General features: G+C 37.7%; 2 protein-coding genes and 1 pseudogene across 2 annotated transcripts in view; 2 read left to right on the top strand and 1 right to left on the bottom strand.

The window, feature by feature from the left end:
• RGS4 (regulator of G protein signaling 4) overlaps positions 1-5886 on the top strand; it is a 6951-nt gene extending 1065 nt beyond the window's left edge. The window contains exons 2-5 of the mRNA XM_059935248.1: positions 2027-2131; positions 2441-2502; positions 3040-3206; positions 3624-5886. Coding sequence (XP_059791231.1) covers positions 2027-2131; positions 2441-2502; positions 3040-3206; positions 3624-3863 — 574 coding nt within the window. The 3' untranslated portion in view covers positions 3864-5886. The remainder of the gene's footprint in view (positions 1-2026; positions 2132-2440; positions 2503-3039; positions 3207-3623) is intronic.
• Positions 5887-49825: 43939 nt separating this feature from the next.
• Positions 49826-102082, bottom strand: RGS5 (regulator of G protein signaling 5). The gene is made up of 5 exons (XM_059935260.1): positions 101950-102082; positions 72867-72977; positions 66929-66990; positions 58921-59087; positions 49826-54944 (listed from the first exon to the last, which is right to left on the bottom strand). Exons 1-5 carry the CDS (start codon positions 101991-101993, stop codon positions 54783-54785), a joined length of 546 nt encoding a protein of 181 aa, XP_059791243.1. The 5' UTR covers positions 101994-102082; the 3' UTR covers positions 49826-54782.
• On the top strand, positions 94635-95165 carry LOC132347281 (biorientation of chromosomes in cell division protein 1-like; annotated as a pseudogene).
• Positions 102083-144179: the final 42097 nt, after the last annotated feature.

A 144179-nucleotide genomic window follows, 5' to 3' on the forward strand; every position in this document is an offset into this window, starting at 1 on the left:
TCAATTCAGAATTATCTCAGAAAGCACAGTCTTTTGTGTAATCCTAAGGAGTTTACCTCCTGTTCTTCAGGAGTATGAAAAAATAATCTGGTTTTTTTTTTTTTTCATTCTTTCATGGTTACTTTAAAATGAATCAGGAGGGTCTGGCAGAGAGTACTTAGGAAAACAGTGGCCCTGACCTCCACCATTAATTTCCTGAACTGAATGGAGCAAATCGATCCAAGCTTCAGTTAACTCATCTATAAAATTAATCATACAAAAAACAGGAGTGTCAGGAGAAGGTTATGCTCTGGTAAATATTTTAGGAGACAGGTGAGTAATTGCTCTAGAGCTTTGCCTTCCAGGAGCTAAGAGGCTAACCTGGGGAGGTAAACTCTATATCAGCAGGGTCAACTGCTCTTCCCTTTCCTCACTGATGAACTGTGAATCATCTTGTCCAGCACCTTCATTCTCACACTGGTGCCTGAGGCTCCAGAGGGAATGTGAAATGCTCAAGGTCACGTAGGTGGTGGGTGGCAGGGAGCAGATTGAATCCAGGTTTCTTACTTCAGAGGTCAGTGGAGTCATTTTGGTTTTTATTTCTATGGTTGTATTGTGTTATTAGGACAAGTGTAATGTACTTGCTAAGAGTACTTCCAAGTCTTCATGAAAAGATTCTGCATTGGTCAATAACTGTCAGATCTCAGCTGGACCTGGCATATGGAAACATGAGATGATTTCTATTTTGACCCAATCACAATATACTTACATTATAACCTTAGAATCACTGCAGGCTTCATGATTAGATCTTGCTATCATTAAGGAAGATTTTGTATCTCGTGACCACTTGGGGAAACAGAGGAGGGAGAACAGTCTTGCGAGGGAAAGAAGATACTGTTTTAGGGGCAGCACAAGAACATAATGGATTTTAAACTTTCTGGAGAAATGCACATAGATAAGGCATTATTATATCAGTAGCCATCCTAAAATGTCCTTTTATCCTTGTGGCTTCATTTTCCTCCCTCTAAACAGGAACAAATAACTAGTCATTCATTTAGTCTTTCGTTTCCTTCAAAACAGCATTTCTCTGTTAAAACTATGTCTCAGCTTTCATAAGAAAAGAGATCCAAGCAAAAGAATAAATAACAAAAAGTGAGGAGGTTGAGCTAAAAGCTTATTAAAAGGTCCTCCTTTCTGAGTAAGTCACATGCCCTGCCGTACCCTAGCTACCTATTAAACAGCGACCATAAGCTGGAAGCTCTGCTCCAATTAAACAATCACGAGCTTCAGTGATGACTCTTGCTTGCTTCTCCTTATTATTGTTTTTAAGCCTCAAATATCCTTTATAGTGTAAATATCCTTATAGTGTAGATGTTAAAAAGGAAAGTAGTAGCAATAGCAGGAAAGCTTGCTTTCTTTAGAAGCAAACCTGCGGGAGCTCAGGTTTCAGCCTGAACACTTGTGTTTACCCCGTCATTTTCCACTCCTCTCTGCTGGAGCTGCACACCCCCATAACGTGACTTGCTCACCACATCCAGGCTGGAATTGAACAGACCTTCACTTCCTCAGGTTCTTCTACATCGCTCTGCTAGCAATGAGGCAGATGGAAGTAGCAACTACCCTCCAGAAGGTGGCGCACAACAAGCAAGTGCTATATTTCACGGTTCACTGCTTGCTCTCCAATACCTAAAACTTAACTCAGAGAATAGTCAAGTTTTGAATGTGTTTCTGCTGAAGATACCTAAGTGTTCCTTTGGTCAAAATGACAGGTTTACAGAAGAGGCTCCTCAGGTAGACTGAAGGGTCAGAATTCCAGTTCCTGGTGAAGGAGGCTGTGCTCCAGGTTTTGCAGTAAGTCATAGGCAGAAGCAGAAGTGGAATCTCGTTTTCCTGAGAGTTCATGCCGGCTTCAACTCCTATATCCTAAATAAACTACCCCTGCCCTTTACTAGTGATGAGCCCTTTGAACTGTACCATTAGGGTATCTTCTAAAGAGAGCTGAGTATCATTATTCTTTCTTTTTTTTTTTTTTCCCTCTTCTGTGCAGTGCAAAAGATATGAAACATCGGCTCGGTTTCCTGCTGCAGAAGTCTGATTCCTGTGAACATAATTCTTCTCACAGCAAGAGGGACAAAGTGGTGATTTGTCAGAGGTAAGAGAAAAGGCCTTGGCGAAGAGCCACTGCGTATTAACTATCTGATGACAGAGATGTTCTGTAAGGAGAAAAGGAAGTTATGTCCCTAGTTAACCTAGATTTGGATCACGATGGCCTCCATTTCCATGGAGATCATGCTTGCATTTGAAATTTCCATACATCTAGTGGAAAGACGGCCCTATTCAACGACAGGTCTCAGCGTAATGATGGAAAATAAAATCTCTGGGTTTTATTCAGGATCTTAAATGTTTTGCCCCCATTTTGTATCCTAGCATTCAGGTTATTCTTTCTCTGTAATGTCTCTAGGGTGAGCCAAGAGGAAGTCAAAAAATGGGCTGAATCACTGGAAAACCTGATTAGTCATGAATGTAAGTATGACAGCTTCTCCCCCAACCTCCACTCCCTGGGATGAAGATAAAGCACACTGGATAGACAAGCTATCTCATATTATGCCTGATCTCATAGGAATTACAGAAAGCCTTGGATTTCTTCTGCATTTCAGACTCAAGAAAATCAGTCTGCTTAAAATCTTACCATATCCTAGAGCTTTGTGATATACAATAGAAAGCTCATACACAATCCGTGTGGAAAACCATCTCTTTCACCACACAGAGAAAGGGCAGAGGAAAACCCCCAAATATTGAGATTTCTTGCAGAATCGACCTCAGTTTCTCTTTCCCAAACTCACTTTGACAATTGAGGGCAGCATAGGCATTTCAGAAACATAACACTTTCTTGAAATAGACTTCAAACATCTGACCTCCAGTGACCTCCCAAAAGGAGGAAATAGGGCACTGTTTGAACAGATGCCTTGTTCCCTCAAGCACCCCAGCTTTATCTGCAATACAGTGCCCACCAGGGCAGTCACTGTGATGACAACTGTGGCTCTTTCTCCTCTGTCACAGGTGGACTGACAGCTTTCAAAGCTTTCTTGAAGTCTGAATACAGTGAGGAGAACATTGACTTCTGGATCAGCTGTGAAGAATACAAGAAAATCAAATCACCCTCTAAACTAAGTCCCAAGGCCAAAAAGATCTATAATGAATTCATCTCAGTCCAGGCAACCAAAGAGGTAGGTCTGCAGGGCAGAGAACTGTCTGCATCCTAGTGAAATTTTCTAGACATTCAATGGCATGGATCCTTAGACGATGTGAGTTAAAGGTACAACAGTGAAGCAGATTATTACAATCTTGACAACCCCAAATAAATAAGTTCAGGAAAAAGCTCTTTCATCCAGATGACTCAGATGATCTCCCGTCACGAATTTTTTTGGAGGAATATCCCAAGTTTGTGAGAAATCATTGAAGTTATTGCCCTACCCACCCTGAAGCAGATGAACATTTTATGTTCTCTCACATGTGCCAGGGAGGAGCCAAATGTCCTTTTTTTCACTTCTGGGGTATAGAGAGTGCACACTTAGTACAAAGCATACAGCCTCCCATCCTTATGGGGTAAAATGTCTAATGAAGCCTTGGACTCTGCCCCTTAGGTAAACCTGGACTCTTGCACCAGGGAGGAGACAAGTCGTAACATGCTGGAGCCTACGATAACCTGCTTTGATGAGGCTCAGAAGAAGATTTACAACCTGATGGAAAAGGATTCATATCGCCGCTTCCTCAAGTCCCGATTCTATCTTGATTTGGCCAACCTTTCCAGCTGTGGGTCAGAGAAGCAGAAAGGAGCCAAGAGTTCTACAGACTGTCCTTCCCTGGTGCCCCAGTGTGCCTAATTCTTGCTCAGTGGTGGAGGCTGAAATGCCAAGACTCTATGCCTGGAAAACCTGAGGCCAAATATTGATCTGTATTAAGCATCAGTGCTTTCTTCACATTGTAGCCTAGTGTTGATGCTGCTGGCTATGTGTGAGTCACTCCCGTACAAAAACTAGATTTTGTTTTGGTGTTTCGGTGTTCATCAGGGCAGGACCTCATTCCAGTCCAATTTTCCCAAATTTCTTTTAGGGTGCCATGTGAGCAAGTATCCAAATAATGGCCTTGTGGGTCTGGATTTTCTCTCCTGCCAACAGTGTGACCTCAGGTTGGTTGGTTGGTGGTTGGGACACTTCATGTGACATCCACAGGCACATGTGTTCTGTTAACCAGCACTTTCTCCAAACTCGAGATGTTTAGATGAGGTTGATCTATTTTATGTACATATGTGTGTGCACGTGTGTGTGTCTGTGTGTGTGTGTATATATATATACATGTATATATGTACACACACACATTCTGTATATATGTATGTATATATACATACATATATATTTTTGCAAGAATGGCAGGAAAGACCCTAGGTGCTCATAACTAGAGTGTGTGTACATACATGCGTGTTCTGATCCCCAGTCTTTCACTCTGCAACTGAACAGGGCAAACTAAACCAGCTGCCCTGCAGGCTAAGAAAGGAATGCTAACCTGTGGAAAGTTGATTCTGTAAAACTCCATGAGTCTTGCTGGAAAAACATCCCAGGGATTTCATGATTAGTTTAACCACCGACAGCCTCCAAGTTGGACAGTATTCTAAGGAGCAAACATAAAGCACCTTATGCCTGCCTGACACAGGGCTGTCTTTAGCTGGTTATCACTAGTGGCACTTTTGAGTCCCCAAGCTGCTGGTCTCCCCTTCCTTGCTTGGGTGCTTGGTGCATAATAGTGGCAGCCGGATTGGTATGGAGTTGGAGATGAGGTGCTTGAACAGAATGAAGAAACTTAGGTAGGGCCTCGCCAGCTCTACCTACTATAAGATGCTGGCTGAGTAAGGACACAGGATTTAAAGGTTAATATTCTTATCCCCTACTCTTTTTTCCTCTCTTGATTAAGGTGCTCTTCTCATTTTGTTTTTCCCTGAGAACTTTAACCATCAGATTAGGCTCCTTAGTTCACTGTGGTTGTTTGTTTCCCCATAATGGCTCTAGGCTATTTGCCTATTCCCTATAAACCAGCATCAGGGGAGAGATTATATTTTATAAGGGGGGAACATCCTTTCACAAACTGAAAAGCCCTCATAAGTTTCTCTTTTGAAGGTAGAATCTGGTCCATTCCATCCCAGACATCAGGACTAACAGAGACTGAAGGCATTTCTTTCTAGGCTCTGAGATGAAATGAGAGAGAAAAGGAAAAAAAAAAAAAGGAAAAAGGGATGCCAATTTTTAGAACTACTGTTTAGAACTTTTCTCGAGGCACATGAAATACTTGAAAATGTCTCCTTTATGTTATTTATGATGTTTTGTACAATGTTTTTATTACTGTATCGTTTTATAAATGGAGGTGCAGGATATCACCTGAATTATTAATGAATGGCCAGGAAGTAATTTTCTTCTCATTCTTTTAAAACTACTGCCTTTGAAGTGCACACACATGCATACCTGAACACTGAAAGGATTTTTCCAGTATAGATTACATGCATGGGCACCTTTGTGGCTTTTAAGCCAATAGACTTGGCTGCAAAATGAAGACACCGGAGTGTGTGTATACAAAGCTCATTGTACTAAATGTATAGGTTTCCTCAATTGTACCCTTTTTGTCTCTCTGGCAGTCTTGCTTTCAATGTTCCCAGAGTTCCTCATCAGCGCCCCTTTCTGTTATATGCAGTTCCACACTTTGTCTCTAGTTAACTCCAGGATCCAAACATGGTAACTCTATTGGTCTTGCCCTATTAGAACTGTCATGACTTTCAGATTGTATCTGTACTCACAGACTGCTGTCTCACCAATAGGTCTGGAAAGTCATTCTGAATGAGAAGTAAATTATTTTATGTAATACTTTTCTCAAGTGTGTTTTTCCATTGTATTTCCCCCTTATTTCGTCACTATTTGGCATGCTGAGCTTACCTGCTTGTGGTCCACGGACAGAATACTCCTTCCATATGCATGCCTATTTTTATCATCATGTGCTTTAAAGGCCTCAGAGCAGATGCTTCCAGTGAAACACACGCATCTTAATAATAAGGGTCAATAAATGCTTCATAAAAAACTATCTGCTTGTAAACACATTAATCATCCACAGAGACATGTTATGAGAGATAGCAGGGTGTGGAGTGATTATAGAAAATGACTCAGACCCATTTTTTATCTCTCCCATGCCAGCTCTGGGAAAGAAAGCAGAAAAAGAATATTGTATATTCTTTGGTTCCTGCCACTGCTCTGCCTGCCTTTAGTCACAGAACCAAGGCAGTCTTTGGAGACTTTGCTGAGCAGATTTGGTGGGTTACTTGCAGGTCCTTAGTAAGTTTTCAAGGGATAGGGTTCACTTTCCAGAGCAGCGCTTCTTCTACTTCCAATTCCCTGCCTGACTGAGAGAAGATGGGAGCAATAGGAGACTGAGGAGGAGGAAGGGAGATACAGATGGCTGAGAGATAGATCCCTGCCAAAACTTCTCAGAATCCTTTCTCCTTTTACAAATTCTTTCCCCTAGAAAAGATGTCATAGAACATTCACATTCACAGTCATGGGTACTATGTCTATTATGTCATGAGATGCCCACTTCTGTCATGTTTACAACGTGTTAGGAACAGAGTGTCTTAAACTATTTTGAGGAACAGATCCTCTTAAGGATCTGATGAAAACTATGGACCATTTCCTGAGAAAAATACACAAAGAAATCCAAATTCTTCATAAATATTTAAAAGAAACTCTTACAACTCCACTTCAAAATGCACAAAACTATCATCTCTCTCACACACTAGGTGTGTCAGACTCTCACAGAGAGTGTGCTGTTGCAGCTCATACAACTCAACTTCAAAAAAAAAACAACCCGGTTAAATAATGGGCAGAGGATCTGAACAGACATTTTTCCAAAGAAGACATACAGATGGCCAACAGACCCATGAAAAGATGCTCAACATCACTCATGATCATGGAGATGCAAATCAAAACCATGAGATATCACCTCTCACATGTCAAAATGGATATTAACAAAAAGGTAACAAATAACAAGTGTTAGTGAAGATGTGGAGAAAAGGGAACCCTCGTACACTGTTGGTGGGAATGCAAATTGGTGCAGCCAAAATGGAAAACAGTATGGAGGTTCCTCAAAGAATTAAAAATAGAACTACCATAGAATCCAGCAATTCCATTTCCAGGTATTTTTCTAAAGAAAAAAACCCCATTAATTAAAAACATATGTATGAACCCCTATGTTCATTGTAGCATTATTAACAATAGCCAAATATGGAAGCAACCAAAGTGCCCATTAATAAATGGATGGATAAAGAAGATGTGGTATATAAATATACAATGGAATATTACTCAGCCATAAAAAAGAATGAAATCTTGGCATTTACAACAACATGGATGGACCTAGAGGGTACTACGTTAAGTGAAATACATCAGACAGAAAAATACAATTTCATTTATATGTAAAATCTAAAAAACAAAACAAATGAACAAACATAACAAAACAGAAATAGAGCCATAGGTGCAGAGAACAAACAGGTGGTTGTCAGAGGAGAGGTTTGTGAGGAAATGAGTGAAATAGATGAGGGAAATTAAGATGTACCTACTTCCAGTTACACAATAAATGAGTAATGAGTCAGTCATGGGGATGAAATGTACAGTGTGAGGAATATAGTCTAGAATAATGTAATATTTTTGTATGGTGACAAAGGTGGTCAAAAGGTACAAACTTTCCTTTATAAGATAAATAAGTACCAGAGACATAATGTACAACATGATTAATATAAGGAACACTGCTGTATGTTACATACAAAAGTTGGTGAGAGTAAATCCTGGTTCTCATCACTAGAAAAAAATTTTTTTTCTTTTATTTTGTATCTATATAAGATGATCGATATTCACTAAACTTATTGTGGTAATCATTTCATGATGTATGTAAGTTAATCCTTATGCTGTACACCTTAAACTTAAAACAGCGCTGTATGTCATTTATATCTCAATAAAACTGGAAGAAAAAAGTACATGATCATATATGTATATGTATGTAAGTATCGGTAATTTCCATTGTTCACTTAAAAAATATCATGAACATTTTCCCAAGGGTATAGCTATCTACCAATTATTTTTAATATAGCTTAATTACATTCCATAGTTTGAATGTACCATATTTGATTCAAGAAGTTTTTACTGACTTGTAATTGATAAAAATACATTTTTAACAATTAACTTATATTAACAATATATGTTATCAATAGTAGACATCCTTGTACTCTATCTTTATGTATTGGTATTTTCTGGGATGGATTCCCAGAAGAAGGATAGGATCACTGAGATAAAGAGTAAGTACATTTTAGGTGCTAAAAATTCACATTCTTATGAACAGTATAAAAGAATGTCAATTACCCCATATCCTTACTAGCTTTAGATAAGTCCTTTCAGGTTTACCAATCTGATGGGGTAAAGATGACATCTTAATGTTTTCACTTGTGTTATCCTGACCAGTCATGAAGTTGAGCATATTTATAAATTTTCACTGGCCATATCTCCATTTTGCCTACTGTTCATATCCTTTCCAAATTGTTTCTTTTTTCTTTTTATTAATATGCTAAAGCACTTTATATGAAAATTATATTAGTTTTCTGTCTACCATATTTTTGAAAATTTCTTTTGCTTCTGTTTATGGTGTCTTTTGCACATGAGAATGTTTTACTTTTTATAAAACAATCTGTCAATCTTTGTTTTATGGATAAAAGTTTATTACCAAAATTACAAAGACCAATTCATCAGGGTATTTTACTAATATTCTTCTGTTTTATCCTAATATTTTAAAATTCGATTGTTTTTAGTTTTATGTATGTTAATATATTTGGAATTTTTTTAAAAAATTATTGAAGTATAGCTGATTTACAACGTTGTGTTAGTTTCAGGTGTACAGCAAAGTGAATCAGTTATACATACACTATATCCACTCTTTTTAGATTTATATTTCCTATATAGGCCATTAAAGAGGCCTCTAAACTACGTGATGACCAACTAAATTGTTCATCATCAAAACCTGTTGTTGTAATATGTATTGCTTTGCTTCTCTGATGCCTAGATGTTACGTAAAAATATGCCATGAGAAAAGAAAATACTGGGTTTTGTCCTTTTTGTAATATAGAAAAGAGGAAAATTTGAGAGAGATGACTCAGGAAGGGTTCACCTAGAAAAAGAGTCCAGTGTTTTAGAGTTTGTATGCAAAGTGATAATAAGAGAGCTGGGGCCAGGGACTTCTTAGTCACATCAGTGGAGGTAAACAATGCCTGGAGAAAGAACTGGGTTTCCAAAAGAAACCTAAAATTTAATAGTAGCATCTTACATTATGCCATGCTTATTAATTTCCAAGTCTATGCTGAGTGTTTCACATGATCTCATTTAACCCTTAGAACAAAACTCTGAAGTAGATGTGCTTAGTATCTTCCCATTGCAGATGGGGAAGATGTGATATAGGAAAGTCCAGAAATTTACCCATGATCATATACCAAAGAAGTGGTAGACTTCACACTGTTTGCAGATGACATGATACTATACATAGAGAATCCTAAAGATGCCACCATAAAACTACTAGAGCTAATCAATGAATTTGGTAGAGTTGCAGGATACAAAATTAATGCACAGAAATCTCTTGCATTCCTATAAACTAATGATGAAAAATCTGAAAGAGAAATTAAAGAAACACTCCCATTTACCGTTGCAACAAAAAGAATAAAACACCTAGGAATAAACCTACCTAGGGAGAGAAAAGACCTTTATGCAGAAAACTATAAGACACTGATGAAAGAAATTAAAGATGATACCAACAGATGGAGAGATATTGCATGTTCTTGGATTGGAAGAATCAAGATTGTGCAAATGACTATACTACCCAAAGCAATCTACAGATTCAATGTAATCCCTATCAAATTACCAATGACATTTTTCACAGAACTAGAACAAAAAATCTTAAAATTTGTATGGAGACACAAAAGACCCTGAATAGCCAAAGCAGTCTTGAGGGAAAAAATTGGAGCTGGAGGAATCAGACTCCCTGACTTCAGACTATACTACAAAGCTACAGTAATCAAGACAATATGGTACTGGCACAATAACAGAAATATAGATCAATGGAACAGGATAGAAAGCCCAGAGATAAACCCACACACCTATGGTCAATGACATGACGCACCTTAATCTATGACAAAGGAGGCAAGGATATACAATGGAGAAAAGACAGTTTCTTCAATAAGTGGTGCTGGGAAAACTGGACTGCTACATCTAAAAGAATGAAATTAGAACACTCCCTAACACCATACACAAAACTAAACTCAAAATGGATTAGAGACCTAAATATAAGTCTGGACACTGTAAAACTCTTAGAGGAAAACATAGGAAGTACATTCTTTGACATAAATCACAGCAAGATCTTTTTTGATCCACCTCCTAGAGTAATGGAAATAAAAACAAAAATAAACAAATGGGACCTAATGAAACTTCAAAGCTTTTGCACAGCAAAGGAAACCATAAAAAAGACAACCCTCAGAATGGGAGAAAATATTTGCAAATGAATCAACGGACAAAGGATTAATTTCCAAAATATATAAACAGCTCATGCAGCTCAATATTAAAAAAACAAACAACCCAATCCAAAAAATGGGCAGAAGACCTAAATAAACATTTATCCAAAGAAGACATACAGATGGCCAAGAAGCACATGAAAAGCTCCTCAACATCACTAATTATTAGAGAAATGCAAATCAAAACTAAAATGAGGTATCACCTCACACCATTCAGAATGGGCATCATCAGAAAATCTACAAACAACAAATGCTGGAGAGGGTGTGGAGAAAAGGGAACCCTCTTACACTGTTGGTGGGAATGTAAATTGATACAGCCACTATGGAGAACAGTATGGAGGTTCCTTAAGAAACTAAAAATAAAATTACCATATGACCCAGCAATCCCACTACTGGGCATACACCCAGAGAAAACCATAATTCAAAAAGCCACATGCACCTCAATGTTCATTGCAGCACTATTTACAATAGCCAGGTCATGGAAGCAACCTAAATGCCCATCAGCAGATGAATGGATAAAGAAGATTTGGTACATATATACAATGGAATATTACTCAGCCATATAAATGAATGAAATTGGGTCATTTGTAGAGGCATGGATGAATCTAGAGAGTGTCGTACAGAAGGAAGTAAGTCAGAAAGAGAAAAACAAATATTTTATATTAATGCATACATGTGGAACCTAGAAAAATGGTACAGACGAACTGGTTTTCAGGACAGAAATTGAGACACAGAAGTAGAGAACAAACGTATGGACACCAAGCAGGGAAAGCGGTGGGTGGGGTGGTGGTGGGATGAATTGGGAGATTGGTATTGACATATATACACTAATATGTATAAGATGGATAACTAATAAGAACCTGCTGTATATAAAAATAAATAAAATTAAATTTAAAAATTTTTTTTAAAAAGTGGTAGACTTCAGTCAAACCCAGAAATCTGTTTAAGTCCACACGTTTAATTAGTCTAGTCAAGAAGAAAGAGAAAAGAGGGAAGATAAGGAAGGAGGAATCAAAACAAGCAAGGGAAGAACAACAGGAAGAAATATAAATGGAGAGAAGAGGTAAAAAGATTAAAAGAGTGGAGAAAGGAAAGGAAGGAGAGAAGGGAAAGATGGGAAAGAAATGTGAAAGAAATGAATATGAAAGATATAGTAGAAGAAAAGGAAATAAAGATACACATTGTGAAGGACAAAATGCCAGACACTCACCAGTCCTCATATTTGGTTTTCTACCCTCACCCTACAACATTGTGCTGCTACTGGGTTGTCTTATACCCTGCCTGAGCTGGGGCAGGTGGAATATCTCTCTGGGACTAGTAAAAAGTGAGTTTGGGAAGCAAGCGATAAATACTAGCTGAGGTTCCTCATTAAGAATCATTTCTCCATTTCCTTTTATTTCTTTCTCTAAATTTGCCAGATCCTAAACCATTCTCCAGAGCAAGTCTTTGTTTGTTTTTTAAATACCTGAAGGAAGAAGAAAAGAGGATACAAGAACAGCTCGACTCTCCTTTGGTTTCAGCTCACCTCTGCTTTGGGGTGACATTGCACAGGAAATCCCAATCATTCAGCCCCTGTTGGAGTCACACACAGCCAGGACCCCAAATAGAAACAGGCATTTGACACGAGGTCCTGGTCACGTTGCTCCTGCACCCCACCCCCACCCCCAAAAAGATCTTGTTGTGAGGGAAGCAAGTGATGACCACAGAATCTGAGTTAAAGGGAACCAACCCTCACATGAGTCTGATCAAGGCAACAGCCCGTGCAAATCAGCAGAGTTAGACTGTGGGAATTAGTGAGCTGTGAACTCTTGAGAGTGACCTTCCAGGGTCGACTTTGGGGGCATTGCTTCTAAAGAAAGTAAAATAAGAGTCTTGTTGATTTATAAAAGTACTAGTTGTAAAATTCCCAGATTATTCCACCAATCCATCTGGCCTTTCTGTAGCTGTCTTCTCCTAGGACAGCATAAGCCTGAGATATCTTTTCAGTAGCAACAACAAATCCTGCTCGTTTTTTTCTCTCACCACCATGCCTGTAAGCTCTGCTTTCCTCCTCCTCTTCTCATTTCTTCTCTGTAGGACATGTTATTTTTGCTACCTTTGCCTTGTTGCTAATAATTACATACCTCTGAGGTGTTAGAAAGGCCACCTGTGAGAGCAGTTTGCAAATTCCAGATCAATTTCTCTTCCAATTCCTCTATTGGAGATGGCCTTACCTTACATGGAGTCCCTTAAACTAGAAACTGCAGAATCATCCCTCTGCAATTCTTTCTCACTCACTCCACACACCCAGTAGTTACCCAGCTCTGCAGAATTCCTCTGGGTGAGGTCTCTCAAAGCCCATTCCTCCATCTCCACTGGCATGGCCATAGCAGGCCCTCGTCACCTGTGGCCTGGTTTATTGCGTTGGCCTTACTCTTAGTCCCTCTACCTCTAGTCTGATACCCTCTACTTCACTCCAAATAACTGCCAGTCTGCTTTAAAATGCACATTTGCTCTCTCACTCTCCTGCTTAAAATTTACAAAGCTCCCAATTCTAGGCTAGTACTCAAGATTCTTTATAGTTTTGAATTCTTTCTTTCTGGGCTCATCCCTTACAACTCCTCCTTTGATCCAGCTATAGCGATTCATAATTCCTAATGTGGCACGTTGCTAACTGCCTCTGTTATCATCCAAGTCAGTCTTCCATCCCTGTCCTTTATCTAGCTAAACTCCAACTCTTTATTTTTAAACTCAGCTCAATACCTACCCACATTGAGAAGTCTTCTCTTAATTTCTGGAATGATTCAAATGTTCCCTTCATATTCTTTCATGTTTTTATTATTACTAGCACATTGTCCTGTAACCACTGATTTATAAGTGTGTCTTCCAAACTATACTGCTTGTTCCTCGAGGTTGCCAACCATGTCTTGTTTGCTTTTATAACTCCTGCACCAAGTAAGGAGCCTAATACATAGAAGGTGACTATTTGTTGACTGAGTGATTGACTTCTGTTTTACATACTCCTGGATCCATCCAGCTCTTCCTATTTCTTGAGTGCTTACTGTGTACTAAGTACTTACATGACCTAATACTCTCAGAGACTACTGTACTCTTGCCATTTTCCTCTTGGAGAATGCAAGGCTATTTCTCCCAGGCTTGTGCTGGGGGCTGGGAGTGAAATAACCAGAGTAAGGAAGAGTTGGTTGGAGCCACTTTACAGAGAAAAGAAGATTTAAAAAAAGAGGTTACAAGAGTGCAAGCAATGTGTTCCTATACCTATTTTATACATACAATTAAAGCTTACATATACTTTATGTAATTTTATATATAATTTAAATCGGTGTGCTCCTTTATATGCACAACTTTCTCATTTATATCAATGGCATAAAATAGCTAACATTTATTGTTTACTTTCTGCTAATACCTCTCTATGTGTATTAATTTATTTAATGCATGTAACAACCTTATCATGAAGAGGCACTAAAATTTATCACCTTCCTTTTATAGATGATAAACGAAGTCACAGAAAGGCAGGTACCTCGCCCAAGATCGTGCAGCTCAGAGGCAGAGGAGCCAGGAGTTGGCCCCAGGGCCTGGGGTCCAGAACCCATGCTCTCTGCTACACTGTCTCTCACATAATCCTGGAGCTCTGTCTACCTGGTGATCACTCAAAAAAAACTAGCTTAATTGACCACTCTGCCCTCAAAAAATGTTCCTTTGAAAGTTTCTTCTGCTAATCTTGTATCACACTCATTTCTTGGTATGCCCCTGTTTCTGTTTGTCTCCCCTGTTTCTTGTAAAAAATTTTAACAGCTTGCTTCTGACTGTGTCTTCTAACACTCTACCCGATGTTTCCTTCAAACCCTTCTCCCATGACCTATACAAGATATTCCTGTCCTTGGAGTGACAGTCAAGACTGCTAAAACCAAACTAAATCTAGACCAGTGCTGTCCTGGCATGCCCAACATAACCAGCTCACTCAGCTACCTCCTTAATTTCTACATCTCCGTTGACATTTGGACTCAGTCTGTGGAATAATTATAGACTGAATAATTATAGACATCCCCCCCTGCCGGTGGGGCAGTCTCCACACCTGCCTCTGATTCTATTCCCTGATTGATGGCTTTTCAGCACACTGATAATTGAGAAATAAGTTGAGCATTCTGTGACCTCAGCACTAAAAATAAATGCTCAAAATAGGCTCTCAGCATTATTAATTTCTTAGGATGAAATCTTACAGAAAGTTTGAGTCAGATGAATAACCTTAAGTATAAACAGAAAGACCAATGCAAAGCAAAGGGAATAATTAAAGTAAATGGGGAAATAAAGGTAAATGTTTAAGTCCATATTTTAGAAGTAATAATAATTTTCACTTACTCAGGGCTGATGTTTAACTTGGCACTGGAATTTGTGTTTTACATATGTTATCCCCTTCAATTCTTCCAGTATTTCCACTTTGCAGATTAATAAAGCTTTTCAGAATTGAGTGAGGTTGAGTCATTTGCCCGAGATCTCATGATCAATCAACAACAGAATTGAGATTAAAGTAAGGTCAGTTTGAATCCAGAGCTCTTCCAGTCTTAATAAGTCCTAATGATTGTTGCCCCAAATTATATAGCTTTTAATAATTGCTTCAAAACCTCTTTCATAAAGGGATACCAGTATTTTGGGGTGACTTATGTGAACTTTTACTTGGTCCTAGATAACTGATCTGGGACAAAAGAAAATTCTTGACAGAAGCAGAAATTAGGGAAGCTTTACATAAATGACAGATTTCCAGGCTCAACTCCAAAGATTTGGTGTTCTAAGGATGTATACCATAAAAAAAAAAAAAATCTACATTTAACAATCTCTCTAAATAGTCAGTTTGGAAACCATTGACCTAGGGTACTCAGCCTAGAATCAGGAATCTGAGATTATACAATCCATTCATATAATAAGTTCCTACCACTCTCTGTATCTTAGTTTCCACATTGGCAAAATGAACTTAATAATACATTATGGAGAACAGTATGGAGGTTCCTTAAAAAACTAAAAATAGAGTTATTATATGATCTTGCAATCCCACTCCTGGTCATATACCCAGACAAAACTATAATTCAGAAAGATATGTGTGGGAATTCCCTGGCTGTCCAGTGGTTAGGGCTCCGAGCTTCCATTGCAGGGGGCACGGGTTCAATCCCTGGTGGGGAACTAGGATTCCACATGGCACAGGGCACGGCCTAAATAAATAAATAAATAATAAAAAATTTAAAAAGGAAAAGATACCTGCACTCCAATGTTCATAGCAGCACTATTTACAATAGCCAAGACATGGAAGCAACCAAAATGTTCATCCACAGATGAATGGATAAAGAAGATGTGGTATACACATACAATGGAATATTACTCAGCCATAAAAAAGAATGAAATAATGTCATTTTCAGCAACATGGATGGACCTAGAGATTATCATATTAAGTGAAGTCAGACAGAGAAAGACAAATATCATATGGTATCACTTATATGTAGAATCTTAAAAACTGATACAAATGAACTTATTTATAAAACAGAAACAGACTCACAGACATAGAAAACAAATGTATGGTTACCAAAGGGGATAGAAGGGGCAGGGGAGAGATAAATTAGGAGTTCGGGATTAACATATATACACTACTGTATATAAAATAAACAACAATGACCTAATGTATATCACAGGGAACTATACTCAATATCTTGTAATAACCTATAATGGAAAATAATCTGGAAAAGCATATATTATGTATCTATCACCTATCTATCTATATTTTAATAAGTGGTGGTGTTACAACTGGCTACTTATTCTGCAATTCATATTACAGTCAAAATGAAAACACCAGGGTTTAACAATATTCTCCAAAAAAAATCAGTTTCAATACTTGGTGATACTTCTCTGAATTCACACTTTCACTTTGTTTATTGGCTTTTAAGATTTCTTTTTGTATGCCAACCTTCTGATGCATTTTGTAGGATTTATTTTCTATGTTATTCAGCACTTGTTATTGTTCCTATGGAATATTTGTTTAGTATATCCAGTCCACCATAGGAGAATACACCCATGGCTTTTTAGGCGGGCTCATGGTCTTAAGAGCATGTGATGCAACAACAGTTAAAGAAACTGACATAAAGCAGTGTTTTTGCAGCAAAGAGCACTCATGCAGGAGGAAATGTAGAGGGTTTTCTTTATTAAATGTTCGTGTAATTTATCTACTAGGACAAAGATTAAGATAAAGATGGCTATAGAATTTGAGTTAATCAACACCAGGTGAATATGCTCAGCATATCAATGAGTAAAGCTATAAATATATGTTAAGAATATAGAAATGAGTCTTTTATATGAATAAAGATTAGTAAATGTTACTTATTATAGTGAAAGTGTTGAAAAACTACTCTAAAATTTTAAATCCAGAAAGACCCAGATGTAGAAAGAGATAACAAACTGGAAGAAAACTCATTGTCTTCTTGTTATCCTGTTCCCCCTTCTCAACCTGGTTACACCCTCTTTCATCTTCCTTTTTCAAATTCCTAAATTCCTATCTGTATTTTCTAAGCCAAGTGAGGTCTCACTCTTCAAGGAAAATATTAATGACCCCCATGTTCTCAGTGATTCACTTCTTTATGCACAACATGCACAGTTTCAATAAAAGTCAATTTTATGTTGCCTTGTCAGTCTTTGATGTTTTCCTAAATTCTTGTTCATTTTCTCTAAAACAAACAAACAAAACAAAACAAAAATGAGTAAGGCTTTTGAAAGCATATCCCACATGAAGATTTCTTCTGTATATCCCAGAGCTCTAGAACAGTGGTAGGCATATAGACTAGTGCTCAGAAATGCTTTGGTGATATTTATAGTGACATTTATTCACAAATAGATAACTTTAAAATATGACGTTAATTAAGGTGTATTTCATGCAAGCACCAGAACACATCTGAGACATATTCCCTGCACTGCAGGACTCCTTAAACTCTTGGAGCTCAGTTATAGTCTTCTCTGGAAAACCTAAACACAGGATCAGAGTAGGTGTTCAATAAATGTTTGCTTGCCAAACAAAGGGAAATTGAATGCAAAAAAAAACCACAAAAATAACAAAAGAGATAGAGAGAGAGAAAGAAAAAAAGATATAAAGAAAAAGAAAGAGAGAAAGAAAGAAAGAAAGAGAAAGAAAGAAAGAAAGGAAGGTCAATTGATTTAATCCCTTATAGATTTGTGAAAATAGAATTTCAGAGAAAAAAGGCAAATTAGGGAATAAGAAAGCTAATATTAAAAAAGAGGAAATATAAGGAGGGTATGTTTAAGTCAGAAACATTATGTGCTTCTTAATCATTTGGTACTCAAATGAACATTCTGATTGCCCTAATGGTTAAATGAACATTAAAGGTGTTCATTAAGAGATGTTGTCACATATCCTGCTTACTGGAAAAGGTGAATTGGTCATCTGAATTTCACTTTCACAGATCACTAGAAAAAAAGTTGTTCCAATAGTTCCAATCAAGCAGATGCTCCTTTGTGTACAAGATTCTCTCTTGAATTTAGTTAGTCTTTACCTGAATTAACTTATTCCAGGAACTGGACTATTCCAAATAATCTTAAGGCACATTGGGCAGTTATATTGATTATTTTAGGTGACAGATTGTTCTTTAATCAGTTCTTTTTCTCACTGAGGTCTGCTGACTTCAAAGTGGGGAAAAACACACTCAGGAACATTGTCTTTATCAGCGAAAAAACCTACGGAATTCATTCTGATTGTTTTTCACCATCCATCAGCAGGTGGCAATGATGAAGCCAGTATTGTTACCTTAAAAACCTAGGTATATCTATTACTCAAGATGGTTCTCTTTAAGACATTGAGACATTAAAATGAAGATTTCCTCCCTATCCATCAGTGTTCAAAATGAAATGAGAGCCAGAGAAACAAAATGAAGAGAGAAAGGGAGCTTATTACCTTTACAAGCTGAAATTGTAACTATAATAAATCCCTTTTATTGTTTATAGTTCATCAGTTTTAATTTGGAATGGAATGGGGCAAGTGATGGAATAAAGATAAGCAGAACTTGTTTAATCTCCAATGAGTCATGTGTATGAAAAATCTTTGCTACCTGGGTCATTTAGTCATGGCCAAATTATCATCCATTCTTGTTAGAAACATTTCTTCACTTCTTTAAATAGGCACAGAAAGTCCTTTGAAATTCATATCCACAAATTAAAGTGGAGACAATGTTATAGAGGCCCAAGGTGGATATTTATATCCTTGTCCTCAGAATATAAAGACCCCCTTACCTGCAGCCTGAGAAAACAGGAAGAAAAGATAATAGATAACACAATCCATACTTTCCAGAGACTAGTCACAATTTATTAAGAAAAAGATTAGAGGGGTTTCCCTGGTGGCTCAGTGGTTAAGAATCCGCTTGCCAATGCAGGGGACACGGGTTTGAGCCCTGGTCCGAGAAGACCCCACATGCCGCAGAGCACCTAAGCCCATGTGCTACAAATACTGAGGCTGTGCTCTAGAGCCTGCGAGACACAACTACTGAGCCCGTGTGCCACAACTACTGAAGCCCACGTGCCTAGAGCCTGTGCTCCACAACAAGAGAAGCCACTGCAATGAGTAGCCTGTGCCCTGCAACAAAGAGTAGCCCCCACTTGCTGCAACTGGAGAAAGACCACACGCAGCAAAGAACACCCAATGCAAGCATAAATAAATAAATTTTTAAAAAAACAAAGATTAGAGATGGGCAGGGAAAATAGTTTTAAGGTATTTTTCAAAAATAGCCATCTATAATGGAATCAAAGAAGGCAAGCTGGAACTCAGTGGGATTCCCTGAGAACTAAAATATTTATTGGCCATGGAACCCTTGAAAAGTATCGGGTTATATACTTACATAAGGTGCTATTGATAAGCCTATAAGGAATGGATACAGTACTGGATGACCTCAAGTAAAGATGCAATGGAGTCTAAGTATAAAATCCCGTGTTATTTCTGGACTAGACAATAACAACATTCAAAGCACAATGAATTTATAGGTAGTCATAGGTAATCTTTCACTATGATTAAAAAATTGTCCCCCCCCAAAAAAATCAGGCAACTCCTGATTTGATGCAACTCTGATGCAAGTTGGAACATGATGCTATGTCTTAATATTGAGATCTTTGGGTAACTTGCTGATGGAAAATATTGACAATAAGAGAATAAGAATTTATCAAGGCCATTCAGTTGTGAGAAGACTGTTAATGATCAATTGTCCTTCCTCTATTCCACGTGTTCCTAATGGGGCTATCAGTCATAATAACATGGCCGCTTCTCCCCTCCATGCAATTGGACACATGAAATAAACAGGGTTAATCAGGCTCTGTCACTTGAAATTTGAACACGAAAATGTCCATGAGTTCCTGCTTCTAAGATCTGTGAATCTTCCCTGGTGCTGAACTTTTCAAAGCTTGATTATTCAGCTCTTCTTTCGATTCTGTAAACCATATAGCACTTTTGATACATTCTCTTTGAGTCTCCTTAAGTTTGCCAAAGGTGTTTTCTAATCTTTAAAACCAAAGGCCACTACTGGTGATAATATTGTCACTGGCAGAAATGTGTTCTGGCAGGTGGAAATCTTATATAAAATTTGCAGACTCTCTTTGTTTAGATTTTTGTATGTGTACTTCAAGCAAACTCTGATTACCAATTTAATTTCCTTGTTTCTTGAACCAGGGAGGCAGTTCTCCAGAATGTTTAGAATGCTCATTTATTTCTACATCAGTTAACTTTTTCTGCATAACAAACCACTTCAATATTTGAAACTCAATGACTTAAAACAACAATTACAGGCATACCTTGCTCTATTGTTCTTTACTGCGTTTCACAGATATTGCATTTTTTACAGACTGGAGGTTTGTAGCAACCCTGCGTCAAGCAAGTCTATCAGAGCCATTTTTCCAACAACTTTTGCTCACTTCATTTTGGTAATTCTCTGTGTCACATTTTAGTAATTCTCACAATATTTCAAACTTTTTCATTATTAATATATTTGTTATGGTGATTTGTGATCAGTGATCTTTAATGTTACTACTACAACTTTCTGAAGGCTGAGATGATGTTATTATATGATGATGATGCTATTAATAGATGATGCTATTAGCTATTATAATAGCTAAACGGTTATTAGCCTTTTTAGCAATGACAAAATTTTAAATTAAGGTGTATACATCTTTTGCACACTTGGTAGACTACAGGGTAGTGTAAACATAAATTTTATAATGCACTGGGAAACCAAAAATTTGTGTGACTCCCTTTATCATAATATTTGCTTTACTGCAGTGGTCTGGAAAGAAACCCACAATACCTCCGTGGTCTGCCTGTACTTATTCTAACCTGGGTGTCTGTGGAAGTGCTGAGGGTCCTCTAGTCTAAACCAGGCACTGTTAGACTTGTCCTTAGTTTGCGTGTTGTGTCCAGGCCTTCTCCACATACTTTCCTCCTATCCTTCTTGACCAGTAGGCAATCCACATGATGTTCTACTCATGGAGATGGCAGAAGTGCAAAATGGCAAGACCCACTTTATAAATATATTTCAAGTCCTTCCTAACATCTTATCCACTAACATCACATTGGCCAAAAAGTCACATGGCCAAAGCCATGTCAGGAAGCCATGCTGGGAACTATACTTTGCCCATGTAGAAGAGAGAAGGAAATGAATATTTGTTGTGAAACAATCTAAGTTATCACGTTAAACCTTTTATTCATATTTTAATATGTCTTCCACACATAAAATATGCTCACTCCATCGTAAGACCCTTAAAAGTCTTATGCAATTCTAGCCGCAAGTTTGAAGTTCAGAATCTCTTGATCTACTTCATGTTCAGATAAGGTTCATCTTATTCCATAGGTCTATAAATTTACAAGAAGATCTGCCCTCCACACACATCAATATAAAATGGTATACAGACATAACTATAATAAATACTCCTATTTGGAAAGAGAAAGAATAAAAGGCCACAGTAGTCACTGGTCAGGAGAAATTCTGAAATCATGCTGAGCAAATATGGCCACGTCCCTCTCCACTGAGGGTAGAAAAGGTCATTTATTAGATACGACATCATTGTCTTCCACAGCTCTTAGGACCAGCCTCTGAGAGTTTTTCCCTTTTCCATCATACTCCTTGGCTATTTCTAAAGAAGGTGTCAGTAAATCTATTACCCTCTTTGTCACTGAGCAAATTTCTCTGCCTGCTTTCCACCTGTAGAAAGTTGGGAACATGGAGGTCTTTTTACATATTAAAGAGTATCAACATGTTTATCATCTAAGTTAGCAGCACTTTTACCAATACAACTCTATTAAAACTTTATGGCTTTGGCGCTGAGGGACTGGTTGCGACGAAGGGGAGGGGCAGAGGCTGCCTGGGGATGTTGGCTGTGAAGAGGGGGATGTGGCCGAGAACCGTCCGCAGGCGTCTGCGTTAAACGATAAGTGAATTTCAGATGCCTGGGAAGTCCAAGATCAAGGTGTCAGCAGATTTGGCATCTGGACTGATTTTGAAACTGTATGAAGAGCCGCCAGATTCTGTCATCACTTGGACAGTGCCTTATAAACAGTTCTCAACTGGCCAAAAAAGAGCTGCTTGTTTTATGGATGGCAGTTGTAAGCAGGACTTCTCAAACTTTCATGTTTATATGAATAACCCCAATCACCAAGGGATCTTGTTAAAATGCAAATTCTGATTTGATGGTGGAGTAGAAGGACGTGCTCTCACTCCTTCTTGTGAGAAAACCAGAATCACAACTAACTGCTGGACAATCATCGACAGGAAGACACTGGAACTCACCAAAAAAGATACCCCACATCCAAAGACAAAGGAGAAGCCAAAATGAGATGGTAGAAGGGGGGCAATCACAATAAAATCAAATCCCATAACTGCTGGGTGGGTGACCCACAAACTGGAGAACATTTATACCACAGAAGTCCACCCATGGAGTGAAGTTTCTGAGCCCTATGTCAGGCTTCCCAAGCTGGGGGTCCGGCAATGGGAGGAGGAATTCCTAGAGAATCAGACTTTGAAGGTTAGCAGGATTTGATTGCGGGACTTCGACAGGACCAGGGGAAACAGAGACTCCACTCTTGGAGGGCACACACGAAGTAGTGTGCACATCGGGACCCAGGGGAAGGAGCAGTGACCCCATAGGAGACTGAACCAGACCTACCTGCTAGTGTTGGAGGGTCTCCTGCAGAGGCAGGGGGTGACTGTGTCTCACCGTGAGGACAAGGACACTGGCAGCAGAAGTTCTGGGAAGTACTCCTTGGCATGAGCCCTACCACAGTCCAACATTAGCACCACCAAAGAGCCCAGGTAGGCTCCAGTGTTGGGTTGCCTCAGGCCAAACAACCAACAGGGAGGGAACCCAGCCCCACCTATCAGCAGACAAGTGGATTAAAGTTTTACTAAGCTCTGCTCACCAGAGCAACAGTGAGCTCTCCCCACCACCAGTCCCTCCCATCAGGAAACTTGCACAAGCCTCTTAGATAGCCTCATCCACCAGAGGGCAGACAGCAGAAGCAAGAAGAACTACAATCCTGCAGCCTGTGGAACAAAAACCACATTTACAGAAAGATAGACAAGATGAAAAGGCAGAGGGCTATGTACCAGATGAAGAAACAAGGTAAAACCCCAGAAAAACAACTAAATGAAGTGGAGATAGGCAACCTTCCAGAAGAAGAATTCAGAATAATGATAGGGAAGATGATCCAGGACCTCGGAAAAACAATGGAGACAAAGATTGAGAAGATGCAAGAAATGTTTAACAGAGATCTAGAAGAATTCAAGAACAAACAAACAAAGATGAACAATACAATAACTGAACTGAAAAATACACCAGAAGGAATCAATAGCAGAATAACTGAGGCAGAAGAACGGCTAAGTGACCTGGAAGACAGAATGGTGGAATTCACTGCTGCAGAACAGAATAAAGAAAAAAGAATGAAAAGAAATGAAGAAAGCCTAAGAGACCTCTGGAACAACATTAAACGCAACAACATTCGCATTATAGGGGTCCCTGAAGGAGAAGAGAGAGAGAAAGGACCCGAGAAAATATTTGCAGAGATTATAGTCAAAAAATTCCCTAACGTGGGAAAGGAAATAGCCACCCAAATCCAGGAAGCACAGAGAGTCCCATACAGGATAAACCCAAGGAGAAACACGCCGAGACACATCATAATCAAATTGGCAAAAATTAAAGACAAAGAAAAATTATTGAAAGCAGCAAGGGAAAAACGACAAATAACATACAAGGGAACTCCCATAATGTTAACAGCTGATTTCTCATCAGAAACTCTACAAGCCAGAAGGGAGTGGCACGATATACTTAAAGTGATGAAACGAAAGAACCTACAACCAAGATTACTCTACCCGGCAAGGATCTCATTCAGATTCAGTGGAGAAATCAAAAGCTTTACAGACAAGCAAAAGCTAAGAGAATTCAGCATCACCAAACCAACTCTACAATAAATGCTAAAGGAACTTCTCTAAGTGGGAAACACAAGAGAACAAAAGGACCTACAAAACCAAACCCAAAACAATTAAGAAAATGGTAATAGGAACATACATGTTATAATTACCTTAAACGTGAATGGATTAAATGCTCCAACCAAAAGACACAGGCTTGCTGAATAGATACAAAAACAAGACCCATATATATGCTGTCTACAAGAGACCCACTCCAGACCTAGGGACATACAGACAGAAAGTGAGGGGATAGAAAAAGATATTCCTTGCAAATGGAAATCAAAAGAAAGCTGGAGTAGCAATACTCATATCAGATAAAATAGACTTTAAAATAATGTTACAAGAGACAAGGAAGGACACTACATAATGATCAAGGGATCAATCCAAGAAGAAGATATAACAATTATAAATATATATGCACCGAACATAGGAGCACCTCAATACATAAGGCAACTGTTAACAGCTCTAAAAGAGGAAATCGACAGTAACACAATAACAGTGGGGGACTTTAATACCTCACTTACACAAATGGACAGATCATCCAAACAGAAAATTAATAAGGAAACACAAGCCTTAAATGACACAATAGACCAGATAGATTTAATTGATATTTATAAGACATTCCATCCAAAAACAGCAGATTACACTTTCTTCTCAAGTACGCATGGAACATTCTCAAGGATAGATCAAATCTTGGGTCACAAATCCAGCCTCAGTAAATTTAAGAAAATTGAAATCATATCAAGCATCTCTTCTGACCACAACGATATGAGATTAGAAATCAATTACAGGGAAAAAACATAAAAAACAGAACCACATGGAGGCTAAACAATATGTTACTAAATAACCAAGAGATCACTGAAGAAATCAAAGAGGAAATCAAAAAATACCTAGAGAAAAATGACAATGAAAACGCAATGATCCAAAACCTATGGTATGCAGCAAAAGCAGTTTTAAAAGGGAAGTTTATAGCTATACAAGCCTACCTCAAGAAACAAGAAAAATCTCAAATAAACAATCTAACCTTACACCTAAAGGAACTAGAGAAAGAAGAACAAACAAAACCCAAAGTTAGCAGAAGGAAAGAAATCATAAAGATCAGAGCAGAAATAAACGAAATTGAAACAAAGAAAACAATAGAAAAAATCAATAAAACTAAAAGCTGGTTCTTTGGGATGATAAACAAAATTGATAAACCATTAGCCAGACTCATCAAGAAAAAGAGGGATATGACTCAAATCAATAAAATTAGAAACGAAAAAGGAGAAGTTACAACAGAAATACACCACAGAAATACAAAGCATCCTAAGAGGCTACTACAAGCAACTCTATGCCAATAAAATGGGCAACCTGGAAGAAATGGACACATTCTTAGAAAAGTATAACTTTCCAAGACTGAACCAGGAAGAAATAGAAAATATGAACAGACAAATCACAAGTAATGAAATTGAAGCTGTGATTAAAAATATTCCAGCAAACAAAAGTCCCAGACCAGGTGGCTTCACAGGTGAATTCTATCTAACATTTAGAGAAGAGCTAACACCCATCCTTCTCAAAGTCTCCCAAAAAATTGCAGAGGAAGGAACACTACCAAACTCATTCTATGAGGCCACCATCACCCTGATACCAAAACCAGACAAAGATACTACGAAAAAAGAAAATTACAGACCAATATCACTGATGAATACAGATGCAAAAATCCTCAACAGAATACTAGCAAACAGAGTCCAACAACACATTGAAAGGATCATGCACCATGATTAAGTGGGATTTACTGTAAGGATGCAAGGATTATTCAATATATGCAAATAAATCAATGTGATACAACATATTAACAAATAGAAGAAGAAAAACCATATGGTCATCTCAATAGGTGCAGAAAATGCTTTTGACAAAATTCAACACCCATTTATGATAAAAACTCTCCAGAAAGTGGGCGTAAAGGGAACCTACCTCAACATAATAAAAGCCGTATACAGCAAACCCACAGCAAACATCATTCTCAATGGTGAAAAACGGAAAGCATTTCCTCTAAGATCAGAAACAAGACAAGGATGACCACTCTCACCACTATTATTCAACATAGTTTTGGAAGTCCTAGCCATGGCAATCAGAGAAGAAAAAGAAATAAAAGCAATAAAAATTGGAAAGAAGAAGTAAAACTGTCACTGTTTGCAGATGACATGACACCATACACAGAGAATCCTAAAGATGCCACCATAAAACTAGTAGAGCTAATCAATGAATTTGATAGAGTAGCAGGATACAAAATTAATGCACAGAAATCTCTTGCATTCCTATACACTAATGATGAAAAACCTGAAAGAGAAATTAAGGAAACACTCCCATTTACCATTGAAACAAAAAGAATAAAATACCTAGGAATAAACCTACCTAGGGAGACAAAAGACCTGTATGCAGGAAACTATAAGACACCGATGAAAAAAATTAAAGATGATACCAACAGATGGAAAGATATACCATATTCCTGGACTGGAAGAATCAATATTTTGAAAATGACTATACTACCCAAAGCAATCTACAGATTCAATGCAATCCCTGTCAAATTACCAATGGCATTTTTTACGGAACTAGAACAAAAAGTCTTAAAATCTGTGTGGAGACACAAAAGACCCTGAATAGCCAAAGCAGTCTTGAGGGAAAAAAATGGAGCTGGAGGAATCAGACTCCCTGACTTCAGACTATACTACAAAGCTACAGTAATCAAGACAATATGGTACTGGCACAATAACAGAAATATAGATCAATGGAACAGGATAGAAAGCCCAGAGATAAACCCACACACCTATGGTCAATGACATGATGCACCTTAATCTATGACAAAGGAGGCAAGGGTACACAATGGAGAAAAGACAGTCTCTTCAATAAGTGGTGCTGGGAAAACTGGACAGCTACATGTAAAAGAATGAAATTAGAACACTCCCTAACACCATACACAAAACTAAACTCAAAATGGATTAGAGACCTAAATGTAAGTCTGGACACTATAAAACTCTTAGAGGAAAACATAGGAAGAACACTCTTTGGCATAAATCACAGCAAGATCTTTTTTGATCCACCTCCTAGAGTAATGGAAATAAAAACAAAAATAAACAAATGGGACCAAATGAAACTTCAAAGCTTTTGCACAGCAAAGGAAACTATAAACAAGATGAAAAGACAACCCTCAGAATGGGAGAAAATATTTGCAAACGAATCAATGGACAAAGGATTAATCTCCAAATTATAAAAACAGCCCATGAAGCTCAATATTAAAAAAACAAACAACCCAATCCAAAAATGGGCAGAAGACCTAAATAGACTTTTCTCCAAAGAAGACATACAGATGGCCAAGAAGCACATGAAAAGCTGCTCAACATCAGTAATTATTAGAGAAACGCAAATCAAAACTAAAATGAGGTATCACCTCACACCATTCAGAATGGGCATCTTCAGAAAATCTACAAACAACAAATGCTGGAGAGGGTGTGGAGAAAAGGGAACCCTCTTACACTGTTGGTGGGGATGTAAATTGATATAGCCACTATGGAGAACAGTATGGAGGTTCCTTAAAAAACTAAAAATAGAATTACCATATGACCCAGCAATCCCACTACTGGGCATATACCCAGAGAAAACCATAATTCAAAAAGACACATGCACCCCAATGTTCATTGCAGCACTATTTACAATAGCCAGGTCATGGAAGCAACCTAAATCCCCATTGACAGATAGATGGATAAAGAAGATTTGGTAATATATATAATGGAATATTACTCAGCTATAAAAAGGGAAGACATTGGGTCATTTGTAGAGACGTGGTTGGATGTAGAGGCTGTCATACAGAGTGAAGTAAGTCAGAAAGAGAAAAACAAATATCGTATATTAATTCATATATGTTGACCCTAGAAAAATGGTACAGATGAACCGGTTTGTACGGCAGAAATTGAGACACAGATGCAGAAAACAAACGTATGGACACCAAGGGGGGAAAGCAGCAGGGGGTGTGGGTGGGGGTGTGATGAATTGGGAGATTGGGATTGACATGTATATGTGATGTGTATAAAATGGATGACTAATAAGAACCTGCTGTATAAAATAAATAAATAAAATAAAATTCAAAAATTCAAAAAAAAAAAACAAAAAACAAAAAAATTATGGCTTTTCTATGTATTTGTTTCCAGAAAACTCCATGCTGCCAAAAGTATATCCACTACTACTTTTTAGATATGCCCCATCGTTAGGCCAAATTACTGCTACTTTAGGCACATCAGACTGCTGTAGTACCATGTCATTAAGCTTTCTATCACCCATTTTCTTCAATGATGGAATCTTAATTTCTAGATTTTTAGGGGCAATAATAAAAATCCACAAGTATATATCTACCGCAGTGCATGCCACACAGTACATGCTCCATAAATATTACTTAGCAGTCCATTCTTATTTCATATGGTTTTTAAGTCCATATCTTCAATTTGCTTTAATGTTAACAGGCATGCCCCAAGTAAAAAATTGCTTACAGTCTAGTCATCCAAAGAGAATCAATAAAAATGAAAATTTTATATCTGCAGAGCTGAGAACTAGGCCACTATTACAGAAGTGCACCAAGATGTCACCTTTACAAGAGGAACGTTCCAAACTACCTTTCTCATACTTTACAACACTACTAAAAGTCAGGAAGACATTTATGGAGGAGTTTCATAAGTTTACATTTTTGTACGCTCTCTGGTTTTACATTTAGAGAATAGCATCATTATCTGCCATTTAACTCTAAAGTATTCAACCCTGAACAAAACAATGATTGCCAATTTGTGCAACTGAAAAGAGGATAAACTCCAGAAAGAAGGCACAAGGGTCTCTCATTAGAGACTCATTAATGACTCGAATCAAACCACTTTCTGAGCCTCTGTTTCTTCATCAATTCAGTGGGCATAATGGTACCTACCTTACAGTGTTTTTGCAAAGATTGAATAAGGTTATGCACTAACACATGCCTAACATAGGATGCATAACTGTCAGCAACAGTTCTCATCCCCTTGCAACTTACCTTCCAGTCTTGATAGCTTGGAAAGCTAAAGAACTACATTTCTCAATTCCCTTTGCAGTAAAGTTTCTGAATGTGATTTGGGCTCCACCAGTGAGATGGATTTATATGAGTCTTTGATACAGAATGGAGTTACATAGAGAGACAGGATATAGAGCTGTCACGTTGCTGGCAAAGATCATGGTAGTGGTGGTAAAATTCTGGATCTAGGACCCCTGGTATGACTTTCCTGATTCAGCAGCTTTCTGTTCATAGCAAAGGTAGTCTTGCCTTGACTCTAGAAGCCATGACAACTAATTTCACGCTTCTGCAGTTCCTTGAAAATGGGAGAGGTAGCTGCTGCTCCTTGGCAGACCAGTTCTTTGGTGTGGGATTGGTAGTCATTTTTGGAAGCTCAACTCAAGTTTGTTTCTTCAGCTCTGCCAATGATTCTGTAAACTATTTGTGACCGTTTGCAAGTCCATTTTTGCTTAAACCAGTTACAGTGGATTTTGTTTCTACATTTTGGAACCCTGATAAACATACTGCACATAATAATGTTAGTTATATCTGAAGATATGTTCTCACGGAAAGCATCCTTTTAGGGAATAAAGTTTGGTATAATGGAAAAATCGTGGATTTAGGAGACATTGTATACTCAAATCCAGGTGACTTATGAGTCATGGAATAGCCAACAAATGATTTTATTTGTCTGAAATTCAGGCTACTCATCTGTAAAATGTTTCTAATAATGTCAATACAAAAGGTTTTCCATTATTCAAGATATATTATTAACCATTTATTAAATATCAACTGTTTTATACACTTTATTTGAACAAGATAAGCTAATGCCTTCTCTTATAGTTGTTTAGGCTCTAGTGGAAAGATAGATACAATTTAAAAACTTAGCAAATAAAAATATATAATAAGTGGAAATAAGTGCTTAGAGAAGAAAAATAAGTCAGAGAAGAGTTTGGCGTATGACGGGGGAAGACCAGGTGGACCTTGTTTTATAGAGTGTGATCAGGGAAGACTTCTTTGAGCTAAGGCCTGAAGGATGTGAGGAAGAGAGAATAAGGTTATCTGAAGTAAGAGTGTTCTGGCAGAGAGAAACATGCTTTGCACATTTAAGGACCAGCTAGAAGGCCAATCTGACTGGAGTGTAATGAATGATGGGAAGAATGGTCGGCAATGAAGTAGAGGCAATTGTTGGCTACCAGATTGGTAGCAGGGGGCCAGTTCCCAGGCCATTGAAAGGCTTTTATTTTACTGGTACTGAAAATCAGATATAATATGTACATCCCCTGGCCTGGCACATTAGAGTTCCTTTTGCTTTCCTCCACAAAGTAGGTTAGTTAAATCTCTGTGATGTAAGGTCACCCTAGTAGGGCTTCCAGGTTTGATGGCAGGATTTTTTTTTCTTTCTCTGTATTCTTCTCCTCTCTCTCAGAAACTATTAAAAAATTACTCGTCTTCATAGACTACCAATCCTTTGTTGTTAGAACAGACCATACTTTAATAAATGGATGAATATGAGTTCATTTAAAGAGAAAGAAAAGTAGAAGAAATCAACTTGCAAAAAATTAAAAGAAGAAGTTGATGTCATGCTCTGGGCTTACAACAAGCGTGCTGACACTTTATAAAAGAAGAGCCTTGACGAATATTTGTAGCATGAGAGAAAAGTGATTTAAATCAGCCTCTCAGCTAAAATCAACAAACTTCTCTGAACTGCATCTCTGACACAGAGCAGACCCAGCTGTCTCCTTGCCTTCCCTCTCCTGCTGGACCTCTCTGTGAAACCATTCTGTAGCCCATGCTGTTCCTTCTGTCTGGACTGAACAAAGCCTTTTTATCTGACAAAGCCTTTACCTTTTATTTTTTAAATTATTATGATCTAGCTTCAGTTCCTCCTTCTCTGTGAAGCCTCCTCTGATTCCCCAGGGAAGAGTTGATTACTCCTTCTATCTGTGCTCATAGCATTTCCTTCGTATCTTTATTTAAACACTTAATAGTTCTTCCTGTCTCTCACATGAGGCTGTGAGCTCCTCGTGGCATGTTTATGTCTCATTCTTATGTATTTCCCTGTCATTTAGTCCAGTGCTTGACAAATATGTTTGTTGACAGATGGAAGGAAGGAAGGAAGGAAGGAAGGAAGGAAGGAAAGAAGGAAGGAAAGAAAGACAGAAAATTATATTTTTGTTGCATGCTTCTCCAACATTTTTGAAAGAGGCAGAATATATAAAACTTTAATACAACACAAAATGCTCAGAAAACTATAAACATAAGTGGGCATTTTGATGATGATGAAATGTTGGAGACAGAAAATTCTAAACAGGAATCATATTTTTATAAGAAGTAATATTTATTTTGGAAAATCTTAACATTTTTAATTCACTCCACCTGACCTTATGCTAAATTCCCTAAGATGGAAATGAACAGCAGATCTGCATGTTTTCTTTATGATAAGCAGGAATTTTTTACTTATTCAAATAAAACATTGATTTGAGGGATCTGATTTGCCTATTGAGAAATTGAGTCCTGGTTTATCTAATCATTTGATATACTGGCAAAGGTAATAGAAACAATTTCCACTGAAGTACAGTTTTCTTTTTTCAAGTTTGTTTTGTCTGTTCTGAGCTTTATTTCAACTAAACTGAACCAAAGATCTGAAGAGAGCCAGAACATTGCTAATAATAACAGAGCTCACATTTATATAGACTTCTTTCTGGAAGATTAGTAGATCAGATAGTATTATCCTGGCATTTTTTTGAAAAGAGGAACTTGGTTCAGAAAGGTTACTTTATTTGTCTAAATTATATAGAATGATTCTATTCTAGAACACTGCAGTTATGCATTTGTAGAGCATTACTATGCACCTAAAATTTTCATTGACTTTTTAAAATTTTCCATTGACTTTTAACTGTTAGTTTCATAGTAATACATCCCTCATTTTAAACATACTATTTTTAGCAACGCATTTTATTGATCTCTAGATATTAGGTACGGTTTAAGCTGGCAAGAGGGGAACTCTGGTGACAGTCTTTAAGAAAAAAGACTGCATAAGAGTGAAGGAAAAGGTAGGTACAGTCAGGGAGCCCAACTTTTTGAAAATGGAAATGACTCAAAAGAGATGGGAAGTTCTAAAAATGAGTGCTAACAATGTGAAAGTTTAACAATATCAGACACATGACAGAGTTTTCTAAGAAAGAATGACTAAATTCTAAAAAGTTTCATATGACTAAAATCTAAAAGGTTCCGTATGGTGGCATTTGTCATGGCAAATTCAACATAATTTAAGTAGCTTAAACCCTGTGTAATATCTAGAATTCAATAAGATGTCACTATAAAACTAACAGCTCTACTTTTTCCAGCCCCTTCTGGCTTGCTGATACACATAGCCGAGTGTGAATGTTGGTCAACCATTTTCTATAGCCTCATCCTTTACAAATTGCTAAATGGAAGGATACAATTTTTCCATTTAGGATACTTATGACTCCCACTAATGTAATTAATGGGCTATGAGATTTTTGTGGAGAACTAACCTGTTATTTGAACCAAGAGACGTAAAGGCAGAGGAGAAATTGGCAGAGAGGTGTCATTCAGTGAGCAACAGGGATAGTAATTTCTCATTTTGCCTCGGTAGCAATCCCACTGCAGAGAAAAATGCTATCCGGAAGCTAAGAAAGAGTTGGTGGTGATAAATCCCTAAGTGATAAGATGAGCTGGAATGACTTTAAGCAGTTATTATGTGCCTACAGAAGTGCTAAGCACTTTGGCAAGTATGATATGGTTTAACTATTGCTGTCCTAATGAGGTTATTATTATTTTCTCCACTTTATAGAAATTCAAACTGAGGTTCAGAAAGACTAAATAACTTGCCTGAGGTCACAGGAAAGGGGGCAACCCTGGGCATAGCCAGATATGTAGTGCATACTTGAGGAGAGATCATTAGATATACTCCAAAGGAAAAGTTGGTATGATTTGATAACCCCAAATTTTTTCATGGAAGATGACTCAAAAGAGAAAGGAAGCAAATGAAAGATAGCAGTGTAGAAGTTTAATACCATAAGGCATATGAGAGGGTTCTCTAGGAAAGAATGACTGAACAGTAAGAGGTTCCATGGTGAATTCAATAAGATTCAGGAGATGAACCTCAGTTTTATATACAATAAATTCTGAGAAGACTGGTCAATGACCTCAGAGAGTTCAAGTCAAAACAAGGTAACTCACATTAATAGAATTAACATGAGGTTTACATTTATAAATTGAATGCCTACTAACGTTTACAATGCTTATTAGAATAAGGCATTTATGCTTGTCTGATTGGCACATTCTCCTCTCAAAGACAAGAAAAATAAAAATATCATGAAACCCAAATAGCAGCTCAAATCTTCTGTTACCCTCACCTCCACTTTTCTGTGTATTCTAAGGGGCTTATAGTTTATAGTCAGTTCTGTCTCATAATTTATTCTTTCAATAGTTAATTACATACTACTTTTGCAGCATTCTCTGGTACACCCCAGCCAGAAAGGAACACAGTCTCTTGTTCCTGAATTCTACAAAATCAAAGTGAAACAAAAACATAAATAAGCCTAAAGGACATAAATGTGTATTTGAGATTTTCTGAAGACGAGGCAGATGGGGTTTTCAATTCAAGAATACATAAATCTTAAAATTCTATGTTAGGTATCCCTGTACTGAAAAGTCCTATGGCCACTCAGCTAAACTACCCAATAATCTCTCTGCTCTACTGTCCTCTCTTCCCTGACTTCCCCAGTAATCAAATTTTAGTTCTTTGTTTTTGTTAATGCTAATCTTTATTAATTTTTAATTACACAGATTATACACTAATATGTTCATCCTTAAAAACCACAACACAGAACATTAGCAATAAAAATACCCACACCCCAAATCATTTTCTGTTTCTTTTTTAAAAATGTGCATACTTTTTTCTTCTTTGCCAGTGAGTTTTATCCTTTCATAGGTCTTCATATTACTAATTAACATCCTTTCATTTCAGCTTGAAGAGCTCCCTTTAACTTGTCTTGTAGGACCAGACTAGTGGTGATGAAGACAAAAGTCTTCAACATTTGTTCGTCTGGAGAACTCTATTTCTCCTTCAATTCTTTTTCTTTTTTTTTTTTTTTAACATCTTCATTGGAGTATAATTGCTTTACAATGGTGTGTTAGGTGTGTTAGTTTGTGCTCTATAACAAAGTGAATCAGCTATACATATACATATATCCCCATATCTCCTCCCTCTTGTCTCTCCCTCCCACCCTCCCTATCCCACCCCTCTAGGTGGTCACAAAGCACCAAGCTGATCTTCCTGTGCTATGTGGCTGTTTCCCACTAGCTATCTATTTTACATGTGGTAGTGTATATATGTACATGCCACTCTCTCACTTTGTCCCGGCTTACCCTTCCCCCTCCCTGTGTCCTCAAGTACATTCTCTATGTCTGCATCTTTATTCCTGTCCTACCACTAGGTTCTTCAGAACCTTTTTTTTTTCTTAGATTCCAGATATATGTGTTAGCATATGGTATTTGTTTTTCTCTTTCTGACTTACTTCACTCTGTATGACAGACTCTAGGTCCATCCACCTCACTACAAACAACTCAATTTCATTCCTTTTTATGGCTGAGTAATATTCCATTGTATATATGTGCCACATCTTCTTTATCCATTCATCTGTGGATGGATGGACAACTTTACCAGGTAGAGTATTCTTGGTTGGCAGTTTTGGTTTTTTTTTTTCTTTCAATACTTTGAATATATCTTTCCACACCCTTCTGACTTGCAAGATTTCTGCTGAAAAATCTGCCAGGTGTCTTATGAGGGTTCCCTTGTAAGTAACAAGTTGCTTTTTTCTTGCTGTTTTTAAGATTCTCTCTTTGTCTTGAGCTTTTGACAGTTTAATTATAATGTGTCTCTGTGTGGGTCTCTTTAAATTCATCTTGTTTGGTACTTTTTGGATTCCTGGACCTGGATGTCTGTTTCTTTCCCCAAGTTAGGGAAGTTTTCAGCCATTATGTTACTTAGTAAGCTTTCTGCCCCTTTATCTCTCTTTTCTCCTTCTGGGATCTCTATAATGTGTATATTGATCCATTTGATAATGTCCCATAATTCCTTGAAGCGATCTTCACTCTTTTTTTTCATTCTTTTCTCTTTTTGTTTCTCTGACCGAATGAATCCCCCTGCCCTGTCATGGAATTCACTGATGCATTCTTCTGATTCTTCTAGTCTGCTGTTAAAGCCCTCCTATTGAATTTTTCAGTTCAGTTATTGTATTCTTCAGCTCTGTGATTTTTGTTTGCTACTTTAAAAATATTTTCTATCTCTTTGTATATGCATTGTTCTCCTGACCTCAGTGAGCATATTTATGACTATTATTTTGAATTCTGTATTGGATAAATCAGTTATCTCCATGTTATTAAGATCCGTTTCTGAAAATTTATCTTGTTCTTTTGTTTGGAACACATTCCTCTGTTTCTTCATTTTCCTTGACTCTCAGTGTTGGTTTCTGAGCAATAAGTAAAAAGCCACCTCTCCCAGACTTGACAGACTGGTCTTGTTTAGGAGATGAAACTTGGCAATCAGCCTGGCCCAAGCTCCTGGTTGCCTCTCAAAACTTAGAGATTGTCCAAGCCATTGTCCTTCTTCTTAGTGGCTCCCAGTGGTTGAAGGTGGCTGTGACCTGTCAGTATCACAAAAGGGAGGATCATAGTCAGCACCTAGATGTAGGCCAATTAGAAGCCAGGTTTTCAGGCAGCAGCTGGGAAAGTATGCAGTTAAACCCCTTCCATGAAAACACTGGGAGATGAATGTTTTTGCCTGCTCTCTCTGTTATCAGTAGTATAGCCACAGGGAGTGCTCTTGTAGAGAAAAGAGATGTAAAAGATGAGTCTAAGGTTTTGGTGTAAGTAGGGGGTAAGTAGTGATATCACTCATTAAAATGGGAACACTTAAGGAGGGTGGGTTTGAGAACAAAATGTCTGACTATGATTTTGGTTTTATTTATTTTAAGACATCAGTTTTGTATATGTAAAAACAACATCTCCAATCTGTAGAAGAAAGTTGATTATTGAATAATTACTTGGGGGACAATCAAGACATATGGCAAAAAATAAAGTCTATCTTGGAGCTTATGCCAGGATAAAATCCAAATGAATCAGAGTTTTAAGCAAAAAGAATGAAATCATAAAAGCATGAGAAGAAATGATTGGGCAATTAGATCATAATTTTAAGTTAGAAAAAATTCTTTCTAAATATGACAGATTTTATTTTTAAATTCCCAACACTGCCAAAATCTCTGCTTTAGCAGATGCATTCAACTTGTCTTCTTAGCCTCCATTCCATGCATGTACAGCATAGGAATCAATCACTGACACGGGAAAAATTACATTCAAAATTTTAGGCTCATTTTGCTGAAGTCTTTTTCCCTCTTCAGTGATATTGGTCCCCTCAGGTCCTTGCTACCTCGAATTTTTATCCCTCAGCTCAGTGATAATGGCTGAAAGCTCTAGCCTGCAACTCTGTTTTCAGGATTTAGGCTTCATGCCAGAAATCAGCAAATTCTATGCTGGGCAGTGGGGGTGGGGAATTGGGGGGTGGGGGAGACAGAAGCACTTTTAAAATTCTATGAGGGTAGAAAAGCAAATTCTATGCAAGGATTGGGGGGAGGTAGGACTTACCTCAACACATTTTCCTTCACTCCAAATTTTACCCTTCAATTTCTGACTATTTTGGGTGCTCTTTGATGATTTCATACAACTATTTTTATTCCCCCCACATTTTATAATTATTTTCAGAACGAAGGTTAGTATAATACAAGATACTCTGCCATGAATGGCCCGTCTCTAAGGAATTAATTAATCAAACAAACAACAAAAAAGTAAAGATGTAGATAATTTAGATAGCACACTTTAAACATTTGAACACTTATGAACTTAGAATATTAAAACCAAAACTTAGAGAATACATATTCTTTTTAAGCCATCTTGGAAAATTGCAAAAATGTACTGTGTGCTAAGATATAAAATGAATCCTAACAGATTTCAATGAATTATTTTTATGAAGACTACAACCGTGGAGAGTAACTTCTGGACTCTCTTGACCAGGGAGCCCAAACAGTGACCCCAGGCAGCCTGGGAGCTCAGTTCATGGAACTTCCAGGCCATGTAACTTAGTCTACAGCCCTGCTCAATAACTGGATAGTCACAAGCAAAAGAATGAACCTGGACTTCTATTTTACAACACTCACAAAAAATTAACTCAAAATGAATTAAAATCTTAAATGTAAGACCTGAAACCATAAAACTCTTAGAAGAAAACAGGGGAAAATCTCCTTGGCAATGGTCTTGGCAATAATTTTTTTGGATATGATACCAAATGCACAAGCAACAAAAGCAAAATAAAGAAAAACATCAAACTAAAATGTTTCTACACAGTAAAGGAAATCATCAACAAAATGAAAAGGCAACTTTTTCTTCTAATAAAGGGTTAATATACATATTAAAATATCATCAAACTCAATAATACACAAGGAAATGTAAATTAAAACCACAAGTAGCATTTCCTACCCTAAAGATTAACCAAGCGTTAGCAATGACTGTCAAGAAGAAAAAGAATACATATATTGCTTATGGGAGTATAAACTGGGACAACCACTTCGGAAAATAATTTTGCATAATTTATTAAATTTTAACATTCACATAACCAAGCCACTGGTTATACACTTCCAGGTCCAAACTTAGGCAAGTTGCCGTGCATGTGCACCAAGATGTGTAAACGAATATTACTCTAGCATTATTCATAGCAGCAAAATAAGTAAATGCACAGATAGATAAGAGAAAAAACTCAAATGTTTAAATTCAAATGGGTAAACAAATTACAGTACTTTCCATGTAATGTAATATATAGCAATGAAAATCAATAAACTAATGCTACATGCATCAGCATAATCTCTAAAGTAACATTTGAGCAATGGCAAAGCAAAACACATATTATTCCATTTATATAAATTTCAGTAACGGATAAAACTAAACAATATTTCATTTATGGATGCATAAGTGATAAACTTGTAAAGAAAAGCAAAAGAGTAAGTCAAAATTTAGAGTTATGATTGTTTTCTTTGGGACTTATTTCTGTTCAAATTATTATGTTCTTTCAGATCAATTTCCAGTTTTGAGAAAATTTTCTGTAAGTTTAACTTAGTATGTAATGGGGTTATGTTATAAACTAAATAAGGTTTATCTGTGACCCCCTCCTTCATGAGAAACAACCTATTAGCATTCTTGATTCTTCCAACTTTACTGTGTTTCCTATTATTTCCTGTTCTAAAGTTCATTTTACTTACTTCCATCTACTTTCATTAGTTTTGCTATGCTTTTCTACTTCTTTCCTTTTAAGATATCTGCTTAGACCACTGTTTTTTGTTTTTTGTTTTTCAGAAACTCATTCTTCCATTCTAATATAAGCATCTTAAGAGGTCAATTATTCTATAAGCACAGACTTGGCTACATTCCACAAATTTTATATGTCATAATTTTGTAATTATTCATTTAAAAATTCTTTCTAATTTTCACTTGACTCCTTTTTTGACATGTGGGTTACTTAGAAGTGAATTCTTTAACTTCCCAACAACTGGGAATTTCCCAGTTATCATTACTGACTGCTAAATTAATTCCTTATAACTATATGATTTTAAGATTTTGAAGTTTTGAGACTTGATTTATGTCCCAGCATATATTCAATTTTACTAAATGTTCCATGGGCACTTTAAAATATATATATATGCAGCAGTTTGGAGGCATAGCTCCTATATGTGATGATTAATCCAAGTTTGTTAAATAAATATTCATGGCAAATAAGCATATGAAAAGATGTGTTAAGTCCAACTTAAAACAAGGAAATTTTCTAAACTGCAGTTAAGAGAAGTAGAATCAAAACAGAATGCAGTGATTTTGCTAGGTGGAAGAAAGAGAAACTAGAGTTTGAGATGTCTACAGAGGCTAGAATCTGCAGGTCAAGGTGCTCAAGAGGTGAGACTTGCACAAGGAAGGAGCTCAAGAAATCTGTAAAGGAGTCTTCTTGATTTCTAGTCAAATTTGAAGTCGGTCTTATACAAGGAGACACTGTACAAGACTGATAGAGGAAAGCCACTGGGGAGCTATGGTTTGAACAGCTATTGCAGAGATCACACAGTGCTGGGGTTGCTAGAGTTCTGACCACTTTAAGAAAATCCTAGCAGGACGTGTGAGATACATAGGCAAGACCACAGAAGGGCCACACTTTAGGAATGTGCCTAATCCAGCTCAAAAGGGACACTATTTCTTAGGTCCTAACAAAGTGTTAAACAAGCCTCAACAAAAGAAAGTCAACCTGCCAGCAAATTAGCTGCCTGCCAGTAAAATCCCAACACTTTTGAAAAGAAGACAACATAATTCAGAGAATCAAAAATGTAGTATTCACAATGATAAGCAAACACCTAGGATACAAGTTAATGATAAAAAGGAAAAAAAAAGATAAAGCAATACCACTTGTCCATTTACAGTTTTGCTTGATTAAATAGATTTTTGTATGTTGTGTTCTTTTTTTCTATACCTTAGCAAATGGTTTGCATAGTCTATTTTGTTCCAAGAGTTATCGTGCACTGTTGTTACTTAATTTCTAAGTATGTAAGACTATGTTGGTAAGGTTTTCGTAATTTATTTCCAATTTCATTTGTTTCATGATAAAAGCATAATGTATCAATATATTTCTTTCTGTTGAATATGTATATGTGTGTGTATTCAAAAAAAGATACTTTATGTACAGGAGAACAAAGATAAGGTTGACTATTGTTTTCTTATAAGAAGTTAAGTAACCAAAAGTCAATGCAAAAAATAATTACAACCTAGAGTTCTCTTTCAAGAGAAAATACCTATCGAAAATAAAGGTTTAATAGCCATTCTGACCGGTGGCTATTATAACCTTTATTTTTGATAGGTATTTTCTCTTGAAAGAGAACTCTACGTTGTAATTTTTTTTGCATTGACTTTTGGTTACTTAACTTCGTATAAGAAAACAACAGTCAACCTTATCTTTGTTCTCCTACACACACACACACACACACACACACACACTCACAGAAAGTTTAAAAAAAGACATTTTAAAACAAAAGCTGACAGACTTATTATTAGCAAATACTACAAGAAATGTAAAAGGAGTCCCTTGGATAACTCTTCTAAATAAAGGAATAAAGAGCACCAAAAATGATAAATATGTGAGCAAATATAAAAGTGACAGGAGAAAATAGAAAACAAAATGCAAACCCTAATCATAAGAAAGCTGGAGTGGATATGATACAAAGTATATTTCAAGACAAAGAATATTAGTAGCTATAAAGAGGGACATTTCATAATGATAAAAAGGTCAAGTTTTCAAGAAACATAACAATCCTAAATATGTGTACAGCTAATAATAAAGATTCAAATCATGAAGTGAACAATAACAGACCCAAAGGTAGACAAATATAGTTTAATACTCATCACTCAGTGATTAGAATAAGTAGAAAAAAAGTCTGTAAAGGTATAGAAAGTTTGGACAATATTATCAATTAAAAATTTCTTCTCAGAAAAATATATTGTCAATGAAATAAAAGTGCAAGCTATACCCCAGGAGAAAATATTTGAAATAAATATAACTGACAAATGACTTACATATAGAATATATAAAGAACTCCTACATTTCAATAATAAAAAACGAACAACTCAATAAAAACAAGCAAAAGATGGACAGACATGGTGCCAAGGAATATATGCAAATGGCTAATAATTACATGAAAAAAGTGCTCATCATTATTAGTCATCAGCTAAATACATAAAATCACAATACATCCATTAGAATGGCTAAAATTTAAAAATAATGATACTAAATATTGCTGAGAATTTGGAGGAATGGATTCTCTCATACATTGCTGATGCACATCTTAGAACATTTTAGTGAAAGTAAGGACTATTATGGGGTTAGATTTTTGCTTTTAACTACTGTGCAAGAGAACCTGGGAAAAGAAAATGATGAGCTCAGGGTTTTGAATTCCTAGCTAAATATTCATAGGCAAGATCTAAAAATTATGACTTCCCTGAAAGAGACCGTTACCTCCTATAGTCACAGGGCCTAAAATTCTGAACATCAAACCTAATCTAACACTGCAGCTGGTTGAATTACAATGCAAATTGAATTTTCAACTTCACAAGTCTTTGTTGTTAAAGCTAAGGCACTTATTGGGAAGGAATGGGATTCTGAGAATTGGGGTTGGGACATGCGCAGATCCTGATGAAGCCACAGATGCTCAAAATTTCCCTGAACCTTCTTGCTAGTAGAAACCGCCCTTCCACCCCTGCTTGAAGAATTTGGTCTCTCTCACTTAAAGAAACTGTAATTAATTATTACCTTTTAAAAGCCCATTAAAAGTGGCAAAAACCATTGTAAAGCAATTATACTTCAATAAAGATGTTAAAAAAAAAAAAAGTGGCAAAAAAAGATGTTTTTAAACCTTCCTTTGGTGGTGACCTAGTGTCAAGACCTAAAAAGCCCAAAAGGAATATTTTTAATTGAAGTAGAGTTGACGTATAATATTATATTACAGGTGTACAATACAGTGATTCATAATTTTTAAAAGGAATACTCCTTCTATAGTTATTATAAAATATTTGCTATATTCCCCATGGTGTACAATATATCCTTGTAGCTTATTTTATGCCTAATAGCGTGTATCTCTTAATTCTCTATCCCTATATTGCCCTTCCTCCTTCCCCTCTTCCCACTGGTAACAACTAGTTTCTTCTCTATATCTGTGAGTCTGCTTCTTTTTTGTTATATTCACTAGTTGGTTGTATTTTTTAGTATCCATCAACAGATGAATGGGTAAAGAAGATGTGGTATATATATATGTATATATGAATGCTAACAACTATTTCGTATTTATTTCTTGAGGTTATTATGATAATGGACAGAAAGCTGTCTAGCAAATAATTATTTTATTATTATTAATATTAATAGTTTTGAAAGGAAGTGCTAAGCAAAAGGAGTTCATCTTACTTTGTAAGGGGTGTGGTCGTAATACCTCCATTAATAATTGGCCCTCAAGCTGAGTCTTTTAAAAATGGCTCAGTTGGGTAAAGATGGGGAAAGGTCACGCAGGTAAAGAGATGACATAGCACTAGGAGTGAAGAGGATGGATGTGGTTGTCTGCAGTGTAGCACCCGTTTGATTACCTCATTCAGGTAGGAGATAAAAGATACCGACCGTGTGGTGTGAATATACGATCAAATTCACCCACTGTGCTCTACTATACAAAGGTGGAGGCTCCTTCTTCTAGGATTCTACATTCATGAGCTATATCATGTCACTTGTCACCTCCTTTGGGAACTCTGTTTATGCATATATTCCCCCAACTAGATCCCAGGCCCTTTGGAGGGCAGAGGCTGGGTTTAATTCACATTTTTTTTTTTTTCTGAGTGTACAACTCAGACCCATTTCCTGAGTTTTGAGTGGGGTCCAGGGAGGGGCGGGCTCTGCAGCGGACTCAGGCTGCAGTACAAATGGCTCCATCACTTGGGCCTTTTATGATCCAACCATAGACGCCCTGATAAAGAGTCACAGCACACACACGCAAGCTCTTGGAGCAATTCTATGCTGTGTTCCGCAGAGAACTACTTTTCCTTTTGATTTAGCTGCAAGCTTGCTTCTAGGACCTGGTAGAGACTGAATGTTTGGCCATGGGCCTTCAAGTGGCCATGTGAGCTGGCAGTTTGTATTCCTAACTAGCATATTACCTGGCACATAGGATTCAATAAATAAGTGTATATTAAACAACTGTAGTGAGTGCTATAATCGAGGTCAGAACAATGTTAATGTGCAGAGAAGCAGGGAGCCACTGACTCTGCTGAGAATGCTGCCAAAGGCTTCATAAACAGGAATGTCCGTAAGGATTTGACCAGGATTTTTGTGTTTATGCTACTAGATCACCATTTTCAAAGAGAAAGTTTCTTAGACAGTATGTGACTTGTTTCAGTGATCCCTCAGGATCTAGAAAATTTAACTGTTTGCCCTTCGAAGTTTAGGAATGAATGTTTCTACAGCTGCTGATTTATTAACATTACTAAGGTTATACAAACCTGGTCTGTCTGGGCTGAATTACAGCTTATCTGGACTAAATATATTTTCTAACCCCAAAACCAGAATGCATAGTCTGACAAGTATACTTTTGGGAAAAACAGAATAAGATATTTGAAATGGCAACTGTCTTGGAAAATCTCTGTAATCTCTGGTTGCTATTAGTATAGCCTGTTACTTCCTCACACCTAAAGAATATGTGAACTACTCAGGGACCCATAGGTGATGGTCTGTGGTTGATAAAGAGAACTGGAGGTGAGTAGAATTCAGTGGGATTCTACAGAAGTGCGGGGCATCCACAAAAAGTGGACGTGGTAGGAGGAGGAAATGGAAGATGCACTCTGCACTTAGAATTAGATGCCTCTGAAGAAGTCACACAGAAAATCCAGGCTTTCTTCAGGATAAAACAACCTGGTTTGTAGTTAAAAGGAGGGAAAAGAAAACTAAAGAGGGAAGGAAAAGGAAAACACCAAGCTCAGTACTGATAGATACCATGTATTCCAACGTGTCACCTTTCTAGCTGTGTAGCCACGAGCTCATCACTGACTCCCTTTGAGTGTTAGTTCCTCATAGAAAAAAATGGAATAAAAGTTCTGGTATCATAAAATCATGTGTGTATCCACCAAGAATATAAGCAAATTAAATTTGGAGTAAGAAGGAAGCTGTATTATATTGTATTTTTTTAATATTTTTATTGAAATATAGTTGATTTACAACGTTGTGTTAAGTTTCAGGTGCACAGCAGAGTGATTTAGTTATATTCTTTTCCATTACAGGTTATTGCAAAAAACTGAGTAGAGTTCCCTGTGCTATACAGTAGGTCCTGTTGGTTATCTATTTTGTATATAGTAGCATGTATGTGTTAATCTCAACCTCCTAACGTATCCCTCCCCCACCCCTTTCCCCTTTGGTAACCATAAATTTGTTTTCTATGTCTGTGGATCTATTTCTGTTTTGTAAATAAGTTCATTTGTACCTTTTTTTTTTTTTTTAGGTTCCACAAATAAGCGATATTATATGATATTTGTCTTTGTCTGTCTGGCTTACTTCACTTAGTATGATAACCTCTAAGTCCATCCTTGTTGCTGCAAAAGGCATTATTTCACTTTTTTATGGCTGAGTAATATTCCACAGTGTATATATGTCTCTCCATTGCATTGCTCCCTTCTTCCAGCCAGTTCCTAACTGTGAGCTGAATATATAAGTCTCAGGGAGTTACTTCTGCTGCCCAAGATGGTAGAAGGAAGATCTAGCCTACTACTCAGATTTTGTGATTCTAAACCACGTATATTGGGCCAACAGGAGAGAAATGATGGTTGTAACTAGAAAAGCCATTTTTTCATCTCTAAAGCCTAATATTATCTACACATTATTTTCTGGAGTCTGCACTTACAGTTCAAAAAGACATTGATTTAGTTTTTACCAAAATATGCCACCTGTATCTTTAAAACCTCTTGGAAATCTGTTGGCTGTCTTGAGGAGCTAAGATCTGAATAAATACTTTCATTTGGATTTCAAATGCCTTTATCTTCATGATGCAGACACTCAAGAGGTGGACGATAAGTAAAATGGAAGGTCCCTCACACAAGCTAAAAATATACATTCTTTTGCCTCTTCTACCTATTCTTATTCATTCTAGAAGGACTAGGCTGGGAAATTTTGTCAAGATAAGAAACATGCAATCCCCAAATACCACTAAACATTTTTAGAGGAATAAAGTGTACTTTTAAAGGGGTAAGATTAGCCACCTATTCCTGCTTACCTCCTAAAGTGAAACAGACATGCTATTAGAATGAAAAGTCACAATAGCGACCCACTGTAAAAAATCAATAATTATATCTTTTCTCTATTTTTTTAATGGTTAGCAAGATGTCTGGAATTGTGCAGGGATAAAGAACATGAGAGATGTCTGACCTACTTATACAGAAAATGAGCAAAGCCAAAGAGCCAAGGAAATTCAATGCACAGCTACTTTGAAGGAGATGAGTTAGTGGCTACCTGCCTGGAGGTGTCTGAGATGACTGAGGTCCCTCAAGCCTCCTGATTGGTGCCAGACTCCCCTCCTCTCAGGAATGGTATTTATCACATTGGACAACAAAAGTGGTGGGTTGTGGGAAGGATATTTTTTCCTGAGGGCGTAGTTAAAAGCCACAATAATTTCCTTTCATGGCCTGTCCTAGGAACTTGGGAAGAAAGGGGTATCTGGAATTTTTCATGTCCAGACTTCTTCAGAAGTTAAAATACCAGACCTTTGCTTTTCTAACACTTGTCAAAGAAGTGAATTCCTTAACTGTTCCACATAATTATCCTATCCAATGGGCAGGGACATGTCTTTAGTGAAAACATATCAGAGGAGAGGAATGTCACCCACGTTAGTTAGGTGGAGTCTGATGGGTGTAAAAGAAGTCCCCCAGGGAAGATGATATCTCTGCTCTAATTTTTTAAAAATGTGTAGGTGTTAGCTAGGTGATAAAGAGGGAATGTAGTGAAAAGAACTGCCTCATGCAAGGCCCACAGCGTGAGGAAGCATGGCACATTGGAGTTCTGCAAGATGTCACCTAAGACTGGCTGGTTTAGAGAATTTTGCATATAAGGATTCAGGGTGCTATTCTCTAGGACAGTGGCAAACCAAATTTTAGAGTTAAAACAAATTTTTAAGAGTAAGAGTAATTTTGAGGTCATCCATATGAGAGTAGATGTAATATCACTGCATATTAATTTAAAATATTTGAAATGACAAGCTAATAAAAATTCAGGAATGTTTTTAAGTGAATTTGTATTTGCTTTTAAAACTTGAATATTTAAAATAGTACATGGATATGGAGGTGTTATTCAATCAATGGGTAGTGAACAGTGCATATGTGTCTTTACAGCTCTACAAGACTCCCTTTGTACCCTGGGACTGGAACCTATCAAGACCATGGAAAGTCATCGAAAGGTTTTAAAGAGAGGAATAGCATGATCAGATAAGTCATGAGAGAAGTAACATGATCAGATAAACACTCTAAGCTGTTGAAGATTTTGTGTTACTCCTCCTAGGCGAATTTACGTTTAAGAAAGAACAATGATAGACAATGCTTAACAAAAGTTGAAAGTTGAAAATGGTAGTTTGAAATTGGTAGTTAAGGAATTTAGCATGAGAACTTTTCAAGTTCTTCAAATCCCAGTAAAGAGTAAAACAATACCTAATAGTTGCTAGAATAATATATAGGATAAAAGACTGTTCTATGTCCATAAATCTTACTATTCAGTGCTGTCAGGGAATGAGGCCATATATAACATATATGGATGATCAGTTTTCCAAAAATAAGGTTACAATAGACAGACCTCTATTTCCCTCAATCAATGCTATTGTCCCCTCAGTCAAAACACCCTTTCCCTCTGGCTGTCTTCAGGAAAGTCTTAAGAATTAAGCAATGTGTATCATCCTCCTAGATTTAGTCACATTAAAGTATGAATAGCTAATAACTTTCTAACAGGATATTTTACCTTTAAAGGCGTAGTTTGTTAAACATGAAGGATATCTAATTGGGAAAATTATTAGAAGGATAGTGGACAGGAGTACACTTTTGAGAAGCACAGTTTTTCTTGGCCATCCCTACCCTACCATTTCTATAGTATCTTACAATTCTTTGATATCAACTTTCAGAACACCTATTATTACAGATATGTGAATAAGGTATAACTCGAATATTGTTCCAAAGAAAAAATACCACAGAATGGGAATCGGATCATTGGTCAGAAGCATGCTGTTATCCAGACATATAACTTTGGACAAATCATTTCGGCTCAATGGGTCCCAATTTCCTTATCTTTGAAATGAAGACAGGGAAGAATAATTTCTAAGGATGGCAGAGTGGGTTTTTGTGTGTGACTGTGTCGCTGGACTGATCAGGGCAGTTCGGCTGATCTGACTGGCCAGGCAAGTGGGTGCCTCCTTTGCTCCCACGGCCTCAGGTGTTTTCAACCCCCATCCCCCCTAGATGCTGGTATCTCAGCTGAAGAGAACCTTTGCAGAGAGAGGAGGACTGGACTTTCATCCTAGGCATATGAGAACATTTGTAATGTCTATTCCAGCTCTGACATTTTCTGAATCTGGATTTTTCTTATCACCTGGAAACCGTGCCCCATAGACATAACAGAAGCCGACGGATAACAGGAATTCTGTAGCTCGTCTTGCAGAACAGCAGATAGGGGAACAGCTTGTTACTACCCCTCTGCTTGTAAACTACTTTTCCTGATTAAGCTCACTTTAGGTTAATTTTTCCTTCTTTCTCCACCCACCCCTTTAATTGTATACCTTCCCAGCTTCCCATAACTTCAGGAACTAGGAGTCAGCTCTTGTCCAGTGTGAGCCAGTTAAGGCTGGTTGGGACCACCGATCCTAAAACTGGGCGTGCACAGTTGTCTAAGGAATGGCATTTTGACATCAGAGGGCTGGAAAACTCCAGCCTCAGATCATGCTAAGTGCCTCCATCTTGAACATGCAGACACATGTAAACAAGATGCACCTGTGCAGAACACCAATTACCTCACCTTTTCTCTACATCCAGCCAACTTTCCCCATGTCTAAGACCACCCTGCTTATCCCATAAATATCCCAACCCCCTCACTTTCAGGGAGATAGATCTGAGACTTGTTCTCCCATTTCATCGCTTGGCTGCTTTGAGAATAAACTGTTTCTCTGCCACAAACCTTGGCATGTCAGCATTTGGCTTGCTAAGTGCCAGGCGAACAGAACTGATTCTGTAACAATCCCTGTTCTTGTTGTGAGTAGAAATGTTAGTGAAACTCAAGTAGACATATTATGGCTTTCACTGATAAATTAAAAAGTAGTCAAAATAAATATTCAGTTAAAAGAAATACAGGAATATCCATCTCCATTCATCCGTATTCACTAATGACCCTGGGCTCCAATTCCTACTTATATATCTGTGATGTTCTGTAAGGATTCTACTTAGAAGCCAAGAGGCTTTGGGCTTTTAGTGGCACAATCTGAGGCAAGGCATCTATTTCTCACGGGTCACAGACAGGTCCTTCTAGCGGCAGACAAGGCACCACTTCTTCAAAACATAACTAAGACTTCCAAAGTCACCTGTGGGAGAGCATACCCACCCCTGCCTGTCTGTAACACACTCTGCATCTTCCCAAGGTGGGAGTACTTTGGAAATGTGACCTTATTAACTAAGAGACCCGGCGGCCTGGCCATGAGGCTGGCTCCCAAGGATTGAGTGAAGACTGCCTCCTCATAAGCTTGGCTTTCTAATACAATTTCCATCCACATTTCAAATTGTTTTTAATGAGTTTAAACATTGAGAAGGTAGAAATTGACTAAAAAGTGGAAAAGCATGGAATTTGGACCAGGAATTTGCTAGATGAAACTAATTTAAATGTAGAATGCACTGAGGCATTGGGAAGCCATCTGAAGAGTTAAGGTATTTGGAAAGTGGTTTGTGAACAAAATAATTTTCAAGATACAGCTGATTTAGAAAATGTAAAATTAGCAAAAGACACTTTGTAGATTGGAGAGCTTGGAGAAGACGGCTTACATCACTAACAGATGATAGCATGGACTCCCACTAGGGCAGGGGTGGATTTAGCCTGTTTTAATCAAATTAGAACCAGTAATCTTAATGTTTGAGGGATCACGTGTGGTTCCTTTGGTTGAGTGGATCAACAGGAGTCTGAGAGGAAATCTGACCTGTAAGCTTTATTCTGCCACTGATTCACATAATGACCTCGAGACATCACTTCTTCTCTGTGGGGGAGATAAAAGTGTTAGTGATCTTTGACTAATAATGCTTCTTGGTGGAAACTCTCAGAAAATCATCCAAGATAATTCAAATAAAGAGGAGAATAGAATAGATGGTACTGAAATGATTCATAGTGATTGCATCTACATTAAATATACCTAGGCTTCATGGGAACTGTGAATGAGAAGTTAGAAACTGTCACAGGCCAAGCAGACATTCTCTAATCTCTCAATTCCTCTCTCCCATTCTCCCTTCACATGGAATCTCATCATTGGTTCTCTCTGTAAACTGATTCTATTTATGTGTCTTTCTGTATACAAACTTTCCCTTTCATCCAATCCCAACCCCACTAGTTGTATAATCTGAGTCCATTACCTAAACTATCTGAGCACCAAATCTAAGGTCATAGAATTGAGTTGCTTGCAGTGGCACATGGATTTCAGATCTTTCACCAGTGCAGGAAGAGAAAGGAATAACTATACTCACTGAATATTGCAGGATCCAAATGATATAATGTGCTAGTCAATGTTAACAGTGAATACCTGCATCAATAAGTTGTTGCCATCTGAATCCAAGGGAAAGTAGTGAACAGAGTGTATGAATATTGGGTACTTTGTATCTCCCTTTCTGAGTTTAGCATGTCAGGCTGTATTACAGTTGATGTTTATTAAGAGAGGGATCCTCCCAATTGATCAAGGGCTCACCTGGTATAAGGAGTGAAGTGAACAACAAGCCTACCTTAAGACAGAGTTTCATATCAAGAATATTCAGGAGTCAAGAAGGACTCATATAAGGTTATTATATAGATATATATTTAATATAATATATGTGATTGTGGATACAGATACATATTTGGTGCTTTATCAAGAAGTATGAGTTACATAGTACACAACATATTGGTTACAAAATTAGAAGATAAACACATTGTTTCTAAATGAAAAACTTATGGGATAAATGCTGACAAATGGATTTCCAAAACTTTCATTTCTACACTTTTCTCTGGGCTGGTCTCCTGAAGATGAGTTGCGAGTTGCAGCATTCTTAAAAAATTTAGTCCCCCCAAATTCTAATAACATCTGACATGAAAAGAACTTTTGGCAAAAATTATCCAGATTACTTCTCTCCATTGGAAAATTTTCCAGCATTTCCCATTGTTTTGTCATGCCTTAGTTTATACATTTTCCTAGATAGGGAGTTAAATGCTTTTAATTGTATTCATTATTAGATAACAGTGGTTAGACTCAACTATTTAAAATGTATCCTCACACAGGGAGAGAAAAGAAATGGAGATATAGGTGTGAGACAGAAAGGAAAATTGTCTCAGGTGAAAAAACAAGAGGCTTATCAAACTGGATATAAATGTTGGTTTTGTAGCTTCTCTACTAGAAATGATTATTATTAAACTGTGAGGTGAGGATAATATTCCAAAGTTCGGTTGTCTGTCTTTTTCCCTTTACTCTCTGCTATGAGTTTCCATTCAAAGCTACAAATGTCTCTGTTGGAAATCCTGATCTTTTCAGTTCCAGTATGCTGGGGAAAGCCTTTCTTTGGATATCTATTGCTCTGGTCTGCCATATAACCTATTTGAATGAAAATATGTTTAGCACAAGGAGTAGTTGCTAAATTGCTAAAGAGCCTTATCCAAGGCAAGAATTGAACACACTCTTATAGAAAGGAGAGCCTGGAAAACCCATACACTGAGATGTATCAAGACATCGTGTCCAGAACCTACAGAGAGTTGCCTGACCCTTGGGTTTGGACATTTGGATGTTAGAAACTGGGTTCTCCATGATCTGCTCTCTGGCACATGCAAGCCCACTGGGGAAAGAAAATCTTCCATGTTTCTTCTTTTATCTAATCAAGAATCCCTAGGATATTAAAATGGATTTTCACATCAATCTGCATTGTTAGTCAAGAAAAGCGTTCCTGCAAATCTTGGTGGTGACAGCAAAAACTATTTGATTTTCAATCAAGTGGACCTGCTTTTAAATGTCTCCTAGTGAATGGACTCACTTTGTAGGTCTGGGCACTTACTTCGTTACCACTTCCCATCTCTCCTTTCCCCCCTTTCTTTTCTCATGACCCTATTTCTCTCAAACTTGTTAAATTACCAGGAAACAAGGAAAATGGCCTGCTAGAGGGAATGATTTCAGGGATAAAAATGATTCCTCTGAAATATGATAGCCTTTGAAATGATTCTCAAATTATCAAATTTGTGATGGGACAGATAGCTTGACAAAGCCCTGGCAGGGAATGTTTATTAGTTTACCAATTGATTTACTAATGGTCAAGTTTTTATTGAAACTTCTGGATATCTATTATTCTTTGGGAAATAATAACAAGTCCACCCTGTTGGAAGGGAGTGTATACAGAGAGCACATCAACCAAGCATAATCCATGGCTTTGTAGAGAACAAAAGTAAAAACAATTTCTTTAACAACTTCTTCTCTTTATGCACTAAAAACTGAAATCTGCTTAAAGCATAATTTATACCATAGAGAATTAGAGTACATAGGTGGTATGGGGAGTGGGGCAAAAAATGTTTTCATAAATTTGATTCTATTGATTTGAAAGCAAAGTTACTGAAACATCTCAGTTCTGCATTTCAGAAGGTGTCTATCTAAGAGAAAGAAAATGTGTGTGTGTGTGCATGTGTGCATGTGTGTGTAGGGGGTTGTTCACATGAACAAGCATTGCTTTAGCAGATGAACATGGAACACGGCCTCCTAATTTACTCTGAGAGTTGATAGTCTGTCTCTCTCTTCTGGTCAAGTTTAGATCCTAATCAGACACCAACCACAAACTATATCAAACCCAGGCAGAAAAACAGGTTATGGTGGTTACCTGACCTACCTACCTAATCTTAGGTTTCTCTCAAGGATGAGAAGCATATACTCCTATTCCCATTGACCACCTCTCTACATCCCAGATCCACTTATGACTGTTACATTTTCACAAGGGAGGAAAATACCAGCACCACAGGGCTCGCTCTTGCATTGAGTTTCATACTTTCCCAGGCAATTTACTCAAGGGAGAGTGGGGAGGAAGGGGAGGAGGCAAGGGGAGTGATAAACAGATGTTACACATTTTTTTTTCCTGGAAAGATCATCCCAGTTTTCCTAATTTCCCAAAATTTAAAAGAATGTTTATTTTGTTTGTGTTACTATAGCAACTTCTAGTAGCTCAGTTTTTTTCCTAAGTTTAAAAACACCAAAGATTTCAAAGAATTTTCTAGGGCAATTTTTATACATTTGCTTTTTCATTTGGGGCTGTGATATTTGTATTCCTTTTAATTTTATTATTTAGAAGAGAGTATGTGTGTGTGTGTGTGTGTGTGTGTGTGTGTGTGTACTGCTTTAAATTTAAAATCATATTTACATATATATTACATGTCACTGGTTGACTGCAAGGCATTCATGCTTCTTGTAGCCTTTACAGCGTTGCCCTCCTGGTGCTTTTCCTGCCCTCTGTCTCCTGGGTTCAGCTTATGAAAAGGTGAAGGTCCTTCTTATCCTTCACTGACAAGTCTACCCACTTACATAGGATGTGCAGTCAATTTGTGAATACAGTCAGTCCGAGTCTTTGTCACATCAACCATCTTGGTGAACTCTGTAATCTCTAGTTAATTCTCTGGGTATTTTCAAACATTTTGTTGTTTCAACTAATATGAATAAAATATTTGAAATATTAATGACATCAAAATTTTTCTTAAAAATGTTTTGGCATTCAAGAAAAAAATAACTCACCTAGATTCTTCAGGTCTTAAATTTTCTAGCTGCATTAGCAAGTAAAGCATTGGTGATTTTATACTGATTTGGGGCAGCACAGACAGATGCTGAGGATGGTTGTGCTGGGAATTCTTGTTGTGAGTTGCTTGTCACTCCTACACGAATAGACATGGTGAGAACTTCTTTTTCATGCTCACAATGTTGATCTGGCCTAGCTGTCGACTGCTTGATGACGGAGTTTCTTTGAAGTGAGCAATACTGACAAATATGAATGAACTCATACCAGACTAGCAAGAGTTGGCAGTAAAGACCCAGTCACTCCGACCCATTTTCAGAGTTTGAAATGGCAAGTATTCAGGAAGGGCACATTAGCCTTTGAAATACCAAAAAAAAAAAAGGAAAACCCAACAAATACAGTCAGTGTTTACTCAAAGAATACAGTCATATAGTTGCTTCACTTTCAATATTCTTAGGAATTAGCTGAATAAATGGACTACAAACATGTGAAACTAGGAATGTGTGAAAGAAAAAAAGAAACAAAAGGAGTAAATACAAGACTAAACAATGTAGTCTTCTACTTAAACATTTCAGATTTTTATTAATCCTTTAAAAATTACTTGCTTAGTTAACTCAGTGTCCTCACCTTGGTTATACTCATACATAGTTTGACTCTCTTTATTACTAGATTAAGTAAATCATTGCTTAATCAAATCTACTAAAGATAAGAAAAAAATTCTAGCGAGACTTATAATAATGAAATACAGAATTAAAAGTTTAAACCTACTAAAAAAATACCATGGCTTATCAATTGGCTGTTTGTAAGGCATGTTAGGGGTATAAATGTGCATTTTGACTATAAATACAATTCATTAATGCAGCGAGCAAAATAGGGAGGGAAGTGAGGGGTTGCTAAAAGATCAGATTATTTTGCAAAATGCAGGGTACTTTAAAATTCTATCTCACTTAGAACGTCTCTGCATTTAGTCAAATTAAGTTTTCCAAAGATAATTTGGTGTTTTAAAGATAATCGTCACTTACTAAACAAACTGATGGCATCATAGGACAACTAATCATTTTAGGCTTGACAAGGTTTTTCCATCTTAGTGTACAGCCCTCTTGATATTGAGGTGGGAGACCACTGCAATGAGTAGCAACTGTTTTATATGATTGGAGTCAGAAATTTTGGAATTTTATACTCACATGAATTTTAACTAATTTGAAAATTGAAACTTTGTGCCTATATACTAGAGGCATAGATACATTTATAAAGTAGTCCCTTGTCAATCTCAGGTCATTGATTTAATACAGAATTTGATAACTTTATGCATGGGAAGGGATGAGGGAAGTATAGGGAAAGAAGCTATATGGGTGGTGTTCAGATCGATTTTATATAAACACAGCATATTTATGTATCTATATCTCTTGTTTATAATCTCTAGCTAACACAAAGATGCTCTCAGAAGAAGATCAGTATTTTTTAACAATGTATTTGCTTAAAAAATCCAATAGTGGCTGCCTCATAAAATTCTTAGCAACTTTTACTAACCAAGTTCAGAAATAATGAGAGGGGTGACCCCCTCATGGATCAGAATTTTTTAAAAAATGAGATCAATTAGTCTCAGTTGAAACTGGTCTTTCCACATCCACATTCTTTTTCATACCAATTTAGGGGGAGATCCATTACCTAAACCAAATGGACCTACATTCAATGATATCATATTCTTGTCTTATATTTCCTTTGATAGATTTTTTTCTGTCGTTCTGATTGAGTTTCACAACAACATACAAGAGTAGAGCTTAATTAAGAATGGGGGCAGGAAGAGGAAATTGGAAAAGGAAGGCATTTGGGCAATAGATAAACATCCAAAACAATGTGGGCAAAGGAGGAAGCAACACTCCCTGGGGTTTTCTGTTTGAGAGTCTTTGAGCAAGCTGCTATAGGAAAATATGTGGGTTGCTGGAAAGTGCAGGGTTATTGTGGAGGAAATAACTCTCAGGATGATTCTCACAGACCAACTGCATTGCTACTTGATGAACTCCTGATAAAACCCAGAGCGCACAAAGCGAGGCAGTGAATCCTTTTCCATCAGGGCATGGATTCTTTTCTGGGCCACATCAAAGCTGCTTGGGGAAGGTTCCTCCAGGTTCTTCACTGTGATGTCCTTTGTGAAGTGATCAATATTCACCTGTGAGACAGGAAACAGGGTCACTGAGTCAGCCAGGTTGTGGGATTTCAGGAGGGATTGGGAGAGAAGTGGAATTTCTCACCAGTATAACACATGAGGGGAAGAGAGTCATAGAAAGTGAGAAATATCATTTCTATTTTATACGCAGTGGGGTAAGGCAACTGGTGCTTCAACAAATGCGTGACTCAGATTAAGATCAACCAGTTTTAGACACCCACTGTTAGAAACAAGCAGCCAACACATGCAGACCTCATATAATCCTCACAATAACCCTAAGAATGAGTCTTTCCTTTTGTAGGGGAAAGATAGATAGATAGATGATAGATAGATAGATAGAGAGAGAGAGAGAGAGAGAGACTTCTTCAAGATCACAGAACTAATAAATGTATTTGAATGCAGAGACTCTGAATTTGAATCCAAGTATCCTGATGCCTAATCCCACAATCCTCCTACCACAGCATTTGGTTTCACACCTAGTGGGGAGAATGAAGAGAGAGAAGGAACTTCTGACCAGGGATCCAAGACCTTTTGCATGGTTCTCGAAGAATAAAGAAACTTGGTCTTTTCCTGAAACTAAGTGGGAAACAATGGTTCTAGCACAACAATAATAACAATAGCAGCTAATACTTACTGAGTGTGGAGAACTTAACTCTTACAGGCACTGTGCTATGAATCTTGAATCTTACAACTTGAATCTTACAACTCCAGGAGGTAATACTGACACCTACATTTTACACCTGAGGAGCAGAAATGTTAAGTGACTTGCGCAAGACCATAAGTGCTAGAGAGAAGACTCAAAAGCCCAGCAATGTTGCTTTTACCCAGTAGACTGCAGTGTTGGAAGGCATTATGGCGTATTTGTCCTGAATGCAGGGCTACTACGTCGAGCCACTCCCAGGGACACCATTCATGTTAGGGTCCGTGTAAATGGTCCCCTGGAGTTGTACAGTGTACAGCCTGCCTGGGCTTGTCTGAGTATGATTTGAGAGAAATCACTGTACATCACGTTGTATGTTTCAATGACTCTTAAGGTGTCTGCATGTAAAAGAGAAAGAAACAAATCAACCAATAATTCTGAATTGGAACATGAGAAAATGTTTTAGGTCTCTCCTGGGCTGCTAGAAGTTCTTGATACTGAGAAAAGCTATTTGGGCTCAGAGAATTATGAAGCAGCTTTAGGTCAGAGTCAGGGGCAAAGACAGGATTGGGGAGTACCAGGCCAGAACAGACAGGAGTGACTGTGACTGAAGGTCCAGGATGAAGTGAGTTGAGGCTATGACATGTTTTCCACAGGTGAGAGGGGCCTGTGTGCTTTATGCAGGAATGGCGGAAGACTACACAGGCAGCACTGGAAACAGTCTCAGAGGTGAGGTAGTCTGACTCCTGCCTTCACGGCTGAAGACTCCGAGACCCAGAGAGGTCGTTACATGCCCACAAACAGCTAGTGAGGGACAGAGGTGAGGCTATCACGTCTATTTCTCTATTCTCAGTCTGTTATTCTTCCCGCCACACGAAAGCAATGTTTCTTCCTTCTTTTAAATATATACTGAACTAAGTGGGCAGCCTTACTCAAATAGTTGAATTTCTAAAAATTATTAAATTATCTCCTAATCCTATTTTTTAAAGAAGTGATGTATTTAAAACTCTCTAACACATTGTACACACCAGCAAAAACAGCTATTTATCTTATTATTTTTATGTGCATGGGCTCCTCTAATGAATCATTTTGATATACACTCATCTGTTTACTAGAGAGCCAAGAAAATATTTTTCGTTAATTTAAAATATGGACAGTTGACAATTTGCAATATATGAGTTTTCTACTTATTGAACTACACAGGGTCACTTCTCTTTTTTTAATCTTAGTTCCAATTTTTTTACAACTGTATCTCTCCTTCAGTTCCTTATCTTAAAGAACTGAGGTGAATATTCAGAGAAAGAACATTTAGATTACTATTTGCCTGGGTAAATTTGTTTTATAGGTCAATCTGCTGGTCATCAAAATGAAATATTAAATTTTGGGGTCAAAATACAAGATTTGGAAAATTTTTAAAATAACAGCTACAATTTATTAAACATCCTCTAGGTACACATACGTATATGTGAGATGATTACAGTTAAGGGAACTGAGAATTAGAGAGCTTTAGTGAGAAACTTGCCCAAAGTTACACATTGAGAAAGGTCTGGGTTGGGACATCTGCACCCATTCATCTCACAAATATCACTGAATGCTTATTACGTGTCAGAGCAGGATTCACATTCTCTCTGATGCCCAGCTCAGAGACTGGAGGCCAAGGCTATTTTAATTTGAGCTCACGGGTCCTCATAATGAGGGCCACCATTTGTGTGTTCTAGTAACTCAGCCAGGGTTTTGTTTATTTTGAAACTTCATTTTTAATGTTTCATATTTTCATGATAACCACCAATGTTCTAATAAGGAACCTCGAGAACAATGTTTTCCTGGAGCTCAAAGCAATAGTCCATATGGATCTCCACGATGTGCAGATATTGCAACAAATCCTAGACTTCTGTAAAGAGGAATGATGTTGGTGGGAAGATAGGCTGGAAATGGGAGATCAGTTGAAGTCAGGAAATGGGTGTCAAATTTAATACTAATCTCCTTGGTAACATCACAAATAGAGATTCCATGTGGATAGAAGAATAATGTCCCAGCACAAAAGGCATCAGAAGTAGGGGAAGCTAACATATATGCATCGGGTGGGAGCCTGAGGGGTAGAAGAGGAGATCTGGATAGGATTCCACAGCAAGACTAAGCCCAGTTCCATCTTAGGACTCTCACTTTCTCCACCTGGACCCATGGTGCTCTATATTCTCATGTCCTAGACCTCCACCTCCTGTGTCATGGAGGGAGCTCATCTGTTAGTATTAGGTATATAATTTGTCCATCCATTCAAACATATTTATCTTTCAAAAAGGATCAGTGATGAGTAATGCATTACCAAAGGAATAAATATCAAATGGTGGGACCTCAAGAGTCTAGAGCACCTGTGAGAGAAAAAGGATATTGGGGATTTTCCCCTCTCAAATAATCTTAAGTTAATTACTGCCTACCTAGAGGGTTTGCTCAGATCACCCCTGTGATTGACCCCAAATCTTGATGAAAAGTTTGATTTCCAGATTGGATTATGGGGTGCAATGTGAAATTAGTGACCTGACCAAAACATGATGAACAGGTCTTGCTGAGGCCATCCTGAATTCCACAGAAAGCTTTTTCAATTCAGTTTCATAAACAGCAAAGGGCAGATAAACTACCCCAAATCCTCTTTGAAATCAACACACATCTTGTCTTTAGCAGTCAGTTAACGGTATATTGTCTTCTGACATCTCTAGCACTATTATCTTGTAATCATTTGATTTTTGTAAGTAGAAACCATGTTTCCCCTGACTAGAGTGTAAATGGAAAAGACCTGGGGGAAACAACGGGATGGGGGAGAATAGAAGGGAAAAGAGAGAGTTTTCATAAAAAAAGAAAGGGAAGGGAGGAGAAGGGGAAGAGGAATAGAGAAGAAATTAAGTGGTAGAAACATTTAGTAAGCATTAATTAGTTCAAATGCTGAGATATATATTTTCACGTCTGCTCTTTAATTTCATCCTCACAACAATCCTGCAAAAATAGTCTTCATTACCCTCATTTTCCCAAAGAAAGAAGTTAAGTTCAGACAGACTCAATAATTTATCTAAGATCATACAACTAGTATCATTCTGACTTGGGATTACATCCTACTGAAAAGAGACCCATGATTGCTTAGAAAGTGGCCTAAACAGAGTTCAAGTTCATACCTGCTCTACTGTATTGCTCTGCCTTTGCACTCAGTAGGTGCTTATGAAAGGTGGCCCACTCTCAAATAGGAATAGCCTGTAGCTGCAAAGTGTACTGCAGTTGGAAATCCTTCCTGGGAAGTTGTTGAGCTGACCCCCACTGACCACACCCACCCACCTTCCCATCAGGACCAACCTCTTTAGGAGCCTCTGCTTGGATGAATTCTTCATAAATTTTCTTTGCCTTCTCAGCCATCTTGACAGGGGACTTGATCTTCTTGTAATCCTCACAGGCCATCCAGAACTCAAGGTTTTCCTCACTAAATTCAGACTTCAGGAAACTTTTGAAACTGGCAAGTCCGTCTAACAAGGAAAAAGGTTATTCGAGGAAATGTATTCACCCTATCTATCTATCATCTATCTATCTATCTAACACTATATCCCACGTTGTAGCCTAGGTTTATTTACTATATATTCCTGTCATTTATGCCATAACCTTACAAAAGTTAACTCATTTGCTCCTCATTACACATCTATTTTACAAATGAAGTCAGAGAGATCAAGTAACTTGCCCTTAGTTAACCATCTGGTAAGTGGCAGAGCTGGGATTCAAATCCAGACAGTCTATATTTAGGTGATGAAGGTTTACCTGTATACAACATCGAGGGACACTGTGAACACTAATGCCATTCTGGATACTTATCAATTACCAAAAAGAAAAAAATACATTTAAAACTTGATTTGGTAGTGTAAGTAACATTAATGTTGATTCTCGTGTATGAACTACTTACAGTCTTTTTTTTTTCTACAGATGATTTTTGAGCAAATATCATGTTCTGGGAATTATGGTAAGTAAAATAGACATGGTTCCGGCCCTAATGAAGTTTATAGATCCTGGGGGAGGTAAAAGAGAAAATGAAGAAACACACACAAGTAAATGTACACAACAAAAGATAACCATACGAAAGATAGTAAGAGTAACAAAAGGGGTCCTAACCTCGTTTTAGGTTTAGGGAAAGCCTCCATGAGAAAGTGACATTCCATTTGAGACCTGAAGGAGGAGTGGGAAGGGGCCCGATGAAGTCACCACTTGAAGAGTAGTTACTATGCCCATCAATTATACATCAGTCTATAAACATATTAAATTCAGTACAATTATTATAACTACTGTGATTCTGTTTTCAGTGCACTGTTGCTCATATAGAATATATTTCAGCTTATAATTTAAGTATATATACATCTATATATGAATATCTATCTATCTATCTATCTATCTATCTATCTATCTATCTATTAGAGATTCTTGGGCCTGATCCTTTTGTTTTCTTTTTCTTTCCTACCCCTCCAGCTCTAACCTCCAAAGTGGTAGATAAGTAGAAGGCAAGGTCTGGATTTAGGAAGACACTGGAGAGGAACAAAGGAAAAATCACTCTATATCGTCAATATTTTCTTCCTTTTAAAGCCGACTCTCTCTCTTTCTCTCTCTCTCTCTCTCTCTCTCTCTCTCTATATATATATATATATATATATACATATATATACATATATATGTATATATATATGCTTTTTTTAAACCCAAATTCTAACAAATGCATATGTACTGAGAGAGAATCCATGTCCATTTACTATGTAGGGAAAGTAGATTTCTAAAGGAAGGAGAGAAAATTCTAGTTTTCCACAGACTGTATCACAATTACAGGCATACCTGGCATGTCATCTGCCTCTCAGGACAGAAGGTTGGACTGACTGTAACCAGTACATCAGGGTCCACTTTTCTAACTTGTTCCCCATCAGGAGACACTTCTGCAATTCATTAGTTTTACTTGCAGACATATTCATGTACTGAATTCATTTCCTTTGTCCTAATTTCTATCTATTTCCCTTCCCCTTGAGTATTTCTCCCTACTCCTTTTTATGGACTCTAAATTTTCATTCATTAGTCATTGCTTAATACATCGATTTCATACAATATGCACAAAATGTGATGATTAAGCCTGAAATATATGGTTGTTTTTTTTCAATTTTCCTTCTGTGCATTTTTATTGTCTTCATACCCCTCACAGTTCCCTGAAACTGCATTCAGTTCTAAAGAAACAGAATGGCTAAGTCATAATTAATTGGATTAGGGTCACCAGTGATTCTGAATACAAACAAGACACTTTGCATTTTAATCCCCTCTCCCTGTACTTAACCTAAAAACATTTTTTATTGATCAACACCTAAAAATACATTGGGAAGTGATGGTAGGTATGATAAACAGTTTTCTCTAGAAACCCAGCTAGAAGAATTACTTTGAAACCACTTGATAATGTTTACCTGGATAACGTCAGATGTATTTTCCCTCTTTCCCTGCCCGTATTTCCCACCATATTTCCGGCACTATTTGTTATCATTTAGTGGCACGGGAGTCAATGGTACATGCTGAAAGAAGAAATAACCTCCGAATTCTCTCTCTATCATTCTTAAAGTTTTCATTGTTTCTTAAACAAAAGGTGTCAGGTAGTCTTTGTTGAAATGAGAAAATTCCCAGGCACTTTCTAGCTACCGGGAAATGATGATAGGAATGAAGTCTTATGAGTGCCCACACAATCAGGTGTAAGATTGTAGACAAAGCAATAACTTCACAGAATAAGTCTGGCCAATTTATTCTCATTAGCCCCATGTCCCCACAACATGGTGATTCAGGCACTCTGAATCACCCTCTCCACATCTTTGAAAAAGGTAGAGATAAAATTCTAGTCCTCAGAAACATTTATGACCTGAGGATACATTCCAGGATTCCATAGCAATGTTAACATTTACCATATATTTACCAAGTCGTCCTATCCAGAAAATGCACTTGGAAAATAACTTTCCAGTGTATTGAGTCCATTTCCTGGGTACTGGTTTCATCATTCTCTTGAATCCCATGATGTTATCTCAAGGCTTTTTGTCAATGTACGCACTCTCAATCAAGACTCATAAAGTGGATTTATTATTTATTTATTGGTCTGGGAGATGTTTAAAGCTATTCTTTCTCTCATCTGGATTTTGAGGATTCTCTAGAGGGTCTCTTCCTCGGACCCTCTAACACCACTCCCCAGATGATTTCTCCTCCTTAACCTCTGGTTTTCTACTGGTCCATTCCTCAGAGACCCTGAGGAATTCCCATTACCCCTGAGGAAGTCCTCTTGAGTCAGAGTCAAATCTACTCTAGACCAAAGTCTCTATTCTGCGAGGAACACACATGTCTTCTTTGTCTCACACTATTCCCCTGCCCACTCCACACCCCAGTAGAGCCCTCAGTACACAGCCCTGAAAAATCCCTACATTATTCCTTGCTGAGCCCTCACAGAGCCTCAAAATACCATTCCACACACATCTTCGGGCATCCTTTTCCTAAGAAGTAGATGAAACCCACCTGATCTTCTGGTCTGGTGGGAACACTCTGGGTTGTGACCCACATTATAATCCCAGAGCTGGCCCTAATGAGTGATGTCACTTTTGACATCCCTGTAAAATAAAATAACAACCCTGCCAAAGAATAAAATGAAACCACCTATAAAACCACTTTAAAAATAAAAAGAGTATAAGACAAATCCAAATCCAACTGGTATAAAGGAAAAAAATACTGAAAAGTAGATTAGCACAAATCTCTTCTCCTAGAGGAAAATAGTGAAACATTACTGATAGTTGATAAATATCATTACATAGTTTATTTTCAAAGCGTGGACTCTAGAGTTCAGATTGCCTGGAGGTTGATCCTTACACACCACACTACTACAGTAACTTGGGCAAGTAATCTAACCTCTCCAAGCCTCAGTTGCCACATCTGGTAAGTGGGGTACTAATGGAAACTACCTGACAGGGTTGTTATAAGGGTTAAATAATTCATGGAAAGCTCTTACATGATGTTGAATATAATGATAGCTCAATAAATGCTGACTTTCATCATTATTATTCATGCCCAATTTAAAAGTAATCTTTATCACCATTCAAAACCCAACTCAAATGTTGCCTCATACACAAGGTAGACTTTACCCAGTACCTTCAACTTGCTGTTGAGGATTTTTATCATCATAAGAGGAGAGATCACTTTCTCATTTTTTGTTGGGATTATTTGCTTCTATGGCTATCTTTCCCAGGAGGCTGTTGATGATTTGAGTTCAAGGTTTGAGTTTCATTTATCTTTGCCCTTCTTTTGAAAGCATCCCACCTCCTAGTCTAAATCTGTGGGCCTAACATTTAATAGAGGTTCAAACTGAATAAAATAAGACCCACTGAGACAAAAGTTTCCTCCCAAGTCTCAAAACTGAAGAACACAAACATTAAGGAAAAATAAAATGACTGATTTTGCTATTGCTGTAGTATTTTATTTCATGGGCAAGTTACCTAAGCTCTCTAGGTCTCAGTTCCCTTTTCTGAAAAAATACGGATTGTTTTTGTACGTAAGTCCTAAAATTATTGAAATCGTTAGATAAACTAATAAATGCAAAGTGCATAGGACAGTGCCTGGCACATGGTGAATAATAAATGTAAGCTATTGCTTTTATTATTATAATTGTTGCTTTAAAGGGAATTGTGGCTACCAGTGAGTAAGATGATGATAAATATTAGCCAGAAAAGAGAAGGGAGAAAATTGGAAACAAAAGAAGAGAAGCAGAAGGAGAATGCAAAGACGGAAACAAAAGGAGGAGCCAGGCTATTCCATTCCCCATGCAAGAGTCCAAATCTCAAGAGGGTCTCAAGGAAATGTTCTGACATTTTGAACCTCCTGGGGCAAAAAGATTCACATAAAAACTTTGCTACTACTGGGTTGTGTTTCATTCTTCATCTGCTCTTAAAGACAGTCATGTGGAAGAGTTTAATGTCACTGTCTTATTTAAACTCCCACGTGCAGTCTGTTTTTGTGTTTAAAAAGCAATACACCAGTTATGTGCCCCATGGACCTTCAAAAAGAAAACAGATGGTGCCATATATAAAACTGAAGACAAAAACGTAAGAAATTGTTGTTCTTTCAGAACAGAGTCAAATACACTGGGCTATTAAAAATTATTTTTAATAGGTTATTAGGTAATGCCTAATAGGTTTTAATAGGTTTAATAGGTTATTACCTTGTAATAACCTGTAACAGAATATAATCTAAAAAATGAATCATTCTGTACACAATGCAGTATTGTAACTCAACTATATTTCAATAAAAAAAAGATTTTTAAAAACTGAGGAAAGAAAGAGGAATCTTGTGGAAGAGAAAAGACTGAGTAGCAGCTTAACCGTCCTTTTTTTAGAGGTTTGGTACCAATTGATTTCATTTCCACTCAAGAAAATTTAAGAAAAATGTGGATTTAAGAAATGCTTGGGGAACTCAATCAATATCTTACATTAGCACAAGAGAATGCCAAATGTTCCTCATAAATCAGCAAATATGCCGTTCCTTGAGGTTAAATGATTTAATTTATCAAATCAAACATGCAAGAAGGGATTGTGAAGTTTTAAATACGCATTTTTCAAATGTATCTTTCTTCATTACCTATTCTGCATCAATCACAGCTAATGTCAGAACTATCAGAGTTCTGGTTATAGACCGTTAGTTTTTGCAGATTCAAATAAGAATATCTCATAAGAACTGAGTTGCCAGAGTTTGGCTTAAAAGTTACTCACGCTGCACGAAAGCTGGTGTTTGGGGAAATAGGTCAAAAATTGTTTCTTTAGGTTGATGGTGTTGGGGTAGAATTACTTGGGCAAGCCTGTCATTCCACTAATCCTCTTCTAGAAATAGCTGGACAGAGAGCAGCAGAGACAAAGTGGCAAGAGACAGACACAGCAAGAGGGAGAGTCGTCGAAGCAGAGATAGAGGGAAAAACGGAAAGAGAGGAAGAGACAGAGACACAGAACAGAGAAACAGAGGCAGAGGGAGGGAGAAGCTGTCTTATTCGCTCATGGCATCACCTCCCATAGGGCATGGCACTCTTTTGCTTCTGTGAGATCTCTGTATCCATACCTGAAACCCTCTTTTTCATTCATCCTAGTTTGAATGGATAGATATCTTCTCAAGGAAAGAATTTTGGCTAGAACAGTTATCAAATGCTTTTCCATTTATTGCTTGGGGAAATCGCCCAAGTCTTAAAAGTGTTAATTACTTAAGAGGGTAATGATGCGGAACTTAAGAACACACATATATATACACAGACATATACTATATATATAACATATATAGTATATATAATTTTAAAATATATCTAATTAAATAAAACATTGTGAATTTTATATATATTTACACACACATGCATATACATATTTCCCGTCTAAGAAGCAGAAAATATTACTGTGAGGCTCTCAGGCCTCAAGCTCACATCATGAAAATCATCTATTTGCAAGCTGAAAAACTTCAGTCCCTCAACAAATGCTAAGGTGTTAACACTAACTGCCTCTGGCTTAACTTATTCCAATAGTTCTCTGTCTCCTGAAAGACTGAAATATCTGAACATGTGGCCCTAAGGATTAGTATGACTGAAAAGGATTTTATATGGCCACATAAATATATATCATTCTCTTTAATGGTTTTAAAAACATGGAAATGGTTCTGCTAATTCTCAGGTTTGTTGACAGTAGCAATAAATACCTGTACCCAGGGTACTTAGAATTCATAATATATAATATGTCATCTGTCAGGTTGCTACTGGCCCTAAAACCACTGTGTAACACAATAAACAAGTCAATTGATAAACATAAATATTTTTCCCCTAGTTGTCTTCATGGAATTTCTGTGTCCTAGAAGGATAATGAAGTCATTCATTAACCCAGTTATTCAATAAGCATTCGTGGAACACTTTATATGTGTCAGGACTGGGTACTCTGTTTAACACAAGAAATAAAAAGAAAATAAAAAATGGATAATATTGAGAAAGTTCCAAATCAGAGGCTTTGGTGTTCTGCCTCCAAATATAAGATATTGATTCTGTCACAGGTAAGCGGAAGATTACCTCACCAAAAACAAGAAATAAAAAAATGCTTGTATACAATTCAACATACATTCTTTGCTATCTACCCTGTGTCTATTAATCTTGATGGTCCTGTGGGAAATATTTTTTAAATCCTTATTTTTGCAAAGCATTTAAAACAAAGTTTCATATTCCATCTTGTGGTGAAAATGGAAAAATATGGGTTAGATATCTTACATTGAATCCTATTTTTAGAGTGAACGATTCAACAAATATTTGTTTTCCTATTACTGTGCACTTCCTGTTGTGAAATTATCCAGAAGAAAAAGACTAAATCCTGGCTGTCAATGAGTTTATAATCTGTCATAGGAGGGAGACGGCTATGATCAGAGTACAATGTAGCAAGTAACAGCGGCATAAAAATGTGCAGACAAATTGCACTGGAACCTCAGAGGGAGGATACATCATTCTGGACAGTCAAGGAAGACTAGGCATTTAGTATTTCGATTCACTTTTATAGGAGAGGAGAATTTCAGCAGATAGAGATATGAATACAAAGTATTCCAGCCAAAGGGAATACATGCAGAAATCCTATATGGAGGGGAGAACAGTTAAATTTGACTGCAGACCAGCCATATCATCATTATTATGGAGAATCCTAAACAGTGGAAATTTGAACTTGATACTTTAGGCCTGGGAATCAGTAAGGATTTTGTATTGGGGAAAGGCAAATGGTGCTCAGGTATATTGGTATTAGCTTGGAGAGGAGTTCTTGCTGGCACTTTTTTCATGTCTTGAATGGAGATATAAAAGGCCTGCTGCCAGAAGAGGAAACTGTGGTTAGGGGAGGGTAACAGCCCATGGCAGGTTGCAAAAGCAATTAATAGCAATTTGAACTGGGACATACACCCAGTCCATTCCCATAGTCCAGTGATATGTACCCTGCTACACCGAATCCACGGCAAGCCATTATGAGGCCAAGCTGGAAGAGGCAGTATCTCTATGTTACTGATGAAAATTTTAAGAACTACACAGATCAAGCCACTAGCTCCGCTCACACAAGTAAGCAGGACAGATGGGAATACAACCTGCACTCAGGGGTCCTCAGGACACCTTATTTTCACACTCTCCCGCCATGAGCTAGATAACTACACTCCCCTGGCATTCTTCCAAAATTGAAGAAACGTCAAAACTGGGGAAGAAGGACATGGGCAGCATAAAACTTTTTTTTTTTTTTTTGCCTCTGTCCTTCCCCTGACCTTTATAAAGATAATTCAGACTTACAGTTGTTCTGCAAGAGCTTGTCCAGGGAATCACGCCACTGCAGGGCCTTGTCCAACGAGGGTCTGAATCAAGTATTAAGAAAGAGAAAGGAGACAGCCATAAGAAAGGAGTTAATCACATACACCAACAATGACTTGGATTTGCTTTTCTTTGAAATGTTACAGTTGATGACCCATTCTCAGGACAAGGAAATTAGAGCTGTTTTATTCTGAACAAGTGGGTAGGATGAGCTGGGTTTGCTTGCCTACATCTATCTTGCATATTTTCATCTCTTGTTGAACAACTGGGTCAGGCCTCTCCCTTTTCAGAAGCAGAGTCTATTTGTCATGAAGCCATGTCTTGATATTCTTGTGTATCCCATAACAGTGTCTCCAATTATGGTCTTTTTTTCCAAAAGTAACTGAATAAAATCCAGTTGTCCCGTTATAGGGCTTGAACTCATGTTCCCTGCTTCACTAGTGCTGCACTTTAAACACCCACTTAATCCGCAAAGGGCGTCAGATTCCACATCCACAGCCCTTCGCCACCTTATTGGGGTTGACGGAAGATGCAAGGTGTGAAGTTGCCTCGTGTTGGGAATGTGATTCACAGGAAGTCTACGTTTTAAAAACTCTGGGTGCATTTTCCTGCCAAATTAGAACAGGATAATTTTTTTGTTTTTTTAAAGATTTACTCTTTCTGAGAAGAGAAGTGGTTAGACACCGTGAAAAGGAACGTTGTACACAAATGCTCAGGATGCTGAAGGTAATAGTCAACACATAATTCCCCCTTAGGCTGTTTTTATTTTAACGTTTATATATGCAGAAACCCTGCAGCTCTTTCGTTTTAACTACCAATTTTTCCTTTCACAGCAGAATTGTGTCAAGGAGGGCTGGTATTGTCTGGGAAAAATGGCTGACAGGGCTCTCCCGGGGTTCCCCCCTCGGCCCCCGCTCTCACTCTTGTGTTACAATGTGAGTTCTTCATTGTCAAATGAAAACAGACTGACAAGGCATTTATTAGAACATTAAGGCCAATGAAGGTGTTTTTCCTAAATTGGAATTTCCTTAGCTCTTAACTTGTTGATCAACTGTTCAGACAACCCAGGAAAATTCCTGCTTCTGGCTTTTAAAAAATAATATCTTAGGGCTTTAATTCTTTAGGTTATCAGTGAGATTGATAAGACAATCGCTGATTCTCCTTTTCGTTTTGCTCTCCAGGCTCAGAGTCAGTCTCACTTTATCTATGTAAGGAGTGCAGGATGGCAGTAGATTTTTTGGCTAAAATGCTGTGACTAATTCCTTCCATTCTCTATTCCTCACTGTGGAGCACGTGCAGATTTTGAGTCGTAATTATACGACTTTCCATAAAGTTTTACGCTTTTACGATTTGAAGGTTAAAACATGCCAAAACTGAGAGTAACAAACCTGGTGGAATAATCTTAAGTGGTTTCATTTTCCTGGCTAGAAACATAGGTATCATAGATCAAAAACTCAACACTAATTCCTTGGAAATTTATTTTTAATGAGTGAACTACCTTCTCTCCTCCCGTTTTCTTCTGGTTAGTGTAAAGGAACACAGGGAGGAGAAATGACCTGAGGAAGGAATTACAAGCATGCGCATATATTTTTCTGCCTCATTTTATTTCTAACAAGAAAAGGAGCTATTTTCTAGAGGTCAATAACTCCTTTTGGCTCTTCTATATTACTTCACGCTGAGAATTTTTCCTATGTCTATATTATTTTGTACCAACATTTTTAGCACAGTCTTATAAACCTTAATTTCTTCACTGCAGTGGGTTCAACTTTGTACATATGACACCCGCCAAGTCTTTATTGTTGACAGAAACAACAAGACATTAAATAATTGAACAAAAGAAACAGAGCAAAGGGAAGGCTGAATCGCCTTCTGGTTTTGTAAATACCCCTCGTAAAATGAAATCACCTTCCTGCCCTCCATTTCCTCTGGCTAGTACGGAGGGGCACAGGAAGAAGAAATGGCAAGAGCAGGTGCACCGAACTTAAGCCTGTTACCAGATCCAAGCTGTCCCAAATGGTCTTGTTAGAACAGGACTAATGGTCACAATCAGCAGCGCCTCACAGCCAAGATTAAATTCCTGAAAAGGATATGTGCAGAACCCGCTTGGGGGTAATATTAGTCCAAATTGTTTCAAGGACACAGTCAAGCAGAACACATCCTCCACACCTCGAAGCCCAGTGTTCTGATTCCCAGCCTAGGAGGTGCCACAAGTTCATCCTGTCCTGATTCTCAGAATCTGCCATTAAGTCTGACTTCTTTGAAACGAGATAGATGCAGATCTAAGTGACCAATAAGTATTCCGGTTTGCAAGGTCGTAGCTGACCACAGGGAGTGGGCATGGAGTTTCTGTGTGTGGGTGTGGAGGGAAAGAGGAACCCAGTTCCAATGAAAGGCAAAATAAACATTTATAGAGATGATTAACTGTTTCATAATGGCCAGTGTAAATGCCACTTGGCCCAGGAAATGATGATCTCAGCTGGAAGTGTTCTCTCCCTCTTTACTGTACTCTTACCACATTTATTTCTTGAATCTCCTACAAAGCACTCACTGCCTGGAGGTATAGTTTGTCAGCCATGGAGAACTTTTCCCATTCTACCCTGTCCGACAGTGCGTTCCCTGCAGTATTAATCTACCCAGCAATGTGCATGTCAGATTAATGTGTAAATTAATAATGGTTCAGTTTGCTCAGAGTTAGTCTGGTTGATGAAAGTCACAAATAACCCAACACTTAGAGTACAGAATTTTTAGCCCCATGAACCATGACTACAGTTATAAGCAACTCTGGCATTTACTAGCTCTAACCTTCGGAGACTATTTTAACCTCTCTAAGCACCGGTGGTTTTCTTTTTTGTTTTCTTCCTTTTTAAAAATATCTACACAGTCCCTGGCACATATTTAAACACCCCTGATAATGTTTTAACGTGCTCTCGCCCTTGACAAGGAAAGTGAAATCCAAGTTATTTTTTGGCACTTAAGTGCCTGTTCAGTTCTCCCTTCCTTCCTGCAACGCGTCTGTTCATGTCCAGTCTCAAGTTCATGGACATTTATTGAGCCCTCCCCCCAGGGCCAACAGTGACTTGGGCACCATGGATGGGGATGCAGATAAATACACCTGCCACTTTTTGATGTCTATCCACTGGCCAAACATTGTGCATCCATCTTTAATCCGCACAGTAAGGCTTACTCTGCAGTTTACCAGGCCGGAGTTTATGTAGGACAACAGTTTGTAATGGTTCTCCCCCGTGCACAGGCTAGGGACTGTTTATGTGTGGAGGTCATTCTAGAGTTATAAAGTGGCAAAACAACAGCAACAACAAAAGGTAGTTAAAATTAGTGACATCAACAGAGAGTAAATGAACATCTAGAATATAAAATAAACTATAAAAATATCTACACCAGCTCTTGAGTATTTTGCAATTGATTATATTATGAGCCATGATAATAATTACTGTAAACTAAATTTACATGGTCTTGTAACATGTTTATTTTTCATTATGAGGACCTACAGCAGAGCCTTAGGGAATGCTCACATATAGAGGGTGGACAAAAGTGGGAGCCCTTAGAGAGAGAGAAGGCCGCGGGAGAATTCAAAATTAGAAGTTAAGGTGGAGAGTTTTAAGGTTGGCAACTGGTGAGAAGAGTCAAATGCTGTCCACGAGTCAGGAGTTAGCCCTTGGTGATGATGGTTTCAGTTAGGTAGTAAGGTTTAGACCCGACAAAAGGAGTTAAAGAAGAAATTGAAAGCAGTGACTTTCCATTTCTAGAGTTTTCCAGTGTAAGCAAGAGGAAGAGATATGAGTAGAAGGGGTGAGGGGATGGGAGGGTGTTTTTCAGAGTGGAATATGGTACTTGTTTGTTCTAGTGGAAGAGGGTCCAGAGGGAAAAAGAGCAGTTAAGAATACTAAAATGGTAACAGAAGCTGGCCTTGGGTGGTAGGGATATAGGAAACTTTTTTCTGTTTTTTGAAACGGTTCAATTTATTTCTAATAAGAATAAAAATATATTTAAAAAAGAGAAAATGCTTTTTTAAAAAGGGATTGCTTTTTTTAAAAAGATGAGAGGAGTTAAAAATACCTTCCATCCGGAGAAGGTCTATTTTCTCCTCTGAGATTTATGTTCTTCTCCTTGAGAAGAATGTGGGTAAAAAAATACAGAGAAACTTTAAAGTGAGGAGGAGTGAGATCAACCGAGCTCCTGCAGAACACAGTCTTTTCCTGCTTGTTAAAAGGCATGGAAATTTGCCAAATATGAGTGAAATGGGGTTTAGGAGTTTGGAAGAGGATAGGAAAGCTTTGTAATGGTCACTGTTAAAAATGCAGTAGAGATGCACAAATATTCTCTAGGGATAAGAAAGATTTTTCCAAAACAATTCAAACTTCTGGAAGAAAAAGGGGGCTGGAAGACAAGAGAAGAAAATAATCCAATAAATGTCAGCCCCAAGTTATCTTCCAAAACTGTTTCTCTCCAAATCCTTGTTAAGCCAAATAGTTCAAGTGTCTGTGTGGGATATTAAAGCAGAGAATCAAAGCAGGAAATGTAACACTGTATTTATTTTTTAAAAGTTAATTCCAACAGATCAATAACCACCACACTGTTTATTTCAAAATAGACTTTTTGATCTTTTGCTATTATGAAATGTGGTTCTTATTCTCTCCCCGTGCCTGGTGCCTGCCACTCCACATTGAATTAACTTCCCTTTTCTAAACGCAGAATACTCAATTATGCCTCATTTCCGGTTTGGGATCACTGTGAAGTAATAAAAAGAGAATGGAAACATCCACTTAGATTGATGAAAAAACTTTTAAAGGAATAACCTGTCTCTCTATCCCCCAACCAATCCAGCTATATTAATTTGAAGGTCATTTGGAGAAAAGATTGGCCAATTTATACAAATATTAAATTTTAAAAGAAATGGAGGTTAAAAGGGATTCCTATATTTTTACCACACTTCTGTGATCTCTTCAAAGCTTTTAGGTAGTAGAGTGAAGGGGTTTGAATACATTTGGCTTATCTTCTTCCCACTTTCCTTTTTGGTTTTAGCGGTGTCTCTGTTTTAAAGCGAAGATGGAGTGTATCTGTCTAGTCAATGTCGGGCTGTGTAGCTAGTGGAACAACGGTAAACACCGTGAATGCTGTGAGTAGTGTTATTAAGTTAGAGTAATGTCAATGAAATTGTGGGCTATGTTCACTGCCATAACATCGTGAATATTCAGAATTATAGCTTCCCTCCATGCCTAAATTGATAGAAGTATGTGGGGGGGGGGGGGGCTAGGGACTGCAGAAGTCCTGTCAGGACTATTAATTTATGGACTAGGGAAAAATTGCTTGATGTGCATTAAATAGGAGTATCTGGTCAAGTATTCATTCCTCCACTAAGGAACAGAACTCTGGTCCTCTTTTAGACCTTGAAGGGACAATATCTTGGAGAAGAAACCTTTAGGCTTAATAATCTGCCTTGATCTTAGCCTCTTCTTGAGGGAAATGTCACCACTTGTATCTCCCTGCTGAGGAAGTAGCCCTCAGGATATTTCCTGAGCAGGTGAGCATCCAGGGATCATAATTAATTGCATCAGGAATGCTCACCTGACCCAAGGACAGCAAGTGAAAAGGTATTTTTAACCACACTTCCGTGTGATGAGGTGGCTGGTGCCATTTTATAAGATACGGCCTGTTTCTCCAATGATGTCCCAAGATGTGGTCTTATCTTCATTTTTTTAAGCATCCTGCCAGTAAGCAATACTATGCTCCATACACGAGAGAGTGAAAAAATTTTCCTATTCACAAACCAACTCTCTGAGTACTCTTATGATCTCCAATGAGTCACTGAAGGGGGTAGTTCTACAGAGGAGGGATGGTGCTATACACTTGAAGAATAGCCATCCTCTGGAGGAAAAGAGTGGAATCCATAATCATGACTCACTTCTGGGTCTTGGCTGGTTTCTCCGCCTTCTCATTGTATGGAATGACAAGGTCACCAGCAGACTCCGGCTTCTGGAGGAGAATTCCCAACTTGATCTTAATCTCCTTGGCCCTGAAAGAAGAGATGTATGAGGGGAAATGGACATCATATGAGCATAAAGATACAAAAAAGAGGTTTCATTCTGTGTCAAAGAAACAAAAATGAGCAAAACCCCATTTCACTGTTTTGGCAGAAAGAATACTAATGTAGAAATTGGGACACCTTGAGTTCTAATAACATTTATCAAGCTCTTAACATGTCCCTGGCTAATATGCATTGTCTCATTTTAATCTTAATTATTGTTTTATATGTATTCTTTCATGTTATATATGGCAGATACTATAGTAGTCCTATTTTACAGGTGAAGAAACTAATGACAGAGAATTCAAATAACTTACTTAAGGTAACCCAGCCAGTATGTGATGGAAATGGACTTGACCCCAAGCTGTCTGACTTTAAGTTTACAGGTGGAACTCACTGTATTGCCTACCAGTCTTCTGAGGGCTCTGGTCCCAGCTCTGCCATTAATTAGACGTATAACATTTGAAAAAGTAATCATGTTTTATTGCCAGACCTCAGTTCCCTCATCCGTAAGATGACAGAGTTAACCTAGATGTTTTTTTTTTCAGCCATTTGTACCTATAAAATTAAATTATTCTGCTTGATGATTACTTCTCTGTAAATTGTTCTTCTTTTATACGGATTTGATTTTTTTCCAACCCCTTGCCCATTGTTCCACAATGGCTATTGCAGTATCTTACATGCAGTAAGCCTTCAATAGATGAGTATTAATTACCAACAGACAGCATCGTATTACTCCTTTCTATCTTCAACATTTTAGTGAACAGACATGGTCAGAATTCTGGGCACTTCTCCATCCTAGAATGCAACTGTTTTCATGCCCAGTTCAAAACTAATCTCCTAAGTTACCCATCATTTTATCACAAGTCTGAATTCAAAAACACCAAGCAAATCTTAAGCATTAATCCATATGACAAGCCATTGTATATTGAAAGACCCAAAAAGCTGTCCTTTCACTGTCCCCTTGGCACTTCATACATGCTTTTAAGATAGGGTTTATCATATTGCATTATGGTTACTGATTTATGTGTCTGTTTTCCAAGCTGGATATAAGAACTTTTTGCAGGTGGGAATTGAGTCTTAAATACCTTTCAACCCTGTGCATAGCACAAAGCTTGGCAGCATAGTCAATATTCAAAAATATTTGCCAAAGTGAACTAAAACTATCTTGATTTTTGTTCCTCACAAACCTGCCGACATTTATTTCCCAGTCAATGCTGATCATAACCGAAGCCTTACAGAGCTGTGTCGGATATCATGTTGCTGCCAGATAGAGTTTTGTTACTATAAACACACTTTCCTCATCCATTCACACGGAGACAGTGATGAGACAATTTAAATAAATAAAATGTGTGACATTAGCAATTATGGATATTAGGGAGAAAAAGTTAAGGACATATACCGTATAACTTAAAAAAACATAAATATTCAATCATATCATAGGTTCCTTTAGTATAGTAAATGTTATTTTGAAACTCTGATTTAGAATTAGTAACCTCCACAATGTCTTTTCCTTTTCATTTCTTCCTGCCTCTGTTCTTTCCCTAGGACCCGCTCTCCAGCTTAAGCCAACTCAGGCACCACATGACAGCAGATCAAGCTCAGCTGAGCACATTATGGCCGAAACAGAATGTTCTGCTGAGGGAGCTTATATAAAACATGAGAATAAGAATAAGTGTACTTTGATTCCAGGCTCTGCAATTTGCTTAAATTACCTAATGTTAAGTTTTTTCACCTAGAAAGTGGGACTGATAAAATAGTACATACTTATACAATTTTTGTGATGATTAAATATGTTAATGCATGTGAATCACTTAAAGCAGCATTTGGCATGTAATACTGCTTCTTCCAAGTTAGTTCTAACTGCATAATCGTTTTTTTCCAGCCAAACTCAAGCCATGTTCCCTAGCTTTGACTACCAAATTAAAACATTCAGACATTTCCCACATGTTACTAAGAATTAATACAACTACTGCCTCCCATATTCTACCTCTGGAGACAAGAACTGCCAATTTTATATTTATCTGAAGGATGAAGAAAACAGTATTTGGGGGGGAAAATGTATGCAATATGTGTGGCTACCCTCTGCTGGCCAGTGTATAGTACTACAGCCAGAAGCACCAGGTTCATCTTTTCCATCAAGACATGCTATCCCACCCAGCACTTGAAGAACTCCATCCATAATACCTCTTCTGCTTGCTCCACATGCCCCTCAGTTCCTGCCCATAAGGGGAAGTCGTGAAGCAACTGTTTGAGTTTCACTTGACCCAATAGTTCACTCACCAATATTTAGCTAAAGATTATCTAATGCATGTCTAATGAATGTTTCTCCTGTGCTTGGTAATTTGGTTGGTTCTTTAGATTTTTGTTTTGCATTTTTTTCCCCCATCTCAACTTCTGTTTCTTTTTTCTTTTTCTCTTTTGCTCCATTTGAGCCATTTGCTTTTGTAAAAGCTGGAGAGATATTTGTGTTTGATTGCCTAGTGAAAGAGTAAGTTGGACATGAAGAGGTTATTAGAATGAAGGGGCTGAGCGTTTTTAAATTTCATTTATTCATATTACTTTACTCCTTGATCATGTTACTGTGTCATCAGTACACAGTAAGCAGACAAACTCTCACAGGGTTTTGTCTTTGCCTTCAGGGTACTTACAGCCTATTGAAGTCTCAAGCTTGTGAGCAATCACAAGCAGGTATTAAAGAAGAAGATGCCCAGAGAGCAGCATCTCTCTGGGCATCCAGTGTCCACAAAGGTGAACAGCAGAGCACTGGGGGAGGACCCCAATGTCCACAAGGGTGAGTCAGTGGGGCTTCTCAGAAGAGGCAGGGGTAGAATAGCAGTTAGCCAGGTGGACAAGAAAAGGCTGGGACTTCCGGATAGGAAGAGGATAATGTGCATATCATTTGAAGGGATGCAAAAGTGGTTCTGCATTGCCTGAGTGTAAAGTGTGACTGGAGAGAGAAGAATTCCATGTTAGATGAAGCCTGCTCACTCTGTCTCCCCTTCCTGATGGGAGGATGGATGATGGAGGACCTCTGTATAGTATGCAGCCTTCAGCAAATTTGGTGTGAAAACCAAAACAAGGTAAAACTATTGAAAGATGCCTTCAAAGACTGTCTCTACATGAAGAAGTGGCATCCTGCCTTACAAATCTGTTTCAAATTTTCTTTTGCTAATTCTTTCAGGATGCATTTTCCCATGAAAACACTGTCTATAAATGGTGGTTAAATTCTCCAAGACATCCCACAAAAGACTTTTAAAACCAGAATGAACCAGAACCCTCGTATAATTTTATCTATATCACTATTTAAATTGTCTTTTTGTGGGATAACCTGGAAATCAACTGCCATTTATAACACTGCCCATAGAAAATCAGATTCCACTTCCTCAAAGTAGAGAAACATGCCAGAACATCAGATTACTCTGTTCCTCATACTTCCCCTGGGGATGTAAGGGAGAAAGGAAATGCAGTGCTTCGGAAAATACTTCTCTCTATGGTTTAGTATAGATTCAAACATAGGACGTTAAAATGTTAACGCACATAAGTTGGGAAGACCATTTGGTTGAATTAGGAGTTTGACAGCATACAGGGAATGAATAACATTATTGTCTCTCTTATAAAACAGTGAATGTTTAAAAGCTGAAGAGTTGACCAGTGCTGAGATCCAAACTACTTGAAACATTTTACTCTTTCTGTAGGAATAAACTGTGTTACTATGTTTGTTTTTCTCCTTAAGAGTTCCTGGAATAATATTTCATTCCCCCCTCTCCCCTTCCTCCCCACCATAGGGACATATCCAAATATGGGAATGAAAAAAAAAAAACAACAACAAATGGAAAATCAAGCAAAACAGAAGCTCAAAGCTTCCATTTTATTTCCTCCTTTAAAAATAAGCCTGAATGTATCTGACATTCATTTAATGTCAAAAACAACCCCATCCAGAGAAGAAAACTTTTTAATGTGTTTATGATTTCAGTTCAGTCCTTGGCTCTATTTGACCGCCCACCAGGCAGTTTTCCGGGCTACATTATATTAATGCTTGTTAACAAGAAACGGTTTGTATCTCTTCTCATCTCACCCCCAACCTTGTTATCCTTTGGTTTTACAAAGAAAAACTTGTTTTGAAATAAAATCATTGGAAATTCCTGGGTGAAATTTTAATTAAGGGTTCAGAGGAAGATAATCCATTCACTAGATGGCTCACATTAGTGATTTCAAACTGAAAAGAGTTTGAATAATTGTAGGGTTGTGCAATTTTAAATCTGTGCCCTGTGTGGGTATGCTTTCAAAAGGCCCTGGGCCACCTCTTTCCTTCCGACTAATTGGTGAATTGAGGTGAAAGTTATTACCTTAGGATGAATAGTGTGGAAAATAGTACAAGCAATCACTAAAACAAAAACATAGCAGAATTTTTAAAAATACAATTTTACTCAAGTAAAATTTATCAGTAACCAGCTATATATAGAGTCCTGTGCTCGGTGTTTCAAGGATTACAAAGACGTTCCTTGCTTCAGAGACACGTGGAACAAGGGAATGTAGGACACATACATGTAAACTATATGCTAGATATTTTTCTAGTCATTGATGAAAGTGGAGGGGATATATTAATAAAAGAACATAGACCCTAGCCTCAAGGAGCTCAAATGTGATAACATGAAGATAGTGTAATAGGAGACACATGCTTTAACAGCTGCCCCTACTATATTCTCAGAGGCCTCTGTATTTTTCCTTCATGGTCCTCATCAATTTGCATTATGTCTCTGTGTATTTATTTGAGTACTGTCTGTCTCTCCCATTAGAATGTCAGGTCCCCAAGAGCAGGGTCAATATCTGTTTTGATACACAGCTCCAGTCTCAGCACTTAGCCCAGGTCCTGCCACTTAACAGACATGCAATAAATATTTACTATATAAATTGATGAATCAGCAAACGAATGAATGAATTGAATTGCTAGGTTATAGTAAAACTGCATTTTGGGGTGGGTGGGTGAAGTATTAGGGTGTAGCACAAAATAAGCCATCGAGGACTAAGACGTCTCTGATTTGGTTAACTGCAGAGAGGTAGTGTCATTAAATGACTACAAGGACTCTACCTGAACTCGATTTCTGTCTGTTAGAGAAGCTGGAAATAGACGAATGGGGGCTGAAACGGAGTATCCTCTTCAGTCCCTCACACCGGATAGGACAAACTCTGATGAGAAGAGGCAGGGAGGGTAATTACAGTCTCTCAGTCTGATCAGAATACATCATGAGACCAAATTGATCAGGATTTACTTAAACAGAAGTATTCCAGAGGCACAGACTAGTTCTGAGATTGGACATATGTCGGGAACAGCCAGGAAGGAAGACAGGATGGAGAAAAATTGGGAAGTATATAGGACAGCGGGTTTAGGACACATTTCTGAAAGAGGTGTTCCAACCTGTCCCCTGTCAGGGACAATCCAATTTAAATCCAATCCAACTTAAATCTGTGTTGCAGATGCCCCCTGCTGGACATGGGAAATTGTGAGCATCAGTGAAAAAGAGCAGGTCTGTTCCAGGCCGCTGCCTTCTGAAGAAATACCACAAAGCTTGTTTCTACAGGAGCAAAAAGGACATGCTTTTTCTTGGCTCCAAAAAATGTGATAAATACCCATTAAAGATAAATAAAAGTTCCTAAAACACTTGTTAGCAACAAGATTCCACAGCTGGAGAGTACTACAGCCGGATCTGAAAAGCAGAGGAAGAAATGAGCTTTCTAAGTTCTTTTCAGCCAAGATCTGAGTCACGTAGACAGAACCCCAGCAGATGCTGATGGAGAGGAGGGAGGCCAGAGGACTTATGTCCACTGTGCTGGACCCATCTAGAGAGATTCATTTGGTTCAACAGTGGAAAAGCCTTCTTGTTGACTGCTCATTGAAAACTTGAGATCAATGGAGTTTGTTACCGATAGATGGCTCATGAGACACAAGGTGATCTTGAAAACCCTTAGTAGAATATAAGGAAACATCTGTGGAAAATCAGGTCAATTCTAGAACTGAAATTCTCAACTCCCCAGGATCCTCCATACATGGCCCCTTAAAATCAAGATTGACTCTGAAGTGCAGGGGGAAGCCCCTCCAGGGTCATTTTGGTGGAGAGAGAATGTATGAGTTTGGCATCTACCATTTTCCTGAATTAACCTACTGCTATTTGAACTAAAGAAAATCCACCCATTGCTTATGTTTTAGCAGAAAATGAAAAAGTAGTTTACTAATGCAATGTGATATCATGTTAAAAGTCTGTATTTTTTTATCTGACATATAAATATATGATACATTATGAAAAATGACTCTAGGTTAGTTAATATGAAATACTCCTCAGTGGTCCAAATGATAGAAAGATGAAGAAAATGCTAAAGAATATACGGTATTATTATTATTCATGCATTAGGATATAACTCCAGAAATGACAGCTCTGTTTCCAAACACAATTGAATCATTCCCTGGTAGAGATTTAGGTTTTCACTTATATTAATCATGAATTAAATAACAAGCCATGTCAAACTGTAAGATGGTTGAAAAAATGGAATTGACGGGGACTTCCCTGGTGGTGCAGTGGTTAAGAATCCACCTGCCAATGCAGGGGACACAGGTTCGATCCCTGGGCCAGGAAGATCGCACATGTCACGGAGCGACTAAGTCCGTGCGCCACAACTACTGAGCCTGCACTCTAGAGCCTGCGAGCCACCACTACTGAGCTCGCATGCCACAACTACTGAAGCCTGCATACCTAGAGCCCATGCTCCACAACAAGAGAAACCACCACAATGAGAAGCCCGCACACCACAACGAAGAGTAGCCCCCGCTCTCTGCAACTAGAGAAAGCCGCATGCAGCAATGAAGATCCAACGCAGCCAAAAATAAAAATAAATTAATTAAAAAAAAAAAAAAGGATTGACAATGTCAGTTGTGTCAAATGTGTGCATAGAAGTCACTTTTGTCTATATAACCTTCCAACACAGTATTTTCTAACCTCTTCTTTCAGTAAGTTCTCTTAATGATAGCTATTTTCATTATGTTCAAGCTCTTACCTCAACTACCCCAGATTAATTCGTCACCAGGACCCCTCACAGGCAACCTGCTGTAAAAGACGAGGGATTCCGTGTACAAGCTTACTGACTTGGTTTCATAGGATCACAGATGAGATTGAGAAGACTGGCCTCAATAGCTTCTCCTTTTGCTCACTTATTTTTTCAACAAATTAAAAGTATGCTTATTAAATGCTTGCCATGTGCCGTAGACTATTACAGGTTTTTAAATCCCCAGTGAAACAAAAAGACAAGAGCCTCTCATGGAGTTTATATTTCAGTTGGGCAAGACAAACACAAAATAAGGAATCCAAACAATGAAATGAAACATTTCAGCTGCTTGTAATTGCTACAGTGTGACACTGGGTAAGCGTTAGCTTCAGCTACTTGCTCTAATCACAGTGGCAGTCAGCAGGCTTGTGAAAAAGGCCCCACTCCAAAGGCGGCTGATGTTAAGTACCTCAGCTGTCTTTATAGAGAGCAATACCAGTTGCTTTGTCAATTAGCAGAGCATATTAGAAGTGAGTTTTCACATGTAGGTTTGTTCAATAGGGAATGGGCTCTCTCCAGTCATAATAATGATATTCAAGTCATTTGTACTAGAGACACTATTGTGGAAACTCACACCCACTCCATAGAAAGGTTGTAAGAATGTGAATAGTTCTTCACTCTTAGAGATGGCACCTGTGGCTTGATCCCTAAGCAGTCCTATATCTAGGCCTTGATACAGAGATTTCTTGTTGCCTGATACCAGCTACAAAGATCTTAGCATCCAACCTCGGAATATTATTGTCAGAGTGAAATTTTCCTACACGTTATAGTTGGAGCACAAAGAATTATGCCTTTATTGAGATTACAGAACCAGTTGTATAAATATTTTGCACCAACTTGTTAGTAACTATCTGCCTAAGTAAGTACGGAACAATTGGGTTTCATTATATATATGGTGGTCTTGCTTTCATTAGCTGGTAGTGAAGTTGTGGAGAAATAACTAACCATCACCCACCACTAACCATTAATAGCTACAGTTATCTACCAAAAAGAACCTAAGAGTTGGATATGAATAAATTGATTTAGGCTAGTTTTCAATAGCCACTTACAATCTATGCGACCTTATGCAAGCTATATAATGTCTCTCGGCCTCAGTTCCGTCATTTGTAAAATGAAGATAACATTAGTACCTGCTGTAAAAAGTTTCCGGGTGGAGTTCATGAGATGATGCATGTAAAAGTCAGCCCAGTGCCTGGCACATAAATAGCATGTCATACATGGTCACCATCATCACCATCATCATCATTTCTACTTATTTAATACCTATCTCATACCACTTAGTGGTACAGTTTATAGCAGTTTCCCTTAACTTCTGGCGTATTAATATTTGATTGCATTAAGCTCATTTTCTCTTCATTGGATGAGTGAATTATATGCCTTAAACAGTACTTTCCTGGCGAAAAGCCAGAAGCAATTTCTGGAGACTCTGTACTGGGGAAGATAGGAGGAAAACTACATGTTAAAAGCCAGTAAGGTATTGGGCTGCAAAGCAATGACGAAAAAAGAAAGCGAGGCCCTGACTCACTTAGCAGCAGTGGGGAAAAGTCTATCTTCGCAGCACCTTTGTTTACTCCCTGTCAGTCAAATGTAGGCTGGATGTAGGCAGGTTAATAGAGCCTGGCCCTACTTGATGATGTATCCTCTGCCTCCATCACCTGGGGTAGAAACACACTCTGTCTCCCCACATCCCTGATATTTCCAAGTGTCGAAGACCATGTGAGGTCACTGGACTTTCATTTTAATCACAGGATCCCTGAATCTAGGTGCAAGCACGCCAGCTGTGGGCAAGAGTTCACTCCTCACGGCACACAGGCAGAAAACAGGTGGTCTGTAGCAACTCTTAAAAGTAATAATAGGGCTTCCCTGGTGGTGCAGTGGTTGAGAATCTGCCTGCCAATGCAGGGGACACGGGTTCGAGGCCTGGTCTGGGAAGATCCCACATGCCGCGGAGCAACTGGGCCCGTGAGCCACAATTACTGAGCCTGCGCGTCTGGAGCCTGTGCTCCGCAACAAGAGAGGCCGCGATAGTGAGAGGCCCGCGCACCGCGATGAAGAGTGGCCCCCGCTTGCCACAACTAGAGAAAGCCCTCGCACAGAAACGAAGACCCAACACAGCCATAAATAAATAAATAAATAAATAAATAAATAAATAAATAAATAAATAAATAAATAAATAAATAAATAAATAAATAAATAAATAGGATAAGCCCAACTTTAAAAAAAAAAAAAGTAATAATAATAACGTATAACATATTAAGGTACTGAGGTGTTAATTCATGTTTTCCTCTACTTATAGTTTTTCTTCTGACTTTCAAGAAGGTAGCTAGGCATTTGTGCTTTCTTACCTCTGAGGGAGTTGTGTTGTGAGGCCGAAAGCAGGTATTGATTGAAGATGGCATCCCATTTCTGGCCTTTGTTTTCCAGGACCCTAAACTCACTGGGGAGATATGCTGGCTTCGTCCCAAAGAGAAGGATTGCTTTTGATGAGTGGTAAAGGAAGAGGCAGAAAAAACAGAGAGGGAAAATAGGGAATCCCTGCGACAAGGTCAGAAGACTGTGGTTTAGGGTTCTCTAACTAATCGACACCCCACTCTCCCCTGTCACACACACCTTTGTGGGACTCCAGGGAGGTGGGGGGATCACAGAGGGGGATAGTTATATGCTGCCCATAATGAGACTTCGCCCTTAGCCCCAGAGCTCCCAGCTTTACCCAAGATGATACCCAGACCCAAGCAAGAGTTCCTGGAATGACTTTAAGGCACAGTGATGCTTCAAACAAGAAAGATATAAATAATGATATATCCATTGAAAAACTGTTCAAAAGTCAGCCACCTCTAAGTGTGAAAAAGCCCTCACAAAAAAACCAGGAGGGTTCAGGAGAACTTACTAACCGTATGGTGATAAAACCATGGAAACAGTGAACTAAATGTGGCCAACTTTCCACTGCTGAAGAAAATTCATCAAGAAAAGACAAAACCAGCTGTTTTGAATAACAGCTAAGTCATATGACAACTGGATCTGTCCAGATGATTTCATAAGATACTTTCCAGATCTTGAATCCATTATTATAGTCACAAGCAGCATGTTGGATTGTGTTCAATCTCTCCCCGACCTTGGCAGAGAAAATGTCCAACTCTTAATTGTGGCAAAACTCCCGTCTCAGGTTATATAACTGGAAGAGTTTGCAAAGCAAGTAGGATACGGGTCAAAGAGGTTGTTCCCAGAGAGAAAGTGAAGTGAAACATTGAGGTATTCCCCAGAGAATGTAGCTAATGCCAACACTAAGCAATTTTTCCTAAAAGGCAATAGACAGTATAGCACAGTGGTTAAGGGCATGAATGTTGAAGCCAAACTGACCTGATTTATCTTACTACATGTGTGACTTTTGGCAAATTTCTAAGCCTCAGTTTTCTCATCTGTAAATTGGAGATGATAATGGTACCTACCTCAAAAGGTTCTTATGTTGATGAAATTAGTTATTATATGTGAAGCACTTACATTAATGCCTAGCACATTAACAATGCACTCCATAAATGACAGGGTGTGTTATTTACTATTATTATTATTATTATTATTATTATTATTATTATTATCTTACAGAAAATCCTGTGCCAATGAAGGAACATTTACACACAAAAAGACATATAACATATTGCATAACAGTAGGAAGGAAATTTAGGAAAGAAACAGTAAACATGGTAATATTTGCCCTTAACTAAACTCTATTTTCAACTCAGCCACTAATTTGCTCTGTGATCTTAAGAAAGTTATCTGAGTTCTCTTGTCTTCAGTGAAAAATAAGAAAAGAGAGAGAGGAAGGAAAGATGGAAGGAAGGAAGGAAGGGAGGAAAGAAGGCAGGAAGGAGGGAGAGAAAGAAGGAAGGGAGGGAGGAAGGGAGGGAGGGAGGAAGGAAGGAGGAAGGGAGGAAGGAAACAAGTTTAGTGAGAAAACCTCTAATATCTTCTCTAGCTATTATAAACTAAGACTTCAAGGTCATCACACTCAACATCTTGAGAATATAAATGAGAAAGCGAGGACCTGAGCTGTGAAATGACTTGTGAATGGTACCATAGATTCTTTTTCTATTCTGTCCTCCTTCCCAACATCCCATGTTTATCTGTAATTACAATATTCTCCTTCCCATAACTTATAAACTCTCTGATTCACATTAAACTGTTTGTCTTCTTCATTCCCAGTAGCTAATCTATCACAAATGTTGTTCTTTCTTCCTAGAAAATTCTTTTAAATGTGCCTTTTCCTCTCCATATCAAAATTTAGCACCTTTCTCCAGGCCTGAGTTACTGGGACATCCCACCTTACCATTTCCTTCTTCCTACTTGAATACATCCTGCACTCACTACCAGAGTACAAGCAGTTTCCTACTTGCTTGTAATGGCTTTCTATTATTTACCATGAAGTTTCTCAAACTTGAATATATACCCCAATCACCAGGAAGTCTGGTTAAAACACAGATTTCTCAGCCCCATCCCAGAGTTTCTCATTCAAGAGGTCAGAAGCGGGACCGGAGAATTTATATCTCTGGTCCCAGGACCACACTTCTGAAAACTGCTGATCAACTGATGCAGTTTCAAACATCACTTTCTTGCTTCCAAAGTCCTCCACTTCTAAGCTTATTTCCTTTGGTTCCCCATAACTACTTGTATAGCTAGTCCCATTGGCTTCCTCCTTAACCTGCCTCCTGATTTCCACCCATATGACAATTAAAACTCTTCTAATGCTCTAGGACCAGAACAATCTCACTTTTTTTCCTGAAACCTCTGTAACTGCAAAAGCCTAGAGTGCTTTCTCTCTCCTCTAACGTAAGATCACAAAACAGAGGCATATTTAATGGACCTTACAGAGCTTTTAATTTGCCCTACCCTTATTTTAAAAGTAGAAAAATTGAGGTTTGTGTAAATTAAAATATTTTTCAAAGATCTCATACGATGTTATTCTTAGATTTCTAGTAAGTTGCAGAGCAAGGGATAGAATACTTTCCTTCTGCTAAAGTTATGGACAGCACATTTTCACCCAATTGCTCTACTTTCTCGTGAATGCATGTCTAAGAGTTCCATGTGTATGTACTCCCAGTGAGATAACAAGCCCATTGAGGGTGGGTACCATATTTTACTTCTTTGGTCTCCCAGAGGATGTAGAAAATAACTTTAAAGTTGCTTTAACTCCTAGGATGGTATAGAGGATAAAAGTACAGTTCTATACTGCTTTCGTTTATATTCCAACTCTTACTTACTAGTGGAGTGACTTTGGGCAAGTTACTTAAATTCTAAGCTTCTAATTGTCTATGTAAAATAGTGACAATACAGTTCCCACCTCACATATATATTATAGAGCTAAATACATTAAGGCATTAAAGTGTTTAGAAGAGTAATTAGCACCTAGTAAATATTCCTTAAAAGTTACCTATTATTATTACTGTTCTACTGTATTTGTCCTACTATCCTATCACAGCATCTTGCACATGGGTGTTGGATAATGTTTATTGAATAAATAGAATAGAATAGAACTCAACAAAGATCTTTTTGACTGACATGCAAGATAAACTCCTTTCAGAAAGTCTCCACCTTGACGTAATGCAACTAATTCTGAAAGCATAGAGGATATGCATTTCTGGACAGCACTCCTACAGAGAGACAAAGAAAGCAAATTTGGAGACCTCTGCTGCTGCCTAGCATAGCTCAGAGTTACATTATAATATCACCAGCCTTGTGCTGCTATTTTAAAATGAAAAAAAAAAAAAGTATTGTTTTTCCCAAGCACTGGCTACTCCCTACTCAAGGATTCCCGTGGAAATTGAGATAATTCCCATGCTTTTATGGCCTGTCTCTGACATAGTCATCACTCAGAGTAGGTTATTAGGGGTAATGAAAGAGACAGTGGAGGAACAAGACAGACAGGGTAGAAGTCTTTTTTTCCCTTTGACCTTAAATTCTCTGTCTTATTCAAAATATTGTTGGCAGGATTTCTGGACTTTCTGTAATTCAGTTTGGAAGCCAGATAATGAACAGTGGGAAACTGGTCTTCAAGTTGAGGAAGACAGAAATTTGTGGTTTATTTTGAGCTCCAAAGGTGGAGGGGTCAGAAGGCATTCCCACGAGACCCTCTCTGAACACTGGTGTGACCCATAGTCTTTGAACATCTCCATCTCATTCTGTTTTAAATTATAAAGAAGAACTTTCTAGAATGAAGTTTCTAGTTGTACATGGACTTTAGCTGTTTTATATCTTATAAAAGCAGGAAATAAAAGTGGTAATAAAGAGTATCAGAAAAGAGGGAAAGAAAGAGGAGTAAAGTAAAATTTACCTAAACCTTAACCAACATGAACATATATTACATCACTTAATAAAACTACAGTTCCCAAAACTTAGTGTGTCCGCTGGCAATGAATTTATGTAATAGATACAAGTTCATTGCCTTGAATAATCAGAACACTTGGTCAACATTTATCTTTGCCAAATTATTACGTGTTGAGCAAAATAATGACATAACGATGAGGAATAAGAGGACCGTTCCTTCTCTGAAGTACAGAATTATATTTCAAACCATTTCTTCTCTCCCTCCCCTAACATACTGTAGCAATACCTTATTATTCTCAAGATTTCTATTTTCAAGAATTATCTATTTATTGCTTCATAAATTCACTTATCCATTCACTTATCAGACTCTAATAGAGCAGCCACTGTTTGTCAGGCAGTGTACCAGATAGTATGGGGAGTGCTTTACAAAATTAATAAGAGATTGTTCCAGAGCTCAAGTAGTTCCCATTTTATAAAGAAGATATATGTACAGTTGTCACTCAGTATCCGCAGAAGATTGGTTCCAGGACCCCTACTCCCCACGGATATAAAAATCTGCAAGTACTCAAACATTTTATTTTCATATAAAATAGTGTAGTACTTGCATATAACCTACACACATCCTCCTATGTACTTTAAATCATCTCTAGATTACATATACTACCTAATACAATATGCATGTCATGTAAATAGTTGGAAATACAATGTAAATGCTATCAAAATATTTGCCAGCACTTAGCAGATCCATGTTTTTCTTTGTGGAGCTTTCTTGATATTTTTTCACATGCCTTTGATCCCTGGTTGGTTGAATCTGCAGAACCCTCAGGGATGACGGGCCAATTACATACATAGTTTTATTCAGATGCAGCTATGACAGATAGAATGAGTCCCAGGTTTGAAATTGGCATCCCAGAACTCAGGCATGTGGAGTGTATTGTCTGACCTTGGACCAGATGTTTAACTTATCTGTGCTTCTTTATTGGTAAAATAGTAATGTTGATAATATCTACCTTGCAGGGTTAGACTAAGAATTAAATTAGATAATGTCAAATACCTAACCAAAGTTGAATCTGAGGAAAGTTGGTTAAGAAGCGATAAGAAATACAGGGACAATGAAAAAGTTCTGTGAGAGTTCAAGGGATGAATTGTTAGCTTCTCCATGAAGGAGAAAAGAGAAAGCTTCTCAGAAGGGTTGAGATTTGGGGATGTATGATTTGGTTGGAATCCTGTGTGATCAGAGAGGAGAGGGTATTGGTTGGATCCCAAAGCAGCTGCTCTCTTCCTGTCTTTCTCCCAGCTCCCCAGGGATCCTTCCAAAAGTTTAATATGGAAGTCCCCATCTTCCTAATGTTTTCTAAAAATTCCAAAGATGCTTTCAAGGTCCATGCATATGTCACAGGTCAATGCATATGTTATTGCATTCCATGCAACGCTGGAAACTTCTCTCCAGCATTCTTATAGCATTCCCTCATTTTTCTCCCAATGAGCAATGAATTCTGACCTGTGGCACTCACACATCAAGGCTTGGTGAACAGGGATCCTTCCAATTGTGTGGTTATTGGGATAGGAGTTACTAAGTTAGAAGTCTGGGTGCTGGGTGGGGACAGGGTCCAGGAACCAAGCAGATGGTCACCTAGCTGCTGTGCTGCAAGAAAGATGCAAAGCAGCTGTCTTTGAACTGAGCTCTCTCCTCTAGATTGAACACATAGCAATCTTAGACAAATGCAAATGTAATTTTATGTACTTCAGATGCAAATCACAGCTGATAGGAGACCATCAGCTATAAAATGCAACAAGAGAAAAAAGACCCGAGGATTTGGGGAAGCAGGCCCAGAGAGCGTGCTAGGGACGTCCCACAGAAAAAAGAAGGAAAGAACAATGCCTTCTATAGGGAAAGTATCTAGTTAACCCTTTGAGACGTAGCCTGCAACATGAGAAATTTTCAATTAAGATGACAGAAGAATGGTCTGCAGAGCATAGAAACAGGCATAGAAGGAGAAGGGGGAGCGAGTCACATGACAGAAGTTCCATTCTCATGTCTTCCTTGGTGGTAGGCTAAATAAAAGCTCCCCAAGATGTCTACATCCTAATCCCTGGGACATGTGGATATGTTGCTTTATGTGGCAAAAGGAATTTTGCAGATGTGATAAAGTTAAGGAACTTTAGGTAGAGAGATTATCCTGGATTATCTGGATGGGCCCAATGTAATCACAAGGGTCCTTGTAAGGGGAAGGCAAGAGGGTCAGAGTCTGAAAGCAATGTGTCAATGGAAGCAGAGCGAGAGATATTGGAAGATGCTACACTGTTGGCTTTGAAGATCAAGGATGGAGCCATGAGCCAAGGAATGTAGCTGTCTTCCAGATGTTAGACAAAGCAAGAAAATGACTTCTTCCCTAGACCCCCCCAGAAAGAATGCTGCCCTAGGACCCATTTTAGACTTCTACTTTCCAGAACTATTTGAGAATAAATTTGCATTGTTTTAAGCTACTAAGCTTCTGGCAGTTGTTACAGCAGCAATAGGAACCAAATATATCCTCTCTTAGCTTGTTTTTCAGACTCGATTCACTACAGAAAATAGACTTAAGGTAGTCAGACTTTTCTCATCCCCATTTTACTTTTCTATTTTCAGTTAACAGTTAATCTCAATTCTTTTCACCTTTACTGAGTGGTCTATATTTCAACATTTAGTTTTCTGAATTTCCTCCCTAGACCGGCTATTCTTTTCTGATCTTTCTTCTTCTCTCCTAGCCCCAGAAGCTCAAACCAGACACGGCATTCTATAGGTTTCACTTTCATGGCATAGCTAGCTAGAAGTTATTCCCTAGAGTCTTGTGTTTGGCAGTTACAGTTGGGCTGTTTTTTTTTTTTTTTGAAATCAAATTAATTTAGTAACTATAAAACTATCAGGAAAGTCAGGATAAGGTGTTCTGACTTGACATTATCTAAGAATTCCTAAAGGAGAAGACCTGAGTTCAGAGGAAAAAACTCATTGCCTACTCCTAAAAAGAATATCCCCTCCAGGCTACCAAATTCTGTCAATAGTCCATTTATTCTATCAACACCCAGGCTCAGAGGGGTTATCTGTGATCCCCCTTCTCTCCTGCTTCCTGTCATCTATTTGTCTCATTTGCTTTCTAATGTTCCATGCAATGGGCCCTTCCATTTGAGTCCCACTTCCATACGTCCTGTTTAGCTCTGTAGGGAGATGAAGGTAGTTTGGGATGCTTTCCAGTTCCCTGCTCTGACCCCATTCTGAGACATGGCTGCAAGGGTATCCCAACATGAAAATAACTAAGAAACATCACACACTTAGAAAAAGCACATGTTCCCCAGCGAACTAAATGGTTTACTCAACCCATATAATGCATAACCCTATTTAGTGTTTATAACAACCCTGAGAGAGGTATAAATGTTATTCCCATCTTGCAGATGGGAAAACTGAGTCACAGAGAAGTTAGGTGATTTGCCCAAAAATCATCCAGTAAATGACAGTGGTAGGAGTCACACCCAATCTCACTTCAGCTCCTGAGCTCTTAATTATTATGCAACACCTCTCTCATGTGTTCAGATCTTGTAATTGGCAGTTATAGGCATCTGGTAAATAGAAATTTTGTTCAAACTCATTTTTTTTCTTAAAGACTACTGTTTGTTTCCTAATCAAAACCTTTTGAAAGATGGTGTCTATGGAAGAATAAATATCTTAAAAGTGAAGACACACAAAATTCATAAATTAAAGTTCATCAGATAAAATAAAATGAAGGTGATATGGAAATCCAGAGACCTTGAATTATCTCCAACTCTAACCAGCTATGTGGTCTTGGACAAGTCACCAAACAGTTTGGGCATGTTTTCTCATCTATAAGAGAAGGAATTTGTCTGTGACACTGATCCTGTTCTCATTCTGTGATTCTAAGCTGGTCATCTTAGAGAAGGGGAAAAATAAATCACATCCATCTCAAGGGGCAGAACCTATGATTTCGAGTCACTAGACCTTTATTGTGTGTATGCGTGTGATCAAAATTTTGCTAGGTACTCAATTCTACACTGTCACAATTGTCAGTTGTCTTTGTTAATCTTGTCTTTTTTCATGCTCTTAAACTGGTATCCATTTAATAAAATATTAAAATAAGTAGCTAATGAGAGTTACATATTCCTTTCCCTCAGCTGCAGTCCAGCCATCTGCACTCACATTTCAGCGTAATTGCAAACATCAAGGCCCTGTCTGAACCAGGAAGGGAGACAAAGGTTAAGTTATTCTTAGAGGATCTGGAAGATAAATGTTAGAGGGCAATTAAAAAAATGTTAAAGGCTTTTTGAACAGTCAAATTACAATTTTGAGAAAATCTCAACTTACAGAAAGTTTTTTTCTTCACTGTTGCCTGCTAAAGGAAAAGTGTAAAATTCAACCTGCGAAGGGAGGAAAAAAATCCCCATTGATCTACATTCATCTATATGAAAAAAATATTGCTTCCTCCTAGCCAGCTCAGACACTTTCAAGCTGTCTGTGTGAATCTCTGATTTCAACAAACAGTCCATCTTTTTTCCAAGTCATAAAAAATATCAGGGGGGTGTGTGTGCACATGTGCACATGCATGCATGTGTGTGTGTTCAAGTGACATACTGTTTTGGACTTGGGGGATTCAGAAACAAAGTCCAATACTCTGAAAGCTTGTTATCCAGAAAGCACCAGACCTTAGATAGTGGGCTGTCCTGGGAAAGTCTTCAGTGTGACCTGCACTGTTGACCTTATCTTAAAGTGCACAGGTCATTCAGTCCCATGTTCCTGTTGACCCAGGTATCTCTTGTAAACTATTACTTAAAATAAGTTACCAAAATACAACAAACTACTTTGTTAATGAGACATCTTGATTCTTTCTAAACTTCCTGAATCCCCACAGACAAGTGACTCATCAAGAAACAGATGGTCTGCACAAAAAATGTCAAAAAGTAGTAGCTTGACGAAAACAGCTCCACACACTTCAGTACCAATAATGAGCACTTACACAGAAGAGCACTTCACATTTTTTTCAAGTATTTTACTTCATGTTTCATTTCTTCCTCAGACTCTAATATGATAGTTCCCACAGCTTTCTAGTATGTAAAATTTAGGGATCTGAGTGATATTTTGTCCAGATGGGTTAGGAATTGTTTTGAGAAGTGTCTGGGGAAGCAGTTGGAAAAGAGAAAGGAAAGCACGTAGAATATAGAATAATGGTCTTAGCCTTATTTGCTATTTATGAAGCCAGCTGATTATCAAGTATCTACTGTCCAAAGTGTTCAAAGACTGCTTAGCTGAATCTTTTCAACCCTGAAATATTTTCTTTTTGAAGGAGAAAAAAATGTCAGGGCAAGGTATTTTATCTCAGCAAGGCAACTGAATAGAATGCTTTGCAAGGAAATACCTTGTCTGGACTTTCCAGGAGAACGATGGTCAGGGTGAGTAAGCTCGAAGTCGCATGTGCATTAGATGTGTTGGTGGTGCATATATCCTGTGATTAGGCTGGCCACATCTACAGATTTTCTAGGGAAGACCCAATTTCGAATGCCTGGTCTAGAGGCAAGCTATACATCCTCATTCTAGTCGGAAATTGCAGTCATTGTGCATATATGTGTCTGACATGAATTCATGTAGTCAGAGGCAGTCTTCATGCCACTTGAAGAATTGTGTATACTCTAGTATCTACTCAACTGGTAGATGAAAATTGGTTAATTATGTAAAAGCCTAGAAACCCCAATTCACCCTTCTTATTCCAGCCTCAAGGATGGAAACTCTTTCACTGTTAAGTTGATGGATGAGTCTCCTTCTGGGCAGCATTCAGAAGGGCATGAGTGGACCACAATTCCCACTGACTGAAGAAACACGTGACCTAGTGTGAAAGCAGTCAAGGCGGGCACTGCACACCCAAGGTGAGGCATGTCTGTGTCCTTATTTCACTTTTCCCCCCTGCCCTCAAGGAAGTTATACTCTTGAGATAAGAGAAAACTAAATTAACTGTAAACAAAATACAGTGACCCTTGAACAACAGGGGTTTGACCGGCACAGGTCCACTTCTATGTGGATTCTTTCAATAGTAAATACTATCGTACTACACCATTCAGCAGATGCAGAACCATGGATACAAAGGAGCCAGTGGATTTTCCATTCCAAGGAGCGTTGGTCCCCTAACGCCCCGAGTTGTTCAAGGGTCAACTGCACAAGAATCATAGACTGTTATAATCCATGATCTTTGAACCTAATTCACCCTTGAATTTTACAAGAAACTGAAACCATCTGTTCCTTTCATGGAATTTGTCAAAATAAAAACAGAGTCACCTTCCACTATTTATAAATATATGTTTTTCACAAACTGGGAGTTTATTCTGAATTTGATACGAGTATTTTTAAGACATATAGGGTACTGAATTTAGTTCATTGAGATCCTAAGTGACTGGAAGAAAATTTCACACATTGAATCATTGCTTTCAAGCTACGTCCAGAAGTTAGTTTCTGGGCCTTCCTGTAGGACTTGGGAAGAGCTGGAAAATTAAAATAAAAATACAATCTTTCGGGCTTCCCTGGTGGCGCAGTGGTTGAGAGTCCGCCTGCCAATGCAGGGGACACGGGTTCGAGCCCTGGTCTGGGAGGATCCCACATGCCGCGGAGCGGCTGGGCCCGTGAGCCACAACTACTGAGCCTGCGCGTCTGGAGCCTGTGCCCTGCAACGGGAGGGGCCGCGATAGTGAGAGGCCCGCGCACCGCGATGAGGAGTGGCCCCCGCTCGCCGCGGCTGGAGAAAGCCCTCGCACAGAAACGAAGACCCAACACAGCCAAAAATAAATAAATAAATAAATGTATAAAAAAAAGATTATTAAAAAAAAAAAAAATACAATCTTTCTTCAGAGTACACGGTGTCCAAATCAAGAACAATGAAGTAGTGGAGCTAGAAGGAGTGAAGAGGATCATATAATTGATTTTTCACCTTTTACAAATACAGTAATGAGGCCTGGGGAGGGAACTGACTCATGACTCACCCTCTGCTATTTAATAGAAGCCAAGTTTACAGCTCAGGACCCTGGATTCCCCACCCAACACCTTTTCCACATGTTACATAGCCTTTTATACTTAAATATAAAAATTCTGTGTTCTACAAATAAATTGCAAGGAAAAAAGAAATAAAAGACCAGAAGCCCATTGATTAGGAAAGATATAAGAGGCTCTGGACCAATCTCAGTGTGTGACCCTGGGGTTTATGTGGTGTTGGTACCTGGGTGGTGACTTGGGGTTACTCTTTCAGTTTTAAAAAAGTAGGGTGATTGCATGTGAATCAGTTCAACAGTACCTCAGGGAAGACGGCTTTGTTTCCTCACTGTTGTGAAGTAAAAAAGCAGAAAAAGGATCTGTGCCCCAGCGGCTTCCAGCTCCAGGCATGGTGTGTGCTGCAGGCAGTAGGATCTTAGTAAACATGATTTGATGTGGAGGAGCCGGTGGGAGGCTCAGTGAGGGGCTTTCTGCAGTCACTTAAGGGATGTGAAAGGTGGGTGAAAGGGCACTGGAGACAGGCCCCTCAGGTCATCTTGTTTATGAACCGTGGATACCTCACCACACTCTATCAAGCAGCTCCAAATTAAGACGGCTAAAGTGCCCCCACCAGATAGAAGGCACTGGTCTCTCAGTCTCTCTGGGACCTTAAAGTGCCTTTGCAATAAGTGCTTTTCCATATCTAGAGCCCAATTAATTGTAGAAAGAACACTAGATTAGTGACTAGTGATTATCAGTCTAATAATAAAATTTAACAGTAGTCCAAAAAAAATCTGTGACCCTCTTTTGGACCCCGAGGGGTCAAACAATCCAACTGCAAAAAGATCATTGAGGATATTTGGATGCTTACTGAATATTTAAGGATATTAAAGAATTGTTAATTTTTCAGTATAATCATGGTGTTTAATGTCTTTTAATGTTTTGTAAAGAGCTTTTAAACGGGATACTCGCTGAAAGAATTATGGGCAAAATCGTAAAAATACTGTATTATTATACAAACTCATCATTATTTTTTTTAATGAGGCTATGATGAGGAAGGAGGAAAAGAAATAAGCTTTATCAAAAGCCGTGGCACAGGGTTTCCACCGCCTCTCCCACCACCTCTGCTGCCGCAGAGCCTGCCACCGCGGCAGCTGCCGCCACCTCCACACGACCCAGGTCCTCTGTCCTTGAGAGGAAGCCGTATTCGGTCTCCCTCGCGGGCCTGGGGCACAGCCATGGCAGACAGCGGGGGAGGTGGAGGCACCCGCATGGTGGGCGGCGGCCCCATCCACCCGGCCTCACTGCTACCCGGAGACCCGCAGCTCATAGAGCTCATCCTGGAGCAGCTCAAGAGCCGGGGCCTGATTGACAGCTTTTGCCGGGACTGCCTGGCCGACGCGGACACCAAGTCAGCTTACCAAAACCTGAGGCAGAATGTGGATAATTTTGCATCAACACATCTCGAGAAGCAGGAATGGAATCCTACGATGAACAAAAACCAATTGCGAAATGGTCTGAGATGTTGGAAGCTGGAGTGGACAGAATTATTTACCGGATGGTGGATCCCAAGCTAAACCACATCTTCAGGCCACAGATAGAACGAGCAATTCATGAGTTTCTGGCGGCCCAGAAAAAAGAAGCTGTGCCAGCACCCCTTCCAGAGCCTGAAAGCCAGGACCCTCCAGCTCCATCCCAGGATGCTTCCTAAGAATAGGCCTGACACGTTTTGGAAGCTGCATTGAATTAATGGTGAAGAATTGGATTCAGTTACAAAAGAGTACAACTTCAGAATGAAGACAGGCTAAGGTCATCACTGACTTCAAGATTCAACGTTGACTGTGGGGAGGTGTCCAGATAAAATAGGGAGCAAGTGGGCCAGTAGGAAAGTTGACCATGTGGGCCCCCATATTGTGTTGCCATCTGGCCAGCCTGTCCAAGGGTATGACCCCCAGTAGACACTACAGATATATTAAGAAACACTACATCAACTTGGGGTTGTCCTGAAACGAACCTTTGTACTTGAACTTAAAAACTGTGTGTGAATTTTAGGGTTTGTGCCTGGGGATAAGCAAAAGCTACAATGAAGGAACATAACCTGTCCCAAAGATGCAATTTCAAAGAATGACAGTAAAGGTTCGCCAGGAGTAAGTATTGGACAATGCTTATTTGATACTCTTTCTCAGAGTTGTACAAGTCATTAGCAACAAATAGCTTTAAGATCTTTGTGACCCTCTTGTGCATGACTCTTTGTAGCTTCCATTTCCTTTCCCCTGTAAGGTGTCAAAACATGGGACCTTAGAATGCATGAGAAAATGTAGACTTAGATGTAAGGAAAAACATTTGCATGCTCTCTGTCCAAGGCTTCTTCCTATCCTACAAGGGCTAGTGAGTCCTGGGTGTGTTTATTTTATTCTCATGTTTGTGTTTTTTAGAAGGTGAATAATTAACGAGTGGCTTAAGTTTTGTAATTGAATCATGTGATACTCTGGGGGAAAAAAAAGCCGGTGGCACATAACTGAAATTTAAAAGATGTTTTTCTGACTACCTATAAAGAAGGAAAGAAGGATGGAAGGAAATTAAGTATTTAATAAGGGTCTGCCTACTAAAAACTAGTTACCTTATATACATTATTTCATTTATTTTTTATAGCATCTCTCCCCAGCAAGATAAATATCCTCATTTATGGATAAGGAATGAAAGTCAGAGAGGTTTAGTTTCTGGAGTTTATACAACTAAGGAAGTAATAGAGGTGGAGTTACCACCTCCATGTTTTTTTCACTCCACCACATTGCCGATGTTAAGGCAGGAGATAGACTGTGAACTTACATCCTTCCTTACTCTGGGTTTTCTTTAATATCCCTAAAATGTGTAACTTTAGGAGTTACTTTCTCAGTGAAAAACAATCAGGCTTTCACCATCTTTATCCTCTGAGTGACTCAGCCTTTAAAACAGAGTGCAGGTTTAATGTTATCCGAGACTCCATTTGAATGAACTTTAAAGGAAGAAAGAGATAGGAACCTGTTATCTTCTGGCCTCCAGCCATATTCTGGTTCCTGTTACTAATGATTGATCCTGACTGAACTAATTAAAAGTTTAGTTCCTTTGCTTTCTGGCCAGCAGGACAGACAAAAGCCATTAACACACAGCCCCAGAAATATAAACTCCCTCCCTAGATAGCATCTATCCCATAATAGTGTGTAGTCCTTGCTAAAGAAGGAGAAACAAATTAGATAACCTTTCATATTAGCCTTCCAAATTTAAGATTCTGGGATCTAAAAGCGTTTTGAATTGATATCTGGTGTTTCAACATAGCTCAGAGTAAATGAAAGAAAAAATAGGAAGAGGCAACAGAATACAGAATGTAATTCATTAAAGAAGCTGGGACAGTACTGCATGAGAAATAGCCAAAGTGATATAATTTCATGAGGTTCATCTTGCATTAGAAGCAAAAAAAGACTCACCTCTTTAACAAGGTTTTCCTGATGAAATTATAGAAAGGCTTTCTTCCTCTCCCAATCTCCTCCACTCCACCCCCCAAACAGGAAGCCCTCTTTATTTTACAACCTACACTCTTTATCTTATTGTAGCCTAAAAGTCACTGCTCTTGTCCTTCTCAATCCCTTTGGAAGCAGAGAAAGCACCAGGACAACCTGGAAGCAGGTCTGTCTCCACTTACTATACATTTATTTGTGCATTCTTTTGACAAAATATTTAAGTGCCTACTACGTGCCAAGTACAGATTGTCTTTTTAGTAATTGAAGTCTTTAGGCAAAAGGGGGGAAAATCTTTTTCGTGAACAGATCTTTTCAATCCTCACAGTTGGAGTGGATGGGCACTGGACAAGTTCCAAGGAAACAGTATGCAGGACGAGGTGCATGGGAGGTTAACTGTGGCTGGAAATCCAAAGTTTCCTCCTTGCTTGCATGAGAGAGACAATACAGACTGCACAAAGATGTCATAACATCAATGCCCTCTCACCTCCCAGCCTTTGCATATGCAGACGTGCCCCTTGGCCTGGGATGACTTCCTTCTCTCTCCTCTTCCTCTCTGGACCTGACCAACTCCTCAGTCCTTTCAGGCTTAGTTCATAAACCTTAGGCATCATCCCCTGTCACTTCTTACAGTTTTCCATAACAACCCAAAGCTCTATGAGCTCCCCACCCATTCCCCCCACTTTTGTGCTTCTTAGCACTTGGTGCATTTATTCCTCTATAGTGGATCTCAACACAGAGGGCTACTTTCTTCTTATTTATCTCCTTACCTGGACTGAAATTTCCCTGAGAGGTCTTTCACCCTTATGCCTAAGGCAAGTATGGAGGTTTGAAAGGCAATCCAGAGAAACAATAGAAATTGTTTCATCAGTAAGAATTGAAATAAAGTTTTTCTTAGGGACATCCCCTTGCTGTTTTGTTAAATAGTTTATTCACTTCCTTAAGATTGCAGGGTTTCACTGAAATATTTGCAATTATGTCACAAGACTCTCTATCAGCAATAGCAAGCTTCAGATTCATACTTGTTCCCAGAAAGCATGATCCCAAACCCTACTATCTCTTTAGGCTTCTTTGATGATCCTATGTCCATTCTGATTCATTTATCATTTATTCAAGTTCATTGCTACAGTCTTTAATTCACTAGGTGCTTATCTTTTCTCTATAATTGGTCCAAGGATATGCTCATGCCTTTGGAAAAAGCTGTATTTACTTAATCCTGTGGACTCAGGAGCCTTGACCCACTCTGTTTGTTGCTTCTGTGTGGCTTGACAACCTTACAAGATTAGTTGATTAGGTACTTTTCTACTCTAAATTGTCCATACTTAGACCCACATAAATTGAAGAAGATGGGGAAAAATTGAATGTTTAGTAAAATGATAATAAACAACAAAACAAAACATCACTTTCCCCATTTACTTTCTATAGCTCCTGAAATTCCCAGCATTGCCACACACTTGAGGTGGCCAGAAGCCCCTGTGTGAACTATGGATTAAACACATTCCACAACTAGCAGCCTTTATAATCTTAAACAGAAATCAGATGTAGGTCAGATATCTATAGAAGAGTTTGTGACACTTTATTAACAGCCCAGGGAAAATTCTTTGCCAGTAGCTGTCTTCATTACTCCTTTACTCCGCTTTTTTAGTTTAGTAGAGACTGTAAATTTGGTATCAGGAGTGGTCAACCCCGATGGACAAAAACAATAATAATCACACTGGTTGCTTTATATAATGGTGACAACTTTGGGGGAATCACAATGATAACACTTTTTATTTCAGAAGACTTCCATCTATTTCCAAAGAGCAATATTTACTTTAAAAATTAAACTTGTTGGGACTTCCCTGGTGGCGCAGTGGTTGGGAGTCTGCCTGCCAATGCAGGGGACACGGGTTCGAGCCCAGGTCTGGGAAGATCCCGCATGCCGCGGAGCAACTGGGCCCGTGAGCCACAACTACTGAGCCTGCGCATCTGGAGCCTGTGCTCCGCAACAAGAGAGGCCACGATAGTGAGAGGCCCGCACACTGCGATGAAGAGTGGCCCCCACTTGCCGCAACTAGAGAAAAGCCCTCGCACAGAAACGAAGACCCAACACAGCCATAAATAAATAAATAATTTTTTAAAAAAAATTAAACTTGTTCAGAGAAATTCAAGACACTTAAAATAAAATGAATTTTTTAAAAGAAGCCTAAAACTCATAGCGGAAAATCACTGGTAAAAATAAGACTTTCAATTGACTCAACTCTTTCCTTTTCCATTGACTCTCTAAGATTCCCACCCATACAGCACAGGTTTCAATAGGCTAGAAGGTAAAAATTGTGGGGTGGTGGCCATTTATTGCCCAAATATTTGGGTTATTGGTCTCTTTAAATATATAAAAAATGTGAGGTCAACTTTGAGTTTTAATGAGCAATAGTCTTAAAAATATAAATAAATAGTAAAAGAATAGTTTCTACAAATACGTCAAAGTTGACTCTGGCTTAATGCTTCCGTAAACATTGAGAAAGGACTATTTTCCAAAGCTCCTCTTACATTAAGTAAATGTTGCTTTCTTGGAAGTCAGATTCTCACTGAGTAGATTGCTTCTGCCACAGCAATGATTTCAAAACAGGGTTGAATTCTTGACGATTTTCATTAATTGACTCCCAAACTTTTAGAGAGAAATAAATTAGGAAAAATTTTCCTTTACTTGCATCTCTTGCTAGTCACTGAAACCAGGTGTATTTCACTTTATTTAAACTATGTTATGATTGGAAAGGATGTTAGAGAACAGCTAATCCAACATTCATTTACTAAATAAGAAAATAAAATCCCAGGACAGTGAAATCACTTGCTCGTGGACACAAATTAGTTAATGACAAAACTAAGTCTGTTCTTTACTCCGTAACCAGTATTCTTTCCACTATGAATAGAGCCAAGGAAGGCAGGTTTGGAAGGATTTATTCAAGTATCATTTTTCCCTTAGAGTAGACAGTTTTAGGTTCTTTCCATGAGTGTGTGCTAACAGCTCCCTAGCTCTACAATTCCACTTCTCCAAATCACTCATTACAGTCATTGGAAATATGACTATATTTGCAATGGTAACAGATCATGAAATGAAAAATGTAATAGGACACAATAATCACAGGATTCTACCATATGCCTTAAAAGTTTCAGGCAATCTATGCAAAAAAGCTTGCTCCTTGGTCAGTCTATAATATACTATGTGAACATTAGTTATATCCTGGAGCAGAAGAATTTACTGTGAATTAAAAGATTTGTAAAGTGAATCAATAACCATGTTGGTAGTGAATTAGTGAATCAGATATGAAACAGTTATAGGAATCAATGAAAGAAATGTGCAATCCATGTGCCTCAGTAAACATTATGCATATTTACAAAAACAAATCGGGCAATATTAGTAACAATGCCAAACTTTCAACAAACATTTATTGCTTTTTCACTAAATGCCAAGCAGTGGGTCATAGGATCACAAAATGACTGGCAGACCAATGTTGCAATCATTCTGAGGCAATAGTTCACCAATTAACAAGGTAAGATTTACCCATTACATGAAAGTACATGATTTCAAACAGTAAGTGGGCTAAAGACATGTGTTAAAATTGTTGTAAAAGTCAAATCTGCAATTCTCAGAGTTGCAAAAATGGAAAAGGAAAAAAATTATGCATTGTCATGTTCAAGGAATTGCCTTTCACCCCTGTATTCCCCCTGTTTCTCAAGCTTTCTCTAGAGGGAGAGATAGGCTGATAAACAGTATCCAGCACTGAAACCTGTCTTCCCCCCTGAGGATGGTCCAATGGCCAATATTGCCCACCTAGTTACAATCTAGTCCTAGTCTAGTTACTTAAGTCCTACTTTACTTTTTTAAAAAAATATACATCTTTTAAAAATAATCTGTGCTTTTGACAGCACAAAGTGAGAGAGGTCTTTATTTCCAGTCACTAGACAGTATTGTTGGAGACAAATTCCTTTGCTAGGATGTTATCTCTTTAAAAATCATTTTGAGATGATTTCTAGGGTCGAAGTCATCAAAAAGAAAACCTGAACTTGTAAGAGACAGAAGTACAGATCCATTGAACAACACAACCTTCTTAGGCAAACATTGACAGTGCCTTTAGGGATGAAGTTAGGCTGTACAAGGATCACCTTTATTTCCTTTAAATAATGTAGGATCAAACAAAATTTAATCAAATTCATTCTTAAGAAATAAGAAGAGGAGAAATATCCCTAATTCTCTGCATCAGGTAGGATTGCTGGGTTAAATTTTCTAACAAGTCAGATATTTGTTCTCCTCCTGTTTACTTAGTCTAGATACTTAGGATTCCCTCCAGAACATTGTCCAGTCTGAAGACAACCACAGAGCCTCAAAGGTGCTCCTCTGTATCTAAAAAACAATGCTAGCTAATAAATAATCTCTATGTCCCAAGAGCTGTCTTCTGTCCAGCAATCCAGCTCCTTCTATCTGATGGTATCCAGACACAAAGAACAATGAGAAGTCCTCTCTGCCTCATTGCAAATCTCAGTCTTCCTTTCCTAGTCCATGTACATTAATAAAGGTTAACATTTACACATTTCTCATATGTGCCAGACAGTGTTCTGAGCGTTTCACATACAGTAATTCAATCCTCATAACCAGCTAGTGAGGAAGATACTTAGTAGATCCATTTTTACCAGTAAGGAAACTGAGATACAGAATTTAAATAAATTGTCCAACACCACACAAATAGTAAGTAATGGAGCCAGGATTCAAGCCCAGGCCGTTTGATGTTGGAATCCATGCTCTTAACCATACACTTCTGAGTCTGAACAAGTGCTTATAAAATAGGCATCTCCTCAGAGGAAATGATGTTCTGGATATAAATGGTGTATGATATATCTCATATTGTATCAGTCTGCTAGCTCAGATCTTTCAAAACCTTGCCATTAACAGAGAGGAGGCAATTCCCAGTCTACAATCAACCACCTGTTTTGCCACAAACTACAGTGGCCCTCTATTGCCTCTGGTATCCTCCCCTGAGTGAAGATTCTCCTTATCTCCACCTCTTAAGTCAAAATAACTCACCTTTCCAGGCATGAGTGGGGCAAGGCTGCAAGTCCTTTGCACATTTTGGCAAGTGGCTTAGGTCCTCAGCTTTGAGCACAAGTCCTTATCAGCAGAGTAAGTCTTTTTGAAAACTTCAAAACCGTCTGGGACTGCCTTTTTCTCTGAGGAATATATAGAGGCTCTTTCCCAGCCCTCTGTCACTCTGTGGACCAATCCAGAGCCTTAGAGGAAATTGCAGGCTGGAGAACAGCAGCAGTTGTGTGGGAGGTGGAGGCTGGAATCTTTTCTGCAGGCGCTGCTGCATTAGGCTTTCAACTGCTCGTATCAGAACACTTACTCTGCCAGGGCAAGGGTAGTCCCTAAACTGTGCACAAATCATTCATGTTTTAACTCATAATTTTGAACTAACCACAGCAGAGATGTGGGCTTTGTTATGAAGCAGAGTGCCTTGGGCTACTTCAGATATGTCAAAGTCATAGATTGTCAGGACTGTAAGGGCCTTTGCAGATCATATAGCCCAACTTTGTTTCACAGTGGAGGAAACAGTATTAGAGAAGTCCAGGGGACATGTACATGAGTCCCTATGATGTGCCAGGCACTCAGCTGGATGCTAGGAATTCAAAGAAGAAGGTACCCTCTGCTCTCAAGATCCCCAAACATCATATCAGTACGATATAAGTGAGCAATAGAGGCAGGTCCAGGATGTTGTGTTTTCAAGCACCACAAGGGAAGATTTTTCTTGGAGGCAATAACCCCTGAGCTGAGTGATGAAAGAGACAAAATACCTTACATGATTCTATCTACTAGATTTTACCCCCCAAGTTCCCCTAATTCTATAAGTGGTATTCTGATTGATCTTTACTTTGATGACTAGGTTAGGTAATTCTTTGGAGCACCACCCCCATCAACTCACTCATCCTTAGCTAGGTTTGTCATGCCTTCCCCTTCAACATTTTCCTGCTTCCCACCATTCAAGGATTATTTTCACCAAAATTTATTTTATTTGTGTTTCATCCTGTCAGGACCCAAGGGGCTGATAAATTAATATGTAAATGCAAATGCCTAAAGGGTAGGCATGAATCCCAGCTAAAAATAAAGAGCATCACATAATCTGCAAGTAAAGCTCTAAATTTGGAATTAAATATGATGCTCATAATGTTCCCTGTTATCTGAAATTATTTGTTTTAAGCTGTTTTAACTGTTGATCAGGAACTGTAAAGTCAATATAGTGTATTATGACCTCGTGCTTTAAATTAAATAAATAGAAGATAATAGGCAAATATCCAATTGCATTGCATGAAGAAAGTTAGGCATTTTTTTTCTGAAATTTTTACTTTAATTATCCATATATATGTGTGAACAGGGTCATTAGATAAACTGTATTTCTAACTATAAATCATAATCAAAAAGGCTTGAAAGCCATAGCTCTATACCATACATTTTTTAAAGTAAGGAACCCTGTTGTATTCACCTCTGTACCCCAAGCACTTCATACAACATCAGGCACATAAACATTTATAAAGATTGCTTGAACTAAATGCAACTGTCCAAGTTCTGCTGTTACTGGCTACTTAAAGCCAGAAAATCAATTAATCTGAGTGACGGAACACTCAGTGTTCATAGAGATATAAACCCTGCTGTTGACTATTGAGTCTCATAGTGGGAATATGTGTAAAACAAGCAGAGGAGACTCCTTGGAGCCAGAGCCTAAATTACTGTTTGATACCCAAGGGACCTTGAGGAGAGAATAATATGGAAAAAAAAAAAACCCAGATTAACGTAGAACATTGGAGAGTGATGCCTTGCCCAGGGCTGGGGATCAAAGCAGGTTTCTGACTATCCCAGAAGAGTTCATGTGATGGGTGGACTATTCAAAAATCAAAATTATATCAATCATAGTAAATGATGGACTAGAACGCAAAATGAAAAAGAAAAAAAAAAAAAGCAAACTTCAATAGAAATAAATATTAATCCAGCATATATTTGTTTTAAAAACATCGTAAGGATGAGATAACCAGAGGGCATATAAAAGAGCTTGCTCATTGTATTAGGGTTCTACAGAGAAATTGGCAGAGATTTATTATAAGGAACTGGCTCACATGATTATGGAGGCTGAGAAGTCCCAAGATATGCAGTCAGCAAGCTGAAGACTCAGGAGAGCCAATGGTCTGTGGTCCTAGTCCAAAGGCCTGAGAAGCAGAACCGATGGTATAAGTTCCAGTCTGAAGACAGGAGAAGATCCATGTCCCAGCAAAGAAAATCAGGAAGAAAGGATGAATTGTCCCTTCCTCTGCCTTTATATTGTACTCAGACCTTCAACGGATTGGGTGACGCTCACCCATGTTAGGGAGGGCAATCAGGTTTACTTAGTCTTCTGATTCAAATGTTAATCTCATCCAGAAACACCCTCAAAGACACACCCAGAATAATGCTTGACCAAATATCTGAGTGCCTGGTGGTCCAATCAACTTGACACATAAAATTAACCATCACATACAAATGAACTTACTTACAAAACAGAAATAGAGTCACAGATGTAGAAAACAAAGTTATGGCTACCCGGGGAGAAAGGGGAGGGGAGGGATAAATTGGGAGACTGGGATTGACATATATACACTACTATATATAAAATAGATAACTAATAAGGACCTACTGTATAGCACAGGGAACTCTACTCAATACCCTGTAAGGACCTATATGGGAAAAGAATCTAAAAAAGAGTAGATTATGTATATGTATAACTGATTCACTTTTCTGTACGGTAGAAACTTAAACAATATTGTAAATCAACTATACTCCAATAAAAGTTAAAGTGACACATATATACAATGGAATATTACTCAGCCATATAAAGAAATGAAATCAAGTTATTTGTAGTGAGGTGGATGGACCTAGAGTCTGCCATACAGAGTGAAGTAAGTCAGAAAGAGAAAAACAAATACCGTATCCTAACACATACATATGGAATCTAAAAAAAAAAAAAAAGGTTCTGAAGAACCTAGGGGTAGGACAGGAATAAAGAGGCAGATGTAGAGAATGGACTTGAGGACATGGGGAGAGGGAAGGGTAAACTGGGAAGAAGTGAGATAGTGGCACTGACATATATACACTACCAAATGTAAAATAGAGAGCTAGTGGGAAGCAGCCGCATAGCACAGGGAGATCAGCTCCGTGCTTTGTGACCACCTACAGGGGTGGGATAGAGAGAGTGGGAGGGAGACACAAGAAGGAGGGGATATGGGGATATATGTATACTTATAGCTGTTCACTTTGTTATACAGCAGAAACTAACACAACAATGTACAGCAATTATACTCCAATAAAGATTTAAAAAAAAAATTAATCATCACACTCTGTAAAATAACTTTGTAATTCTTTTTAAAACAAACATTTTTTTTCTCCTCTCCCTCCTGAACACCTCTCAAAATGATAGTAAATGTATGAAAAAGGTATAAAGCTATAATAACACAGAGAAAGGGAAACAGGCCATCACATTCTGAGTGGTTTCAATCTCTTTATCAGAGGAGGAAAGATGGTTAGGAGTGTAACTAAAGAAACAAGGGAAAGAATTCAGAGAACACTCCAAAAAAAGGTATCCATTTGCCTTGCAGGAATAACCCCACAGGGGTTCAGACCCAAATGCTAGATAATACAGGGGACAGGAATTAGCTGAGGAGATGGAAATGGTGGGAGTAATTGAAAGTTTTCATCAGATGAAAGGGTCTCCTGCCCACACACCTCTCTCCCCACACACAACTGCTCTGTTTCATTTCTAATTCATTTTCTTAGCTAAATCATGTATTGATTTATTTAGCTATTATTAGCAACACATTTATTGAGACACATTTTACAGCCAGTGATGGCACCACAAGGAGAACGTCCAATCTGGTGACCTCTGGGATGTGTGGTGGACGCTGAAGAGGCATCTTTCACCCACTGATTCATCTCCCTTATTGCTGCCGAGTTCCGCCCTCAGGCCAGCTAGGAGCACACCTTACATGTTGCTTGATTGCTTTCTTTCTTTCTGATAAATTTTTAAAATTATATACAAGTTCAGTTTTCAGTTCCACCACCCAGAAGTCAACACTGTCAACAAGTTGTGATATTTGCTTCCAGGCTTTTTTTTTTTTTTTTTTCTTTAAATTAAGCAGCAATAGATAGAGCTAAACTTTTAAAAGACCATTCCTATTTCCATTTTTTCCTCATTTTCACACACACAATCCCTATTAATACTTCGGTATGTGGTTTTCTTTCAGATCATTTTTTTTAATGCTGTCACATACATTGGATTCATAAAAAGTATATAGTAATAATTTATGTTTTGATTTATATATATGGTAATATAATCTCCGTCTTAATTTTGTATTTAAAATTATACATTCTTGGTTTTTGTTTTTAGGATGCAGTGTTAGCTAACACTTATGGAACATTTTCTATGAACCAGGAACTTTTAAAAACACTCTTCATACATTTGTGTATTTAACGTTCACAATAAAACCATGAGATAAGTGGTGTAGTTATCATTTTAAAAATGAGGGAGCACTTTGATCTTTTAAATAAAGATGAACGTGTTGAGAGTTAAAAAGCATTGATATTAACACTGCAAGTATGGAGCCTACACTCTACCTCTGGTGTGTCTTTTTTAATTGGTGGAGAGAATTTATCATATGCATATATAATTGCATTTGTCTACAGACCAGCTGTTGAACATTTAGGTCATTCCCATTTTTTTACTTCTCGCAAAAGTACTTCAATTAATGTCACAGTTTATGTCTTCTGGAACAGTTTATCTACAAAGTATTTCATAAAGCGCAATTGCTAGATCATGAGATATAATACTACAAAATTATAAAATGGTCAGACCAATGTAGATCCCCCCAACAGAAAGGTATGACTGCATCATTTTCTTCTCATTTTCACCAATACACAACATTTGCCAGGCTTTAATTTTTGCCACTGTCAGGCAAAAAAATATCATTTTGATTTTTGACTTTCTGATTACTGATGAATTCGAGCTTCTGTTCATATTTGTATTGGCCATAGCTGTTCTTTTCTTCCATTTGTTGTATATTCTCATTTATTAAACAATCTTACTATTTTGCTGTTTGCCTTTTCAGTATTGATGTGCAATAATTCTTTATATAAAAAATAAAACTAAAAATGGGAAAAGGGGGAAGAAAAAAAGGTAGAATTAGATTATTGATTGTTGTATAGGCAATAAGTTAGAGTTAAAGGAGACCAACAAAATCTGATAAGCCAGATAACAACAGGTTAAATAAGAAACAGGAAGGGGGGGCTTCAAGATGGCAGAGGAATAAGACGTGGAGATCACCTTCCTCCTCACAAATACATCAGAAATACATCTACATGTGGAACAACTCCTACAGAGCATCTACTGAATGCTGGCAGAAGATCTCAGACCTCCCAAAAGGCAAGAAAATCCCCACATACCTGGGTAGGGCAAAAGAAAAAAGAAAAAACAGAGACAAAAGAATAGGGGTGGGACCCACACCTCTGGGAGGGAGTGTGAAGGAGGAAAAGTTTCCACACACTAGGAAGCCCCTTCACTGGCAGAGACGGAGGTAGCAGGGGGGAAGCTTCAGAGCCACAGAGGAGAGTGCAGCAACAAGGGTGCAGAGGGCAAAGCAGAGAGACTCCCGCACAGAGGATCAGTGCCGACCAGCACTCACCAGCCCGAGAGGCTTGTCTGCTCACCTGCCGGGACAGGTGGGGGCTGGGAACTGAGGCTTGGCCTTCGGAGGTCAGACCCCAGTGAGAGGACTGGGTTGGCTGTGAGAACACAGCCTGAAGGGGGCTAGTGCGCCACAGCTACCTGGGAGGGAGTCCGGGAAAAAAGTCTGGAACTGCCTAAGATGCAAGAAACCATTGTTTCAAGGTGCTCAAGGAAAGTGGGTTCAGAGCACCACCTAAACGAGCTCCAGAGATGGTCGCGAGCCATGGCTATCAGCACGGACACCAGAGTCAAGCATGAAATGGTAAGGCTGCTGCTGCAGCCACCAAGAATCTTGTGTGCAAGCACAGGTCACTATCCACACCTCCCCTCCTGGGAGCCTGTGCATCCTGCCACTGCCAGGGTCCCGTGATCCAGGGACAACTTCCCCGGGAGAGCATACAGTGCGCCTCAGGCTGATGCAACATTACACTGGCCTCTGCCACCACAGGCTCACCCTGCATTCTGTACCCCCCTCCCCCCACCCTGAGTGATCCAAAGCCCCCTAATCAGTGACTCCTTTAATCCCCTCTTGTCTGGGTGAGGAACAGAAGCCAGAGGGTTACTGACCTACAGAGGCGGGGCCAAATCCAAAGCTGAACCCCAGGAGCTGTACAAACAAAGAAGAGAAAGGGAAATTTCTCCCAGCAGCCTCAGGAGCAGTGGATTAAATCTCCACAATCAACTTAATGTACCCTGCATCTCTAGAATACCTGAATAGACAATGAATCATCCCAAAATTGAGGCAATGGACTTTGAGAGCAACTGTAGACTTTGGGTTTGCTTTCTATACCTAATTTGTTCCTGGTTTTAGGTTTATATTTGTTTAGTATTTAGAGCTTATTATCACTGGTAGATTTGTTTATTGATTTGGTTGCTCTCTTCCTTTTTTTTATATTTTTTTTTCCTTTTTCTCTTTTTGTGAGTGTGTATGTGTATGCTATTTTGTGTGACTTTGTCTGTATAGCTTTGCTTTCACCATTTGTCCTAGGGTTCTGTCTGTCTTTTTTTTTTTTTTTTTTTTTTTTTTTAGTATAGTTTTTAGCGCTTGTTATCATTGGTAGATTTCTTTTTGGTTTCATTGCTCTCTTCTTTCTTTCTTTTTTAAAATTACTTTTTAATTTTTTAACTAATATTTTTTTAAAATTTTATTTTAATAACTTTATTTTATTTTATTTTACTTTTCTTTCTTTATTTCTGTTTTTCCTCCCTTTTCTTATGAGCCATGTGGAGACAGGGACTTTGTACTCCAGCTGGGTGTCAGGCCTGAGCCCCTGAGGTGGGAGAGCTGAATTCAGGACATCGGTCCACCAGAGACCTCCTGGCTCCATGTAATATCAAATGGCAAAAGCTCTCCCACAGATCTCCATCTCAACACTAAGACCCAGCTCCACTCAACGACCAGCAAGCTCCAGTGCTGGACACCCCATGCCAAACAACTATCAAGACAGGAACACAGCCCCATCCATTAGCAGAGGGGCTGCCTAAAATCATAATAAGGTCACAGGCACCCCAAAACACACCACCAAAGGTGGACCTGCCCACCAGAAAGACAAGATCCAGCCCCACTCACCAGAACACAGGCACCAGTCCCCTCCACCAGGAAGCCTACACAACCCACTGAACGAACCTTACCCACTGGTGGAGACACCAAAAACAACAGAAACTATGAACCTGTAGTGTGCAAAAAGGAGACCCCAAATGCAGTAAGTTAAGCAAAATGAGGAGACAGAAAAATACATAGCAGATGGAGGAGCAAAGTAAAAACCCACCAGACCAAACAAATGAAGAGGAAATAGGCAGTCTACCTGAAAAAGAATTCAGAGTAATGATAGTAAAGATGATCCAAAATCTTGAAAATAGAATGGAGAAAACACAAGAAACATTTAACAAGGAACTAGAAGAACTAAAGAGCAAACAAACAATGATGAACAACACAATAAATGAAATTAAAAATTCTCTAGAAGGAATCAATAGCAGAACAACTGAGGCAGAAGAAGGTATAAGTGACCTGGAAGATAAAATAGTGGAAATAACTACTGCTGAGCAGAATAAAGAGAAAAGAATGAAAAGAATTGAGGACAGTCTCAGAGACCTCTGGGACAACATTGAATAAACCAACATTTGAATTATAGGGGTCCCAGAAGAAGAAGAGAAAAAGAAAGGAACTGAGAAAATATTTGAAGAGATTAGAATTGAAAACTTCCCTAACATGGGAAAAGAAAGAGTCAATCAAGTCCAGGAAGCAGAGAGTCCCATAGAGGATAAATCCAAGGAGAAACTCCCAAGACTCATATTAACAAACTATCAAAAATTAAATACAATGAAAAAATATTAAGAGCAGCAAGGGAAAAGCAACAAATAACATACAAGGAAATCCCCATAAGGTTAAAGCTGATTTCTCAGCAGAAACTCTGCAAGCCACAAGGGAGTGGCAGGACATATTTAAAGTGATGAAAGGGAAAAACTTATAACCAAGAGTACTCTACCCAGCAAGGATCTCATTCAGATTTGACGGAGAAATTAAAATCTTTACAGACAAGCAAAAGCTAAGAGAATTCAGCACCACCAAACCAGTATTACAACAAATGCTAAAGGAACTTCTCTTGGCAGGAAACACAAGAGAAGGAAAAGACCCACAATAACAAACCCAAAACAATTAAGAAAATGTTAATAGGAACATACATATTGATAATTTCCTTAAATGTAAATGGATTAAATGCTCCAACCAGAAAACACAGACTGGCTGATTGGTTACAAAAACAAGACCCATATATATGCTGTCTACAAGAGACCCACTTCAGACCTAGGGACACATACTGACCAAAAGTGAGGGGATGGAAAAAGATATTCCATGCAAATATAAATCAAAAGAAAGCTGGAGTAGCAATTCTCAAATCAGACAAAATAGACTTTAAAATAAAGACAATTATAAGAGACAAAGAAGGACACTACATAATGATCAAGGGAGCAATCCAAGAAGAAGATATAACAATTGTAAATATTTATTCACCCAACAAAGGAGCACCTCAATACATAAGGAAAATGCTAACAACCATAAAAGGGGAAATTGACAGTACCACAATAATAGTAGGAGACATTAACACCCCACTTTCACCAATGGACAGATCATCCAAAATGAAAATAAATAAGGAAACACAAGCTTTAAATGACACATCAAGCAAGAGGGACTTAATTGATATTTATAGGACATTCCATCCAAAAATAACAAATACACTTTCTTCTCAAGTGCTCAAGGAACATTCTCCAAGATAGAGCATATCTTGGGTCAAAAATCAAGCCTTGGTAAATTAAAGAAAATTGAAATTGTATCAAGTATTGTTTCTGACCACAATGCTATGAGACTAGATATCAATTACAGGGAAAAAACTGTAAAAAATACAAACCCATGGAGGCTCAACAATACACTGCTAAATAATCAAGGGATCACTTTGAAGAAATCAAAGAGGAATTCAGAAAATACCTAGAAACAAATGACAATGAAAACACGATGACCTAAAACCTACGGGATTCAGCAAAAGCAGTTCTATGAGGGAAGTTTATAACAATAAAATCCTACCTTAAGAAACAAGAAACATCTCAAATAAACAACCTAACCTTACACCTAAAAGAATTAGAGAAAGAGGAACAAAAAAACTCCAAAGTTAGCAGAAGGAAAGAAATCAGAAAAATCAGATCAGAAGTAAATGAAAAAGAAATGAAGAAAACAATAGCAAAGATCAATAAAACTAGAAGCTGGTTCTTTAAGAAGATAAACAAAATTGACAAACCATTAGCCAGACTCATCAAGAAAAAAAGGGAGAAGACTCAGATGAACAGAATTAGAAATGAAAAAGGAGAAGTAACAACTGACACTGCAGAAATACAAAGGATTGTGAGAGATTACTACAAGCAACTATATGCCAGTAAAACAGACAACCTGGAAGAAATGGACAAATTCTTAGAAAAGCACAACCTTCCAAAACTGAACCAGGAAGAAATAGAACATATAAACAGACCAATCACAAGCAGTGAAATAGAAACTGTGATTAAAAATCTTCCAACAAACAAAAACCCAGGACCAGATGTCTTCACAGGCGAAGTCTATAAAACATTTAGAGAAGAGCTAACACCTATCCTTCTCAAACTCTTCCAAAATATAGCAGAGGGAGGAACACTCCCAAACTCATTCTACAAGGCCACCATCACCCTGATACCTAAACCAGAGAAAGATGTTACAAAAAAAGAAAACTACAGACCAATATCACTGATGAACATAGATGCAAAAATCCTCAACAAATTACTGGCGAACAGAATCCAACAGCCCATTAAAAGGATCATACACTATGATCAAGTGGGGTTTATCCCAGGAATGCAAGGATTCTTCAATATACGCAAATCAATCAATGTGATACACCATATTAACAAATTGAAGGAGAAAAACCATATGATCATCTCAATAAATGCAGAAAAAGCTTTCGACAAAATTCAACACCCAGGGCTTCCCTGGTGGCGCAGTGGTTCAGAATCTGCCTGCCAATGCAGGGGACACGGGTTCGAGCCCTGGTCTGGGAAGATCCCACATGCCACGGAGCAACTGGGCCCATGAGCCACAATTACTGAGCCTGCGCGTCTGGAGCCTGTGCTCCGCAACAAGAGAGGCCGCGATGGTGAGAGGCCCGCGCACCGCGATGAAGAGTGGTCCCCACTTGCTGCAACTAGAGAAAGCCCTCGCACAGAAACGAAGACTCAACAGTCATAAATAAATAAATAAATAAATAAATAAAAGAACGTGAATTTCTTAAAAAAAAAATTCAACACCCATTTATGATAAAAACCCTCCAGAAAGTAGGCATAGAGGGAACTTACCTCAACATAATAAAGGCCATATATGACAACCCCACAGCCAACATTATTCTCAATGGTGAAAAATTGAAACCATTTGCTCTAAAATCAGGAACAAGACAAGGTTGTTCACTCTCATCACTATTATCCAACATAGTTTTGGAAGTTTTAGCCACAGCAATCAGAGAAGAAAAGAAATAAAAGGAATCCAAATCGTAAAAGAAGAAGTAAAACTGTCACTCTTTGCACATGACATGATGCTATACATAGAGAATCCTAAAGATGCCACCAGAAAACTACTAGAGCTAATCAATGAATTTAGTAAAGTAGCAGGAGACGAAATTAATGCACAAAAATCACTTGCATTCCTATACACTAATGATGAAAAATCTGAAAGAGAAATTAAGGAAACACTGCCATTTACCATTGGAACAAAAAGAATAAAATACCTAGGAATAAACTTACCTAAGGAGACAAAAGACCTGTATGCAGAAAACTGTAAGACACTGATGAAAGAAATTAAAGATGATACAAACAGATGGAGAGATATACCATATTCTTGGATTGGAAGAATCAACATTGTGAAAATGACTATATTACCCAAAGCAATCTACAGATTCAATGCAATCCCTATCAGACTACCAATGGCATATTTCACAGAACTAGAACAAAAAATGTCACCATTTGTATGGAAACACAAAAGACCCCGAATAGCCAAAGCAATCTTGAGAAAGAAAAACGGAGCTGGAGGAATAAGGCTCCCTGACTTCAGACTATACTACAAAGCTACAGTAATGAAGACAGTATGGTACTGGCACAAAAACAGAAATATTGATCAAGGGAACAGGATAGAAAGCCCAGAGATTAACCCATGCACATATGGTCACCCTATTTTTGATAAAGGAGGCAAGAGTGTACAATTTAGAAAACACAGCCTCTTCAATAAGTGGTGCTGGGAAAACTGGACAGCTACATGTAAAATAGTGAAATTAGGACACTTCCTAACACCATACAGAAAAATAAACTCAAAATGGATTAAAGACATAAATGTAAGGCCAGACACTATAAAACACTTAGAGGAAAACATAGGCAAAACACTTAGAGGAAAACATACGCAGAACACTCTATGACATAAATCACAGCAAGATCCTTTTTGATCCACCTCCTAGATAAAAGGATATAAAAACAAAAATAAACAAATGGGACCTAATGAAACTTAAAAGGTTTTGCACATCAAAGGAAACCATAAACAAGACAAAAAGACAACCCTTAGAATGGGAGAAAATATTTGCAAATGAAGCAACTGATGAAGGACTAATCTCTGAAATATACAAGCAGCTCATGCAGCTCAATATCAAAAAAACAACCAACCCAATCCAGAAATGGGCAGAAGACCTAAATAGACATTTCTCCAAAGAAGATATACAGATGGCCAACAAACACATGAAAGGATGCTCACCGTCACTAATCATTAGAGAAATGCAAATCAAAACCACAATGAGGTATCACCTCACACGGGTCAGAATGGCCATCATCAAAAAATCTACAAACAATAAATGCTGGAGAGGGTGTGGAGAAAAGGGAACCCTCTTGCACTGTTGGTGGGAATGTAAATTGATACAGCCACTATGGAGAAGTATAGAGGCTCCTTAAAAACCTAAAAATAGAACTACCATATGACCCAGCAATCCCACTACTGAGCATATACCCTGTGAAAACCATAATTCAAAAAGAGTCATGTACCACAATGTTCATTGCAGCTCTATTTACAATAGCCAGGACATGGAAGCAACCTAAGTGTCCATCGACAGATGAATGAATAAAGATGATGTGGCACATATATACAAGGGAATATTACTCTGGCATAAAAAGAAACGAAACTGAGTTATTTGTAGTGAGGTGGATGGATCTAGAGACTCTCATACAGAGTGAGTTAAGTCAGGAAGAGAAAAACAAAGACAGTATGCTAACACATATATATGGAATCCAAAAAAAAAAAAAAATAGTTCTTAAGAACCTAGGGGCAGTACAGGAATAAAGATGCAGACGTAGAGAATGGACTTGAGGACACAGGGAGGGGAAAGGGTAAGCTGGGATGAAGTGAGAGAGTGTCATGGACATATATACACTACGAAATGTAAAATAGATAGCTAGTGGGAAGCTGCCGTATAGCTCAGGGAGATCAGCTCCGTGCTTTGTGACCACCTAGAGGGGTGGGATAGGGAAGGTGGGAGAGAGACGCAGGAGGGAGGGGATATGGGGATATATGTATACATATAGGTGATTCACTTTGTTATACAGCAGAAACTAACACACCATTGTAAAGCAATTATACTCCAATAAAGATGTTAAATAAATAAATAAATAAATAAAGTAATAAAGTAATCAAACTCCTAGAAGCAAAGTAGAATGGTGGTGGCTAGGAGATGGTGGTGCAGTGAGAGGTAAATTTAGAGGTATTAGTCAAAGGATACAAAGTTTTATTTATAAGATGAATAAGTCCTACAGAGCTACTATAGGTCACAGTGCCTATATATGGCTAACAATACTATATTGTATACTTAAAAATTAGCTAAGAGGATAGATCTTATTTAAGTGTTCTCATCACAAGACAGTAAAAATGATAATGGTAATAATAATAGATAAAGAGGATGGGAAGAAATTTTTGGAGGTAATGGATATATTTATGGCATAGATTGTGGTGATGATTTCATAGGGGTATAGTTATCTCCAAACTTATCAAGTTGTATACATTAATTATGTACAGTCTTTTTAATGACAATCATACTTCAACAAAGTGATTTTTTTTATTTTCAAAAAAAAATAAGAAACAGGAGATGAAAGGCACTAAGAACCACATAAGGGGATTCCCTGGTGGTGCAGTGGTAAAGAATCCATCTGCCAACGCAGGGGACATGGGTTTGAGCCCTGGTCTGGGAAGATCCCACATGCTGCACAGCAACTAAGCCCATGCACCACAACTATTGAGCCCACATGCCACAACTACTGAAGCCTGCATGCCTAGAGCCCATGCACTGCAACGAAGAGTAGCCCCCGCTCGCCACAACTAGAGAAAGCCCACGCACAGCAGCAAAGACCCAACATAGCCAAAAATAAATAAATAAATAAATACATTCATTAAAAAAAAGAAAAAAAGAACCATATAAGGATAAATGTAACCATAAGTACAAAACTACAAACCTCCTAAGTACCAAAATTAAAGAAAAATTGTAGATTAAAGAATACAGATTTTGTACAGAGCAAAAAATAAGACATATTACAAAATACACTTAATTATACAATATTCTGATAGAGTTGAGACCAAACATGTAAGTCATATCAAAAATGTGAAAAGCCATTAATCATCACTTAAAAGAAAAGTTCCCATTAGGCTTATAAAGTAAGACCCAATATTGTCTATGAGATGGACAAGGGGATAATGGACATATGAAAACAACAAGAAAGTAAGAGAAGTAATTCTGACATAAGACAAAGAATTCAAGTCAAAAAGTATTAAACATGACAAAGATATATACTCTTTAGGCTTAAAAACCATAACTCTTACTGGAAATTTTAAAAATATAAATATTTTTGCACCAAATAACACAGGAACCACCTTTCTGATAGACAGAAACACACGAGTAATCAGAGACTAACACATTACTCTTAGTACAAGAGAAAGGGCAAAAAATAAATATGGAGATAAAAGTCCAAAACCACAAAAACAAAAGGTAGTTCTCATGAATATATATCAGACTCTACATCCTGAGGACAGAGAATATTCCTTCTTCCCAAATGCCTATGGAATATTCACCAAAAAATAAGCAAACAGTAATTTACAAAGAAAATTAATAAGTTCTATTAAATAGAAACAAATATTGCAACACTGTGATCACAATGAAATAAAATTAGAAGTGACTAACAAAAAGGAGGCAGGCCTTCCACCTGGAAATTTAAAAACCTTCTATTAAAACACTCTGAATGAAAAGGGGAAATACAAATTGAAATTACAGAATGTCTAAAAAGTAATAATTTGAAAACACTGCCTTATTCTAATTACTGAGATACATTTAAAGTAGTGGTCAGAAAAATCACAGAGAAAAAAATCACAGCACCAAATACTTTTAATGGTTAAAATGAAAAAAATCACAGCACCAAATACTTTTAATGGTTAAAATGAAAAAAGTGAAAATAATTAATTAAATACTCAGCTCAGAAAACTACAAAAAAGATCAATAAAAGAAATAAAAAGCTCAAAAGGAAATAATAAAAATAAAAGCAGAAGAATGGGGTGGAGAGAGAAAAAATAGTAAACCCAATTTGTAAACAAACTCCTGTTTTAAAAACAAATGAACAAGAAAGACAAATAACTAGCAAACTTTATCAAGAAAAAGGGAGAAATCACAAATAAATAATTAAGAATTGACAGGAGGAAAGAACTAATGAAAGAGAAGAAATTTTTTTTAATGAGACTTTTTTTAGACTTCTGTACAAATAAACTTAAAAACCTAGATGAAATGGATAATTTTCAATGGAAACACTGATTATTAAAATGAACCCCATTTAAGTTAGAAATCTTAAACTGTCCAATTTCCATAGAAAAAAAGTGGCATAAGTTATTAAGCACAAGGAACAGATTATTTCACAGGGGAATTCAACTAAATCTTCAAAAACCAGACAGTCCCACTGCTCTATAAATTGTTCTAGCACATTGAAAATGAAGGAAAACTTTCCAATTCCTTATATGAGGTATGTTTAATATTAATATCTAAATGTAATAAAGACAGAACAAAAGAGAAAATTATAGACATGTATCACTCAAAAATATAAATATGAAAATACTAGATAAAATACTAACAGAATCAACATAAGAAAATAATACACTATATCAAAGTGGAATTTATTCTAGTATGCAACGTTGGTTCAATATTAGTAAACCCATTAATATCATTTGCCATATTAATAAATCTAAGTGGCAAAATTCATATGATTACCTCCATAGATGCTGAAAATGTCTTTGGCAAAATTTTAACACTCTTGATAAAAATTGATAGATAACTCACATCTCCTTAACAAGAATATATATGCATTTATATATTTTTATATATTTATATTATCTAAATATAAATATATATACATATTTAATAAAGACATACCCCCAAAAGTAAATTACAGATCTAATTAACTACAAATCGAGGTTTTACTCCATAAGGAAACAATAGGAAATTTCCACTAAAACAAGAAATAAGGCAAAAGGATGCCCTTCTCAATGTTGTACTGGAAGTATTATATGATGCAATCAAGAGAAATCATTTCGAGGCATAAGAGTTGCTAAAGAAAAAGGAAAAAGGATCTCTTTTTTGCAGAAGACATGGTAGTAGGCTTCAAATACCCTAAAGAATCAATGATAAAACTAACTCAAACAATAAAAATTCAGTAAGTTGTCATAATATACAATTAACAAGAAATTGATTAGAGGGCACAATGTTACAGAGAAAATCCACTTATAATAGAAACAAAGAAGATTAAATACTTAGGAACAAACTTAACAAGAAACGTATAAAACTAACACAAGGAAAATTTTAAAACACTTCTAACAGACACAAAAGTTGAGTCAATCAAGTGAAAAGACATCCTTCTCTTTGACTAGGATGACAACATTTTAAGGATGTCAGTTCTGCCTATATTAACTTCTAAAATTAACACAATCCTCATAAGAATTCCAACAAACTTTTTTATGGAGTTAGCTAACTTGATAATAAAGTTCAACTTGGAAAAATAATCATGCATGAATATCAGAACATTAAATATTGTATAATTAAAACAATGTAGTATGGGTACATGAGTAGATAAATATATGGGGAAAACAAAATAGCTCAGAAATAGACCCAACTATGTATGAAAATTTAGTATATAAAAAAGATATCTCAAAACACTGGGACCAAAATAGACATAATAAATGGTGCCAGACAGTTGGTTTGCCATTTGGAAAAAGATAAAATTAGATCCATACCTCGTATTCAAGAATATACTTCATATGGATTAAAGATCTAAAAGTACAAAATGAAACCCTGAGCACTAGAAGAAAACATGGGTGGATTTCTCTTTAACCTAAGTGGAGGGAAAGGCTTTCTAGCTAGCACTCAAAATTCAGACAATAAAGAAAAAAATTGGTAAATTTGATACATTAAAAATAAAGTCATGACAAAAATCAAAAAACTGAAATCAAAAGAAAACTGGCAGACTGAGAGAAAATTTGTAGCACAAATCCCAGACAAAGGGCTGATATCCCTAATCCCCATAATGAGCTTAAAAAAATTGAAGACAAAAAGATCAAAATCAAATAGAAAAATTGGGGAAAAGACGTACTGGCCTTTGCTTTTCAAAAGCATTAAAGTCATGAAAAGCAAAGAAAACTGAGATACCGTCACAGACTGGAGGAGACAGGCCATGTGGGGTCCTGGCTTAGTTCCTAGATAAGGAGAAAGGCATTAGTGGGACAACTGGCAAAATTCAAATAGTCTGTAGATTAGCTAATAGAATTTTATCAATGTTAAAATCCTGGTTTTGAACATTGTACTTGGGTTATGTAAGTTGTAACATTAAGAAAAGTTGGGTGAAGAGTATATAGGAATGCCACAGTTTTGCAACTTTTTCATAAGACTGAGAGTATTTCAAAATTTTAAAAAATTAAATTATTATTTATGTATTCTAATCTTAATTCAGTGTTTTGTGAATATATTCTCCCATTTTGTAGCTTATTATTTTACCTTGTTCATGGTACATTTTGATTTTGTCAAGTTTATCTAGTTTTTTCTTTACCATGTGAGGGTTTTGGTCTTACGCAAAAGAGCTTTTCACTACAACAAACTCACAGAGGTATTCTCCTATACTTTTGCTTAATAATTTGATACTTGCTGTTCACAAGAAGTTTACTCTCTCTTGTTAGCCTTTACAAAGAATTAATTTGTATTAGTGGTGACCATCTCTTTTGTTTCCTATTTTATTACTTTGTGTGTTTTTATCTTTATTGTTTCCTATTTTCTATTTTTTAATGTTTATTCTATAGTGTGTATTTTTAAAATTAGTTTATAGTTTAAACACTTGGCTAATTTATATTCAGTTTTCCTTTCATTTGAAGCCATAAATTACCTTCTAAATACCTGTATTATCTTCATTATACAAGTGTTGATATGTTATTTAGTCTAAATATTTATAATTTTCTTTTTTTTTTTTCCGGTCACACCACTCAGCTCATGGGATTTTAGTTCCCCCACCAGGGATTGAACCCGGGCCCTCTGCAGTGAGAACATGGAATCCTAACCACTGGACTGCCAGGGAATTCCCTATAATTTTCATTATAGTATTCTTTTAATCCATGATTATTAAGAAATGTGGGTTTGAGCTTCTGTATTTTACCTTCTAAATGTATAATTTTTAAAGAAAAATTTTCTATTGTGGACTTGTAATTTAATTGTATTGCAGTCAAGATAAATTCCTTATCTGCTTGGAAAAATGTATATTTTCTTTTTGTTGGTTACAGGCAAGGTTCTATACATCTCTTTATTGTAATTATTCATTGTATTCAAATCTTTGCTATGCTTATTTATTATTTCTGTTTATCAGTTCCTCATGGAGATATTTTAATACTTTTCAATATGGCAAGGATTTTTCAGTTTCTTCTAGTAACTGAGACAGTATTTACTTTGCATATTATGAAACTATATTTTTAGATGCCTGCAAAGTCATGATTGTTATATCTTTTAATTGAATGGCTTTTAAAAAAATCTGTATGTAATATCTGTCCCTGTCTCTTTCAATAAATTTTGCTCCAAAATCTACATTATCTGATATTAACATTTCTATCTGACCTTTGTTTTGGTTAGTAATTGCTTATGTCCATCATTTCTGGGTCTTTCTTTTAAATTAAAAAACATATCTCTGTGTTTCAAATCCAATAGTTTATGTCCCTTAATAATTAGCAAGTATAGTTTTTTTTCCATTTATTGTGATCAATAATGTATTTGGATGTATTGATGTATTTTTACAATCCTATTTTGTGTTAACATTTCCCCCCTTTTTTAATCTTCTCTTTGAGACAGTGAGTTTCTTTTTCATTTTTTCTTTCTATTATGCTTTACTTGCTTAACAGTTATAGACTCTATTATTTTAATGGCCACCAACAGATTTTTAATATGCATATTAAATGAATTTTAACAGTCTAAACATTACTTAGTATTTCTCTCTTCCCCTGAAAAAAAATAAAAACCTTAGCCTCCATAAAATACCTTTCTCTCATGTTATTATTTTCCTGCTAAAAGAAAAAAAAAACAAAACACAAAACAGTAAGCTATTGTTTCTTTCAAAATATTTTATAGTCACTATATAAGTTTATTCTCATGTCATACTGATTTTTTTTCTACTGTGGCTTTTCATCTCCCGTTTTTTCTTTCTCATTCATTTGTCTTCTTTTTGTAGTTCTTTCAGCAAGGATCTGTGGGAGTATACTTTAAGAATCCTTGTATTTCTAGAAAAAAATGTTACGCTGGTTGTAGAATTTTAGTTCACAATATTTTGCACTGAGCACTTTGAATATATTTACTGTTTTCTGGCACCTATTTCTTGCTGATGCAAGCTCTCCTGTCAATGTGCTTGCTCTGTTGTGAGCAATCTCTCTAGGAGCCTTTAGGATTTTCCTCCATTTTTCAATAGAAAGGGCATACTGTGTCTTTGTTTTTAATTCTGCTTGATATCAAGGACTTTTCAAAATGAGATTCCATGTCTTTCTTCAATTTTAGAAATTCTCAGCCATTCTCTGCACATTGCTTCTTTTTTCAATAGTCTCTATTAAAGTCTTGAAGCTTCCAGTAAACAATGTTGAGCATCACATTCTATCATCCCTTTTATTAAAAGAAATATATTTATTTATTTATTTTTGGCTGCTTTGGGTCTTTGTTGCTGCGTGTGGGCTTTCTCTAGTTGCGGCGGCCAGGGGCTACTCTTCGCTGCGGTGCGGTGGCTTCTCTTGTGGAGCATGGGTTTCAGTAGTTGCAGCACACAGGCTCAGTAGTTGTGGCTCGTGGGCTCTAAAGCACAGGCTCAGTAGATGTGGCACATGGGCTTAGTTGCTCCACGGCATGTGGGATCTTCCCGGACCAGGGCTCGAACCTGTGTCCCCTGCATTGACGGGCAGATTCTTAACCACTGCGCCACCAGGGAAGTCCCTATCATCCCTTTTTTAACTTCATTTTTATATTCTCCATCACTTTAAATTTCTGAGTAGCATTCTGAAGTACGTTATCAATGTTATCTGAATTCAGCTATGACAATTCTACTATTTACTCTTAAAATGAGGTGTTTTTTCCTTAAAATTATAATGGTGATAAATTTAATTTCTAAGATTTCTATTTGATCCATTTGAATAACTTTGTTCTAGTTTTATGGATATAATGTCCTGTTTTATTGCCTTGCAGTTTTAAAAACCACTTATTGTAAAATATTTCAATGGCCTTTCAGGGGAGCAGTATAATATAACGGATAAGCACAGACTGGAGAGAGAGAGAGCCTCAGTTCAAACTATAGCTCTACCCCTTACTAACTGTGACACTGGACTAATCACTTAAAATTTGGGCAGCTTGATGTTTTCTATAAAGTGAAACTTAAAGAAGACCGTGCCTATTAAGTACTTATAATAGTGCTGTAGAGTAAGCACTCAGTAAAGACTCACTATTAAAATTGTCTCTTGTGTTTTTAATTTGTTTTCCATGACATTGAATCTCCTCATGGTTTTTAATTCCTGTCTGGGATTTTATCTTTTGTAAAATTACCTCCTGTGGGAGTTTTCTCCCAAGAGTTTCCTGGGGTTTAGATACTGCATTATGGTCAGGTTTTCTACGTTGTCTGCCAGGCTGTGCTGGATGGATTGGTTTTGAACCAGGTCTTGTCTTATTATATTGGTAAACCTGGAGGATGGGCTGGGGACAAGAACAGATTCAATCTGGATCATGCGTATGGAAGACCCACACTGAAACGGTAGTGTTCCTGAATGAGTCAGGAGGAAGCAGGAGTGAAAGCCGTATACTTTGCTTGTTAGTCCAGCTAGTTGACTGAGAGAATAACTTGAAGTTCACCATTTCTGAGAAGTTGTGGGTTCAGAATTTTAAGAAATTTGCTAGTGAATGGGAGTTGAAGACATTGAAGCAATTAGTAAAGACTATTCTTTCAGGACGTTTGGGGGTGATCGGAAGGAGAGAAATGATATGGTAACTTGAGCAGCAATAAGTAAGTAAGAATTACTTTTAAAAGCATGAATGAGATGTGAGCATGTCTACAAGGTGACTAGTGGGCAGGCTGAGGTTTGGAAAGAATGTAGATCCATCTGAGACTAAGTAGAAAGAAAATAAAAGGATGATATTTCTAAGGATATTTATGGCCAAGGGAACAGAAGATACGGAGGCTTCTTTGATAGCCCCAATCTAACCATTTAGGATGAAGTGAAAGCATAGAATCTTTGGAAAGATTCTCACTCACTCTTTCCATTAGGTTCATGTTTTGTTAAATTATCATATATTTTGGTAAATGGAATTGTCTTTTAAGGATGGCTTCAGTGTATCTAAACACTAGATGATTCCTGTGGAAATTCTAGGAGGCTCTCACTACATAAGTTAAATTAGAAGTAGAATGGAGTTGGGTCCAGACTACATGCTTTTTCGCATTTAGAAGACATTGAAAACAAGGAGTCCTACTTTGTTAATAAAGGGAACAGACAGTCAGCATAGTTCTGTGAGAGCTGATTTTCTGGTATAATTACCCTTAGGTAGTATTTATCTTCAAGGTCAGTAGTGGCTGTTAAAAAGGTTGTCCCTTTCCCTGGAGAACTGCATCCTCCCCTGACAAATAATTTCTGCTGGAAGAACATTCTGTAAGTCCATGTTCTCATTACAAATATTATCCAACTTAACACTGGAGGACATTTAAAAAACAAAGCCTTTTTTGATCTTTCTGAGCCAAATGTCTTGGACTTAATTCTTAATTCTCTTTCCATGAAATAAGCAGCGTCTTTTAGATGGAGGATTAATCTTTCAATCCTTGATCTCTATCTTCTACACAAGTGTTTTTTGTTTTTTTGTTTTTGGTTCATACATCTGAATGAGGGATTTAGATAGATGACCTCTAAGTTCCCTTCCATTTCTAACATGCTAGAGCTCTTTAAATCTGGGTGATTTGTGTCGTTGTGTACAACGATTTGTGTCTTATATCCATACTATAGTCTAAGTTTCTTGAGGCTAAATAGGGAACACACTTTGTCTTTGGGTCCCCCAAAACACATAGGATGGAGTGCTTGTATCAATAAATCTGTTACTGAAAATATAAATGAGTTAATTGAATAAATGACAATACCTCTAAACATCACAGCTTTGCCCAAGGATACCATCATCATGAGAATTAGAAAAAAGAGGCCATTCTGGGTGGATGAAATACCTAACTGCATGGCTTAATTGGTGGACCATAGGCTGAGACTCACCCCCAGCCTCCTTTCTTGGTCAGAATATAACCTCTATGGCTGTACTGGGTGGCCCTGCTACACTGCCTTACATCATTCTACCTCTCATGAAGCCAGAGGAGCTGGCTTCTTCATAGCTCCCTCATAGGTCTGCATATAACCTTAGGGGACAGCTGTCCTGAGAACCATCATGCTACTAACCTAAGCGTCTAACCCGCAGCCACAAAGAAATACACACCCTCCTCAGAGTTACTATTAGGGATCAACATCATGATGCCTCCTATCTCTCTTTACCTCAGGCACCTCCAGAAGTAAAGCCTTGCGGTTCATCATTATTAACCTCATACTACTCTGACCCAATCCCTTTTTCTCTTACAGCCCTATCACTGGACCCTTTGTAGCTCTGTCTTTATAAATTGGCTTATTTTCCTTAACTTAAGCCTCTTCTCTTACCATTAACTGAAACTGAACTTCTCCTCAAATATGAGGATTTTTATTTTTGCTATTGTTGTTTTGTTTTGTTTCCTTATATGGTGTTTCATTTCCTGTTCCTGACTGCAGGATCAGGAGGTATCTTCATTTTCTTCCTTTCTATACATTGTCACTTCAAGATTCATATGCCTCCATGCTCTCACAAAATCAACTTATCCTCTAAGACTCACATCCCCTGCATATAACATATGGCTGATACTATTAATTGCCTATACACTACACATTCTCTTTTATTTTTCCAAAACAGGAAACTGATTTTGTATGGAACAGCAATATGCTGAGATTTTTTTTTTTTAATTAGATTTCCCTTGCAGCTGAGATTAGCCAAGTCACATAGTTTTATCTAATGTAGTGGAAACAGAAATCACTGGATAGGATTTGCAGAAACTCACTTGAAAAAGTAGACTCAACTGGATCTCTACTTTTGTCCCTCACCTTTCCCTTCTTGCTGACTGTAGTGACAACTTCATGCTGTATGTAGCATTAAGTTGGCATTTCATCCTGGTAAGCATGGGGGAGCAAGCATGAGGGCAAAAGCCACAAGCTAAAGATGGTTTAAAGGAAAGAGAAAAAAAAAAGCCTGTTGGTATCAGCCTAGAGAGCCTACATCCAGACTTCTTGTTATGAAACAGAAATAGAACTCCTCATTTATTTGACCCATGTTTGAAGCTAAATAAATATCTAACTTCTATGGCTACTCCTACTCTCTGAGGACTTTGACAGCGAGATCACAGTTTTCCTCTAGCACTCCATTCCTTGATTTTTTTTTTTTTTTTTTTTTGGACGTGGACCATTTTTTAAAAGTCTGTATTGAATTTGTTACAATATTGCTTCTGTTTTGTGTTTTGGTTTTTTGGCCATGAGGCATGTGGGATCTTAGCTTCCCAACCAGGGATCGAACTGCACCCCCTGCACTGGAAGGTAAAGTCTTAACCACTGGACCGCCAGAGAAATCCCCTGCTCCTTGATTCTTGCCATCATTCATTGTGGTATCAGTATCCAAGTTGGAGGTGTGTCCAATCAACATTTACACCTAAAGATTTTTTTTTAAACTCATTTCTGATTAGCATTGTCTCACTCCACCAAGGACTCACACAGGATTTTGTCATAACCTGAAACTGCACCACCTCCAAAATCTAAAATCCAAAACTTCTTGTAGAGCATTTCTTGTTCTACAAGATTAGTCGATCAAGTAATCCCATTAAAATAATCTTTTGACCTTGTCGAAGCACCAGACTATTGAACTTTCTACTGTATCACTAGCCTTAAAATCCCTCCTCTATTTACTTCCCTACTTTCCCAGGCAAGACTCCATGAAACTGAAGTTTGATCCCTCACACACTCTCAACACTATTGACTCCTGCTCCCTCCAATTTGTTCACAAGGCAAAAACCTACATCTAGTTTCACCAAGCAATTGAATATTCTAGAAGAGAATTCACAAGTTTTCACACAGGGGAGATAAGTTTCATGTTAAGTTTGTGATCAACAACGTCAAATGCATACGCAACTCTCCCCCAAAATTCCAGTAGGTTGTTGTAAGAAGTTTATGTTCCCATTTATTGAAATAACTGAAGAACTGTCTCACACCTCCTCCTCAAGGTCTTGGATCTTATTTCATTGGGGGAAAAATAAAAGAACTTCAAACCTCCAAAAACTAACTCCTTCATATTTCCATCAGCAAATACTTCTTCCTCACTGGCAGCTCCCAGGGGTCTTCCTCCTTCAAATAATCCCCCTCTGTCCTCCTCACTGACAGTCTCTCCCTCCCTCCTGGCTCACTCTCCATTATCGTACAACCATACTCTACCTCTCTCATCTTCACAAACCTACCCTTTATCTCAACCCCTGCCCACAACTACCTCTATCTCTCTCCTCTCCTTTTGGGTCAAAGTTCTTTAAAGAATTTTCTTCACATCCAATCTCCATACCTTCACCTCCTATTTTCTATTCGCATGTGTATTTCTTTAAATATTTTTTCTTGCCGTTTGTTTTTTGAAAATGGGCTTAATTTATTTTTTTTAGTGCAGCAGATAATATAGCAAACACTCATATACTTATGACCTAGAATCAAAAATTGCTAACATTTTTGCCTTTTTTTTTCATATTCTTCCATGTTTTGTTGTTTTAAATGAATAAATCATCACAGGTAAAGTTGAAATCCCCTTTGCTCTCTTCCCTACACATATTCTTTTTATTACCTAGAAAATTATTACGATACATTTAGTTTACATCCAAATCATTTTTTATACTTTACTACATATAAATATATATCTTTTAATTTTTATTTTATATACTTTACTATATAAAAAGAAATATCTATCTATATTTATGTATACATATATCCATAAATAATCTAAATCTAGTTTTGTGTATTTATTTTAAAACATACATAAAATGGAATGATTCTGAAACTTTCTTCTTTTCCTCAAGTTTAGGCTTTGAGTTCTCTCATGATGATTCATATTTATCTATATCATTCACTGTAAACATTGTATTCCATCATGTGTGTTCAAAATCATTTATTTGAGAGGCTGCATCGTATGGTGATTAAGAGCAAGGGCTCTGGAACTAGGCTGCTTGGGTTTAATCCAAGCACCTATCACATACTAACTGTGTGACTTTAGGCAAGTTATTTTAACTCTCTGACATCAGTCACTTCATCTAAAAAATGTAGTCAGTACATGTAGCTGCATTTTTGGATCAAATGAGGATTAAATGAGTAACCTACGTGAAGCACCTAGTTCTTTCATGACCTGTAATAAGCATGCAATACTGGTGTGGCAGTAGGAAAACAGATGGCACACTCAAATTTGGATAATTTGACAAAGGCTTACTTATACAAGGACTAATTACAAAAGTGTAGGCAGAGAGTAGGGATGCCACAAGGAACAGGTCAGTAACCCACGGCAGCAGGAGAGAGAGCGAGCTGTTAGTACTCCTAGGCCAGAACAAAAACAGATACATCATTAAGAAACAAATAAATCATTACAAGTGAATTGAAATCTGGCTCTGCTCCCTTTCTCAGTCTTCTTCCTTTCCCTTTTCCAAGGGAACCGCTAATAGGCATCTGGTTTGTATCCAAACTATATTTTTAAACTTTTATATACACACAGATGCAGATACCTAAACCTCTTCAAAGAAAGAGGTTACCAGAACCTAGGGTAGAGTTGTGTAATAGAGGTCTCCTTCTAAGAGGAGCAGGGTCCTTTCAGTGAAGGACACAGCTTGGGATGCCTTCAAAGGGAGGGAATCAGGGGACTATATACCCTGACCTCTTTCTTTTCTTTTCCACCAATCTCTTTCCAGGGTTCTCTATTGGCCAAACTCAACCAGAAGCCAGAGGGCAAGGGAATCTTTTTTTTTTTTTTTTTTTACTTCTTATTACAAAATATTTGGATATATACAAAAGTAAACAAAATAGTATAATGAGCCCTCATGTATCAGTCATCCAGCACCAAAACCCATTAAACCATGGGCAATTATGCACCCCCAACATCCTTAAGTATTTCTGTATGTACAAGGGAGCCTCTTCTTAAGAGCCAATCTCCCAAGGCAGATTGCTTTTGGAAAGTGAGTAGAGTAAGCAAATGGCTTTTACTGTATTCTTTCTTCCTTTCCTCCTGTCTGTAATGCCAACCTGATACTGGAAGTAGAGCAGCCATCCTGCAACCTTGAAGCAACGATCATGAGAACAAAAGCCACAAGCTAAAAATTGTTTAGTGGAAAAGAAAAGCATCTGTGTCACTGTTGGCATCACATGGCCATTGTATCAGCCCAGAGAGCCTACTTCCAAACTTCCTGTTATTTAAGAAAAGCAAAACTCTTAATTTATTTAAGTTACTGTTTGAAATTAAGTGGAACAACTACCCTTACCCTCACCCACCTAGTATCTCCTTCTTAATCTGAAAGCCTTTCAACTCCTGCCTCAACAATTTCCTCAAGAACTCTGTAACTGGTTCTTTTCATCATTCATTATGGCCTCAATATTCATGTGACATTCCCAGTCAACATGCAGTACTTATTGAGAAGGGTGCAATGTGGATCTGGAGGGGAGAGTGTAAGATATCAAGCACTGTCCACGCATCTTAAGTCTTAAGTCCACCCCTCAAGTCTGCATTCACTCTCGTCCTTTATCTAGGAGAAAAGTTTGTGAGCTGAACACAGGGTACAAAGTCCTATCAGCTGCCATATCATCATGCGGAGAGGTCGATTTATTCATACTCTGACCTAAAACATAAAATGTTATTTGACATTTATATGTTTCATGTAAGGAAGTAAAGAGAAAAGGGGGAGAAGGAAAATAATTGTTTAACATAAAACATAGGTTCTACAATCTTTAATTCTGTAGCTGATCAAAAATCTAAGTTTGCATCATAGCTGCCTTCAACTACACATTCTATCTTGCATGAAGGAGTAATAGAGGATGTCTTATTGGTGCCCTGCATTCCAATTATAGTCATTTCTGCCCCCTTTGTAACAACTCATTCTCCCCCTGATCATTAGGACCAATCACTAAGTCCAGTAAAGTGACTCCCACTCTGCCAATTGGTTTAGCATCATAAGAAGCCCCAAATGACCAACAGGCAGTCTCAGCTTCCAATTTCTTGGAGCCATGGAGATATTTCCTAGTAGAAGCAACCTACTCTTTGGCACCAGGATTTCCAAACCTAACAAGCCTAAGGTCAAAGTACAGAAAACCAAAATTATAAGCTGAGATGTTAGCTACAGCAGTGGGTGGGGTCATTTCTGCCTTTACTTCTTGGCTCCTGAACTCATGCATTCTATTTGTGGTGAAGCTGGCTTACAAATGGGCTGCTGGTTTGAAGCATGCATTGTATCTATTAGCACAGAAGCCCAATATTCAGGTAATCAACCTCCAACTCATGTTGTAACTATGCCCTCACCATGCCATTTAGCTGTTTTATCAAGCCAGTTACTTCTGGGCCCTGTGACCTACAGTAAAAACCAGTGATTTTCATGAGTATGAGCCATTATCACATACCTCCCTTGTCATACAATGTAATCTCTGATTGAGAGGCAGTGCTCTACGGCACGTTAAGGTGATAAATAAGGCATTTTGTAAGACTTTAAATGATAATGCTGGCAGAAATGCTGCAGGCAGTAAAGGTAAACCCATACCCAGAATATGGGTCTATTTAAATGATAATGCTGGCAGAAATGCTGCAGGCAGTAAAGGTAAGCCCACACCCAGACTATGGGTCTATCTCTGTGAGGCAAAGTGCTGCCCTCTCTCCCTTCTACAATTATGGTAATGACCATATCAGGGCATCAACAATGGCCTCTGCCTTTGACAAGTTGAATATTTTCACTCTGTGTTTGGAGAAGATAGTATACTTCAAAGTGCACACTCAAAAATGCCATCTTTACCGCCTATATTCATTTGAAATGTAAACTCTTTGTAGGCAAATTAAAAAAAAAACAAACAACCTGATGGATTATACCAGTTGCATCATCTGACTGAAGGAAGAATAAATAATCTTTGAAAAGGTCTTAAGGTCCCTTCTTTCTACATGGAGGCTTATCTTTTTCCTCTTCTTTCCTTTCACTTATCCATCAATGGAGGAGCAGATATAAATCTGATTGGCTAGATTCCAAAGCATGGATTAGTATATGTACTAGTGGTCATGAGATCTCATATGTGGTCCCTGCCTCCATGTGGTAAGCTGACTTAAGCAAGACATGATTTTGCAGTGAATGCCAGCCTTCATCCCTCGTCTCTCATTCTGACCTCAGGCTTGTATGAAGGGTTTACTGAATTAGGGCCTCTCGTGGGGCTGAGGTTTTTTCCCTTCACTATCCTTCATTTTGTTCTCTTCTCTTTTTCTGGTCTCTTATCTCTTCTCTCTCCTTTTCTCCTCTTCTCTTCATATTCTTTCTCATATCTCCTTCTCTTGATGGGATGCAGGACATGCTACTTCAAAATATGGCCCCTTGGCATATTGACTATTTTAAGCTGAAGGAGTTTGAGAAACTTGCAGAAGCAGGATAGTCTCTTTGACCTTCCCTCTGCCCTTCTCCCCTGAAGCTGGTCATAAGACCCTCGTATGAGAAGTGCCCTCCCTGTACCAGGAAGAATGGAGCATCCTTATCTCCAAGATGGAGGGACACCAAGAAGAACCCAAAGCAAGAGACCTTGCAAAGTTTCTCCCGGTTTACTACACTTAGCTCATACTCTTTGCCCTATCATATTTCTCCATGACTTTCTACTTTTCATCAAATCTAGCATAAAAACACTCAGTTTCATTGTTTCTTCAGATCTTCACTTCCTTACGAAAGATCCCATGTTACATAAAACTTGTATTAAATAAATTTGTATGTTTTTCTCCTCTTAATCTGTTTTTGTCAGTTTAATTTTCAGATCCAGCCTAGGACTCTGAGTGTCAAGGAAAACTTCTTCCTCTCCTACATTCTTCACTCTCACCCCTCCCCTTCCTCTCTCCATTTCCATCTGACCTCAAGATAGGTGGTGTTACCCTCATACATCAAGTCCACAGGACACCTTGCTAGCTGCTTCTCTTCCTGTTCTTTCCTCTCTGCTATATATGTGTGTGGATAAGAGTTTTAAAAATCCAACTCTTTCTTCTTATCTTATTCTCTGTATGGCCAGCCAAAAAACAGTAAAATTCAATATTTAAAATGTTCCTAACCAGGTCTTTAACAAAGTTTTCACTGAGGAACCAAGAGCTTGCAAAGTTATTAGCAAAATAATACTTCTGGTTTCCTTTTTGCTAATGATTTTGAAAAGCCTGGCCAAGGTAGGAGTATTTGCCAGAGTATTTTTTGGACAATCCTGGGTCTTCTGTCCATAAGAGTCCTAAATCCCCATTCTAACCCCACACAATTTTCAACATGAATAAATACCACTCTCTAATTACTTTGTGAAGGATTTATTTTTCTTGCTAAATAGTTCATGAATTAATGAACAAACAGGAAGATTTCTGATGATGATATTATACAAAAATGAGGTAGGGTCACCCATTTCATCACTGATGGATGTCAGGCAAATTCTTCACTATCACTACCTGGAGTAAAACAGAAGGGAAAATATTTCTCTAACAAAAAAACCAATGGATTTGACCTTGATTCCACCCCCAGTTCTTCAGCAATATCACTGCCTCCTACGCAATCCACTGTGCTCAGAAGATACAACTGTTTTGAGGAAACAAGTTGGTTTTACTATAACATAGGAGCATTTCAAAGTCTAAACTAAATGTGGGTGGAATAAATCATAAATGTAATTTTACCTGGTTTAGTTCTCATAAGTCAGTTGGAAACACTGTACTCTCATCATATGTCCTTGAAATCATGCCAGGTGGATCCCTGTCCAGAGATCTCCATGCAGCTAATCAATTCTTCCAATGGACACACATAATTCAGGTAAGAAATGACAGATAATTCAAGCCGTATAGGAAGCTTCATTCTCAGAAAGGCAGGAAGCTTAGATCTAATTCAGGGCAGTTCCTGAAATAACTGTGTTCTTCATAGTAGGCTGGATATCACAGTTGGCTAAGGAGTGCAGGTTCTACTGCTGGCTCCAAAACTGTAAGATTAGGATACTTATAATTCTCACTTCACAGGGTTCTTGTGAGGCTTAAATACAATAATGCATATTAAATATAACATAATGCCTGGCACAGAATAATGACTCATTAAATGTTAGTCATTGTTATTCACTTTGTACAAAAACAGAAGTAATTACAGTAGTCTCTAATCAAACTCAAATATCATAAAACACTTTGTTTTAATATTTTAGAGGCATCTACACACATTTATATATACACTAAGATTTGGAAATATCCAAAGTGTTGGACCCTTACAAGCATTTGGCTCTTTATTTACCTCTGTCTCATTCAACAAACAAATTTAAGAAAATGAAAGAATCATTAAGACAGAAATGCCAAGCTGTTTACCTTTTCTGCTTGACTGTTCATCTTTTTTTTTTTCCCACTTACTTTTTCCACTCCCAAATCTCTTACTCCAGATTTCTGCTAACTGAACTTGGTTCTCTAGATTTTCTGAAAAAAATTTCAAAGAAGATTTATTTATATTTCTTACACATTTTGGAGAAAAAAACAGTCACAAACAATTTATGATCTAGTAAATGCCAGGATTGTCATGGAGATGAAAGGAAATCAGCATTTATGACAGGACTGGCTAACAATAAAGAAGACATTGGCTACTTTTCTCTTTCTGAAAAGACCAAGAATACAAAGGTCAGGTGATCTTTTCTTTTTCTCAGATTCAGTAAAGATTTAATGAGTCCTTACTGCATGCCTACCCCTTCCCCAAATTGCTTAAAGTTTTACAAGTGGTAAAAAAAAATTGAAAAAATTTACGTGACAGAACAAACTTTACCTAACACTTCATGAAGCAGGCAGTCTATGTTCACAAGAGTCCAGAGAACTGTGAGGTAGGAGAGAAAACAGCAAGTTTTTAGGGTAAATGAACAAGGAAGAGAAAGATGAAAAACAAGCAGGAAACAAGGAAAACATTTGAGTTGCTGGGAAATTAGGGACTTGTCACCTGGATGGCATGATTTCTGGGCAGGTGGAATACTTAAAAAAACTTGTCACCTGGATGGCATGATTTCTGGGCAGGTGGGACTTTAAATGTTAGTTTTTGGTTTGGGGATGTAGTCTCCCAGTTTACTGAGGAAAGGCCACTTTCCTTGTCTGCTTTCTACCAGTGTTTCCAAAGTGTGTTCAGTGGAGCACTGGTTCTGTAAGATGTCAGTGGGCTTCTTGTCAAATAACTTTAGGAACAAAGTTTAAAATTAAATTGACCAATTCTTTTCACCAAGACATCTTAGAGCTTTAGTTGTGTTAGAGTAGGAGTCAGGGATGGGTCCACAAGTTCACCTGGGGATAGATGGGCTAGCTAGATCAGATGCCAGAGTTAGAGACAATGTCTTCACATGAAAACATTGCTCAGTGCTTGCATACCATTTCTTGCAACTGCTTTGACCACTGCCTCCATTACCAACTACATGGACATTACTTGCTTGACCAACAGGTGTTTGAGTTCCACATCAAAGACAAACTCCTTGCAGAATAAAAACAGAACAGACAGAAAATGGAGCTCATCACATCTGGCTTTTTATTATTATTTTTTAGTTGCAAAAATCTATGCAAACAAAAAACGCTTAAAATTCAACAAGAAGACAAACAACCCAATTTAAAAATGGGCAAAAGATATGAGTAGGCACCTCACCAAAGAGGATATATAGATGGGAAATAAGCATAGGAAAAGATAATCCACATCATACAAAACAGTGAGATATCACTGCACACCTATTAAAATGGCCAAAATTCAAAACACTGACAATACCAATGCTGGTGAAGGTGCAGAGCAACAAGAACTCTATTTCATTGTTGGTGGAGATGCAAAAAGGTAAAACCACTTTGGAAGACAATTTGGTAGTTTCTTATAGAACTAGACCTACTCTTACCATATGATATAGCCATCATGCTCCTAAATATTTATCCAGTTAAGTTGAAAATATCCCTCCACATAAAAACCTGCATATTTATATTTTTACAACTCTATTCATAATTGCCAAAACTTGGAGGAACCAAGATGTCCTTCAGTAGGTGAATGGATAAATACATAAACTGTGGTAAACATCCAGGCAGTGAAATATTATTCAGTGCTAAAAAGAAATGAGCTATCAAACCACAAAAAAGACATGAAGAAATCTTAAATGCATAATACTAAAAAAAAGAAGCCAATCTGAAAAGACTTCATAATGTATGATTCCAACTATAGGACATACGGGAAAATGCAGAACTATAGAGACAGTAAAAGGATTGGTGGTTGCCAGAGGGTTGGGGAGAGAGGGATGAATAGGCAGTGCACACAAGATTTTTAGGGCAGTGAAACTATTTGGTATATATATATCTGTCATTATACATTTGTCAAGACATATAGAGTGTACAACACAAAAAATAAACCTAATGTAAACTATGGACTTTGGTTGATAATGTTTCAGTGTTGGTACATTGATTGTAACAAATGTATCACACTGGAGAAATGTGGAAACTCTGCTTTTTGCTCCAAACCTAAAACTTCTCTATAAAGTCTATTAATTTTAAAAATATATATACAGCTTTTAAAAACGGTATTTTTAAAAAATCAAATCAGTCATGTTTTCTGTCATAAAGAAGTCTATGTGATAACAAAATATTTCACATATTGTGTGAACATTATCATAGACAACTTCATCCGTTAAACTTTCATCTGGGATAGGTATACCAGGTAAAATTATTAGATAAAAAATATGTTGATTAAAAAAAACCCCACAAAAAACCACTCATCTGTGTAAGGTACCCTGCTAGGTAAAACTTTAATTAAAACAAATATAATCCCTACACTTTGGGAATCAAGTTCACTCAGATAATCCTATCTTAAAAAGAAAATTTAGTGATACTTTGTTTTAAATTTAAAGAATAAATTGAACAGCTGGCTCCTATTCTATTGACACCACCATTAACCTTCATAAATTATCAAGTGTACAAGGTGAGTCCTAAAGAACATTGATTAAACCAAGCTTATATTTGTCATTTGTTAATTTAAACTATGTCTAGTTATTCATATTTATAATGACTTTTAGATATTCTTTAATATGATAACTCAACATTTTGTCATGGATTTCAGTTATATTTCTACCTTTATCATTTGATTTTCAACTTTTTTTTTTTTCTCCAAATAATTACATGAGTGACAGTTTTCAGCCTTTTGATTAAAGTTTCTGTCTTGATGTAATGCTCTATTTTCTTTTGGTTCCTTATATGGTTTACTCTTATAGATTTATATCTTCAGTTCATCTGGAATTAATTTTTTGGATGGTATTTTTTAAATGTTTTGCCAGTTATCTTTACTACACAGCTTTTTTGGTAAAAAATCTGTATGCACCATTTTTTGTAACATTGACAAGTTGCTGCCTCTTTCACGTGATAAGACTCAACTATTCAATCCATTTTCTCTGTGGAACAGAACAAAACCCCTCATGACTTTACACTTATGCCTTTTTTGGATGAAGAAACACAGTTGCTATAGGATGTCCCCTGGAAGATATCATCACTTGGCACTTATTTCACTGCAGAGGGAAGAAATTTGGGGCCTGGATCAGAGCGCAATCAATATCTTTCTACATGTTCTCTCCTATAAATTATAATATTAAACAAAATCATTATTTAAGACTAATATTTGTACATACATATGTATATATGCTGATTAGCATTGTGAATCTATAAAATGAGAATACTCTGTGAAATGTTTCCTGAGCATTCTTGTTCACTGGGACTTTTAAATTTTTTTCTATGTTTGCTTTACTAGACATCTCCTTCCCGGGATTAATACCACCCCATACAATTCACTTTGGGAAATAATGCTGGGAGAGGTGCAGAGAACCTGGAACCTTGATGACATCATGGAGCCACTGATGGAAATAATTCTGAACCTGAATTCTACCATTGTTTGAGACTTCTCATGTGTGATTAATTAATTCTTATTGCTTAAAACTGCTTGAATCAGGGCTTATGTTATTTGTAATGCAAACCAACGGGTACAAAAATTGGTACTCAGAGTACGGTGCTGTGAATAACAAATCCTAAAATGCAGAATCGGGTGTAAGAGGCTGGACATGGGGCAATGAGGAACACACTATTTATAATGTTGGTTTGTGTTGACCATTTGTTGTACATCTGTACAAGATAAAGAAAAGCTGACTCTAAAAGTGTGCAATCTAAAGAGTGAGGTGGGAAATGTGACTTAGCTATAGTCTGTAGACCAGGTGGACTGAGAGTCTGGTAATTTGGAGCTATGCAGAACTGGTTAGAAAAACTGAATCTGACCCATGAGTTCTTAATCTGATCTCCATATATCTCAGGTGCTTTGAGGCTCTGTTAACAAAATTCAGAGCATATATGTATTTGGATGGAGATAAGAAATTACATCTTTCATTTCACTAACCTCTAACTGAAATTTAGCATTTCCTTTAATTATAAATGTAGACCAAACAAACAAACCAACTCACAGGTGGGTCTGTGTGATTCCATTTGCTATCCATAGAATTCACAGATATCATATTATAGTTATTACAGATGTCTCAAAATATTATTTAGCTAACTACTTTGAAATTTCAGTAGACTCACTGCTAGATATTGAATTAATTTTGAATATCCTAAATATTAAATTTAATGAATTAGTAAACAACTATTTATCAGAAATATGTTTTTAATATTTTCATGTCTATATTTCAATCTCATTTTTCTTGTAACCCTATGCATTTTATTTTATGGACTTAAACACATTATTCCATGTCTGTAAGTGTCACCGAAGTTCCAAAGGAGTTAGTGGCATAAAAAAGGTTAAGAACAATTACCCACAGTAAAATTAGTGAGACAGGAGATGGGAAAGTAGGAAATTTAGGAATGGGATTGTGGTAAAAGACAAACATTGCCTCAGGCTACTCCCTAATAAATGTTCTCCACCCTACAAAAGGGACAAAGGTGTTTATTGTGAAGATGCATCTGGGAAACAGCTGGGGACCAAGAAGTGGATTATGGCGGTGCTTCCACACCCAAAAGTATTGTTTATAATCCCTCAGACAGAGGTCATTCATGTGAAGGCCAGAGGGATGGGCTGAGGTCAAAAGCTTGTTGCGGGGAGCCTGGAATTCTCAGACTTTATCTGGACAGACTTTATGGCTCTGAGTGGTAAATAGATTTGCAGCTCACTAAGTTTTTATAATATTTTTGATTGTTTTATTCTTTATTGAAGTGTAATAAGTATAAAGAAAAGTGTTACAAGGCTAGAGATCTATAAATTTTCAAACTGAACACACCTATATAACCAGCGTCCAGATTAGGAAACAAAGCGCTAAGAGCACCCCAGCAGCGCCCCCTTGAGTTCCCTTCCAGTCATACTCCCCTATTGTCACTTTTAATAGCATAGTTTAGTTTGCCTGCTCCTGTACTTTCTACATAAATGGGATCATACAGTATGTACTCTTGTGTCAGTCTTCTTCATTAAGTTTGGGAAATTAATCCACATTTTTGCATGTTTGTTCAATTGCATTGTTGTGTAAGCAGAGGTTCTCAAAGTGTTTTCTAGGTATTCCGGGGGTTTCTGGGACCTCTTCAGGGTGCCCATGATGCCAAAAGCTCAGCCTCTGTGCACAGGTGCTGAATCAAAACTCGGAGACAGAATTTTGGGTGAAGTAGAAAAGAATAGCTTTATTGTTTTGCCAGGCAAAGGGGGACACGGCAGGCTCCTGCCCTCGAAAACTGTGTGTCCCAACCTGGAAGGATTTGGTGAGGAGTTTTATAGCAATAGTTCAAGGGTGGGGTTGCTGATAAGATTAGGGTGTGTGCAGGGCCTGCATTCCTTTAATCTGGCCTCAGGTAATGTTTTGATGAGCTTATCTGGTTACTTTAATCTGGCCTCAGGTGGTCTTCTCTGGAATGAAGAATGCTACATCTTCTATTTGGGAGATTTCAGTTCCATAAAGAGCTCAAAGATACTGTTATGTGTATCCCTTGAGATGGAACAGGACCCTGCCCCAAGGCTGCACTATTCTTTCTTGTCTGCCCCTCCCTTGTCTCTGCACCCCCTCCCTTCCCTGATTAGCAACTATTTGAACCTGCCCTTTGGAACTCAGGGAAGGTCATGGAGGCTGAACAGAAAGGCTTCCTTGCTCAGGAGCCCCACAGGGTCCTGCTCAGTTTCATCCACAAAGTCTCAATCACTTTCTTAGTAAAACTAAAATATCATTTGCCTTTTCACTCACATTCTCTCATGAGTGTACTGTGGAGTTTCCTAGAGGCTACATGACATGTAAAGGTACTTACGTATTCCCATTTTTAAAAATTTCTCAGTCTTAATTTCCAATAACGTAAATATTGATAGATATAACCCACATAAACAAAAACTCCTTGGGTTTTGCAGTAATTTTTGAGAATTTAAAGAGGTTCTGAGACCAAAAAGCTTGAGAACCATGACTGTAATTGTGAGATTATACCATAATTTATTTTTTCATTCAGTGTTGATGAGCATTTGGGTTGTTTCCAGTTTTTAGCTGTTATGAATACTGCTTTTATGAACATGACTTTTGGTGAATATATGGACTCATTTCTGTTGGATATATATACCTGGGAGTAGGATTGCTGGAACATAGAGTATATATTTAGTTTCTAGTAGATACCATCAGTTTTCCAGAATGTCTATATCCACTCCCACCACCAGTTTATGAGTTTCAATTCTGTATTCTCACCAACAGTAGGTACTGCTTATGTTTATCATTTAAATTATTCTGTTGGTCATGTGGTGGTAGTATATCAAGGTTTTTAACATGCATTTCTCTGATGACAAATAAAGTCAGGCACCTTTATATATGTATGTTGACTATTTAAATATTGTTTTGTAAATTGTTCAATTATGCTACTGGGTTGTGTGTTTTTTCTTATTGATTTGTAGGAATTCTTAACATTTTCAATGTTTTTTCTGTATCTATTGAAATGATATGTTTCTCTGTCCCCTTTTTTTTTTGTCAATGTACATTACACTGATTAATGTTTTAAAATTAAACTACCCTTGAAAAATTAGGTTCATGCTACTTGGTTATGATGTATATCTATTTCTGTATATTGCTGGATTTGATACGCTAATTTTTCAAAAGGCTTTTGCATCCATGTTCATGAGAGAAATTCATCTACAATTTTCCATTTTTGGAATGTCCTTTTCAACAAGGTTATGTTGGATTCTAAAAATGAGTTGTAAAATGTTCCTTCTTTTCTAATTCTCAGGAAAATGTGCAACATTAGTGTTATTTCTTCCTTAAACATCAGAAGGAATTAACCCATTAAGTCATCCAGGTTTGGGGTTTTCCTCTCCCCCTCCAGTTTTATTGAGATATAATTGACATGTTAACATTTTATTACTTTCAGAAGTACAGTATAATGAATATATATGTATATTATATATATAAATGATCACCACAATAAGTTTAGTTAACATCCATCACCTCACATAGTTACAATCTTTTTTCCTTGTGATGAGAACTTTTAAGATCTACTCTCTTAGCAAGTTTCAAATATACAATACAGTATTATTAACTACAGTCACCATGTTGTACTTTACATTCCCCAGAAGTTATTTATCATATAATTGGAAGTTTGTCCCCTTTAACCACCTTCACACATCCCCACCTGTGGCAACCATCAATCTGTTCTCTGTTTTATGAATTTACTGTTTTTAGATTCCACATATAAGTGAGAGTATACAGTATTTTTCTTTCTTTATCTGACTTATTTCACTTAGCATAATACCCTCAGGGTCCATCCATGTTGTCCAAAATGGCAGGATTTCCTTCTTTTTATGACTGAATAATATTCCATCATATATATCATATATATATATATATCACATTTTCTTTATCCATTCATCTAACCTAAGCCACTTAGGTTGCTTCCATATCTTGGCTATTGTAAATAATGCTGCAATGAACATAGGGGTGCATATATCTTTTCTAATTAGTGTTTTTGTTTTCTTCAGATAAATACAGAGGATGGAATTGCTGGATCATATGTTAGTTTTATTTTTCATTTTTTTGAGGAATCTCTATCCTGTTTCCCATAGTGGCTATACCAATTTACATTTCCACCAACAAGGCACAAGGGTTCCCTTTTCATCATGTCTTGGCCAACACTTGTTATATCTTGTCTTTTTGATGATAGCCATTCTAACAGGTGTGAGGTGACATCTCATTGTGATTTTGATTTGCACTTCCTAGATGATTAATGATGTTGAGTGCATTTTCATATACCTGTTGGCCAACTGTATGTCTTCCTTGGAAAAATGTCTATTCAGATCTTCTGCCCATTTTAAAAAAAAATTGGACTGTTTGTTTTTTTGCTATTGAGTTGTATGAGTTCTTTATATATTTGGATATTAGCCCCTTATCAGATGTATGATTTGCAAATGTTTTCAGATATTTTGTGATTTTCTTTATAGCAGGATCTTATTTTATTTTATTTATTTATTTTTAAGTTTTTCTTTACTTTTTTGGCTGTGTCGGGTCTTAGTTGCAGCACACAGGATCTTTCATTACAGCACTTGGGCTTTTCTCTATTGCAGCATGCAGGGTTTCGCTCTCTAGTTGTGGTTCGTGGGCTCCAGGGCACACGGGTTCTGTAGTTGTGGTGCGCAGGTTCCAGATCACATGGGCTCTGTAGTTTGCAGCACACGGGCTCTCAATAATTATAGCACGTGGGTTTAGTTGCCCCATGGCATGGGGGATCTTAGATCCCTGACCAGGGATCAAACCCACGTGCCCTGCATTGGAAGGCAGATTCTTTACCATTGAACCACCAGAGAAGTCCCTATAGCAGGATTTTAAATAACAGATTTAATATTTTAGTAGATATCAATCTTCAGATTCTACTTCTTTGTCTGTTTTAATAAATTGCCTTTTTGTGGAAGTTATTTTATCAAAATTTTCACATGTATTTGTATAAAGTTCTTCACAGTATCCTCTTTTCATCCTTTCGATGTTCATAAGATCTATGGGAATATTGTATTTTTTATTACTGTTATTGATAATTTTTTTACCTTAAAATAGTTTTATTTCAAAACAGTTTCAAGCCTACAAAGTTACAATAATAATAAAAGAATTCCCATATTTCTTAATCCAGATTCCCTAATTGTTATTTTTTTCACATTTGCCCCCCATTCTCTCCCTCTACACACACACACACACACACACACACACACACAACTTTTCCCTGCAATGATTTCCCATCAATGTAAATACTTCAGTATGAGACCAACCAAAATAAGGACACTTACTGACTTTATCACCCTCCCAATCAGGAAATCAATTTTAACATAACACCATTAACCAATCCACACACCCTATTCAAATTTTACTAACATCTAAACAATGTCTTTTTTCTTTTTGTTACAGAATCCTTTGTGTGTGTCAAATTTAATCATCATGTCTTATTGATTTCCTTTAATCTGCAACAGTTCCTCTTTTCCTCTTCTCATGTCTTTGACAATCTTAAAGAGTTCAGCTCTTTCATTCTATAAGGTGCCTTTCAAACTTAGTCTATCTGATATTTTCACATGGTCAATTCTATGGAAAACCATAGAATTAATGCTGTGCTCTTGTGGTAGTCTGAATAATGTACCCTCAAAAATGTCCATACCCCAACTCCCTGTGAACCTGTAGCTTTACATGGGACTTTTCAGATGTGTAGCAGACATTTGGTATCCTGAGGCACTTGCCTCAGTAGGTGCATCAATCCAATCAATCACAGGCAATAATTTAAGTGTGATATCATTGCATTCCATAAATTACTAGCATTCCATTTACCATGGTCAGAAGCTCAGCACTGAGTTCAAGCCCAAAGACATGACCAAACCAACCTCAAAAGTCTATCTTTGAGTGACTGTTTCTGGGGACACTCAGTTTCACTTTCTGAGTCAATTAGGGTTCAGTTAGGAGGTAAGAATCACATGTAATTTTTAAAGAATGCAATATGAAAAACTGTTAAATAAGTTTAAGAACTGTTCACAAGGTATATTTAGAGACAAGAAAAAGCAAACAAAATTATCACTGAGGTAGAAACTGCAGGAAGCAGCTACCAACTCTAGGAGGACAAAGGGGTAAGGCTGGAAAGATTAAACTGAACAGCTTAGAGGAGTAGTCTATAACTGTAACCCACACATCTGAGGAGGGAACACTGCTCAATTGGTGTTTGTGTCTCCAAGCTCCATGGAGGGGCACTTAGGACTCGGACCAAGACCTCTGAGGAGCAAGCCTGTCCCATGGATCTATCGTGGATTCTGAGATGTCCCTCCACTCTACTAAACATGCTCAATATGTTGGCCACGGAATGTTCTGTGACTTGATTTTGCCCATGAAACAAACACCAATCATGTGTACAAAGAACAGCTAAACTGCAGGATTACTCTCTTCTAATCAACAGTAGAAAAATGATTACAAATGGTGCTGAGCTTTATGTGATGTGAGTCTTTGAAGATGATTGCTGTCCTATCCAGCTGAAAATTGGGTTTTATTGTTACCTGTGCTTAATTCTCCTAAGAGAGAAAACTAAATAAGCTTCTTGCTTACTCCATAATGGCCCTTCAAGGCCAAAAGTTGTTTTGCTTTTCTCATCCGCTTCAGTTTTTTTGAAAAATCATCATTATAAACACTGGTCATTTATTTAAGTGATGTGAGTGACAAGACAGCAGGAGTGATAGTCCTAAGTGATAACCAGAATACACCACTGTCACTCTTTCCACTGCTAGCAGCCTGGTCCAAGACACCAGCATCTCGCATATTAATTAGTAACTTAGCCTCCTAGATGTTCGCCATTTCTATACACTTCTAAGTGTCCCTTTCAATCTGTTCTTAACACAGCCACCAGAGCGATCATGCTGTGTTAAAAGCTAGGTCAGAGTATGGTTACTCCTCTGTTAAAAACATCCTGATGACTTCCTATCATGCTGAAGAAAAGGCAATGCTGGGGTTATAATAGCCTTTAAATTCTCGCAAGACTTGCAGATCTCCCCTCCATTCCCTGGCTCAGTGACTGCTACCTTTCTGACCTCGCTTTCCGCTCTTCTCTCCTCACTCACCTGTCCTAGCCACACTACCCTCCTTGCTGCACACTGTCCACAGAGGCAGGCATGTGTGAACCTCAGAGCACGTGACCTCGCAATGCCCTCTCCTGGAAAACTCTCCCCAGATATCTGCATGGCTTTCCTCCACATCCTCCTTCAGAATTTTACTCAGATATATTTTCTAAGTGAGACTTTCTCTGTGATTCTAATTAAAATTTTAACACACACACAGACCTTCTGTTCTTATCCTCTTCCTGCTTTACTGTCTGACTTCTCCCACAAAGATCTGAGTTCCATAAGGTCAGGGATTTCCATCTCTCTTTTTTTTTTTTTTTTTTCATCACTGAATTCCCAGTATCTTCCAGATACCTGGCTCATAGTATGGCATTAACAAATATTTACCAAATTAATAATTAGATGAGCAAATGATACATAATAAACTAACAATTATTGGCTGGTTGGAAGCAAGCCTCTTCCATCTCTCTCTTTTTAAATATTAAATCATAACAGGTGGTACTGAAGAAATTTACCTCTTAGGGGGCCCTGACAACCATATAATCCTGTGCATTTGTACAGTGTTTTAAAATTTGTAAAATACCTTTACATATATTTATGTAACTAGAACCGCAATAACTAGAGCAGTTATGATTATTTTTCTCATTTTCCAGGAAAGAAGATAGAAGCACGGCCATGAAGGGGCTTGCTGAAGTTTGTGTACTAATAAAAGACAAAGCCTGTGTTCATATTATAAGGAACTGGGAGGGAAGGATGACTTCTGGGAATGAGGAAAGGAAAACCTCAGATTTTGTGATCCCCAAATGTAATCTCTTGGGAAAAAACACTTTGCCTGGAGTACTTAACAATAGTAAAGCAAACAATGTTCCAGGAATAAACATTGGGTCTATTTTTAGTCCACTGGTATGCACAAGGCTACAGTAAGTCTGAAGGAATGTGTTTTGTATGATGAAGAATAAACTGAACTTATTTGGTACTGTTTCCTTTTATCCACTCCCTCACCCTTGAG

The sequence above is a fragment of the Balaenoptera ricei genome, chromosome 1, assembly GCF_028023285.1.
Source record: "Balaenoptera ricei isolate mBalRic1 chromosome 1, mBalRic1.hap2, whole genome shotgun sequence".
Lineage (NCBI taxonomy): Eukaryota > Metazoa > Chordata > Mammalia > Artiodactyla > Balaenopteridae > Balaenoptera > Balaenoptera ricei.

Coding starts and splice junctions, on each gene's coding strand:
- RGS5 (XM_059935260.1), bottom strand. CDS start 101,993: ATGTGCAAAGGACTTGCAGCCTTGCCCCACTCATGCCTGGAAAG. Junction 66,991..72,866: donor AAACCAGCCAAGACCCAGAA/GTGAGTCATGAT, acceptor TACTTGATTCAG/ACCCTCGTTGGACAAGGCCC. Junction 59,088..66,928: donor CAAGCTCTTGCAGAACAACT/GTAAGTCTGAAT, acceptor TTTCCTTGTTAG/ACGGACTTGCCAGTTTCAAA.